Source organism: Megalops cyprinoides, chromosome 14, assembly GCF_013368585.1.
Source record: "Megalops cyprinoides isolate fMegCyp1 chromosome 14, fMegCyp1.pri, whole genome shotgun sequence".
NCBI lineage: Eukaryota > Metazoa > Chordata > Actinopteri > Elopiformes > Megalopidae > Megalops > Megalops cyprinoides.
This window is the reverse complement of record NC_050596.1, coordinates 15,040,502-15,184,680: the sequence shown is the minus strand read 5'-3', so window position 1 is coordinate 15,184,680 and position 144,179 is coordinate 15,040,502. Positions and strand designations below refer to the sequence as shown.

The 144,179-nt window shown below is 40.0% G+C and overlaps 4 protein-coding genes across 7 annotated transcripts; 3 read left to right on the top strand and 1 right to left on the bottom strand.

The window, feature by feature from the left end:
- Positions 1 to 28,211: 28,211 nt before the first annotated feature.
- egfl6 (EGF-like-domain, multiple 6) lies at positions 28,212 to 39,318 on the top strand. Of its 2 annotated transcripts, none has more exons than XM_036545874.1 (13): positions 28,212 to 28,501; positions 30,111 to 30,217; positions 30,931 to 31,023; positions 31,591 to 31,710; positions 32,042 to 32,161; positions 32,918 to 33,052; positions 33,341 to 33,463; positions 33,980 to 34,042; positions 35,258 to 35,542; positions 37,470 to 37,544; positions 37,875 to 37,970; positions 38,486 to 38,748; positions 39,007 to 39,318. In XM_036545874.1, exons 1-13 carry the CDS (start codon positions 28,428 to 28,430, stop codon positions 39,115 to 39,117), a joined length of 1,665 nt encoding a protein of 554 aa, XP_036401767.1. In that variant the 5' UTR covers positions 28,212 to 28,427; the 3' UTR covers positions 39,118 to 39,318. The 2 variants fall into 2 exon arrangements, with proteins under 2 accessions (XP_036401767.1, XP_036401766.1); XM_036545873.1 differs by having other exon boundaries at positions 30,108 to 30,217.
- A 6,559-nt stretch (positions 39,319 to 45,877) lies between these two features.
- Positions 45,878 to 57,541, top strand: LOC118789150 (ras-related protein Rab-9A). The gene is made up of 3 exons (XM_036545476.1): positions 45,878 to 46,009; positions 52,525 to 52,557; positions 54,163 to 57,541. The coding sequence occupies exon 3, from the start codon at positions 54,210 to 54,212 to the stop codon at positions 54,813 to 54,815; it is 606 nt and encodes a 201-aa protein (XP_036401369.1). The 5' UTR covers positions 45,878 to 46,009; positions 52,525 to 52,557; positions 54,163 to 54,209; the 3' UTR covers positions 54,816 to 57,541.
- A 10,467-nt stretch (positions 57,542 to 68,008) lies between these two features.
- Positions 68,009 to 111,002, bottom strand: gpm6bb (glycoprotein M6Bb). Of its 3 annotated transcripts, none has more exons than XM_036544988.1 (7): positions 110,740 to 111,002; positions 73,348 to 73,534; positions 72,074 to 72,230; positions 71,751 to 71,919; positions 71,051 to 71,124; positions 70,789 to 70,854; positions 68,009 to 68,421 (listed from the first exon to the last, which is right to left on the bottom strand). In XM_036544988.1, the coding sequence occupies exons 1-7, from the start codon at positions 110,741 to 110,743 to the stop codon at positions 68,272 to 68,274; spliced, it is 807 nt and encodes a 268-aa protein (XP_036400881.1). In that variant the 5' UTR covers positions 110,744 to 111,002; the 3' UTR covers positions 68,009 to 68,271. The 3 variants fall into 3 exon arrangements, with proteins under 3 accessions (XP_036400881.1, XP_036400880.1, XP_036400882.1); XM_036544987.1 differs by lacking the exon at positions 110,740 to 111,002 and adding an exon at positions 83,191 to 83,346; XM_036544989.1 differs by lacking the exons at positions 68,009 to 68,421; positions 110,740 to 111,002 and adding exons at positions 69,033 to 69,894; positions 83,191 to 83,346.
- Positions 111,003 to 129,919: 18,917 nt separating this feature from the next.
- LOC118788941 (glycine receptor subunit alpha-2-like) lies at positions 129,920 to 142,287 on the top strand. Its single transcript, XM_036545160.1, has 9 exons — positions 129,920 to 130,279; positions 131,911 to 132,047; positions 135,988 to 136,055; positions 137,476 to 137,699; positions 138,967 to 139,049; positions 139,322 to 139,459; positions 139,932 to 140,146; positions 141,094 to 141,243; positions 142,003 to 142,287. The coding sequence occupies exons 1-9, from the start codon at positions 130,212 to 130,214 to the stop codon at positions 142,285 to 142,287; spliced, it is 1,368 nt and encodes a 455-aa protein (XP_036401053.1). The 5' UTR covers positions 129,920 to 130,211.
- Positions 142,288 to 144,179: the final 1,892 nt, after the last annotated feature.

Below are 144,179 nucleotides of genomic sequence, written 5' to 3'. Positions count from 1 at the left end.
TATCCGTTATTTGTCTAACCGCCATGGCTGTTAAGCGGTTTGGATAATGCGATCTTTTAGATGTAATCTGTGAGACGCTGATGTTTTCATGTGCGTCTATAGAGCGTAATTCCATTATTGTGCCTGCAAATGGGAGGAAGGGCCTGGTCTGAGCGAAAGAGATGCAAGCGATTGGCAGACTGAGAGGCTGATTGTGAGGAATTTGGCCAGCAGCCGTCCATCTGCCGGAGGAGTGGCGAGTGGCCGGTCCGGCTGTGGACAGCAGCTCTCAGAAAGAAAAAAACACACACATACACACAAATGCCTTTCAGAAAAGGCTTTATAAAGGGAAAAGCGTGAATCCTACAAAGGACTTGCTAGAAGGTGTCCTTGACTACACAGTACACACACACACACACACACACATCATTCCTTGTTAAATATGATTTAATTGTTATAATTTGACATTTTTACATGTTTTCAATAAATTTTTGTTGCACTTTTAAATACATGGGACTTTCATGTGTAGGTTTAAACACAGATAATTTGACAAAATCAAAAAAGTTGCAGAAAAAACAGCAAATTTTTTAATTTTGTGCACATAACTGTAGATAGAAATGTAAATACACACATGCATTGCTTTCTCTGTCAGCACAATAGATATGAAGACATTATGAATGCAAAGAACAAAACATTATTGTTAAATTGCCCATCTAGAACACAGTGTACACTGTACAGTATCAGTGTTATAGTTGCTGAACTGCAGTTGCTGATGATGACTTGCATTAATGTAGTACTTGTCATACACTCACCTCAAAGTATTATTATGAAAGGGAGAAGCTCACTTCCATCACTAACACATAGCACTAATCTGGGAGCTCACCATGCTGTGTCAGAATGTTCATCAGGTACCAGCTGCAGTAGGGAAGCAAATTTGTATTGTATAAGACACCAACTCCTGCCATACAGTGTCCCCATCAGTAAGATGGGGAACTTGCCTTTGACAAGTGTGAAGTGTGGTCTGCCAAAATCTCATTGCCCCATCACGTCTGTTATACTGTTGTAGGCCAGGCCCTGGCCTTCTATATTGTGCGATATAGCATTATAAAGTGGTACAGTTGCTTGCTCGTACTGCTTAACCTTTTAATGGAGCTTTCTGTTTTTATGGAGTGTTCATATTTATGTCCGTTGCTTTGCTTTCAGAAATGCGGGTTGTTCATTACCACTTTGTTGTTGTTGCACACTGTATATCAGTTTAAGAAGTGGCATTGCTTCAATAATCTTGATTTCAGTTTGCTTATTTATTTATGTATTTATTTAATTTCTATCTGTGAGGAGATGCTGACTCCTAGAATATAAATTCCAGACTGGTTCATCCCATCTACCATTTTTAATAGAACTAGGGAATTCTTCATGTATACAAACAGACACAGCAACAAGATAGAACAGACAGTATAAGGAAATATATTTTACATTGAGAAGTTATGATCTTTGGACTGTGCTGAATTGTTACTAATGTAAAATCAAACCAAAGTGTGCACTGAGTCCAATAAAAAAATAACAATAACAGCCATTACTTTATCTCATTTGAATGATGAAACAGGTAAAATATATAGTCCTCTCAATGAGGTTATTGCCAAGGGGTGGGGTGGGAAGGGGGCAGGGGGTGAAAAAGGAAGTTGCAAGACTTCCCAGAATAACTTCTTCTCTGTGTATGGGGTGCACTTTGGTTCTCTCTGTCTACGCTCTACACTGTGGACAGAACTTCCTGCCAAGTCCAGCCCTTTCTCCCTGTTTATGACTCTTGCCCTTCAAATGCTCCAAGTCAAAGGGCCACACTGTGTGCCTGACAAATTCTGGATAGGTCCTTTTCCAGGGTCTTGGGAATGTAACTCTTTTATGCATACTAAATTCATATAAGATGCTCATAGAGTTTGTTCCAAAACACAGTTATTGCACAGCTCTAGAACATATGTGTATGATTCTTGGGAAAAAAAAAAAAAAAACTTGAAAAACATGGCATTATGTCAGCCCATGTAGCATCACAAGAACTAAAGAATGCATCAGGAAGTGCATTGACCTTTGCACAGAATGTGCCATTAAGAGCTGATAAGACCAGAAAGTGTCATGAAAATGAGGTGCACATTAATAATGGCTGATGTACCGCAATTATTGATTGACACAGACATGCACAAAAGTTGCACATAAAACTTCAAAATGATTGTTGTTAGTGAATGTGTTGGATTGTAAAGGGATTTCCTCTAAACATACAGCTGCTGCTTTTGCACAGTTTCAGGGGTGTGTAAATCCCTTGAAAATGATGAATATGTTCATGTGCGTAACACTCTGTAGCTAACTGCATCCATCTTTGCCTCATGGTCCTTTATGCACAAAATGTAACCCACCAATATCTTTGTGAAACTGTCAGCAGGTTTGTGACACTAGTTAGCTATACCATTCAACACTTCCTGAAAAAGGTCACTTGCAGAAACCGACAGCCGTATGTCGAAAACAGAGGCACATCTGTTTTGTAAGCCACATGATGGGTGTTCATTTGTTTCAATATCAGGAAGTTGGTTCCACAGAGCTGATCACACTTCCTGTTTGCATTCTGGCAGTCTGTCAGGAGGCAGACATAATCTACTCTCCTGTTTTTAGAAAATTCGTAACATGAATTCTAGAGGCCGACCAGATAATTCAGTGCGGTAAGAGAAGGTGGGTTTACTTAGGTGACATACAGAACAGACCAGACATAATTTTCATACATTTTTTTTCTAATTCTGTAGTGTTACTGTCTACATCATCTGATATGCTGGCCTCTCACCAGATTTCTGGGCCTTCGTGGTATGTAGAGATAAAAGATATGCTCATTCTTAACATTTTGTGAAAGTCTCCATGTTCCTAACAAAGACCAACTACAAGAAATTTTTTAGACAAGGGCCACACAAACTATCTGACTCTTTCTGGAGGAAATTGTTTAAGTACTTTGATGTTATTTTGACCCAAAGGGCATCTTTTAGGCAGAAAGAAATAGAAGCCAGCTGCCAGTCTGGCTGGGCACTCGCCAGGTAATTTGTGAACTTACTTATTTTGTATCCAACACCAAGCACATGATCCATCCTGGCACCCAGTCTTCCAGACCCTATCCCAGCACCCTCCTGAAAAATCCATCCACAGTGCATAAAGTATACTACATTGAAAATAAAAAGTACCTAGAGAACAACCTCACTGCCCATTCTCACAAAATGTAGATTTTAAAAAATGCTGTCAGTTTTCAGTGTTGTTTCAGGGCTTGTTTAGAGAATGTATGAAGCATGCACTTAAATGCACTTTTAGTTCAGTGTTTTTTTTTTGTGTAAATTGCTATATTACTGCACTGCTCTTAGGTCTGCATAGTCACACATAAACACATGAGCACTTACATACAAGTTCACACACGCACACACATGCACACGCACGCACGCACGCACACACACACACACACACACACACACAGCACGCAGCTATGAAAGACTATTTTGCCAAAGCAAGGCCATCATGACCACAGGTTGTTGGGATGTATTGTTTCCCTTTTCCTGTTCAAACAGTACAAGATGATCAAGTCAGGCGGTTCGTAGAATTTTTTTTTAGTGAACAGTGACGGTAATAGCTATGTTTCAGAGAATGGATATGGAACCTAACACTTGCAGGGCCACAGTTTGAATATTTCCCCTGAGCCGTTCACAGTATGTGAAGCATGTCAGCACTTGAGAACTCCTCCAAGGGGAATTTCGAGGGAAATGCCATTATCAAATACCCGCCCATGTAGACAAGCCTTTTCACATTGCACACCTGCTTTCCAGCTCTGTTACAGCAGAACTGGAATTTTTGTGGTCTGTCTTTCCAATCAGTACATGTCAATCTTATCCCTTTTGTGGGGAGGGGGCTGACCTGCTGGTGATCCTCACAGGCTGAGTTGTCATCTGGTTGAAAAGGTGGCCATAGATGCCAGTGACCCAGAATATCACATTAGAGATTTAGATCTGGTGAAGGCAGGGACACCATATCCCACCTTATCACCAAATAGTGGAGGGAAACACCAGGAAATATAGGGCTCTATTAAACAGAGACCCCCATTGGAAGCAGCATTAACCTGACCTATAGTCATTTTGCAGCAATTTTGCCTTCTCCCAGATTTCACACTCATACTTCACATCCAGCAATATGCTGGTATTCTCCATACAAATACTGAGGCACATTGGTAGTTTTCAGCAGGTATTTTCATTATGTAAACTGTAAATCCAGTGAGAAAACATGGCTTATCATTCAATTCACTAAAATGATTCATTCTTTGTTTTAATGATGATTAAACACAGATTTTATAACGATTGATGGTTACTTCACTTTCATTTACTTGCAAAACGTTATTCTTTTTGTTGATATAGAGGTTTGGATCATTATTATTAACTGTTGGGTTAAGCAGCAATAGCCTGTCCTTGCTAATGTAAAGCAAGAGAGGATTGGTTTATGGAGCAGATTTCCCCATCTGTGAGAATAACCTGTTATGCTGAATGACATAACATGGGATTTTCCTCCTGCTGTGTGTAGAACTGATCAGAGAATAGTGTTCCATTATCCATAGTAATTCTCCTCATGGACTAATTTGATATTGAGCTGCTATATTGCCAAATGCAGTGGTGAGTAATTGCAATGCTAGACTCACTTTGGAACACTTTTTTAAATAGAAAGAAGCTTAGAAGAAAGACATATTTGTAAATTGTATAGAAATCGGTACGTTTGGATAAAGGGAGAGATAGATGTTTGAACTAATTCAGGCATTGAGTAATGGCAATAAAATGAGAGAAAATTCAAACCTCATTGACATAGTAATGTTCACTAAAACAGCTTCTACCCAATGATGTGCAATACCCCAAGAAGAGTAAACAGTTAAAGGTTTTATTAAAATGTTTGGCAACTGAGTTTGTGAGCTACGCTTTTATATTTACCTCCATTATTGCTTTTTTATTAAAAATTGAAGACACCAGAGAATCATCTGAGTTGTAACTTGTGGGGAAAAGGTTCTCTAAGTCTAAAGAATAATTTGAAAGGAAATGCCAGCAAATTAAGTTGAGAAGGATAGCCAGAATAAAAGCTTGCCTTCCAAAACATTCCCTGGGGCCCCTTCTTCCTGCACAGAATGAGGTCGGATCAGAACTCCTTTACAACAGCGGCGCTCTTACGCGGCCCTGATATCCATTTTTCAGGGCTGATTCATTCGGTTAGATTGTTATTCCGGATTTAGGGATAGGAGTTCTAATCCGCCCCAATAGCATTCCGCTGATTGTTGGTCTGGATCGTGTCACGCCTTAATGAAATTGTAATTCATTTCTGATAATGGAGAAAAGCACCGTGCTCTCCGACTGCAATTTGTAATCCACACAGTGTATTGGAACAGGCATGAATGGCAACTGTGAGAATTGCAGTGGAAGTGCATATGTCTTTATGTCTTTAGTGTTACTGAGTTCACTCATTGTGAAGCTTTTATGCACAACTGATGTCTTGGAATCATCTTCTGCTTTATAATGTGCAATTAGTTGATTTTTATGACTTTAAATGCACTGAATTCTTTATAACTGGCATATGCATCAATAGCAAAAAACTGGTCTACACTGCCAGCCTTTTAAGAAATGTCAGTAACAGCAATCTATCAATCTTTTACACATTTAAAAATAAATCATATTTAATATATATATTATATAGCCTGGAATGTGTATGGATGTATGTATGTATGTATGTATGTATGTGTGTGAGTGTGTGTGTGTGTGTGTGTGTGTGTGTATGTGTGTGTGTATATGCTTATTTGTTGCTAACAGTAAATTGAATTTTTCACAGGTAATTCAGAGGGGACAGTATACTACTTTTTCATTTCCTGGTAAGTGCTTCCCATTTTGATCATACTTCATTGAAAAAGGAGTACTTTCGGTCAGGAATGAAAGAAATCTCATGACTCTGCCAAAGCATTTTTTTTCAGTGAACTTGACCTGGTGACATCACACACTGAGCAGAATGTGTTCAGCCCTTTTATAGGAGTCAGTCTTAATCAGAAGCAGATGTGAAACTGCATCACTAGAGTTCCAAGTCTTTTTCCAAGTCTATTGTACAAGTCGCTCTCACAGAAGTGTCGCTGGTAGTAGTAAGTACAATAGTAAACAATGTTGCTGGTACATATAAATAGCATAAAAGCTACGCAAACTAAATATTCTGCAACAATTCATTTGCACTAGTCATGATTGACGCAGCAAGCGCCCATGCCAAAACTGTGTAACACAGAAGACTATTTGATGCTTCTGGGAGCAGGTTCATGAATACTGAAGGGAGTTCAATCAAAACAGGCTAGAAACCACCAAATGACCTACCATGAAAAAAAATGTGAGATCAGAGATAGATAGAATAGAATGCAGCTGTCTTTTTTTTATAATCCTGCAAAGATCTCCTCTCAATGTGTAGGCATCTGAGGGTATTAAACATGAGGAGAATGCAGTTGTACCAGGAAGCCAGTCAGGTTCTCATACTTGATTAATTTCATCTGTGGAAACAGGCTGCTAAAGAGCTACTAATGGGCACCCGCCAGAAAAGATTCAATCACTTGGGGTATTTAAACACATTTCATAGTTTGTGTGCTTAATGCATACACATTGCAAAGTGAGAAAATTATGAATTTGGAATTGCGAATTCAGTTAATTCAGTTACGCTTTATATTGTATACAGACATACATGAAATCATTGGATTCATTCTGTTGTATTGTTTATGTATTATATATCAATATTTTAAATGACCAAGCACTTTAAAATGTATGCAAGAAAAAGTTGAAAATTGAAAAATGGTGGTTTAACAGTCTACTGAGCTTTCAAAGACGTTGTAGGTCTTTTTCTCGGGAAGAATTGTTATGGCTTCATCACAATGTCACAACACAATATCATGTTGAGATGGCCATCAATTTAGCAGGTGAGAGATCAATTGGACACAGGTGAATTAAATTTCCTCCTTAAGTGACAATGGCAGTATGTTGCTGAAACTGTGGTACTGTTCCTTTAAATATCACCATAGCCAGTTACTCTGAGGAGCAGACTAAGTTTTCAATCGTCCAAAACAAATTCACAGAAAAAAATTACAATATTCAAACCCCTAGGTAACTAAACCGTCCATGTAGACTCCATCTTCCAGCCCGCACATCTGCTTCCAGGATTCTCTGTTAACTTCCTGTAACCTGTGGCAGGATTCCAGATGGTATTTTATTTCACAACAACCCATCTATTAGGAATCCTCAGGAGCTTTCCTTAACCACATTGAACAAAAACAAAAGTGCTTTTAATTGATTTTCTGGAGCAGATTTTCTTGTCTTTACAAGTTATGGAAAAAAATCATTAGTACCTCGGTCATTGGTAGTAATGAATAGGTGCCAGTTCTTTGTACAGTAACTCATTCTTAAGCTATTCATATTTTAACCCCCTGGGCAGTGTGATGTATGGACCCTTTGGTGTCAGGTCTCTGCCTTGCTTTTGCCCCACCCTCACTGACAGCTCAGAGCCTGCCTGTAATCAGCCAGACTAATCCGTGTCGCCCGGGAGCCACCTTTTAAAAGGTGATGATCTGTGCAGGGGGAATCTCTCTTGCTGCTCCAGCCACTTCCAACAGATTTTGTTTCATTTGTAGCTGTTGTGTTTTCTTTTTTTTCCCTTTAGTATATGGAAAGCAGGCAGGTGACGCTCTTTTAATGTTTTTTTTTTTTTTTGGGTTTGTTTTCATTCTCCTTGTTTAGGCAGAGGAGATCCTGGGTTTTACACTTTATTGCAGGCTGGCCCAGACTTCTTTTTCTCTCTTTGTTGATTTGCTTTTCCGCTCGAATCCAGATGTCATTTAGTTTGCTGTTTAGTTTTGCTTAATAAATAGTGTTACTGGTACGTTGCGGATTTGATTTCATCTCAGCGTTATTGTAATGAGCGACACTTACTGTGCCATAACAGTAATACATACCGCTTCTTTCATTTTCCCTTTTTTTGTAAATTGTAAATGTTCCACCAGTGTATCAGGATGGAACGACACAGCTCAGCTGGGTATTTTCTTGGCTGGATGACTTTTAACACTAAGCTATGATCTTACTTAGTGTTTAGTCAGTGAATCTTTTAAAAGGTTTTCTGTATATCAACCACATACAATATCCACTTGTAGTAATGGAATGGAAAAGAACCACGCTGTCTTGTACTCTGAAGCACCTTCATTGCTTATCTGTGGAAAGTATATAATTGACTTGTAAACCTAAATGTTAAAGTTAAGGCAATTTTACAGAGTGAAGTCAGTAAATGCTAGACTGGAAAGTCAGAAAAAAACTCTCATCTCCCAACAACTGGGGACCAACCTTTTTTTTTCTTACGGAAAGTATAATGGAGATATCCACCCATATAACTGCTTCAGTGAGATTGCAGCCTATTCATCCGGGATAAAACCAATACTGTAGGGTGCAGAACAATATCTTGAGCATAGAGTTCCTCCCAGTACTTCCCTCCAGAAGATTAAGTTATCAAAAGAGGAAATTGTTTCTTTAAAGTGACATGTGGTCTTGTATGCTACGTACTCCTCAAATATAAAGACGTAAGGAAGCAGCACCATTACCCTCTTCAGTGCATGTGTGGCTGGAGCCATATTTGAGATACATTGTATGCCCTCAAAGTTCTAGTTCAAGGAAACCTCAATATTTTGCATGCACATTCAGAATGGAATCTGATGCTATTCAGAGAGGAGCTGTGTGATGTTCATGAGAAATTTTCATTTCATTCTGTTTGGCGGGGAGAGACCCATTCTTTCCTCCCCTCATTAGCATAACCATGGTGGGAAAGCCGCTCCTGCTATTGTCTGATTGGAAAGCAACAAAGGCAAAGGGTGACAACCGGCCAATGGGGGGACACACCACAACAGCTGCCACGCAAATCAATGTGTGTGTATATTATTATTAAAGCTCTTAGTGTAAAAGGTAGGAGCCTGAAAGCTGTGGGATTCCCAGAGTGCTGGGTCACTAATGTGAATCATCTCTAATTCACTGATGTGAATTCCTGTGCTGTAGGGTGTACAAACTGACCACATAGCTTCCTGTTGCTTTCAGAAACCACATGTCAAAGCAAGCAAGTTTATGCCAAACAATATATCTGAATATCACTATATCTGAATACTCTCACCAATATGTCTGAATGCGTCAAGCCCTACATCTTTTAATGCAGTCACTAATTTGTATTTGTGTCTGAAATGGAACAAATAATATGCAATTTACATGGGAATACAAATTTACAAAGCCTATGCTGAACATTTCAACAAACCCTTCTGAATACTTGTGGGTAACTAGGACCTGGTAGAACGATCATTTTGCCTTAAACTGTGGATTTATCCAACAAATGGTGCCTCATATTTCTAATAAAAAGCTCGTTTAATAGTTGATGAGTCTGACTTTGGTAGTTTGCTATTTTGCTAGTTTGTAGAATGGCCAAATGTTACAAAAGAGCCAAAAGACAGAGACAGAGAGACAGAGAGAGAGCAGAGCTGATCCAGGTCTGGAGAGCAGTCAGATATCCTTTTGCATTTGATCATATTTTTACTGTGTACTCAACAGGAAAATGATGTCTTCTTTCAGGAATGTACATGTGTGTCTTAGAATCTACTTAAAACTGTCCCGATTAACTGTTTCTGTTTCTTTAAAAATATTGAGTTGTGCTACTCAGGAAAATGAACTAGGCCTGCCCGTGTTGTGCTACTGTGGCCAGTGAACTAGGGCCGCTGTGTTTGAAACATTCCCTAGGTATCTTCCTTTGTTTGGCAAATTCTCCACAGATTAGTTGAAGAGACATTTTCTCTGCTCAGCGAGAGAGACTCAGACAAATGCAACATGACGCATTCATGTGACCTTTTGTCAAGAGGAAACATTCCCCGCAGAGAAGAGTGGTGCTCCAGCTGGGAGGCTGGCGCTGTCCCACACACACACCATGGTCCATACACTCATGCACAGTTACAGAACACATACATGCCCTCACACATGCAGATATACATTCCCCACAAATGCGCACGCACACTCACGCTCACGCAGCAGGTGTCTGTGCGCAAATACGCAGACACACTCGATACAAGGAATTCCGCTGGACTCAGACTGCCCCTCATCTGTATTTGCTTTACTTTACAGGTTCAGGGAGTGCCATCTGACGTTGATGCCACAGATCACCATCTGCTGTGGCTCAGTTAACTATCTTCACACCACACTTGCTGACGATTGTCATAGTATCAGCTTCCTGCTTTATTTGTTACATTTCATAGTATCCTGTTCAAAAACAATATATAATTTAGCCCTCATTTGCTAACCTGCTAGTTGCTGGAAAATCATTTGCTAGCTGCAAATTTGCACTAGCTATCTGCAAAACACAAGTGCAGTGATCCTGAGAGTAGCTTAAGTGCTGCTCGTAAAATGAAAAATGCCTCCCCCTCCTCCAACACAGAAATGTAGATCAAAGTTCTGTCCATACTTTGGCTGTGAAGACAAGCCCAACTCCTAAAGCAGCCATACTGCATAATTAGATCCTGATATCATTCCCTGAGCCACCATATTACTGTGTGAAAGGTTAGAATTTTATTGTATTTACAAAACCAACTGAACATGTTACTATGTCTCTACTAATACAGTAGATGCAAGTGAGCCACAATACAGCAATAACAATGCTATATGTTGATGCGCTTTTGGCTAAATAAGTCCAAATAAAATAATTGCTTGTATTATTATGAGGAGTGAATTACATGTTCTTGATGCTGACGTTATGCTCCTTTTGTGATGCTAAGACCTCTTCACTGGTTCCTGCATCAGCCTTCCTCTTCCCTAGCTGTTAAACTCTGATAATACTGTGCATTGTGTGCATCTGTTGCAGCTTTATGTCCTCACAAGTTGCCTCAGTTTTATAATACCAGTACAGACCAAGCAGATTTGCTCTTTTCAGATTTATTCTTTGCTGGTAATGGGGGAATCAAGAGAAAATTTCCACTTCTTTCTTTGGTAACATTTGATGGGGGCAGCATATTCCACTATGGCTTGAATAGATTATATGGGTTGTGCTCTATGAAATGGGCTTGAAACAGTTCTGTATTATGATGTACATTTTCATTTATTTTATTTTTTTTTTTTAAGGACAGACAGGTGTAACCAGAGCTGAAAAAAATATGAGTGCAAAAATATGAGTGCAAATCTAATTCAGGTAGAGGGGTTAGCCACTCCTACTTCAGATAAAGCGTTTCAGTGCTGTCAGAATATGATGTTCAAAGTTCACCTTAAAGCATAACAGCTGTCTGTCATTTTAACATGCAAACATTGCACTGGATCATTATTTTATTTTATTTATTTTATTTCAGTTAGCTTTAGTACTAAAGAGTCAAGCATATATCCTTGATTATGGCATCATCTTAACAGAATAGGCCCTCTTTCCTGTCTCACCCTTTCGATCAACGTGAGAAATCAGAAACAAGCTGAAAAGTACCTGAAACAAACAAGTCTCAGAAACAAGCTGAAAAGTACCTGAAATAAACAAGTATCAGAAGCAAACTGAAAAGTACCTGAACTGGAGCTAGGCTATAATCACAGTCCTCAGGCCCTGGAGGCAATGAGAGGGCCCTGGAGACAAAAAGGGTGTGGTGATCTCAGGAGGAAATAGCCCTCCAACATGCCCCACTCAAATTTGTCCTTAAACTTCCATCAGCTGCACCAGTAGACAATTCTCCAGCAACCAAAGGAATCAATATATTAATAATGCAATGACACCAACAACAACAATAACTAAATTAAGTAAATAATAAAAAGGGCTGCTTTTGTAATTACTGTGTGTGTGAAATGAAGCAGGTGCTTACACAGTATTATGAGTTCAGTGATCCCTGAAATGTTAAAAAAAAAAAAAATGTGCAGGATACGAGTGAACACAACCACTTTACTATGTAAAGGTCAGGAGAAAGCTCACTCCCATTAGACTTAATACAGGCCTAGGTTACTCCCCAGCCTGTGTCCGATTGTTATTGTTTGCATTCCTCCTGTTGTTGCATGCATTTCAGAACGGGTTCAACTAGTCTTGGCTCTCTAACCCCAAGCAAGATCAGACATATTCAGAGGGGGGTAGTGGCTGAGGCTCCATACAGGAAATTGTGCGGTGAGATATCTGACTCGAGAATCAGAATAGCTGAAAGAAAATGCAGGGTAACGTCGAGACTGAAACAATATGGAACGGATATGTTTTAGACGTTATATTACTGATCCTTCATATATATGTTTACCATAGTACAATGATGAGTTTTTTTTTCCACCTTGGATTAGTCTCTTCCTGTTTTAACAAAAAGAAAAAAAATTATTTTTAAGTCGCTTTGGGTAAGAGTGTCTGCTAAATGATGTAATGTAATGTAATGTAATGTAATAAAACATGAACACCTGAAGACTGAGAAACCGTACTCATCATTATCCATTGTTATGTCAGAATTAGGATGCGGTTGCCCCTCCGGAATCAGGGGCAGCCAGATAGCTGTAGTAATCTCATGTTAAGCATTCTGCGCAAGCCAACAAGATTGCCTCAGTACATGAAAAAAAGCCAATGTGCGATACATTACAATTATTAACTAAAACGGTGATCTCACTTCTCAAAAATGTGGGCAATGTTCCAAAATAAATGCACCAGAAAATCCGACCTTTTTTGGGGACGCTGGTTACTATGCCTACAGCGGGTGAAAAAAAGGCAAGGTTTTTTTTTTTTTTCCTTCTATCTAGCCTTCTCTGACTCAACGTTGGCTTGACTTCTTTGTGCTGGAATTTTGCAAGTCTGGTTAATCCTTGAAATAATGCTACACTGACCTATTGAAGGTCCTCTATCATATGGTTTGTTTTTGGAAACTGGTTGTTACATGCTCCGAATGTACTATTCCTCTGGCAACAGAGGGATCATTTATGTATTAAATTACAGGATAATTTAAAATAGTGGCAACAGAAATACTAAAATGCATTTTACTTTTCATGTTTATTTCATTTCCTGCTTAATGTGGTGATAAAATTCAACAAATTCAGGCAGGAGACATCTCTGCCACAGTCACATCAGAGCTGAATACTGATTATTTCTGCATTTTAAACTACTGTTGAGAAACACATCAGCTGGCTTCCTGTTGAGGCAAGAGCTCCTTGCTGCAGAACTACACAGCTATTTCATTCACGTTCATTGAACACAATGAATGTATTTCTGCAACTCAACAACCAACTCAGGATACAAGATAGGGACAGTGGACAAATACAGACCAGACTCTCTTTTTCAGAGCAATATTTATTAAAAACACAATTATTAAAGTGTACTTTTCTGGACAAAATGTACTATGTTTATTTCTTTTTTTATGTATTCTCTAAAGACTGTGGAGTTATATGCCAACAACTCTTAATTTCACTTGTATATTTACATTGCATGCAAATGTGTAACACTCTTCTTTACGGAACAAAACGTCAGGATACGAGCTATTCTCCTCCATTGATATAACTGCATCACACACACAAGTGCAGCACTACACTTGTAAATATTCTTTGCAGAAAGGACTGTATCAAGCAGAGAATAACATCAATTTAGAGTGCCTCCTCCATTTAAACAAAAGCACAGGCTGGAGACTAAAAGTATCTGAGGCTGCTTTGGCTTGTGACTCAGTGTGTCTGTGGGAGTGAGAGAAGGGATGCGATGGCACTCATGGGAGGCCTGGCGGTTGGTAAAAAAAAAACACACTTCCTGTGTTGGTCTCACTCACTGTTCTACGTAAGTCTACGCTCTTTCAAAAAAGGCACTCTGTGGAGGTACAGAAATATCAAAGGGAACTTCACCTGAGAGTATTGAGTTACAGGATGACAAAAGAACTTTCCTGCATTGTCTTCTTCTCTTTCAGCGTTTGCGTCTCCCAAGATTGTTACACTGTTTATAAAAAGGCTCTAGGTATTTGTATTCATCTACAATGCAGCTGGAGCATTTTATATTCTCCAATGATTCAGCCTAAAATATGAAGTTATCACTGGCCTCTTATTTCACAGAGTTCACACACTCTTGCTTTCTCACTTTAATATTATTCCAGAACAATCAGATCTTGACCACCATATTGAACACCAAATTGAACACCAAATTGTAAATATAATGACTTTATGGTGTACACTCACATTTAAGTTTAAGACTTGCTTTGTGTGAAATGATCCATGTTTAACTGTGCCTTTTAAAAACTTTATTTTGTCTTTTTTATCATTTATTATTATTGAGTGAGACTGTCATTGTCCATACCTTTTTAACAGCAATAGATGTCCTACTAGATCATGCAATGCATGGAAAGACAACAGAAAGCAAGATGAAATATAATTGGCTTGTTAAAGAAAAGAATGAATTATTTTTACTTGATGACAATTTGATTTCCATGATTCTGTGAGACTCAAATGTTCTATTTTAAATGTATTTAAATGTATTCTTAGAAATTTAGAGTTTTTACTGTAGGAACTATTTCTGATCACCATATGTTCAACTCTGCCCTTGCAAAGGCCAATTTTACCTAAAAAAGAAGTGTTGAGAAGAAGGCACGATGAGTCACAATGTTACAAAAGCTCATTGACAAGTCTGGTCCAATGTTACTTCCTGTTTCTCTTGAAAAAGTACTTCAGCTTCAGCTTTCTCCAGGGCTCATTAGAATCTTGCAATGAGCTCTCCTGGGCTGCTGGAACCATAGCCCCTCTGTTTTAATGTGTGTCGAAGTCAGAAGAGGCCTCACCCGTGGCCAGCTCATTCATGGCGGACGTTTAATCGCCGTCCTCAGTTCAGATGCCCCGTGCTCCCCTGTCTCCGATAAGCGGGATCTCGTTCTGACTTCTTCGCTTTCTGAGTGAGCAAGACAAAAACAGGCTGTGTGGACAGGAAGTGGTGAGAAGCAGAAACGGCGCTGCAGCCTGCATGATAGAGAGGGCTGCAGCAGTCATTCAGTGAACACGGCTGTTTCTCCAACCAAAAAAGCATCCCATGAATTCAGTGTAAATAAAAAACAACCCAAACAAAAAAAGGAACCATTCCCCCCCACCCCCCGTCACGCATATTTTGTGTTACAGCTCTAGCTGAATGCATAGGAGCAAAGGCTGCCGTGTTAAACGCACTCTCTGCTTTACACATGGGTATGAGTGAAGGCACACGGGGGCTGATGCAGGCTTAAGATGCGTGCATGTAAACCCTGGTTACATGCTTCCGTGAAGAGTTGCACACCTCTGGTACTACTAAGCAAATTCAGACATGGGCTGCTTAAGCTCCTATGTGGGGGATGCATGTTTGAAATGGAGTTTTCTCAAAATGAGGGCATTTTGCTCCAATTTAGGGTGTGTTTCATTATTCCAAGATACGAATATGTCAACTTGACGTTTAAGTCTGTATTGCTGTATGTGTATCAACAGTATTGTAAGTAACTAGACAACATCCAGGGAGAATATACATTGACATGTATAAAATTTACATTTGAATCAGTTCACCCCATTTGATAATACTGCATAATTAGTCTATCAATGAAATGTTGACTTTCTTTAAAGACAACATAATATTCAGGGTTTAATAATTACCTCAACCTGTGTAAACAATTCATTTGGATACCCTAACATGCTCCTGCCTTGGCCATGTGTGCATGCATTTATGCACATACATACCCGCCAACAATGTCACCTGTCATATGGTGTTCAAATAATTCACCATGTGTCCCATTGTATACCCTTTAACATACCTAAGGTGAGTGAATCAGTGGTAAGATCTCAGATTTTCTCTGAAAACAGTAACTAGCTAGCTAGAGAAAGAAACAAAAGGAAAAAAATTATTGTAACATATTGTGCTTTAATGTTGTCATTGAAAGGAGATTGACATGATGATTCAGTCATCTATATAAGCTTTCCTTATGATTTAAATGGCTGCCAACTCCAAACAGGGCACATTATTGTGAAATACCTGGCACAGAAGAGTTGGACAGTGTCTCCAACCACTTTGCCAGATAGCTAGATGTGGACAGCAAAATAGTACTACGTCCTCTGTGGAAATGTCATCGTCAGCAGAGATGACACCCAGCTTGCAGAGGGTGGGGCTGAGGCACAGAGGTATCCTTAGGTCTTTTTCAGATGGCATTGACCTGACATAGTATCCAGAATTTTCGTCAGGACAAAGGCGATATATAATTTATGCCTTATCATTTTCAAAGACCTGGAAGACCAATAAATCCACACTGCAATCCCGGTCATGCAACCTGTGATCGTGGCAACATAGTCCTTTCAGCTTGGGACAGGGTGCGTTGTAGCAACTCACAACCAAATGTACCACTCCCCAAAAGTAGTGTGCCGGTGGCAACATTTTGTGTAGCAGGTAAATCAATTAGTTTGAAAACATTTTCCTGCTCATGTATTAGTTGTCTTGTGATGTTGTACAAGCTAAGCCATATTCTGCGAGTTTTTAACATTTAATCCTTTTTTATTTGAAATCTTCACAAAGTTGTCCTATATGACATAGCTGGGAAGGCAGGGTAGGATTTACCCTTCCACCAATACAGCCAGCTCAATTTTTCTGAAAATGCTGTAGCTAGCTGGCTAGCTATCACATACAAGAGGTATGTTATAGTTGAAACAATAGCTACTTAGTTCGTTAGCTAACTAGACTACACTGAGTATAACACATGCGCACTGAATCATGACAGGACAAAAAATTCTGACATAAACAATAAACCAGACAACAAAAGATCCATGGAACTCCAACACACACTGACATTTCCAAGCAGTCAGAAAGTATGTAGGGCCACATTGCAAGGTAGCTGAACTATGTTCAGCTTCCTCTCCATCTTTGTCCAGGTGCTTCCACCAATTCCTGTGTCTGATGCTGCAGCTCACAGACGGCTCCATAAAATTCAACCTTGTGCACAACTTTATGCCACCTATTTTAAGAGATATTCTGGTGCATAAGTTAAGTCTGCATCCCAGAAACTGGAGAACACATAAGTTATGCATGGAAAATAAATACATATATAAATAAATACATTATTATTATTATTATTATTATTATTGTTGTTGTTGTTGTTAAATAATAATAATAATAATAATAATAATAATAATACTCAGTGCCGATGGCCCCATACAGAGTACCACACAGGTTGCATTATTACAAACAATGTTGCTATTCCATTCTGTTCCATTCCATTTCCATTCCATAATGAACACTGCTGTTTTTATAAGGTCTTGTCTTTGCATTGTTTGCCGAGAGCTGTATTACAAACGGTGTTTTAAAATAAAACAAATAGTAATCTTTTGTTCATAAGTCACAAAGCTGGATAGTTATGAAATATTTGTGTTTCGTTCCCAGACAGGCATCCAGTTATTCGGTGAGGGTTTTACTAAGGGAGACACGCTGTAGCCTTTAGTAGATTAGCCCCATTTGATGAGAACCTTCTGTGGAATTTGCTTCTCTGTCATTCCTTACAGCACCAATGCCAAACGCCAAATATGGTTTGTCTGGCTATATCAATTGAAATACGAGGTGGTTAAATACTGTAACCTAAAAGCCATGTGGGGCTGTATATTTGTGTGTGTTATGTAACAGACATGTCTTCTACTGCTAGGATATGGATATAAACTACAGAGCTGATGACATCAACATTTTTTTTTCACTCTTTCACAATTTCAAGCATATCGCAAAACTTATTAAAGTTCCTCCCCCTTTTCAGCCCTCATGACAAACTTCACATTTCAGCAGTTGTGAAATTGAACGCACAGTACCACAGGAAACACTGTGACCCAGACGTTGGATGAAAGAACTATAGACATGGAAGATGCCTGACATATGAATAAATAACTGGGTTTAAAACACTGTGAAATGAAGTATCTGAGGAGAAAGGGTGAAAGAATATGTGAGTCAGGCTTCTGGCCTCGTGTGTATGTAAGCGCCTTTGTGTGTATACATGCCTGCATATATGCATGTCCTTCTGTGTATCGCTGCAAGGTGGGTGTGCCAATGTGTGTGCGCCAATGTGTGTATGCTTCAGTGTGTGTGAGGTCACGCACACATGTTAATATTTGAACATGGCCGACAGGCCAGCTGTCTTCCTCACTGTGCCACATAAATCAGTCTGTTACTTGGCCGCCTGCAAAAGCTATTGAAACATGTTCTGTAGGGAGACTTCTGCACCGTTACTTTTGCCTCTTGTTTGTCCACTCTATTTCTGTTCCCTTTGCAATGTGTTGCTTCCTCCATCTACATACTTCACTTACAGAGAGGAAGCAGATTCGCGTACACAAAACCAGCTCTGCACAGCACAGCCTTGCCTTCACTTCCTTGTACTTCTGTGCACTGCCACTGCTGTGTTCTGCTTTAATATACAGCATACAATTTGGCCTTTGCATGGCCTCTCTGTGATACATTTGCAGTCAAGTGGAGACTTCAAACAAATGAAATGGAGCATTATTAAACAGGGGAGGGGTGTATATTGTTTACCCTGAATATAAACGTTTGTTTCCACTCAGCTAAATCTGTCACTGGTGTTGCTGCTCAAAGTGTCAGACCACACCAACCTCCGAAGGATCTTCCAACATTCAAACAATCTGCACTGCTTTTTATTATATTGTGTGATTGCTACGTTGCCTCGGGTTCACTTGTAACATTAAACCATAAATGAGTCATGCTGACTTCTGTGCAGACTCTAACCTATTTCCCCCTGTGGCAGCCATTGTTCTGCAATAGCGTGTGTTTTTGTAAAAGCTAAGATGAATAAAAGAAAAAAAAAAAAACATGAAAAATAAATTCCATTATATGGCATGTAAGAAAACTCCTGTAATGCTGAGACTGGTTTCCTTATTTGTTGTCGAGGCAAATTCAGGTCTCCCACATTGAGATGCTTGTGTAGAACAATGCATAAGTTAACCCCTGTATTAGTAGAGACACACATTAATTATGAGGATTAGATCCAAAAGACTGCATTTACATTAAAGTTAAAGGCTGCTCTCTTGGCTACACAAGGAAGGCACCGTCTCAGCAGAACAGCTAATGTGCACATATACAGCGCACATTTTAGAAAGGACAGGTAGGAGACAGGTAGCAGCTTGCAAAGTGCAATCTTCAGAGCTATCTTTGTGCCTTAGGCCATATTCACCATCTGAGACAGCACTCTTGGAAGCTAGCTAGCTTATGCTTCATTGCAATCTGCACAATTAATGAACACCAGACGAATGTCTGTCAATCTGCTCACATCACAGCCTTTGTCTTAAAATGAAGATTTTTGATCGAATTGAAGAGAACAGTTACACTCATTTAAGTAACAGTGTTCACAAGCTTAGTGTTCACAGTCTATGGCCACCTTCCTTTTTGAAATTAAAGAGTTGCATGCTGCATGGCTTAAGGGCATAAAGCACACGTTCCTACACGATTATCAGTGAATTGATCAATTTGTCAAAAGACAGGTCTGTTTCGGGACAAAGCTTTCAGAATGTGGGGGAATTTATACAAGCAGGAACAGAATGCAGCCTCTTGGAGAGGAGTGTCCCAAGGCTAAAGGAAGGCCCTGTTTCTCAGGAGGCCGAAGTAATTACTGTTGTGGAATATCCATGTGTGAGTCTGTAACAGTCTGCCTTTTATTTTACCCTGCATATTTAAGAGTTCTTGTAAATGTTTCTGTATGTTTGTTAAAAGAGTGACGCAAAACTGCATGGAATGTTCAGAAGTTGTACTTTGTACTTTGGTGGGGGGGGCATCGCTTGTTCTTTTATCCCCGCATGCACAACAAGAATCGTGCTAGAAACCACCAAGTGGGCCATTATCTGTAATTCTACCAATTTCTTTTTTAAACACTGAGGTGCACCATCGCTCCATGGGGGTCTTGTTCTTTCTTTTATTGCCTTAATGCCCACTTACAAGCTAGTGGAGCCGTAGTCCTCCCAAACCTCGTCACCCCTCTGCCATTGCTGGGGTGGCAGAGAGGGCTCCCTGGCTAACAAACACTGTTACAATTCCCCCCCAGTTACCATGTACATGTAATTTACCCATGCCAGTGAAGACAGACAACAGAGACATGCATGACTCAATACCAAAAAGAATAACAGAATACATATTCATGCATTGATATGTTTACAAATGCTAAGCTGAAGAGACAGCCAAACCATTGTGCACTATAAACTGGTGTTCAGTAGCTCCCAGATGCATATGTACATATACATTATTTTTATAAATCTTCATTCAGAGGAAAAAAAAAAGTCTGTATGTGTCATAGTTGCAATTAACACAAACAGTAAACACAGACACAGCTCTGTGATTTTATCTCAGCTTATCCTCCTGTTTCTTTCAGGGACACACCTGTTTAAACAGGCTTTTACAGATACTTAACCTCATTCATACCCTGCTCTACTTTACTAGGAACACACCCCCTATCACAAACAAAAGGACCTGGCACTCATGTTTCTTGCCCATTTAACTTACCATGAGAGCCATGGAAAACACACACACACACACACACATACACATACATACATATATATACACTGCATATACCTGTGTAAAATGTGCATATACTTATCTTAGCACTAGTTTTTGCAATTTGTTTTATTATTGGTGTGTTACTTGACATTCTGTGCCCAAATCTTCATTCTTGAGTTTCTGGCAATTAAATGCATACACAAAGATAAATAAATAACTACATTTATGGAGGTCAATACATAATCTGGGTTTACTGTGCAAATTATTCCAACTTCTGATTACATAATGTTTAAATGCAGTTTGGATCGTGACAAAAATCCCACAGGAAAGGGAATGTTGCAACACCTGGCTCAGTGAGGTGTTGCCCATGCAGGGTGGAAGGTGTTGTCCCATATCGATAAATCACCATAAGCAGCATACCCTTGCATAATTTTGTTACATAAGAACATGTGTCTGTGTTCCATATATTCAAACATATAGCCTTAGGAAATTCACTCATCTAATCGCACCTCCATTTTGCTTCAAGCTTCAAGAATTCCCTGTGAACATACTGTTCCCAGCCAAGGAGAGACCTTCACTCAGAGGAAAGAATGGGACATTTTGTGCATTATTTTATGACAGTGCTCTTTCATTGTTGCTTTAATAACGTCATGCGTCCCATTTCCCCTGTGCTGTGACCTCTCTGATACTTTCTGTGGAGTGACAATTCTTCCACAGCAACTTCTATGTCTTCAACCAGAGACCATTGTTATATTTTATCTGCACAATTCATCCCTATGTCTGCCTACACAAATATCGCAGTGCGGCTATAACAATCCTCCAGAATAAACAAGACCAGTTCCAGGATCACTTAAATATTAAATGAGTCTGCGTTGTCCTTGAGGAAACAAGGGACTTTTTTTTTTTTTTTTTTTTTACGGGAAACGGTGAGTGGGAGAGCTGGAAAGCGAAAGCTTGCCGTCATGCGTGCTCGAATGCACCAGAGAGAGGGCGCACTCCTCAGAGAGTAAGCTTAATCGGGATCATGGGAAAAGAATGCTGTGACTCACCCACTAGATCAATTATAAACACAGTCCGAGTTCTTCAGAATTGCATTGGTGTGGCCAAGCATAATTATCCCTTCCCTGCAGAACACTGTCTGGGCACACTGGGAAATCAACATGATCAAAATGTGCCCGCGATAAACAGACAAGGAAGTGGAGTTTGTAAACAGTTTGGGGAAATGAAGAAGGGGAGTTGTTGGGCCAAAGCACCTTCCATGTGTGTAAGATTTCTCTTTCATATAAAGTGTAGATGCAAGGATATCTTTTATGTGTGGACTATTCAAGCCAGAGACAGTCCTATGACTTAGCATGCTCTATTAGGTAGAAGCTTTACTGCAATTCATTGAAACATGGTGTATCCCCTCAATGGACTTCCGAGTATAGGGCAACCTACAGTTCATCAATGTAACACATAGATTTCACAGAACATGTGAAACAAAACACTGGGTCTATTAAATTCTTACTGGTTTTGTAAGTAAACGCTGTCTCAATGAAAGAACAGTGACTAAAGAACATTTTTTTTTACAAAGAAATGAAAGAGAGATTGCATTAATAACTGCTTTCAAAAGGGTTATTTTAGTCAGTTTTTAAATTTAGACTTTAAGTGTAATGCCATTGAAAGGAAGAAGCCGCAGCTGTAAGATGTAAGATGTCAGACGCTGTCCAGTCGGGCCCATCACAGCTGCAGTCCTCCTTGTTGGCTGTGCTCAAGGTCACAGCTGTACAAGCTGGTTGTGCACCGTCCCCCCCGGCAGGGACATGAGCTCCAGCTCTCCCACATGAAGGGGACACAGTGTAGAAAGGCACAAAACGAGAACGGGAAAGCATAGTCCACAGCCGATCTCTGAATCAGTGTTATCTGCAGCTCCTGTCTGCACAATGTTTCACCAGCAGTATGGTCATACTGTGCTACTGCCATGTGTGGCCATTCTGTGAAATTGTGATGTACAGTGATACAATGTTACTGTGATGTGAGACAGAGAAAGGCAGCTGATTTTTTTTTTTCTTCACTGTCGCTTGGAGGGCTCTGGTTTTACATCAGTGTAAATGGCATTTCTCCTTACTCCCCCACTTCTTCCCCTCAGGTTTATTCAGGGTGAAAGCTTATCGCCACTCAACTGCTTGGACAATGTGTAAGGCTTGGCCTATGGCCAAACATGCATCCAAGTGAACTGTTATGAATTAGACAGACAGATACATCACTGCCACTGTGATCGATGTACATCACCAATGGTGTGTAATGTTCCTTCTATACCTAAAGCGTGGGCATACAGCGTATGGCCAGCCTGGGACCCACACAGCGCGGGCCTTCTGAAGGCAGTGTGACTGCAGACATTGTCATGGCGACACATGCTGTTAACCTCCCACTCAGGGCAGGATGTGGTTGCGTGGACGACTCTTTCAAAATAACTCCTTCAACAGTCTCCCATTTCCTTTTATAGTCAAAGTCGCGTCTGCTTCTTCTGCAAAAAGAGATACCTGTGAATGCCTGCATATCCGCATTTAGAGAAGATTAATGCCACACACTACATGACTCAGGTAAAATAGCCTTTTAAATAACCAGTCTGTGTGGCATCCTAAACATTTGCTTCATTTCTGAGGCATCATAACAGTTCTTTCAAGTGCTTGGTTTCAAAAGTCATATCAGTTGCTTGGCTTCAAAAGTCACATTTAGTCCCTTACAGGAGCACAAATTGCTTAAGCATTTTTTTTATAGATGTCAAAACTTGAAATTTCAAGCCATAATATTTGAAATATAAAAGCATTCCAGGAAGTGGACTGAAAGAAGGTGCCCACAGGCCTTATAATCCAAAAGGTGGATTCAAAATCTGCAAAAGTGAAAGCAGGATAAAAATTACTTTCTATAAAAATTGACACCTCACCCCTCCGAGTAACAAAAAAGCATAACAACAATATATATATATATATATATATACATTAAAAAATATATAAGCAGCACCCATCTGCATGAAACAAACCAAGTGAATTCCTTGTAGAGGCAGTGTTTGTGTTAATTACTGTAGAGGGGTGTAGATGAGACAAAGTGGGCTGCAAGTTCCGCAAAGGATTCATCACGGTAACTCATCTTTGACTTTAACTACTTCTTTTTTAAATAATGCTAGTATGAGTGTCTCTTCCTCTTGTGATGAAACACTCTGTTGAGTGCAGAAAAAAAAGAGGAAGTGAAATAATGCTACTTCCTCCTGTCTGTGTGTGTAAATCTGGACAGAGAGGGACCTCTTGTGACAGAGAGACAGACTCAGCTGCAGTGAGGCCTGCCTCTGGTAAAATTCCACTCCCACAATTCCAAGAGATTTCAGCATGCGGGCGAGATGGCAGGACGAGAGTGGGCAGGCCATAATATGCCGAGACTGTGAAAACGGAACTGAAGCTGTGATGTCTGAAGTCCACAGATAAGTCACCGCCATGTTTTTCCCCAAAACCATTACCTCACATCACCCCATAATGGCAGTGATCACACCGTTGTATTTCTGCAATTATTTAACACTGGGGGTTGAAGCTGTAACTGCACGCAAGTCAAATGAAGGGTGCATACGCTTTCTTGAGTGAAATGTATTGATGTACTATGTGGGAAAGGAGGAAATTTTATTTCCTGAATGAGGTGACCATCAGAATAAAGGCTTGAAAAATAAATATGTTCAGATATCGATCCATTTTTCAACAATGTGATTTTCACAGGGCAAAGATGTGTCTGCCTGCAATTGCTGGCAATTGCATGTTGGCGCTTTTTTTTTTTTTTCTTCTCTTTTCTTTTCTTTCTTTTTTATCTTTTCAATCCTGAAAAGACACTGCACAGACAAAACGCTGCACAAGGCTCCCTCATGTGGAAGAAGAGTGTAACACTGAGCAAAACTGGTGAGTCTGCGCTCTGTGCAGCTCTTTCGGTTCAGGCCTGCCACACAAATGGTTTCATTTATCGGCCTTTTTCTGTCTCAACCTGCTCAGGAGCAAAGGGGTTGAACTCACCCAATCAAGCAACTAATTCATATAATTACACAAATCGGGGCTCAGGTAGGAAGGCAACCCCCTGGTTATTCTCATCAGAGATCAACCAAAACAAATTAATTAACCGTTTTCATACCATGTACAGATAGATAGATAGATAGATAGATAGACAATAACATTTATTCCTTCTGCCGAAAAGCATAGCCCCTTTGCTGTGAAACACTGCAGCATGTCACCTGACATATTCATAGGATCACAGCTATAACTGGAAAGAAATGGTCCAGTTCCTCTACAGGACAAAAGTGATTCTTGCTTCATATAAAATGAGCCATTTCTCCCCAGAATACATACCACTTATCAGTTAAGGGTGGGTGGGGGGGCATCTTTTGAAATGCTGAGGAGAGTAAAGCAATGATAGTAACCTTTTTAATTAAAAGAAGTTTAGAATTTAGGACATTCTCGCAAATTGGACAGCACAGTAAAACACAGTAAAAAATCAGATATGGTAACATGACTAGCAATTACAAACATAAATACATTTGCTTCCTTGAAGTCACTTGTGTATATAAGTGTGTGTCTTTGTGTGCATTCATGTATGTATGTATGTCCCTCTGTGTGTCCATGCATGGAGTGTGTGTGTGTGTGTGTAAATCTCAACTTATAACATGAAAAGCATATGTCAGATATGGTGACTTTAGTGAGATTAGATACAGTATTGGAGATTTTGGAGGTAAATGCTTAGTTTCGGAGAGGTGTTTAGCCAAACATTTCACAAATGGAGAATGTCTATGAGCTCTTAATTACACCCAAGAACAATCCTGGAATCAAAAAGCATTACTATTTTTGCATAGTGAACCCCTGATAGGAGGCATTTCACATTTACTTACTTAGTATGTAATCCAATTAAATAGCTAAACATTTACTATTTAAATTCAGTGACTTTCTCAAGCATATATCAACAATGCCTACACCAGCCAATGCCTAGGGCTCAAACCTGAAACCTTATAGTCATAGTGCATTGCCCATGGATTCTGCCCTATGTATGTACCATATAAGCAAGTACAATGCTAAGGGTAGAGGATCTGTCATATTGTAAGCATGAAAACAAATCTGAGACTGTAGGTTGGGTTGAAGCGTTTAAATTTACCTTTTTTCCCCAAATATTTTCCTTTCATAATAATTTTTAAGTCCATCCGGCTGGGATGAAGTCAAAGTATAGGATCACGGAGTCAATGATGGAAAGGAGATCAGGCTGTGCTCCACAGAATGGCCATGACTCTTCACCTGCCAGCTCTGCTTGTAACTTTTTGATATATTAGGGAGATATATATTTCAAAGCATTTCACTTTCCCCTCCAAAGAGGATCGTCTAGACCATTATATTGTACATCTGTTGGTTTGTCATCTTAGGTCAGGTTACAGGTCAATTCCGAAAAGCTTTGCCTCTGCAGTTCAGAGGACAGGTAGCTTTCAACTGTTGAATATGCCAGCATTCCCTTTAGATTCCCTTTTCCTTCATAGTCAGTGTCCTGATGTACTAACTGGGCGGTTTTGATCGTAGGATTTGTTTTTGAGGCCAACAGCCTATCAGTCACTTTTTGCTTAAAGAGAATGATTTATGTCCCTGTCCAGAGAAATGACCTGTAATGTGTAAAATAGCTAAGGTGCCTTTGTCAAGATATGTGCTTGTGGCGTTGCATGTTAACTTCACTGTGCCATGCACAAATATTTAATATTCTGTGGTGTTCTGTGGTGGGTGGTGTGTCTCAGTTCCATTTTATCAAACCGTAGATAAGTAGTCATTAGTCTTTAATTTAAGTATATCCATCGATATGATATATTATAATGCCACTGAGTGGAAAATGCCACACATCTGCACAAACCAGCACATTAACATGTGTAGCAAAGCCCAGCCAACCCCTGTATCACAAGGCTACTCTCTACTGCTGAATACAAAGGAAAGCTGTGTAAAATCTGCACATGTGCAAATAGGGTCAATCTGGTGTAAGACAAATACAGAGATGACCAAAGTTCATTTATTTAACTTTTCCCCTCTCCATACATTTGCATAGAATGTAAGGCAGATAATCTCAGTGTTTTTGAGTATCTTTGAGTATCTTGAGAATTTTAAGAATTTTGAGTACCTGTTGAATAAGAGACAGACAGCTAAGCTTGCCTTTACATTCTTTTGCCCTAGTTACTTCACCACTTTGCTGGTTAACTTTACTGTTAGAGAAAACTGTTAATAGATATCAGAGTAATTCTGAGTTGTGCTGCAATATTACTCAGTTAAATAAATGATATCTGTTTGGGTACTGGAGAGGGAACTGGTACTTCTATAACATTACAGGGAGCTAGCAATTCCTCACCAATATTATTCTGGGTATGAATGAAATGTAAAACCTTGCACTGTATAGGGATATCTAAAAATATGATGATCCCTGCAGTGGATCATGGTTTGTACTAATGGTGTTTTTGGAGCATTATGATTTGTGTACAGCTCTTTAGCACATTAGATATTTAACATGTTGTCATCTATTACTGATTTGCTCAGACTTCCTTGTCTTCATAAGTGAGCACTAACTTTACAGTTTTGTGGGAAAAAGCTTTATTCCTCTATTGTAGTTCAAGGGCTCATTTTTAAGTAATAGTGGTACTTTTTTATGAGTTAATGAAATAAATATAGAACACACTCATGTGCATTCATTTTTTGTTCAGCTGGGAATCAAAGTCTAATTCCAAAGCACACATACACACACACACAGGTTCTGTCTATGCTGGAATAATTATCGTACTCCATCGGATGTTGCCTCTCTCTTTAGAACCTTGCAAGCTCATTAAGCCTTTTAATAGCAGAAGTGACCTCCTCTTGAATTTGAGGCAGGCATATGAGAGAGTACTGCTTTATGGGTGCTATTTCTGTGGACCACATCAAAGCCCAGTGCAGCTGGTGAAGACATGCCTGTGCTTGACTGAGATCCTCAATTAGCTGAAGAACTCCTGCTAATTACAACGGAGAACAATGCGAAAACACCTACCATGTCTCTCAGTGCTACTAACTGGGCCAATTTCAAACACACTCAAAGGAATACCATTGCAAACAAGGAGACACAGGCCCATCTCATCTCTCAGTTCTACCACTATCTGTCAGGTAGACTGCTGAACACACCATTACTGTGACTTTAATGTGTAATGAATTGAATTCCCCATGGAACACAGCTGTATGGACATTTAATCAAACTGATTTAATAAAAATCTGCATCAAATGTGAGATGACCATTTTGCTTACAATAGTCATTCAACTGCATCGATGCAAACTGATGAATTGTTGGTGAGTTATTTGAGGTTCATGCACAACTTTGTGTGATATAGTACCACCAACATACTAATTTTATTCCATTTGCGTTTAGGTTTTGAGAGCAGCTTAGGTGATCCCAGGAGTTTGCCCAGCCAGATCAGAGCGGGAACAGGACTTCCTCCGTCAATCTTGTGTTCCCATATTAGGTTTCGTGGAGTAGACTTCTGGAGCCCAGCTCCTCCTAGCCACAGTCAACCTCCCTCTCCACTCCCTCCCCTGTGTCACTCATTGTAATGACAGCCCACCTCTGGAATTTCAGCGCACTGAAGGAGACGATCCATCTGGGAACCAGCTCAAAGAGAGAGGGGGGGGGGGGGAGAGAGAGAGAGAGAGAGAGAGAGAGAGAGAGAACGCACAGCACGTCTGAGTGAAGAAACAGACAAACAAAGACGAGAGGGTGTAAGTTCTCCAACGAGTGTGGCTTTACAGGGGCTCTTTCACAGACTCCCCTGCCGAGTGTATGGAGTGAGAAGGAGGAGAAAACAGCACAAGTCAAAATTTAAGCAATCAGCCAGCCAGTGGAAAACCTCTGTATTGAAGCGCAGGCTTTTGCTGTGAGCAGCCAGAGACATGTGGCCAATCAGCTGGATCAGTATGCTGTCCTTGCTGCTGTGCATCTCCTGTGGGAGTGCAGACCTGTACAGGTGAGTTAACCAATGCATGCATCTCTCTGTATCACAGATTACTCAACTTAAATCATTTAGTCTGGGTTTACTTTTTGCATCTATATTTTCTATGTTCTGATGTTCAACCTGGTGCTGTATGCTGTTGCGTGAATCAGGCATTGCGCAAGAAATGTCACAGAAATGTCAAATCAACAGCCTCACCACACCAGAAATCTAAGCCACCTCACCCAAATAATCTCCCACTATTTCATAAAGCTGCACACTCTCCACAGCTGTACGGCATGACAGAATTTTTGTTTGTTTGCTTTATAGTTTCTGAAATGTAAATTTTGAGACTCAGCTTTAGATATGTCTGAGTATGTTCTTGTGTGTATGTATGTGCATCATGTTGAACTTGTGCTGAAGTAATATGAATGATGCAGCAGCTTTTTGGTTGTATGTGTGGACCTGAGATGAAAGGGGTAGGTTTCACTCGTTGCACTGGAAAGATGTTGTTATGTGTACACTTTCACGCCGTCTGCCCAGGCAGCACTGCTATGCGAGGCATGGGAGGTCTCAGCATCTAAATGCGGCAGATGGCTACCACTAATATCTGGAGGGACACCTGTCGCACACGGGGGCAGCACTCTATTCTGGTTGGTTTCATTTAGTTCTCAGTTTCTCCCAGTCCCTCTGGAGCCAGGGATCATTTTAGGAAGCGGCCCTGTTGTCTCAGAATGCCAAAGATCTGGGGCATTTAATTTAGCCCTGCGTACTAGGGTAGAGGTTACAGTTATTGGATGGCACGTTTCAAATGGCCACTCTTTAGCCATTAGCTTTGACTGAGGATTAGACAGGGGTTTGTAACATTTTTGAGCATTTTTATTTAGATTTTACCCCATGCCTGATCCATACATGAAACTATAAAACAAATGAGAAGCACCTATTTTTAATAGTTGCCATTGTGCTTCTATCCTCAATATTAAATCGTTTTTGTGCAGCGAAACAAAACGCTGCACAAAAACGCTCCCCTGTTACTAGGGAGGGTAATATTGGTGGAAGATTCTTGGAAACAAATGTTAATTACAGAGGATATGCTACAGGAGAGAAACACGGGCATGTTCTGGAGGAGACTGATCACCAAGTGGAGACTGTGGGATTCATAAAAGTGTTCATCACTTCCCTAATAACAGCTCACATCCATTTCACTCTATGGAGAGCTGATCTTCACTCTCTTTATCTCTTTACTCTACCTTTACGCTGTTTATCTTTCTTGTGGCTGGGCCAAGCAAGGCTTTCCTCTTTTAGCCTCTTTGTTTCCCGCACCTTTAGGCCTGTAATTAGCGTCATGCAGATTAAGACCTGTGTTTGATGAAGCACATGGTGGTCTTCTCACTTGTATTACTTCCAGGTTTAATTTAATTTAGTGTAATAGTGTAAATGGTATTCCATACTATATAATTGTTTAGTAAACGTCTTTATCCAGAGCATTGTACATAAGTTATGTCTCTGCACATTTACCCATTTATACACCTGGATTTTTTTACTGAAGTATTGTGGGTAATGTGTTTGCAAACTGTCTGTGTTGTTGGTGAATAGTATCTCCTTGCCATAGTCCTCCCCTCGTCTCTCTTCTTCACCTCAGCAGGCACTACAGGCAGGTCTCGGCAGGAAACCAGCCAGGTTTGTGTCGCTATGGCAGGACGCTGGAGTGTTGCTATGGCTGGAAGAAGAATAGTAAAGGTCACTGTGAAGGTAAACTCCCAGGACTCCCTGTCACTTTCCAGTTCTTCATACAACCATGACGATACTCAGTCACAATTAGGTCAAGGTCTTTGTGATCATTATCATTCACTTTTGCAATAATAAACATACAAAGGATTGTGGGACTATGCATTATAGCTAGAGATGATCTGAAGAGCAGTTGGTTTTAGTCATGTTGTTGTGTTGAATGAAATTTACTGGGAACCTCCTGTAATAAAATGAAGCAAGTCTGCCAGCCTTTCTTTACTCAAAGTCCTACCAAAAACCATGGGAGGCTCATGTTGCCTTTCTCACAAAACATACTACACTACAAGCTTTATTTAGAAAAAGAAACCTGACAGGTCAGTCCACACTTCCTGGATCATGGAAGATGGAAATGTCATCAGCTCGTGGCTCTGGACTAAATATGAAATCCATATGTAGCGATTTCTATATATAACAATATCTCTTTTATGTCAAGCAATGCCACCTATAAACTCAAATTCTTCTAAATAGTGAATGAAGGACTTTTGTATCAGCCCCCAGCCAGTAAACTATGCTTTGGGATGTACCAGCCAAAAGAAAAAATGGAAACAAAAAGACAAATCTGGCCTTGACTTATGAGAAATATGGGGTCCTGCTTTGTGCCAGCACACTTGTTGATCTGACTCCCAACCACTGCTGCAGTGGCTAATGTGTTTTTCTCCCGCTGAATGTTTCACCAGCTCAGTGTGAACATGGCTGCAAGCACGGAGAGTGCATCGGGCCCAACAAATGCAAATGCTTCCCTGGATACACGGGAAAAACATGCAATCAAGGTCAGTGTTCTCCATGAAAGGATAACTGTGGTCAAGACAATCTCTTGCAGGGCTCTCTCTGTCTCTCAAGTTAAAACAATGAGGGCAGCCCAGCTGGTTAGAATGCTAAACCCCTCCCCACGCACCAGCTGGACCAGAATGTTCCCCTTTCTGAGAAAGCTATCATTATTATTCTCTCCTCTGCTTTATGGAGCCTGCTTCTCTAATCTGAATGAAACTTAGTCATAGGCCCTCACACGGTTCAAAGAGAACTGGAAATACATTACATATTTCAGCCCTAGGTATCCATATGCAAGAGTGAATCAGAAATAAATATATTTTTGATGGCCTTATTGAAAGGATTATTAAGCTGCAAATCCATGTGAAGTGCTGGAAGTGTTAACCTTGAGAAATGTTATTTGGATCTTTCCTGTAATATGACAGGCCAGAGGTTATTCAAAGAAGATTTGAGAAACATTCCAGAAATAAATAGAGCTATCTATATAACACTGGTAATATTAGAGACTAGTATGCAAAAAGCTGTAAACAGAATCTGAGGAAGTGGTAACAGGATGACTACCTCTCTAGATCTGAATGAGTGTGGGCTAAAGCCACGTCCATGTGAACACCGATGCATGAACACCCATGGCAGCTACAAGTGCTACTGCCTGAATGGCTACACGCTCACACCCTCTGGATCCTGCACAAGTGAGTATAGCAGGGGCAGGAATGTTTCTGATGTTTCCTCATCTCTCTCAGCTATAGATTTTGGAACATTATTTAAATCTGTGTGTTTAATCCTTACCTAGCTGTTCTGTAGTTTGATATGTTTAAATGCCTATCTGGATTGTATGGCTCTGGTCCTGGAGTTGAACACCGTGAAGCTGATGAAGCTGTTAAAACGTTACTAAACAGCATTTATTAGGAGTGGAAAAAAGGTCTAATCCCAATAACGTGGTCCCAGATATATCCTGAAGTAAATCTGTTAGCTGCTGTCTGATTGATTTACTGGATACTCCTTTAATGTTGGGGCCTGCAGATTCAAGGACATGTGCCCTAGCACATTGCCAATACGGTTGTGAGGAGGTCCAAGGGGAAATCCGCTGTCTCTGCCCCTCTTCCGGGCTCCAGCTGGGACCAGATGAGAAGACCTGTGTTGGTGAGCACATCTTATCTGGACTATTCTAGGTGAAACTTTGGGAGAATAATGAACGACAGACAGCTATTACACATAATTAGAGGGCCCCCTCTCTTGCAAAGCTCTATAAAGAATCCATTGGCTTTCAGCTGTTCAACCCCACAGCAATTCACATGGGGGTGTAAAATTAACTGTAGCCAGCGTGAGAGAGACTGGAGGAGCCAAATGAGGGCCAGCAGACCAGTGAACATGAATCAGAGCTCTGTTGCTGATCACATGACACAAGAATCATAGCTCTATTGCTGATCACATGACAAATGAATCAGAACTCATGATACATAAGAACCACTGCTTTTTCCCATTTCCATCACAAGTCCTTAGCAGTTCATGAAGGAGATAACTTGGCTAATCTGCCCTTCCTGTATATTGAATTAATGAGTACATTTAGCCTTTACTCCCATTGTATGGTAGAGGTACTTCTGGAAAAAAATGACAAAAATGCTTCTTCATCTGAGTTGTTTTCTAGTGAATATATTAAGAAAGTCAGTATCAATCCTCAAAAGTGTGAAGTTTTATGGCTGTTTTTCATCTTATCTCTAGACCTAACAATCTAAATCATTTTAATCCAGTAAACCTCAGATACCTTTGTTCCACATAGTAACATAAGAGAAGAACATTTCAATAAATCTCTCAGAAACTAACCTCTGAAGTCCTACACTCACATGGAGCTTAATAAATCTATGTCATTTTCACCCATCCCCCATAATTATACCCCAGATGTAGATGAATGTGCATCTGGAAAGAATCTCTGTCCCTACAACAGAAGATGTGTCAACACCTTTGGCAGCTACTTCTGCAAGTGCCAGTCTGGATTTGACCTTAAGTATGTTAATGGCAAATACGACTGTGCAGGTAAGGAAAGTATTTTTGTATGTCTTTTTAAATTAGTATGATTCTAATATGAGTGTTATTGCAGCAAAGCAGCAATTTGGAAACAGATCACAAAAAATAATTTATGGAATGTTATTCACATTTGAAGGAATTTACCCAGTAAGCAATTTTCTTTCTTTTTTTTCTTTCAAAACTGCTTTGGTATTTACAAAGGTCCTCCAAAATAAACTATCCCATTCATCATCTGCTTGGGAAAAGAGTCATCCTCCTGTGACTGCAATAAAGTAGTATCACTCACTGTGCTTTCAGACATTAATGAATGTGCAAGCGGGACTCACAAGTGCAGTCACCATGCAGACTGCCTCAACACCCAGGGGTCCTACAAGTGTAAATGCAAGCCAGGATTCAGAGGCAGTGGAATCGAGTGCTCTGGTAAGGCAAAAGCTGTGGGAAAAAAACGCAGATGTTATCTGGAACACACTAAGAATGGATTTAATGTGAAAATGCAGGGGTCCTTATATTCTCCTATAGGTGACTGAGCTTCAGGTTATGATACTGACTTCATGGTATTCATTCATTTTTCTTCAAGACAGCAAAGCAGTAGAGATTATCCATGTTTGAGAAAGAAAAAAAAAACCCTCTGCCAGACATGCTTTGTAGTAGTGCTCTGGCCACGTATTTCGTGTGTGAACACGAGCCCTGCCAAAGCCAGTTTCCTGTTTCCAGACCTCTATGCACTCTGCAGATGCTAGTTAGGGAAAGGCCATGATTGAAATGACACCTGTGTAAATATCTGCCATAGTATGAAACTGTCCACAACCTGAAAGACAGGGGGATGCTTTCGGGAGAGAAGTCACTCCTGATCTCTTGCTGATGTCGATGGCACAGTGCACACTGCAGACAGAGAGAGTAAAGACTTAGGAGCTTTGTGTCCTTCCTGTTTTGTAGTCAAGCCATTTTATCAAAGGTCTTGGGATGGGGACAAAGGCAGTGCAGATGAGATCCACAATGGTGAGACTGTGTGTAGAATGAAAGGATTTCAGCTTTCCCTGTGTCCCCCTTCCTGCGTACCCCATGCACCCGCTCTTTGTGCTTTCACCTTACCCGCTGCCATGAGTCTCACCACCCCTGCATCCATCATCCTGTTGTGGCTCATTTTCGAGTCAATTTCAATGAGGACCACTCATAAGCAGCTGATTCTGGTTTTACCTGATTTCATTCAATGCAGTAGCATTAGTTCTCTGCACTTATATAATTCTAATTGTAACAGAGAGATTGGGTTGCACTTGATAATATTGATTGTGCATATGCTACAGGTGATGATGACACATTACATGAAGGTTGAAAGGAATCAGCTGCTAATAGCTAAGCCTCATTGGCCTCCCTTTTTCTATACACAAAAGAGTCAAACACAGTTTCAGGGCAATTAACGGTTTTAACCTTCAATTACAAGCCCATGAGCCTCCACTGCCTGATCCACACTGTAACATGTACAGTAGGCCCCAGCATGCAAGCTCTGGCATTCCAGTTATGTATGCTGTAAGATAAGACTGGCTATGCATGCATGCTATGAGCTGGATAGAGTTCAACAGATGGATTATTTACCCATGTTTAGAGTGTATAGCGTAGAGAAAATACTGTATGTATTTCGTCATTGATTTATTTCATAGCTTTTCTGTGGCAATTGAAAGATTCCTGAATGTGTATTGCAAAATAAATTATGTATTGAGATTAAATAAAATGCCTTATATGTCAGGGAAATAAGCAGGTAAATTACTCAAATTGATGGGTCCATCATGTCTACCTGTCTTATTCATGTAAGTCTTATACGTGATATATTTATTATTATAGTTTAAAATAATTTTCATGAGATTGGTATTCTATTACTCTCATATTTACTGGAGCACAGGAGACAAAATGACTTAAGTTTACTTATCAAGTATTGAGAATCAATTTCAGTTTAATTGCTCTGGGCTTCCTCTTGTCTTTTGATACCTATCACATGAAGGCAAACTGACAACATGCTCACAGGCTTTAAAAAACAACAGTTAGGAATGTTTAACATGGACAGAAGTGCTCTTGGGGAAAGTACAAGTGTGACACTGCCTGACACCCTGCTGCTTTACTTGTCCAAAGAAATATGCATGCACATGAACTCCAAAAAGAACCTATTGTGCAGCGTTTCAACAGGCCGTGCCAGAGCTTTAATCTATGTTTATCCCATAGCCATTCCCGACCCCCCTCTGAAGCAGCCTCGGATTTTGGGAGACAGCAAGCTTGATAGAGAGCGGATCAAGAACGTGATCCCAGAGCCGGCAGTGACTGCACCCCCCAGGGTCCGCCTGCAGCCATTCGACTACGAGGGAGAGGTCTACGTTGGAAACCCCGGGGCAGAGGAGGAGCAGGACAACTTCGAGGAGCAGGAGGAGGAGGATGAGCAGGAAGAGGAAGAGGACAACCAGGAGAACCAGGTAGACGATGAAGAGCTGAGTCGAAGGGGAGATGTTTTTGGTGAGTCTCTTTTTTTATGTCCTGTGTATTAATTTTGCTTTTTACAAACCAGTGAAAGTATCGAGGTAGAATAAGTGATCATCCTAAAACCTTTCTTGAATCTGCTTTAAGCTGTTCACAAACTGTCAAACTTTGCTTGTTGCCACAGGGTCAATATAAATGTTTACAGATATCCATACTAAACTAAGTAGAACTAAGTAGACACTTTTGTTACTGCTTGGTAAGTCCCTCTGGATAAAGGCTGAGGAATCTTCATTGATTTTCCTTCCATGAACAAGATTTGCTTTAGGTTTTTCATTGAAAGGGCAAGGGGATGTTATAACTCTATAAATGTGATCCATTCAAAGCTCTGTTGTCTTTAATGTCCAGTTTCCTTTAAGTTCCCAACAGTTTTATCCAAGCCTAGTGAGGCAGGACTAAATTTAGCATGAGTCATAAAAATCATAAAATTCAATTATTTGCACAATTAACTGTGATGTCAATTTTCTGGACCTCAGTCATCTACATTCAGAACATTCAAGAAGAACATAAAGCTGCAGTTTGCTCTAAAATTGGTAGACAGAGTAAACCTGTGGCGTTCGTGCCTGAGTGAGTGGTGAATGAAAGGGAGACCCTGGCCTGTTGCTTCATGCTCCCTGAGGGTGAAACAACATTGTCCCACATGGGAACTGAACATTTGGGACCTACTGTGCCACACTGCTGCCACACATGCAAATTCCAGCTGAAAATTCAGCTATCCCCCAAAGGAGCCGTGGAAAGCCCCATCCTCTCTGTGGCCCAAATAGCAGATAAAGCACTGAACATTTAGGGGTTTGCCTAGTCTCAGCTGTCTGACTGGAGATGACACCCCCAGATGTGCATGGAGCAGAGTCTGGTCCTGTGGAGGACTGTCTCCCTGAGACAGTAAGAAACCTGGCTCTCGCCGGCGGCTCTGATCTTTATCGGATGGAGTCTGACAGCAGCTCAGGTTTCCTCACAGCTCAGGAAACAAGCGGAGACAGGCCCCTAGACGTCCATCAGCTTAGGGGAGGAATTTCACCCAGACTGCGCTCAAGTCCCCAGGGCTGGGACACAGCTCCCCCTACACCCTCTGCCTGAGGAGGGAGACAGGGGCGGAGAGGGCCCAGGTTGAGCCTCTTATTATTGTCCCCTGAGAACAGCTGTTGAGCAAACAGACCCACGTCTTGCTAGATCTTTCATCAGTCCCGAAATCCCCTCAAACAACCATCCACTAATGCTGTTAAGGTTCAATTAGCAAAGACTGGGTACATCTGGTTGTCTGAGGCCACTCAGAGAAGGAAAGTCCTGAAGAGTCTAAGCCCTAATATTCTGTGGTTGCAATTCCTAGTGCTAAAAGATAAATGACAGCTGAGCAAGTCTGCGCTTGTACATAAAAAAGCTCTTGTCTATTTGTTTTTATTTGGAAAATCTCCCAAATATTTTACCTCAGATGAATGAGCTGCCATTTCACTATAGTTACTTTACATTAGTTACGAAGACTGTGTGCTTAAAAGAGGCCCACATAGAGGGTGGCTCACATTTTTACATATCATGAATTCATTTATGCAATACTGAAACAACATAAGTCTTCTCATTATTTATACTACACAGACACATACACATACACATGCAAATGTGACTGTATTAAGTTCTATTGACATATATTTTAATAATCTCAATAGTCTCATTTTAGGTCTATATGATGTCAAAGCTGTTGATTGGTTTCTGTGCCACATCTGGTATATTGTTCAGACTAGATGAGACTCAGTTTGGGGGGGACTTTTGGGACTGTTTTTTATGTTATTTTTTAACATGTGAAACATTCAAACATTCATGACATACTCACATCTCAAATTGATGCAATTCCACCATCTATTTGAAAATTATTGTGTGAAGAATAACAATGGATTGCCTGTCTCCTCACCAGTTCCTGGGGACTTCCAGTCTGTGCTTGGTCCTATGACAGAGTTGAAGAAGATTCCTGTAGTTCCTGGACAAGAGGGTAATGGAACTTCACCACTGTTAATGCTTCAAACTAGGAAAACTAAGACTTTTCTCACGTGATAATGAATTTACCTCAAAATACTCATTCAATAGGCATACCTAAGTAGAGGCCGAAATAAATGTTTCAGGAAAAAATCAGTTTGATTCAAAATGAATCCCATGGAAAGTGTTTAGGTGGATGGAAAGTGTTTCAAGGGGTCTGATAAGTTAAGGCACATGGAACTTTTCTTGATATTTGCTCTTTTCTACCCCCATCTCAAGTGTACATTAATAGAGTTTTACCATGTTATACATGAAAATAATTCTGAGATTTAACTCTGCCTTTCAGAGTTTATCACGGACTGCGCCTTTGACCAGGGATCTTGTGAGTGGGTGCAGGACAAGGAAGACAACTTTGACTGGAGTGTGGCATACCATGACAGTGGTAGGTTTCTGTTTTTGTATGGATTCTGACATGATTTCATTTTGAAAGTCTTTACATGTGTGCCTTATTCCATTGGACAGGTTAGTATGTACTCCTAATGTGTGGCCATTTGTGGCTCAGACTAAGGAAGGATACGCCTTGCAGGAAAAGAGAAAACGTTACTTTAAGCATTGTAGGGCCAGGAGAGGGCACTCTTCCTCTTGACCAAATGCCAAGTAACAGGGATCGCATGGTACTCATATTTGTAAAGAGTAACATAGGTATCTTGTGTGAATATTTCAGCCAGGCTTTCTCAGTCTGGCCATATAATCAGCCCTGGGTTTGCATGACTTCCTGCATCCAGTTCCAGCTGGATTACCACAACCACTGAATGTTTCATGCTGAGCTGGGAGAGCAACACAGCAGTCTGGTTGGGGGGATCTCCGGACTTCTTTTTTGTGCGTTCACCCCTGAGAAGGGGAGAGAATTCCTGGGACTTCCACCCTGTTAATTTATGCTCTGCATCTGTCTGTCAGGGAAAGAGTACTATATGGCTGTGAGTGGTATCCAGGGTACCAGGAATGACCTGGCCAGGCTTCAGCTGCTCCTCAATGACCATGCCCAGAGGGGAGGCTTCTGTCTGACCTTTAATTACCGTCTGGTGGGACAGCAAGTGGGTGCACTCAGGGTACTACTGGACAATACCGGATACCCTGTGTGGGAACAGAGCAGTAGCCACAACCAGGACTGGCAGACAGAGCTCATCACAGTGGCCTGGGAGCAAAAGCCTCCCCAGATGGTAAGTGAGCAATCAAACACACATTATAGAACATAGCCTATGGTGATTTGGAGCAAGGCTCATAACCAAGAGGTCACTAGTTCAATTCCCAGGTGGGGCACTGCTGCTGTACCTGTGAGCACAGTACCTAATTCTGGTTCTATCAGTACATATGAGACTGTACCAATACAAGCTACTTTGGATGAGGCTGTCAACAGTATTTTTTAAAATATCAAGTAATGGATTTATTTGTGTCATTCCTCTTTTCTTGTCCAACAGATTATCTTTGAGGCGGAGCGTGGTAATGGAGTTGGGGGAGAGATCGGAATTGACAATGTGGTTCTAACCTCTGGGTCCTGTCAAGAGGAGGATGAATCTGCTATCTTTTAAGCAGCACTGCACCTCACTAGCATACGGAGCATTGTGTTTGACACACATTGGAGACAGGCCCAACTGACCATTGTCTCTACCTTCAGAAACAAAATTTATAGTCAGAGGGAATGTAAATGTTTACATGCATTTTGCCATTAACTAAGGAACAAAATCCACACCGTACTGTATATGAAATCTTCACTGTCAGTGTATGTCTACAAGCATAAATTCAAAATAATATGTGCAGTGTTCTGCAGTACATCTGTACCTTTCACACAGAGTGAAGTGTCGGGTACAGCTGACACTGCGAGGCGCTGAATTATCTTTGTCTGCACATTTTCCAAAAAAAAAGGGAACTGTGACCATGCCTTATTTCCTGTTCTCACAGCCATAAAAGCAGTAAGGAATTCTCATAAATGCATCCACCAAGTGCTAAACACTGAACAATCCAAAGTGTTGTTTCCATAATGGCTAAGAGCCTTAAATTCAAATCTCGGTTTCTGAATAAACTACAAAAAGGTAGCTAGACATTATTTCTTTGCTGTCAGCAGGAATAATTTGGTTTATTTTATGTAACATGCTGCAATGTAGTATATGATAATAAAATAAATAAAATGCTTCAGATGTGTATCATCACGTCTGGCTACATAGAGCACAAAAAAAACGTATTGAATATTGGATTAATTCTCAAGACTTTATGTGAAAACATTGCTCATTTATGTGTCTGTTTAAATATATTAACATTAGCTATGCATAACTGTTGTAATTTAAGCTTTAATACTGTACTACAATAAAATATTTTTTATGGGTTTTTGCATTCATTGACTTAATCTGATAATAAATTAACTTTCCAACTTTCCAACAAACTAACCTGAGATGGAGATATAAGACACTGGCAACTTTGAAGACCAAACTTAACACCGTTATTTAGTTACTCTATATTCTATAAGCAAATTAAATTTTGAAGATGGGGTGTGGGGCCTGACCACACAATTAGACTTTTTGTTGAAAAAAATATTAGATCCTGAAAGAAACTTGGTGTAGGAAACATTAGGTAGATAGACCACTAACCACTGTGAAAAAATAGCCTATTGTAAACCAGATAAATATGTGTCTGGTGCAAGGTACACAACAGTGTACATTCACTACAATGAAGAGGCTGTAAAAGTGGGACATTCCACACTGAAGAGGGGAAGGCAAGGACACATACAATGCTGCAGGCAACTGAGTTCATGCTTCTGCCTGTGTAGGCATGCAACATCACCCCTAAAGATGAGGGACTGGGACAAGAATGGGACAGAAAACATCACTGCACATAACTGTTTTAGATTTTGGTCTATGTACATGTGTTTTTGTATTGCCATTGTTAATGAATGAGGACTTCATTTAGCTGTTTATTTAGCACACAACTGTTATATACACTATATGGCCAAAAGTACGTGGACACCTGACCATCACGCCTACTGTATATGAACTTATTGGACATCCCATTCCAAACATAATTAGGAAGGGTGTCCACATACTTTTGGCTGTGTAGTATATGTGGAATGTTTGTTTCTTGTTTGTAATACACATAATTCATATAAGGACATTGGATAACTTAAGCAAAGAGAAACATTAAAACACACTTTGGCTTAAATGATTCTGAATGGCTGATTTAGTTATTTGTATTTGTACATTAATATAATACATTTTTATGTATTGTATGAACATTCAATGAAAAACAGATTTCTACAACTTCAGAATAGGAGCACAATACAGAAACGTAATGAAATATTTTTTTGTGTGTGAATGGCCTCACATAGATCATATAGAAATTGTTGTACTAGTAATAGATTTATCTGGAGTACCAACAGCTTATATTGCATTTCTTGATGCATGTGACCAGTGTTGTGTGGAGAACATGTGACCACATAATCTGCTGTAAGGAGTACTCGGGTCCTCTGCTGAACTCCTATGAGGGTCCAGTTAGATCCATACACACAGACACACAGAGGCACACACTTACACACACACACACACACACACGCACACACACACACACACACACACACACACACACACACACGCACACACATACCCACACACAACCACTTTTAATATTTAAAAATATAATTTGTTTTCAAAAATTGAGAATATTGTAACCACTAGTTTTTGTCTTTCTTAAATTCAAATGACACCATTGAGACATTTCGCTCAGGTTTTATATCAAGTCATAGCACAGAACTATGAAGAAGGATTAACTTATGCCTCTTGACCTGAATCCTGTCTTTGGACCAATTATTGCCAGATCATTTTGGAGAGATTTTGAAGTACTGTTGGTCTAAAGTGAATTATCCTGGCTCAGGTGGTGTTCAATATATACAGCTATATGAAGTGACTCTTCCAATTTAAAATTAGATCCAACATCTTACAGAATTTACAGTACTCCTTTTGTTTCATATGCTGCCACTTCAAGATATCATGTCCAAACAAGGAATGAATGTTATAGATTTAGCTGATGGGACACAGCTCTATGGGTCAATGAAACCTGAAGCACAATGTCTTATAGGTATGAAAATTTGACTAATATCTTATTTCCTTTAAAATTAAATAAAATACACTATATGGCCAAAAGTATGCGGACACCCCTCCTAATTATTGATTCAGGTTTAAGCCATACCAATTGTTAACAGGTGCATAAAATCAAGCACATAGCCATGCAATCTCCATAGACAAATCTTGGAAGTAGAATGGGTTGTACTGCAGAGCTCAGTGACTTTAAAAGTGGCACTGTCATAGGATGCCATCTTTGCCACAAGCCAGTTCGCAAAATTTCTGCCCTGCTAGATCTGACAGGGTCAACTGTAAGTGCTACTATGGTCAAGTGAAAGTGTCTAGGAACAACAACAGCTCAGTCACAAAGCGATAGACCATGCAAACTTACAGAGCGGGGCCGCCGAGTGCTGAAGCACGTAGCTGCAAAGGGGGGGCAACTCCATATTAATGCCAATGTTTTTGGAATGGGATGTCCAATAAGCTCATATGGGTGTGATGGTCAGGTGTCCACATACGTTTGGCCATATAGTGTAGGTATGATTGGCCTGAGCTATAGAAATCTTCAAATCATTGAGGTAAAGTCTGAGTTTAGCTTTGACCACTCCCAGAGAGGCTGTTTTCACCTCAGAGACATTGCCAAGATTAGACCTTCTCTTTGTCTATTATATGCAGAAAAACTTTGTTTTCTTACACCTAGATTACTGTCCTGCAATGTCCGTCTTTCGGGTGTTGGGCAGAACTATCAATAAAATGATGCTACTATTCTGACAAAAGAGACCATATTACAGTCCATTTAATATTACCTCAGTGGCAACCAATAAAATAACGGGTTGGTTGCGAACTGGTGCTCTTAACCTATAAGGACTTAAATGGTTTTGCACCTGCTTATTTATGAGATCTCCTAATCCCCTCCAATCCCCCTTAGATTACTGTGTTCACAAGAGACTAGCTATTTGGTTGTTACAAGGATAGAAAAAAGAGTCTGGTGGTAGAGCCTTTTCACACAGAGCCCCTCTTCTATGGAATTGCCTACCACATTTTGTCAGGGAATCAGACACAACATTAATCTTCAAGTCTATATTAAATTGTACATTATCCTATAGCGATGCTGAGTTTGAGGGTATCTAAATCTCAACTGTTTCCTGTTTCAGTCAGATCCTGCTCCTAAAGGGATGGGACAGGTTAAGATGGCCTCCATGCCCACAGATCCTGTCATTGCTTCTCACCCTTTTTGTTTGATGCTGTAATTCTGTACTCACTTGCTTTGCTATTCTGTTCCATTCAGTCCTCCTCTCGCTTTCCCCCTGTCTTTCTCTCCTTCCTAATATCCAAACAAAACATCTATTTGCAGCCAGTCCCCCAGCCATCAAGCAGTTACCATGAGCTGCATTCTTCCTGTATTATTTTATCACCTTTCATTAGTGGATAGAGTCCTAGTTTAAAATAAGAATGCTCTGACATTCCTCCCCTGGTATATGCCTCTGGTGGCAAACAGTTTCTGGTTGTATGCAGTGAAATACATTAGCAAAGGGGACCCAGGATGACCTTCAAAGCAAAGGTACATATAAGGCCAAATGAACAACAGTACATACAGAAAATGACAAACCACATCTAAACATGTACAGACATTCTTTTTCAACTGATCAGTTTAGTAATCTGCTGTCTTTTTTCCACTGCTTCCCATGAGTGTGTCTCACCTACTTATTCCTGAAGTCTGAGAAGAGTTTTATAGATGCTCTGAACATGGTTCAGTATGTGTGCTTAAATTTGCAGTTGAGAACTGTGTTCATACAACATTTGTTCATCATACAACATTTCATAAAACAAGCTCTTAAAATCTACTGAAACAACCATTCTCAAACATTCTCAAAATGAAACTGTTTTACCCTTCAAAACAGATTTCCTTTTAAAATGATCCTTTATGTGGTTTTTGATCAGTTAAAATGTGCATTTTTAGAGAGTCGCTAACAATATGTAAAAGAAAAACATGACTTTATTGTGATCGATTTGATCAAAGTGGTCTGTCTAAAAGGGACTAACGATGTATTGTTTGATTACAAGTGCAACTTTGACTGAATTAGGTCAAAAACTTTTGATTTGTTCATTTTGCCTTGCTCTGTTTTGAAGGGAGTGGTGCACGCTGAGTGTACATATGTAGGTGGCAGTGTTTGTCCTGCATTTTAGGTACATTCAATAGATTGATTCATTAAGCCATGGCATTGTTTGTCTGCTACATTAGTTCCCCTGCCTCTTATGTATGGTCTTTGTGTTCTGAAGTGGAAGTAACGCCCTGTCAAACTGTACTCTACCAAGAAAATAATGAGTCACTGTTTGATGCTGTCACGATATTTTGAATAAAATCTAAATTGAAACAATTTGAAACAAGCATAAAAAAACAAATGGAAACAAACAGAAAATATATCATATGTTTCTGTGATAAACAGAAACTCGCTCCCACATTAACCCTTTCCAAACATATAAAATGCCACACTGTGTTGAAATACTGGAAAGAAACCTAGCCCTGAGGAGATTAACATGAAATGGGTTTATGTCCAGTCTATAAGGTGAACCCCTTATTATAACTAAATGATGTGTTATGTGTTATGTTATGTATATTATGTTATGTTGAGTTGCCATTCCTTAGATGTTGCGCAGGGCTGAGATTTGGACAGCCTCTGTGACACCATCATTTTATAATTATGTATGTTGGATCCTGGAAGAAAGTCACTGTACATTCCAGACAACACCCTACTTTAGAAGTATGCTGTTCAACATGAACTGTGAAATAAGTAGGATGTATTAAACAGCTGCATTAAAAAAGGCTGCGTGAAATAAGAAGCATGCACAGTGCTAAAATATTTCTGAAACCATACTCGGCTCAGTGGGGGATTTCCCATTCACAACGGGCAGAAAAGAAATGAAACAGATTAAGATTTGCCATTATTCAATGCTGTAACAGGCACCGATTCAAAAGTGACTTGGAGTGTTTGTATTCTGCAGCTTCAGGTTCATAGTTGCTGGGTGAGAGTTTACCCACAGCTTTGCTTTTTAAAATTTCAGGTAAAATCCTGAGCTTGATTTTAAAACACCACTTGGCACTGACTGCATAAGATCACCATACTGCTGCATTTCAGTAAGCACACATCTAGTCTGTGTCTCAAAATGATCACTTTGTGCTTCATTGTGCTCAAAAAAAAAAAAAAAATACTTGCATGTACACAGCCCTACGGCACAGCCTGACCTGGATATTCAAATGAGGTTTTTCAGTTAGGGCAGAGTAACCCTAAGGCTAACTAGCATCTGATAGCAGTAGCTAGTGGACACATTTCACACCGTCCTGTGATGTTATCATTGAACATTGCTCTGACAGAGCAGACACATTTACACAGTTAGTATCTGGGAATCAATCTCACTACCTTGGGGGGATTCAATTAACAGTCCAATTCACGTAAATGTCCTTAATATGTTACAAGGGCAGAATCAGGTGGTGAAAGACAATGTGTCACACATGAATATCTAGATGGACAGCTACAGCATGAACTTCCATAAACAAAATTCAGACATGTTTTTGGCAAGGTTCTCACTACTGTTATCCACTTGTGGATGGAAAATTGGATTTGACTGAAATCAGTTTGCTGTCAATCTGTGCAACACAGTTGTTAAAAAAAAGGTAAATAAGTAATTTGCAGACATATCTCCTTGATCACATACATTGGAGGGATATTTAAAAAGTGTAGGCCTACATAAAGCACTGTCCTTCCTCAAAATGTTGAAGTTACTTGAGGGTTAGAAACAGTTCCTCAAGCTGTTGAGTTTTGGTCATTATGTGCAAATCAGTATAATCGTTTACGTGGAGTGTGCAAAACACGTCCATTCAGGGTTAGGGAATATGATCTTGCCTGAAAAACCCAACGAGGACGCTTCTAATATTGTTGACTGCTTCTAATATTGTTAGAATATTATTATTCTATTATATGGCTCTTTGCTTATGTTGGACTCTACCACACTTGGGTCGCTTTGGATAAAAGCGTCTGCCAAATTATTAAATGTAAATATAAATGCAAATGTGACGTTAAGTCGTTTATAAAAGAAGCGCATGCAAATACCCATGGCTTGGAACCCATAACGACAGCTCCAGCCACAGGCTACAACTCCGTCCTGCAGCTATGCCCCCGCCGGTGGAGCGCCAGTAGGAGTGACTAAGAGTGATCACATGAGAGTCAGTGGCGAATTAGGCCTGCCTAACAACAGCAGGTCACTGATGAACTGCAACGAGACGCAGGAACTAACCGTAGACAAGGAAAAGACGATACAAATTAGAGACTTAAAATAAAACTGAAAATTTAGAATTGTATTTCAGTGAAAGGCAAAGGTAAGACACACTTTCTTTGGCTCTCAGATGCATGACATTGTAGTTTGACAACGCTGGCAAGCTTGCTCGATGTCCGGTTAGCGTGTTAGCTAGCTATCGACTGTAGTTAGCTAGCTGCGTTAAGATACTGCATCGCCATTAGCTAACGTTTGCTAGGTAATGGTAGCTGATGGCTAGCTGGCTAGAGCAAGGCCGGTTTGAGAGTCCCGAACATACTTCTAGTTTTCTAGTATTTTTGTTTTTAATTTCACCAACTAATATTGCTTGATTGACTGTATTCCTCGGTTTTTAACGAATAACTTCCGAGCTTGAGGAGGTTTACTTTCAGTCGCTAGTACGCTAACTAAATAGTGGAAACTTTAGCTTCATCCAGTTAGCAAGCGTTTAGAGTTTACACTTTATGGTGTTTATTTCATTATGTAATGTTAGATGTAGTCGAGGTGTATTGTAAACATAGGTAGCCACAAGGAAGACTTGGGAAAGTAACGATGTATTAAGAATAGGCCAAGCCAGTTCATATTATGTAAATATTACTTAGCTAGCTAACGTTAGCTACTTGGCTTTGGGTTAGATCGCTAACTGGTACGTCATCAAGTGAGTAGAGAGTAGCTAACGTTAGCTAGCTAGGTGTGTTCCTGAAAGATCGCGCAAAACGTAAAACACCGTGAAGATGAAAATTGGCAATCCATTTGCTACATTCTTCGGCTGCTGGCTTGACATCGCCACCAGCATGGTGATCCCGACCCGCTGCTCATACCTCAAAAATTCAATATAACTTATTGTTAGCTAACGTTCCCTAGCTACATAAACTGATAGAATCCCCCTCTACGAAACTAACCTCCTCCTGCAATACTCAGCGATACTTCTAATGTAGGCTTACTATATAAAAGTTACCAAACAACCTTCCTCGCTAAGTCCTGCAACGATCGTTAAGCTAATATATTAGTAAATAGTAAATTAGCTAAAAAACTACCTAGACATGAGGATAAAATACAGACTGCTTGCCAATTGCTGTAGCAGTTGTTATCGGATGCTGTCGCCCACAGCCTGAACTTTTGTTCCTAGGAAGCTTGATAACTGCATGCTAGTTTCCTGGCTAGCTACACCTGGCTTACATCTGTATCATAATTCATGAAGCGTGTAGCTATATTAAACCTTGTGACTTCCAGAACCCCGTCGGTAGCATCACATGACCCAGACCCGCTGAGTGAGGAGGGGCTTTTTCCAGAGACTTTACTACGGCGCACAGTCTAGATTTGTAGCGTGCCTCACATTTGTTTTCCCAGAAAATGTTATTATAGAAAGTCATGTGTTTAGCTGCCCGACCTTGTACAACCGCGCAGCAAAATGAGGCATTGCTACTTGCTTAGGTAGGTCATTTCTGGAATTCGTTTGCTAAACTAGGGTCCTGAATATGTATGCCTGTTTCCTTAACATCAAATTTACCTAGCTGGCAAATTGGATAATTGATTTTCTAATTGCACCAATCTGAAGCCCTCCTACATTAAATGAGAGGAGGTGATGAGGAGGTTTGGGGGGATTGGAATGTGACTACTTTAGCCACGGGTGCATTTGTCAGCTCAGAACAGAAAGCATAGATTAACTAAAATTGTGTAATAGTCACTTAGGCCTACATACAATTCCTTCCTTTTTTGGAATTCCAAGGTAAGTGGCTACTCTGCTACTAGCAAAATACATTAGGAGTCAGTCAAGGAAGCAGTCAGCTCAATGAAGTTGGTATCATGATGACTCTTATATCACACATTCACTGTTACAATGCAGGTTCATTTTACAGACAGAGCATACCACAGTGATCACTGTGTTCCAAAGGAGCCATAGATTGTCCCATTTCTGGTAATTGCACTTCAGATGCAAAAGCAGTGACATATCTTTTAGATGTATCTAATCCATTTCTGGATATTGGCAGTTCTAGACATCCACATTGAGTTTGGATGGCCACAGAAAGGTTAATATACCCATAATCCAATTGTATGTGTATGTTATTGAATTGTAGATAATAACTACTGCATCTGAATCACAGATGTCAACCGCCGTGATTGTTTTTGGCTCATTATACATACACTATATGGCCAAAAGGATGTGGACACCTGACCATCACACCTACTGTATATGAGCTTATTGGACATCCCATTCCAAAACCATGGGCATTAATTTGGAGTTGCCCCCCCCTGGCAGCTATAACAGTCACTCTTCTGGGAAGGCTTTCCACAAGATTTTAGAGTGTGTCTGTGCGAATTTGTGCCCATTCAGCCAAAAGAGCATTTGTGAGGTCAGGCACTGATGTTGGACGAGAAGGCCTGGCTCACAGTCGGCATTCTAATTCATCCCAAAGGTGTTCAGTGGGGTTGAGGGTCAGGACTCTGTGCAGGCCACTGGAGTTTCCCCACACCAAACTCATCAAACTATGTCTTTATGGACATTGCTTTGTGCACAGGGGCACAGTCATGCTGGAACAGGAAAGGGCCTTCCCCAAACTGTTGCCACAAAGATGGAAGCATACAATTGTGTAAAATGTCTTCGTATGCTGTAGCATTAATGTTACCGTTCACTGGAACTAAGGGGCCTAGCCCAAACCCTGAAAAACAGCCCCAGACCATTATCCCTCCTCCCCCAACCTTTACAGTAGGCACTGTGCATTCCGGTAGGTAGCGCTCTCCTGGCATTCGCCAAACCCAGATTCATCCGTCATCCATTGTGCTGATATTGCAGCCAGAGGCAGTTTGGAACTCTATAGTGAGTGATTCAGCAGAGGATAGGCGGTTTTTATGTGTTGCGCACTTCAGCACTCTGTAAGTTTGCGTGGTCTGCCGCTTCGTGGCTGAGTTGTTGTTGCTCCTAGACACTTCCACTTGACAATAATAGCACTTACAGTTGACCGGGCCAGATCTAGCAGGGCAGAAATTTCGCGAATAGCAAAGATGGCATCCTATGACAGTACCATGTTTAAAGTCACTGAGCTCTGCAGTACGACCCATTCTACTTCCTATGTGCTTGTCTATGTCTGTGTCTATGCGCTTGATTTTATGCACCTGTTAACAATGGGTGTGGCTAAAACACCTGAACTCAGTAATTAGGAGGGGTGTTCAAATACTTTTGGCCATATAGTGTATCTCCACACTGAATTAGAGAGACATTTCTCATTGAATTGTGGATATATAAAATTCATAGAGCTGCTTGTTTAACCCTATTTTAATGCACTCTTTTTAAGTCAGTGTGGGTAAGGATATCAGCCAAATGAATACATAATGTAGGGGTGCAACGAAAAATCGATGACCAAATTAATTGCCAACGAATTTTATTGTCGATAAGTTTGTGACATCATCGAGTGTGTTTTTCACTGAACCTGACCCTGCCTGGCATGGGAGCACATCAGTTATGCTCGAGCACCTGAAGAGGTGGCACACTGGCTCTCTGGATGATGAAGACTCGTCTCGTTACGTTAGTTAGCTAGTTAGCATAGCTAATATTAATGTTAAAAGCCATGTTACTTCACGTTATGAGCTGTAACATTTTATATTTTGACATACATTTTCTCTTGATCAATAAATTATTAATGACATTGAATATACAGTGTAGCAAATAACCTATTATTCACAACTATCCTGTTCACATTCCAAATGTGCCCTAACTTTACAATGTTAAACCAGAGCCCGTCTGCTGTTTAGAATTTCTCTGCTTAAACATTGCATTGTTGTCATGGCGACATTTATTTGATACTTTCTAAATCGCGAAAGATTTCTACAACTCGTGTCTATGCGTACATGCCCAATGTGGGTTGCATTGGAATGAATTCGAACGAGTTATGGGTTTCTCATAATGCTACCATGGATGGCTTTCTTCAAACGAAGCAGACTTGTACTCCCCAGCAAGCAGCTGCCCTCACTAAATTAGTCCTAGTAACCATTCATTAAAAAACATATTTTTGAATGAAGTTCTCATCTTTATTGTTGCCTAAAACAACCTCAAGCTAAATTTAAAAACCGATCGCTAAAGAAGGGCCATTGAGTAGCCTAATTGTGTGATTCATAATCTGAATAGTCGATTATTCCTTTCAATAATCAATAGATTATTCGACTATCAAAATAGTCGTTAGTTGCAGCCCTAGTGTAGGTAAATGTTATCTTCAGTACTTTTCAAGTTGAGCTATGAAGTATGCCAAAATAAATCAAAATAATATTTGTGCAAAAATATTTTACCACAGAATTTTTGCGTGTGTGCTACGCCCCATGTGAGGCTTAGCCGCACCATCAGTCTTACTGGCAACACTCGTTTGCTTCCCATGCATCTTGACCCCCAGGTCAGGTTGAGTACCTCCTTTAATCCTCTTCTGGAGGTGACTACCCGGAACTGTGCAATGACATCAGAGCAGATTGCTCAAACAAAAATGAATGTGTGTGACTACGTAATAGCACAGGTAGTGAAGAATGCTCTGAACTGAGTCCTATTTTGTGTCTGTTGTAAACATAAATGAGTAAGAATAATACAGGTAATATATGGTTTTCCTGGTCTACAGATAAGTTATTAAGGCAAGTTTTAAATGAGTAACAGGATTAAAAATATGCAAACTGGTTATTGGTCTCTTGTCTTTTTTTTTTTTGCATTAAAACCTCAGAATCTTGAATGTTGAATCTTATGTACAGACACTCATCTCTCTTTCTCTCTCTCTCTCTCTCTATATATATATATATATATATATATATATATATATATATATATATATGTATATGTATGTATGTATGTATGTATGTATATGTATGTATGTGTGTGTATATATATATATATATATATATATATGCATATGAGTGTGTGTGTGTAATCTTATAGTAAGGGTATTTGTTAAGCAAATTAACTCTCCAGAGCAGTAGTTAGTTTTATTGCTCTGTCCCACTGTCTGCTTTGAATTTGTCCTCTGCCCTATCATCTTTTGAGCATCAGCAGTTGCTGGCAGACATGTGATAATGTGAACAACGGACGTGTCAGTTTGTCTAGAAACCTGGTAGAAATGTTTTCTCTTGCGTCATGGTGGAAGGTGGTGGCTTGGTTATCTTTACATTGTCCGTTGTAGGTACAATGTGTGTCATGCTGGGAAAGGGTTTCGAAAGGGAGCTGACATGATCAACAGAATCAACAGTCAGGTTTAAACTAATTCAGTTTTCATGGAGTGAGCTTTGTTTTCAGATAAGGTGTCCATGTGTGTGTTTGTATAGTACACAGGTTAAGTAAGTAAAAAAAGGTGCTGCCAGATTCCAGACCATAATTTAATCAGGAATAACAGAATGGTTAGCTGCTCCAGAGACACACAGAGCTGTCAGCATACTGTAACGGGGGTGAGTGTTCAGAGCTAGTGTCTTGAACGCTGGTGTGAATGGTCTTTATTCTGCTGCTGTACCAAGCACTGCTCACCTTGAATATTGGTGTTAATTCCTGCTTAAACACAGAATAGTTTCATGTTTCACCAAAAATGAAAAAGGTGGGAGGTGAATCATAGCACCCTGTCAGACTGGAAATGTGAGGCAGATTTTTGTGGGTGGACATCTGGAATCCACCTAGAGTTCCCTGAGAAATCAGTCCATTCTCTCTTTCCTGCCCCGTCTGTATGCTTGTATGTGTATAGACGTATGTGATGAGTAGAAAGTAAATGATAAACTAGTCTGTCCTGATACTGTGTTTAAAGCGGTTCATTTTCAAAAGGGTGTACAGTTGCTGCTCGATAGTACCCATTCTGTCACTGTCGACTAAGTTACTACTTTTAGGGCTGAAGGTTACCTGTTGGGGTTTTGTTTTTAATTTTACACTTAACCATACTCGCTATTTCACGAGAAAGATGCCATTCAATTCTGTGCTTATGCTTCGTAGTTTACTAGCCTATTTCTTTTGTGTTAGCTAGGAATGTAGTGCTTTCATATTATTAGCTAACCATGGTTGTTCATATATGATATTGCAGTGGTAGGCTATACTAAAACAAATACTGATAAGTCATGGAGTTGACACTGAATGGTAAATGTTTGGACTGTGTGACCTTGAATACACCAGTGGATTTTCAGTCTGTCATGCAAACATTTTTGCCCTAAAAAAATAGTTCCTGTCCTGGTGATTGGATACTAGGTGGTAATATTGGGGTTGACAGGAAGGTGAGATTTGGTTTTTTGTGTCTACTTTCAGCACATTCAGCAGCTGCCTTTTAAAGTAGATAGCTTACTCACTGAAAGATCAGTGATATAACTTACCAGCTGTGGACTGGTCAGTTGACTTAGGTGAGCTGTATTTTACATGTGCATATGTTTCTATAGTTAATCTGACAGAATTTACAATTAACAATCTTGGGGTTAAGTAAAATTGACCCCAGAGAGTTTGCTCTCACAGGAATTATCATGTTGACCTGGTGTCCTATCTTTGGTATCAGTAACAGTCAGGTCTCATCCACTATCTGTCTCGATTCTTTAAAAGCCTTATCATGATGTGAATAAACTAACCTGCAACCACTTTTCCTTCAGGTCGTGAATGATGAGCTACACAGAACAATAAAGGTAAAAATTTTTGGCCCTTTTGCCTTTCTGTAGTGTTTGTACTGGATTACTTTATTATTGTATTATTGTTGTTACTGTTATCATAATATTTCTGAGACTTGATGGTACCATTTAATTAATCTGAACTATTACAGAAAACGTTCTTTATCATGGCTCTATTCTCAATTTTTCATTTATTGCCATACATTTTATTTAGCGGTGGCACAACTCAAGGTGGTCATCAGCTACATGGTGTCGATTTTCCTTTTTATAAACCAATAGAAAATACTGTAGAAAAGACTACTTTTTGCATGATTAATCAGGTACTAGTATTTAATACTAATTACACAAGCCCTGGGGGGCTAGTAAAAGCCTCCACTTTGTAGTTTTACCTCAGATTTGATTAGCGTTTAAGCAGCCTCTTTTTTCCCCATTTACTCAGGCCTGCACATAGTTTTGTCACCACCAAACTCGTGACATTATGTAAGCCAGAGTAATGAAAAGAGCAACGATTTGGTCAAAATTATGGAAAAATCCCCGGCATATTAGGCCGTAGATCTAGAATGTGTTGGGTGCACTTGAAAAAATCCATCTCGCAATACGTATTATATCTCTGGCATGAGTTTGACCAGAGAGACGTCCAAGTTCTGACGTAGAAAACCTAATCACTCTAAACTAACATCATGCTGTCTTCATGTATTTTGGTTTGACAGCTGGAAAATCAGGCTAAGTAAAATGTTTGGATAGTATTTTGCTGTTACTTTGGGAACAGTTTTAAACATTTTTATGACATTGTTTTGTTCCCGAAAAAGTTATTTCCAGTTTTGTGGCTTTGACGATTTGTCATAGAGAATAGGCTTATAGACATAGCATATATAAATTTACAAAATACCTGCTTAATCATAGTCAATTTGCAGATATGTACAGTTATTTTCAGTGTTAGATTAGGGTTTGTGATAACACAATGTGATTCAGTGATTTAATGATAATATTTTATTTTTTTACTATACTGTTTTTTTTTTTTTTTTTAGTATAGAAATACTGTAAGGAGGTGGTTAGATTCTGATAAAACTGAGACATCTGCCTCAACACCATGCGAGTAGTAAAATACTAATAATAATAGATTTAGCTGCAGAGCTCCATAATTAGGGGCCAGTTACTAGTACGTGACTGTCAACTGCCAAATCATGTGATCTTCTCCATATCATGTGCCTCTTATTGATAAAAAAAAAGATGTAGTCCTGAAACTCAAAAGCAGATTATTCCTGTGAAAATATAATGTTCATATTTGATATATAAAAGATTCATATTTGTTGTTTCTAAGAGCGTTTAGAGATGGCTTGCATCTATCACTTCGGGCATGCTGAGCCCCGCTGCTGTGTGTGTCTGTGATCAGGATAGCCCTGATCTGCTAAGGATGACACAGTAAAGAAAGCTGATTTGCGTCAGTGGTTGATGACAGGCTGCTCTCGGTTTCCAGAAGGAAGTAATGGCTGTAACTGACTTACTGCGAAGTGCAAACAGGAAGGTCTATCCAGGATGTAGATGAGAGACAGCCCTGTGGTCAAGTAAGAACAGCAGACTGCTGCAGTTTAGCAGTTTTGCCCTCTCTGCTGTGCCTTCCAGGTTGCGTCGCGTTCAGGAAGAGCCCCCCCCCTCCCCCTCGGACAGCCATGGCAGCGAAGTCGTCCCTGCTGAAAGTCATCCTGCTGGGGGACGGCGGCGTGGGCAAGAGCTCCCTCATGAACCGCTACGTCACCAACAAGTTCGACACGCACCTCTTCCACACCATCGGCGTGGAGTTCCTCAACAAGGACCTGGAGGTGGACGGCCACCTGGTCACCATGCAGATCTGGGACACGGCGGGCCAGGAGCGCTTCCGCAGCCTGCGCACGCCCTTCTACCGGGGCTCGGACTGCTGCCTGCTCACCTTCAGCGTGGACGACAGCCAGAGCTTCCTCAACCTGGGCAACTGGAAGAAGGAGTTCATCTACTACGCCGACGTCAAGGAGCCCGAGAGCTTCCCCTTCGTGGTGCTGGGCAACAAGCTGGATGTGACGGAGCGGCAGGTGTCGGCCGAGGACGCGCTGCAGTGGTGCCGGGAGAACGGGGACTACCCGTACTACGAGACGAGCGCCAAGGACGCCACCAACGTGGCGGCGGCCTTCGAGGAGGCGGTGCGCCGCGTCCTGGCCATGGACGAGAGGGCGGAGCACCTCATCCCCACGGACACCGTCAACCTTCACAGGAAGCCCCGCTCCAGCGCCACCTGCTGTTGATCGCGCGTAACCGCGGGCGCTCGCACCCGGGAAACGGGACTGAAGGTTGGGGCGTTCCGGCTCGAGCGGCCTCGCGTGTGGCCAGATGGCTGCCATTACACGCCCCGCGTCCTTCACTGGTCGGTAGAGCTTGGTGACATTCCTGCGTGCTGGTTAAAAGCTTGCTCATCCGTGGGTGTGTGGCAGTACAGGAGGTTCTCGTGATGGGTAGGTCGTAACAAGTATAACACTGAGTGATGTTTTGAGGTCTACTATATGTGTTTCATAATGTATGGAATATTGGCTAGGTTATTTATGCTAAAATGAAGATAATACATCATTTGGTTGTGTAATTAGGGTTTGTTGCTAAACTCATTTTGATGAGGCAATAGGAGGATATCAAACTGCTAATTTGTATTCGCAAACCATTTTTTTCCATTATTTATGTCACAAGCTCTGACCAGTCAGGAAGTAGCAAACCTTTTTGAAGAGGGGTCTTACCTTGTGGGTGAATGACCTCTTCAGTGATAAAGGTATTTCATTAGGTAATTAAGTAATGTTTAACTAAAGTAATGTCTTCAAATATCCAACACTAGAACGTGATTGAAATGGCAAATGATTATAATTGTAATAAGGACATGTCGGAAATGATATCTTTCAATTAAATTGCTAGCAGTGTACATGAGATTTAAAGGGGATTGGATAGATGGTGCCAAACTTACAACATTGATTTTCATCATTTATAATATACTAATACTATCAATTGTATTGACTGACAGAGTAGTTTATGCTGCCTTTGCGTTTTTGTCTCTCACACCTCAGGCATGACGGCACACTTTCACTAAAGCACTCTTTTATTGTGCGAAAGAAAATCGGACGGAAAGTTACATTTAGGAAGAATAATTTTATGGGCAAACTTAGTTGTCTGATTCTGGACTCCCATCCGTTCTTTGGCAATAGTAAATGGTCAGCGTTAAGCGACTGTACAGATCTTGGGTGCGTCTCACTGAACTGTGAGAGTGCCTGTGTTGAAGTACAAACAAAGAGATTGGTTGGACACATGCACAATGTAGCCTATTATTTTGAACTTTGATATTCTATCTTTTGGAAAATACTAATGTGAAGACTACAGCAAGATGTGATAACAAACATGTTAGCAATAAAGTGTGGCTGTTACACAGCATAACCACTTCTGCTGTTATAGTGACATAGTATCGTGAGTGGGGGGGGTGCTCTACCTTAAAGCTAAATATGGAAGATAATATATCTTAATTTTTTCTGGATGGGATTTCTTTTTCTGCGATGTGAAGAATTTCTGCATTGAGCACTGAGTGTGTGGCTACAAAAACTATGAATGGGTGTGAATGAATTCCACAATCTATGACTCTAGGGTTAAAATATCAAAATGTAAATTGCCATAGTCAGAGTGTCCTCATGTTATTTGCCTTAAAGTGAAAAGGTTCTTGCATAGTATACTAATAATATAATATTATTTTGGTGGTGGGGGTGAATTTGATGCAGGTTTATTTACATTATGTTCACTCTCCAGCCTGCTCTCCATTATATCTTGTAAATGATAATATTTGTTACTTAGTTAAAATGAGAAATTAATTTTGAGAGCAAAAGATGCTTTGATGGAGTTACTGAAAATCAGTGAACATCAATGGTTTCATCAAAACAATACAATGAAGATGAAATCTATCCGTGGAGCAAGATACATGGAGAGATCACCACTCATGATTAAGAGTATTTACCGTCATCATAACTTTAAATTAATTTGCTATTCATCTGTTTCTTTTGAAAATCTAAGTGAATTTTGGTGTAAATATGCTTGATTTTAAGCAAGCAATAAAGTCCACCACTGTCCTGTTGTGTTTTCTTGGAATGGGCATTAATGGGAATCGATCTCATGTTTGTTAGGGGTGTGACTGTCTCACAATGCCTGCAGTCACAGATTACCTTCATATGTGGAAAGGAATAGTGGACCTCTTTTGTCCACTATTGTCTCATATCAGCTGAAGCAGTCACTGTGTCGGCAGGGCCATAGACACTTCAGCTGGCATTCAGTAATGAAGGGCGTGCTTTCACCAATCTCCAAATGATATCTTCATGGCTGCCAGTCCTGTGCCATCTACAAACAAGTGCTCTTTTTTCTGTCCCTAATGTTCCTCCTCCTAGGTATGTGTCTCTCTACTTTGGAAGTCCAAATGTTCATGGAATCTCCAGAATTTCTGTCTGGAAGCTGGGTCATGTGTATTCCCCATTGATTCTGTATCAAATGTATTGTTGTGCAAGTAGTCAGATGGCCATGCAAAAACAGCTTGACATATGACTGCAGTACTGGGTGAAGGAAACCATATATCTTGAGTGAGTCAGATTCTGGTAAGAGTACCTTCTGAGCATAATCCCTAACATATTAACATAAAGATCATGCAGTTTATAAGAAGATGAATTTCTTAGTGAAGTCTGGCATTACAGGACAGAATGAATCTCTTAAAGGAAAAAAGCACGATGGAGTGCCCATTGCTAAATCCCTCTGCAAGGGTGTGATTGCAGAATCCCAGTTTGTGTGCGTCTCTGTCAGTTAAATGATGTTCTTGTGATTAGAATGAAAGTGTCTTAATGATAACTTGTCAACATTTAAATGTAAATGATGACCAAAAGAAGATACAAGCCTTACCGCAACCATGATCTGTCTCATTTACATTTTAGGAGGTAGATGAAAATAAAATGACACTTAAAATGAAGTGTTTGTGCTTTGTTTTTTCTTTTTGTTTAATTTTGACTTTGCCTGGGCGTGACACACACTATCATTGACAATGTTTTTTTTTTTTTTTTTTTTTTTTAACCAACATCTATAGATTATATAGTTACTTTGTTTTGTGTTTAAAAAAGCCTGCATATCTCCCAGTATTAAGAAATGACAAAATGCAAAGTGAAGTATTAGTCCTTTTTAAATTTAGATGCATTACATGGAAGCTGCAGATGCCAAACCTTCATATTAATATTAATAATAACCCAACAATATAAAGCTGTTGAGAAAACATGCTTTATTCATATGTTATGGTTAAAAGGTTATCACCTCACAAGTGATGGACATGTACAAGTTCCCACACTGTGCTGGTATGAATGACTGACAGTAGGCATCTTTTTCAACAACTATTAAAAAAAGATTCTACTCAGTTTGCTCTGATTGGCAAAACAAGATACCTGTCATATTACGATATGTAACAGTAAGACATGCATTTAGTACAGAATGTGGACAATTTAAGTACACTCTTGATTCATCTCTTCCATAATGAAGAAATCTACAAAAGCTTGCATACTGCATCACAGCATCAATTCCTTCCCATTTTTCTCTCATTCACTTGCAGTTGAATTTCCTACTGTTCAAGTGTTATTATACCCAGCAAAGTAATTAGGAAGCATTATTTTGGGGTCAAAGATGGGAAGCTCAAGTTCAAGAAACATCATATCAAAATGGTTGTGTCTATCTGAGGAATAAGGATGCAATCTGCCATAATGTCTAGTAGGCTCTTCTCTTTCATGACCATTGCTCTGTTAACTGTAGCAGCATGCTGACATTTACATTATAACATGTTATTTATTATTATTAAAACAGATTAATTACTAGTGATTAAGACTTGCAGACTTTTCTACATTGTTTGGTGATGACATGCTGCTGTGTTTAAACAGTGAAGAGTCATAACCGCACCTCGATATAATGAAAGTAATTTCAGTGGCTAAGCAATGTACTGACAGACAGTGTGTGGGACTTACAGAACCTTGAAATTGTACAGTAGCACAAGTTAGTCACTGAGACATAGAGGTTGGAGTGAACACCTTTGTGGGTGGGGGGAACTTACAACTACACAAAAGAATGAACATGCAATGCATATAAATTATGTGTTTTAAACTGGATGCAAACATCAATTCATTATTATTTGACATTATTGACAATACTATTCATCCAAGGCAACTGTTATAGCTTACATGTTTTAAATGCAATCCATTTGTACAGGATATTTATAGAAAAAGCCAGCTTACGTACCTCGCTCAAGGGTAGAACAGCAGCGGCCAATTCTGGGATTTGATTGCGTGGCCTACTGGGATCACACACTTCCCTAACACCTTTGCCGCAACATAACATTATGTTGTTACACAGAGTGAAATCCATGGGGGTAAAGAGCTGGTGTAAATATTGCTGTTGTTATGTATCATACTAGATCAACCAGATCTAATTAAACTGCAGTCAGCATGTCCCCAGAGACCTCATTGCAATATCTTCTTTGTCCTGCAGATGCCACTGTTGTGCAGATAGAGCACTCCCAGCCTAACTGGAATAGCACTTTTGTGTTCCCTGAAAGATTTGCCTGCTCAGAAGTCCAAATTCTTCACAGCAGACGCTTGCACTCTCCCGCAGGTTTTAAAATTTCAGTCACATCTCTGATGCAATATGTAACAGAAGTAAATATAAACATATATATTTAAATATTGCCTGGTGAAAGCTGTGATGAGTTCTGACCCACCACATTGGATTCAAAGTGACAATATGCAGGATGAAGTTCTGACAACCTATGTCTTACCAATATCAATAATATTGGGAGTTACTCATTGGAATTATTTATGTTTTGCATAATACCCAATACCTTGTGGTCTCTTTTTAAATTTGGAAATGCATTGTAAAATACCTGCTCTAATACAGGACTCATTTGAGTCTTTTTGTTTCAGCACCAACTGTTTTTGAAATCTGCTATGGGCAGGATAAAATCAGCGAGAAGTAGACATGTGGTGTGTTAGTTTGTCACAATCTACAATAATTGCTTATGCCAGCATTTATGACTCACTTCAATATGTGGTGTTTCTGAAGATTTTTGCCACAAGTGCATGTATCCAGGTTTTAAGATGGAGTGACTTCAGCTTAGTCATATTGCACAGCTTGCTGTCAATATTTTATATTTCTTGTTTTTTTTTTTAATTATTTAAATTCAGACCACATCTCTTTAAAGATGATGGTATTATTTCCTCTATAACAGGATAAATAAATATTGTCATTGCTGATTGTAACCATGTTGCCATACTGGCAATTGCATCTCATTGTTTAGGGCTGATTTCAGATATATTGGTATGATAAATGCATATTAATAAGTAAGTCTAAGCATGCCAGCCATGTCAGAATCATACAACCAGTCATCATATAGTGAACCTGGCAAAATGCAATAGTTGGTACCATTCCTATAACACAAGAGCCAACTGGTCATAGAGGCAAGCACAGTAAGGAGCAGAGGCAAAGCAGAGCTCCTTAGAGACAGATGTATCGAAGGGGAGATTATTAACTGTTTATTAACCTTTTAGTGTTAGCCACTTGTCATATTTCCTACAGTGCAGACAGTGTAAAACCTTGCTCACTCTTCTACACAGTTGTGAGTTAGTTATACTGTAATGTATTGCATCATTGTACTGTGATCTCAGAATTGACAGAAGATTGACAGAATAAGTTATAAGTATGCCAACACTGAGAACTCTTCACACAGGATTCATACATACGCACTCACTCAAGAAACGGTTCTGACAAAAGGCTTGGTGGAGGTGGTGAGCACCTACCTGACACTGAGAAGGAGGCCCAATTCAATGTTTTGAAGGTGCTCTAGAGGGAGGCGTGTAAGGAGAAACCATCTATTTCCTTACAAACTGCCACGATTTGAACACCATATATAATGGAGTGAAATATCTAATACAACATGGTGTTATTTCTTTACCCCTTGTTTTTTTTTTTTTTTTTTTTTTTTTTGGAGTATATTCCCCGATCTGTAGAGGGATCAGACTGGGACCAGTATTGTGCAGAGTTCCTGTTGAGATGCTAGCTGTCTTGGCAGTTGCTGGGAAAGGGATTGAATGTGGGGTGAAGCGGGGGGCCAGGGGACTGAAGAGGCCCTTCTTTGCCGAGGGCAGAGTGCCAGGGCTTCACTCCTCCCTTGCGTGGGGCACAATGCTCTTCCTGTCTGTGAATAGGACAAGGATCAGTAGGCTTCTCACATCCTCAGTTGCAGAGCTTCATTAAAGAGAGAAGACGCAGTGCCGACCGCAGCCTCCCAATTCAAATCCTTTTTTAAGGGAACCAGCAACAATATGATTATGATCAGGATTCATTTAACCAATCAGCTCCTCCTGATTTCTGGTGATGCTAGGAAACAATCCCCACTTTACAGCCTACAAAATAATGTTACTACTACTACTAGTCATTATTATTATTATTATTAGTAGTAGTAGTAGTAGTAAGAACATTTTACCTTTCAGTTTCAGTTTACATTATTGTTAATATTTTCAGGTCAGCTGCCAGGTAAATTCCAATATACATAGCTGTCAAGCATGTCCCTTTATGTCCAGCTGCCATCAAGTATGTCCTTTTATTGATTCCTGTCATATATGTCCCTTTAAACAGGACCTTTTACCTTAGCTGTCAGAGTTATCCCTTTCTATATGAATGTGGGGTTTGTCACATTATGGGTGCCTGGTGTATCTGTGTTTACCTGGCCATTGGGTCTGTGTCTTCAGACATTGCTGTCAGTTGTGTTCATTTATTCATTAGTAACAGGTGAGTCCCTTTATGTCCATATGTTGGGATGTGTCACTTTATGCATAATAGTTTTTATCTGTCCTATAATACAAACACATCATGTGTATAGTATAAAATAGTGTAAATAGTAAAATAATAATAATAATGGTCTACTTGCTGAATTGTAACACTTATCTCTTAATACATACTGCATTTTGTTGGGCCGTGCTGAATTACATGGTCACCACCTGCTGGCTGTGCAGGTGGAGCTGGGGAGGTCAAGGCATGCCAAGAAACTGGATTTTGGGAACCCGGAAACAGGTTGTGCAGATATAAGCCCAAAATGAGGTCAAACTGCCCTATTATTGTTGTCAGGAATAAACTCACTATTCTTGTCAGGAATAAACCTCTGACTTCAGCACATCACACCTCTTCCCCGGTCGTAGGCCGTTATTCCAGAACAGTATACTAGCTTGAGAACCACTCTTTTATTGTGGAAAACATCATAGGAGAATTCTGATATTACACAAGAAACATCATACGCCATTTTCTTCACTGTAAACAAGTAGCACAGTAAGTTTACTTCTCTACGTAACATGCCAAAGGAGTGTACTCCTAGGCTATCATATCCCTCTGTTTCTTGATTTAAATCTTTTAGGTTTGTGAAAAGGTATGAGTGTGCTCCCCTCTCCCCACTGTCAATCTGTTACATTGTTACTTCAACACAGAGAGATAAGCGTATAGTGAAGTGCATAAAAATATACTGGCATATACATTGTTTTTCTGCTTTCAGTCAGCAAATGCTGTTGAAATATTTTGGGGCTTTGTGCATCAAGCAGAGACTCCTACTGTATTTATTAATCAAGATTCTCACACACACACACACACACACACACGCATTATCCAGCATACTATCCCACTTCTCTCTCTCTCTCTCTCTCTCTCTTTCTCTCTCTCTCTCACAAAAATCCACATTATTATTTTTTTGTTCCTCTTTGATTTTCTCTCCCTTCACACACCCCCCCCAGAAAAAAACATGTAAATGTTTTTAGTCATATTGCTTAAAATAAAGGTGTATAATTGTGTGTGTTATTGAACTGAAATGCGACTGAGCTGAAAACTTAATCCTCTTTATCTTGTAAACAGTCTCTGTTTGTGGCAGTGGCATATTGAAAATGACAGAAGTCCTCTCTGCTGGACATAGGGCAAAGATGACACATGCTCTGTGCTCTCTGCGTGCAACTTTTCTGTACTTGCGCAGAGCCCAAACTGGCTATGGTGCCGTGACCACACCTGAAGAAGATTGTGCATGTCCACACTGAGTCTAATGGTTATCCTTTCATATTCATAGTTCACAGACCAAATTCGAGCCATCGAAAGCCTCCACCATTATCTGTGAGTGAACATATATGTATGACATTTATATAATAATAATAATAATAATAATAATAATAAAGATTGTCTGTATCAATAAACATTGCATTAGAAGGGATTTTTTTTCCAGAAAGAAGGTTAACTTGGTTGCTAGTGTCATAATTAGCTAGTGATGTAATGCACAGTTTCAAACCGAGGTGTCATGCCTTTACTATTATGTTACAGTTACAGTGACTACTCCTCACAAATATGCCCTGATGGGACTTTGACTGCATGTTAGAGGATGGCTTCGATGAGGTGTCCGCTCCGGTTTCAGGAGCGGCAGAGTGTGTGGAAGGACCACAGTCATGCAGGACCTTGTAAATGCGATAGGTCACCTCCACTCCAGTGCAGCCGATGTGGCCCCGTGAGCGAAAAGGGGACTCTAATCCCGACCGCCTCCCTCTCTTGCTCACTTCCTGCTCCGGGGGCAATGAGCGTGGGATCCTCGCTGTGTCATCCGTCCGTCCCCATCTCGTCACCAGGGCCTCTGTGCTTCTCACCCTTTTCACCGCACCATTAGTCACAGTGACTTCCTCTTTCTCTTGCCTTCATAGCCCATATCATGTACCTCTTCCCTGCTCTCTGATGTGCATGCTGGGATACAGCACGTTTTCATTAGATAAGGACAGTGGGTCTGCTAAGGTCAACTCAAACTAATAGTGTGGCCCACAGTGTGTCGTTGATAGTGGTAAGCGTAACACAGTGGTAAGGAGCAGGACTCATAACAGAAAGGTTGTTCGTTTGATTCCCCGTTGGGGCACTGTTGCTGTACCCTTGGGCAAGGTACCTAACCCAGAATTACTTCAGTAAATACCCATTTGTAGAAATGGGTAAAATGTAAAAAAGCGTAATCTATGTAAGTCACTGTGGATAAAATCATCCACTAAAATGCCAATAATGTAATGTAATGATACATGTCGAATCTTAGACTGCATGGTTTCTATATTCCAATCATGTATTCAGCAGTAAGCTTCAAAATATATTCACTTTCATAGTGAATTTTGTAGCAATCCTTTGTGTAAAACAGAGTTAGTAGAAGCTGGGTTGATATACCAAATCTCTACAACTTTTTTTGAATTGTCTCCTTCTAAATCCCTAGATATGCCACTTGACCTTTTCTGCACTGCGGTCAAATATGGTACTATGAGGCAAACACTTTTAAACCTACTGCCTTTCTAAGTCACGACACTGGCAAGGAACATGGCTGAGCGTCTTTGTTATGCGGCCCTGGCTGATCATGGATTCTGTGGCCCGCCCCCTGTCCTCCCACCCTCTTCCATTATGGCACAAAATAAAGGGGCCTTTGTGCCGCTGTCCCTCCTGACCCTCCCGATGCATTCCACAGCCGCTCCAGGACAAGGGGATCCGTCTCTGCCCTGTCTCGGCGCAGTGTCACAGTGGCATATGCTGCAGCGTCCCCTCCAGAGCAGCAGCACAGTGACTGTTCAATTCATGCATCATCGCCCTACCTGCAGTCTGTGGCTAACATTAAGACAATACCTACTCCTACCCACAGGACCACGTTTAAAACTATACCCACTATACCCATAACCCTTTCACTAAAACTATACCTGCATGCTGACCCATGAGTCACTCCTTATCCTCTCCTCATATGCCCTTCTCTGAATCTGTATCAAACCCTGCCCTTGGACAATTCCCTAACACTATACCCATTTACATTTCATCATTTAGAAAACATTCTTATCCAGAGTGACTTACATAGGTTACAGTTTTGCATGTTATCACTAGGGGAATGTGAGGACTTGAACAAGCAACCTTTTGGTTACGAAACCCAGCACCTTACCTTTATGCCACACTGCCCTTGCCCTTGCCCTTCCCTAACATTAACCCCATGCCTAACCCTGACTCGGATACCACACCCACTCTACCTTTGATTTGATCCTCCAAGACTAATATCACATGTGCTGTATACAGTCATGGAACATGGTATCTGAAGGTCAGATACTACTTAGTCATCCTGTTTACGCAACAAATGTTCCCAACATACCGTGTTCCTTCTTATTAGTCCTTCCCTAACAGGTCACCCAGACCGAAGGGGAAGAAAGGGAAGAAAAAGAGAAGGTGAAGGAGGAGATAAAGTGAGAGATGGACACGAAAAAACAAGGAAGAGGACAGCAGAGGAGAGGAGACCACAGAGAGGAAACAATGTAAACCAAAGCGAAAGACCAGTCTGTGATGGCTTACATTCTGATTGCACCCAACTTGCACAAACTAAGAAAAGAAAGGAGGATAGGTTAGCAGAGGCACATGGTCTAAAAGAAAGAGGGAGGACAGAAATACTACTAGAAGTAACAGAACAGTTCACACTATATATACAGCACTTTATAGCACCTTAGATAGCACTTTACTTGATGCTGCATTCCATGTCAAATCCTATATGATTCTGACCATGCATGAGGTCTTGTTTTGTTCAATTTTTCAATTCAAATCTATGGGGAAATATTCTCCTGCTCTTGTATGTAGGATTAATAAATTTCCAACTGTTCCATAGAGCATTTGGGTGTGATACTTCACTAGTTTTATAGCCTGCACTTAATGCTTGTGAGGTGCTGTGGCAGATATAACAAGCCTGCATAACATGCACATGCTTGCTACCTGAGAAAATGAGCTTCATATTTTCAGTAGAATTCATTTATTTTCATGTTCATAAAAACACAGTTACCAGGTTGTTGTTGGAGTGTCCAAGGGTATCCTAATATGACAAGACATTTATTTTATTTTCCTTTTTAAATACATATAAAGTATCTACTCATTATTCTCTGGACCACATACCTTATGAAAATCAATGATGTACTCAAATCTCCTGTGTACATAGCTGTCTAACACATCTCCTGGAAGGCCACAGTGTCTTGAGATTTTTTTCAATAGGCTCTTCCCAATTGCGCAAAGAATGCCAATGTTTTATTTGTTTTTTTTTTTTGCTTTTTTTTTGGTAAATAATAGTGCGGTTTTATGTAGGAAGGGCATTGGTTCCAAAAGAGGTACCAAAACAAAATTCAATCTTGTTAATTTATATATGTAGTTAATGAAAGTTGACCTCTAAAGGCACAAGCTACTTTATTACAGAGAACAAAGCATGCTGTTGCCTAGCTGGAACTGAGTTAGACAATGGACTGGGAAAATCACTTCTATCCCCGTGACACTGTAATGTTCTCTTAGACTGTGGTAATCCATAGATGTCAACACAGAAACCACTACACTAATGACAACTGGCTTTGTCTACAAATGTTTAATGTCTAGATGAATCAAACTGCGAGGAAGCCCTTGGCACTCATAGAAAATATTGATTTACTATTAGGTTACAAAATTGGTACTATACAGGATTCATATTTTTTTTTACTTTTGACTTAAAAAATGGACTATGAAACAACTACAACTACTATGCCATTAACATAACATGGATTTTTTTCTGTTAGAAAATAAAGGAAATGGGCAAACACTGCCTACCATATTTTGTCAGTACAAATGACTACACATCACCTGTATTACTGCAGAAACAGTTCTCTCTCATCCATGCAATAATGAATATACACCAAGATATCCATGTACATTTCTTCTACCGAACAGAGAACAGATAGTACATCAGTAATTCTTGTCAGTATTTAAACCTTTGCACATGGAAACAATACTCAAATACATTTTCAGAGATTTTAAAAGAACAATGTTTTTTGTACATTTTTAGTGGTTAAACCAATAATAAAAAAACAAACAACAACAACAAAAACATCAAGAAAAATATTCCTGACTTGTAACATCTTTACATTGTACACATCTAGGTTTTTTTTTTTTTTCTTTTTTTTTTTTTTTATTTTTTTTTTTTTTTTTGTAATTACACTTCCTGTTTGGGGTCATGTGAAAGACCTCGGGTCTGGCTGTAGGGGGTTAACATTCACTCTCACTGACATCTTACTCTCACTGTCTCAAAAACATAGAATCTGTATAATCATATCATCTGCCATAGTAACAAAGCACAGTACACAAACTCAAATAAGAATGTATCTGAAGATCATTTTCTTTATAACTAGGTAAAAATGTATAGTATGCAGTGATCGAGGAGAGACAATTAACAACTCCTTATAGTAGAACCATCTATGAATGTGTGTTTTGGAGAGATTGGGGTAAGAACAATACAGAAAACATTAGCAAGCATTTTTTCTTCCACAGGCGTCCCAGCATAGAGCATAAACAACACAAGCTCTTATATCCAACAACACCTTTTTCCTATTTTTCATGCTGTCTTTTGAAATGTTATGCTGCTACATATTTAACCCATAACTAATATATTAATACTCAGACTAGCCATATTATGAAGGGAGAAAAACCTTTGTTAAGTCTTCTGATTTGGAGGTATAATTCTAATTATAAATCTATGACAATTGTACTCTGGTTTTTAATAAAATACACTTTCGTTTTGGTGAAGGGGACAAGTAATGTTCTAAAAAAATTAGACATTTTAATACAGTTTTTTTTAATGACATTTGAATTGAAAATAAATCTCATTACAGGAATGTATGAATTTAATACCTGAGGTAGCTTTTCCTTTAGGGTATCAATCTTTTGCATCACTTCTTTTTACATGAAAATATGATCATATCAGTTGGAACCATTATGTACTAATACAAAAATGAGCATTTCCACCTGTCCCAGCAAAGGAAAACTACATGTCAAACAGACTAAAAAACCCTGTTGCTGGAGCTGATGACAAGCAGCAGATCAATAAACTACATATCCCAGCAGCACATGCATGTTTTGTTTTCCAATGGAATGCTGCACCGTCACATTTCACCACTGCATTCTCTGTGTTAAAAGTCAAGACCAAACACACATAAACAAGCGTGCAAGTAGAGACAATCCATTGCACTAATATTTTTAAGCATCTTCCTTAATCTGTGGTTTTGTAAGGCGCATTATTCTTGTGCTGTAAAGTATAACCAAAAAGAGGGACTCCGTTATTTCGGGAGACTCCCCTGAGTTTGTTGTCATGATTTAGAAAAAAAAGGATGAGAAATAACTCTAAAACTGATCTGATAGTGCTTTTCTTTTTCTTGCCTCAGAATAGTGCAATGTTTCAAGCTTTACCAGCAAAGACTGGTTTGGAAAAAAAGGGCAACAGAAAGAAAGAACAGAATTATATTCACAATGGCATCATTTTAACAAAAAGTTTGTGTCTGTGTGTGTGTGTGTGTGTGTGTGTGTGTGTATGTGTGTGTCTGTGAATGTGTGTGTGTGTATGTCTGTGTGTGTATACACACGCAAACACACACACATACACGCACACACATGCGCTCAAAAAGAAAGGTTCCTACAAGCTCCCCGGAGAGTTAGTGCAGAAAGCAACAACGATGCATTATTAGTTTGTTAGGTGCCATGTTATATATAGCGCTGTGCTGCGTGAGAGCAGTTGGCAGGTTATTGTAGCTGCGTGTTCTCTTGGTCCAGCATCTAGATCTGGCCGGGGAGGACGGGACGCTGGCTGTTTAATCCTTATGAATAGGAATTGAGACATTCCTTTGAGCGGGACTGGATGTCTTGCAGCTCCTGCTCCTCCCTGGTTTTGATGTCTTGGTACGCATGCATGTGACTCGCGTCCTTTAGGTAGGCCCAATTGGCTGAGAGAATCATGAGGAAGTGGATCTGGAAGAGAAGGGTGAGGTGGATGGCCGGTGAGCAGGTCAGGATGCAAAGCAAGCTAAACAAGTAGAGCTACGTCACATACAAAGTTACGTTGTCAAGAAGCACACATTCATCACTATTATTATTATTATTATTATTATTATTATTATTATTATTATTATTATTGTGAGAGAAGGGAGCTAAAGGTCACTAAAGGGTGGTGGGAGTCAGGGAAATGGGAGAGTGAGTCCTCTTTGAGGTTTAGAGTACTTTATACCAATGGATGTTAGTACACTTGCAAAGCAAAGAGAGGGTCACTACAATTCTGAATGAATACCCAATGTGACCATTCCTCATTAAGACAGTTCGTAAGCCCTTTACCGTTTACATTAGAATGAATTAATTATGGTCATTCTAAGCAGGTTTACTTCACTTCAACAAGTTTGATAAGGAAAAGACCATGGGTGATTTGTTTGTACACAAAGCATGTTTATTTTGTATAGAAAGGAAAAATAGCTACAGTATCCTTAAGAAAAAATGGAATCCTGAAATTTGACGTATAATTAACCATTAAGGAATGAAAAAAAATATATAGGCATGCAGGCTCAGTGTTAAACAAAACAATAGTGGCAATTAAAGCATTTTTATGGCAACTTCTGTATCAATAATAATAAAAAATCATCCTACTGTCAGCTGAAACTATAAAGGTACATCTCATTTTAAAAAATTACATTCTAAAACAGGAATAATTCTTTAAAAATATACTGTATATGGAGTCAAAAAGCTACAGACATCAAGCACAAATACACTTCCGGCTGTGGACCAATCCTTCATGAATGCTTGTTGCCTTGCTGTACAATTACCTCTAAGTGCTACAATACAACTCTTCCTGTCTAAGTCATCACTCAGATGACAAGCAGTGCCCAGTCATAGAAGGTATGGAACGTGGCTTGAGAGACACATGTAGTGCTGACAATCTACTACACCAGTGAATGTCTGTCTTGCAAATTTAACAAAATGTAGCACTGGAAAAAAAAAAACTAAACTAAGACTGCGTAAAATGACACTTGGTGACCATTGTTATGCCTACAGGTGAATCACAATTGCTTAGTTCTGGTGAAATGTAAATAGACTTACGGGACAGGGAAAGGCTTTCATCACTTAATAAGAACAAACGTGTAGGCCATACTTTACAGACTATACAGAAATGAAACCCAACCCAGGTACCATACCTTGATGATTACCTGCAACTGAGCATGTCCCTGGATACATGCAATCAGCTATTTACAAATTAAGACAAAGGGAATTTTTTTTCTTTCTTTCTTTCTTTTCTATTTTGTGTTTTTAGTTTATGTTGTCAGTGGCTGCTCTCTACTCAGCTCCATAGACTGCAGTGTGTGCTCTTAATGCAAGTTAAAACTTAGTGCAGCAGTCTTCCCGACTCTTAAACTTCAAAACGGCATAGTTATAAGTGGTAGCCATCATGTAGATCAGCTGGTGAAAGAGAACAGAACACAAGGGGGTGAGACAACGCTACGCTGACCAGAAGATCTCAACAGCCACGATGCCATGGCAACAGGTGTCATGGCAACAGATATCTGTACTGTACGGTGTCATTGATCAAGTGTTTTCCATTAAGGGGAATCTTTTTTTTCTGGGAAACATTCTACCTACAATCAATCTCTTTGTGTTGCTGTTGTCTTCAGTTCTAGTTTTTTTTTGCTGCATAGATTATATCATTTTGTATTCAAGATTTTATTAATTTAAACAGAAATGATGAGTATACTTATTCAATATACAGAAGATCACTGGATACTGAACAATAACATTCAGCCCATACCTTATTATAATTTCATTGTCACTGGGATTATGTAGTCTAGAATGAAAGTGGCATTTAACAAAATCACAGGTCGGGGGAAATAAAAAAGATTATAAAATATAACTAATTTTTTGTTGCTGGCGTTTCTTAAACACATACATCCAGGTTCTAGGATAGCAGTTGTCTGAAAAGAAAGGGATCTGACGATGGAGTTAAAATTAAAGTAAAGTTAAAGTAATCAATTCTGTGGTCTCCATCTCCACTCATCTTAGTGTTCATGGGAGAATCTGTCATTTGCTTTGTCATACCCTGATTGCATTTCAGCACACCTCCGCACTACCTCCACCTCACAAAGGCCTAAGCAGGCCTAAGGATTTCTGAACAGATGGTTGACTGCAACTAGAATTGAAAATCTTGAAAAAAAAATATATATTTTTTTTTGCAAATCTGTAATCTTCCACGGTGGTTACATAAACTGCATGGGAAGTGAATTAAGGAACGAGAAAGGATCACTGCGCAATGCCACACAGAGATGGAACGCGTGGAACCAATGAGAAATGCCCACTCACCAGTGCAATGACAGTAGCACCTGCGCCGGCGCATGCCACGATGTACAGATGGTAAGACAGGTAGAACTGGAGGAGGGGAACAGGCAGGTATTTTTCATTATCTGATACAGTTCAACCAAGGAGCATCATTCAACATCTTATGTCTGCAGTATAAACAGGTGAATATAAAGTGTATGGGGTGTGTGTGTTTGTGTGTTTATGTGTGTGTGTGTGTGTGTGTGTGTATGTGTGTGGGGGGGGGGGTCGGACTAGTGAGTTTTACCTCGCTAGTGTTACAGATATCACCCAGTGTGGATCCACAGGCTTTCCCGGGTACTGCATTCCAAGGGATAATACCTACAGGAGTAAGAACCTAAGGTTAGAACAGGCTGTGGTGCCTGGGTTAATTCTGTGACTACAACCTGCATGTAAAGCCCTAAATGCTGCCCTTGTGTGAATGTAAACAGCAAAGATATAAATAATGAAGAAAATCCTTAATGATAGAAAAGGTAAATTGCTGCTCTTCACAAGACTTTGCAAGGTAGCTGTGGCTCCCTCCCGAATAATCGGTGAAATTATAATAGAATGCTGTTGAATGGAGGGATTTAGGCAATCTGTGAAATGAGATTTTACAGATATTTTCACCTCTTTATTTGCATATATTATCAGTCTGTTTAGCTCAAAAATACCTGAAAGATGAACTTGTTTTGACTTCAAGTATCACAAAAATGTTTTTGTGTGTTAGGTATTGTGTATTATTTGTTACTACTGAATTAACCGTGCTGTGTAGAAACAATAGTAAAACGTGTCTTAAATTCAAAGGAAAGGTGCACTTAGATGGAATCTGGATCGCAGTCTACCACATTATTGTGATTATTACAGCAAGTCATTGAATCCCGATACGAAGCAACGTTTTGCTATAAATTTGGACTGGGTACTTTATTTACAAAAGAAAAACATTGCTGGCTGGAGCAGGCTCTCACCATACTGACGGACGTCCACGCAGATGGAGTCCAGAGAGGTGATGTTGGCCACAGGCGACCTCAGGGCGGCACAGGTGGACCACATGTTGTAGAAGAGGAAGACAGGAACGGCAGAGAAACCAAACACGCCCAGCCAGGCCACTCCCAGGATGTAGGTCAGGAACACAAACTGATTTCACACAGACAGATTTCTTCATCATCATCATCATCATCATCGTCATTGTCATTGGCATGGTTGATACACCCATCCAACACAATGTGTGCGCGTGCATGTGCATTTGTATGAATACGTGGTTACGTGTGCATGTCTGAACGGGCCGCACCATTCCACTGATGCAGCGTCCGCAGATGGTGGTCTTGAACTCGCTGTGCAGCTCTTTGACGGCGCTGGTGGTGTAGAAGCCCTCAGCCAGCAGAATGATGCCGTACAGGAAGAAGAAGGAGGCGATCCCATAGATAATATACTGCATCAGCTGTATTCTGTACAAACATACAGCACACAAACTCCCTCAGATTTAATATAACCATAATGCAAGAAAAGAATTCTTCGCAATATTAGGTCACAAACAAAAGAGTAACACCTCCTTAAATCTTTTCTTTTTCCCTTTTTAACACCTGCTTAAAAAGGAAGCTTATTGCAGATAAATTGAACATAAGCATCAGTCAGCAGCTGCCTAACTGCTGTCTGTCTCTGAGACTGTGAAACATTAATGACCAAAAATGCTGTGGCCTTCAGCAAAGATAAATCAAAAGACAGTGCTCATTCATGAATGTTTCTTATTAAGCAGGGCTATATCCAGTGCAAGCTGGGAAACAGTGCTAGAGTCCAAGATTCCAAAAATGCTGATGACTCCAGTTTTCTGGGGCCCGATGCGCAATCTTGTGTTAATGACAAACAGTAAGAGCACAAAAAGTAAATCAAATAAAAATAACAGGTTTGCAGCTGATAAAGAATTGTCATGGTGGCCAAGGGCCCTATAGAGCCACCTATTTTGCCTATGCTATGCCAACCCTCTATTTGTGTGTGTGTGTGTGTGTGTGTGTGTGTGTGCGTGTGCGTGCGTATGTGTGTGTGTGTGTGTGTGTGTGCGCATAAGAAACAATCATTGAGTAGCATTTGTTTTAAACAGTTTCTGAGTTACAGTATGCATAAAATAGTCATATGATGTTGGCACACCCACACAGTTGTTGAAGAACTTGCATTACAATTCAATGGATTACAAAGGAAATCTTCTTATCAGGGTAGATTCCCCAGGGAGCTGCCCATACAGCAAGATTTCCGCTCCACATAGCAGACACACAGACAGATCCACTAAGAAATGGCTAAAGATGTACATGTATATGTAAGCATAGTTTCCTTCTCTTCTCTTTTTTTTTCAAAAAAGGCTTGAAACAGACTGATCTTGAAAAACCATTGACCGCATCTGTTGTCTCTCTCACTTTCTACAAAGAATTTTGTGAAAGAAAGACTGAAAACTGACCCAGAACAAAAACTAGGACTAAACTAAAAATTAGAAATACAACGTGAATGTTCACTAGGGACGGGTTGGTGCATGAGCCAAGCTGGACACATGCAGAGATGTTCGCCTATACTTACACATCAGTTAGTACGGCGTGGTCACTGGTGATCTTGGAGAAGTGGTTTTCCAGGATGGTGACCGTGCCTGTCAGAGCCACGTGGCCACACCCGCAGAAGAGTGCCACGCCCGAGAAGCAGAGGATGGTGGCCACCAGCGAGGCATAGGGGACCCCGCCCAAACACTTGATGCAGCATTCAAAGCAACCTGTTCATATAAACCAGAGGGGAAGGGGGGGAATTAGTCAAGCCGCTGATGACCATCTGTGCCACGGTACCAGGAACTTCTCAGGCTGGCCCAAAGAATTACACCACAATCCCTCCCCACAGGCCACTGAGTGATTGGGGGGGGGGGGGGGGCAGCTTTCCTTTTCCCATGAGAGTTTTTAGATGAATTATGAATTTCCACTACTCATTAGCTACTGGAAAGGCTGCTTCAAACTAATTCAAAAAAGATGGTACTGTTCATACACATTGTACAGCACCATCTTTTAGTCATCAAAATCCTTAATAAAGGTGAATAAAAAATTACAAAAAATATATATTATCTAGAAGTTAAAAATGTGTCTACAAAGTTAATTTATAAACGGCACGCTGAAGATGTCTTGAAAAAAAATACTTCGGAAAATGGAGGACAGCAGCATACGTTATTAGAAGGTGTCCATGGCAACCCTCACCAATCGTGACACTTGATAATTACATTCAAGTGAATTTCTCCAGAGACACTAAGCGGGATCTATAAACAGAAGCTTTCCTGTGTAATCTTCTCAATGACAAAATGACATATTTCATATTTTAGTTTTCAGTCTGACAGACGAGAAATGTTTCTGTAAGACATTACCGCTGGGATTAATTGAGATAATACGAAGAATGTCATATGAAATAATTACATAATAATAAAAATGAAAAAAGATAAAGACAGCTTTCCTTACAGTGTTTCTTTTTTAACTAGTGTATGCTTACTGGCACACACGGCTCCATCATGCAAAGGGTTAAGAAGCAGCTAAATCGGGCGAGGAGCCAAAGCTCTCACATAAGTTGTTTCATAATGGCACACAGAGGACTGTGAATTATTCATCAGATTTCATAAGATGAACTCACATGTCAGTCCTACTGTACTTACAGAGAAGAGAGCAGCTCCACTCAAAGGTGAACACTGGGTTTGAGTCACACACATCCTCCAGTGAGTCTTAACTGTTATTGTTGCTCTAATAAAAGACATATTTAGGAAGAAACCAAACAGTTGTCTGCCTTCAGACATAATACTAAGACATCAGCCAGCTGCCTTTATATAACTCATTTTATATTAACTTAAGCTTAACCATGTCATTTGTAAAGAATATGATTTTGATCATTGCTGTTACTTTCCACAATTAATGTATTCAAATAACCACTGCTCTGTCACTGTACTTCATTGTTAAACATCATGTAAGAATGCTGCTACAAAAGTTTTTGGTTGTGTATGATAGAAAACCTTCATAGATTCTGTACTGATGTGACTCGTTAGGTAGAGCCAGACCCTCATTCCTAGGGTCTGCGGCACTCTCTATATGTGACACACAGTGTAACTCTCTCATCCGCAGCCATGCCTACAGATTCCCATGCCTGAGCTGGCCAGTCATCAGCTGAGTATAACTCTCCTAATGGGAAGCAGACATGGTAACGAGCTCCAGCCAACACGGGGGAAATCGATGGCAATCAGTTATGACAGAATTAAATGACGCAGAGGGGCCAATTTGTCTCTGTTGCTGTCAGTCAGCAATTTCAGGGCTCTTTGTCATGAAATATGAATGCACATTACAGTTTATCCCTTTCCCAAATTAATTTTTATTAGGACGCTTCATACACTGACAATGACTGTTGCTATGCAGTAAACACGCTACCAAAAACTGTTGTTCACTGCTGAAGAAAAAATACCTTTCGATTCTAGGTTTGTGATGATTCAGTAGCTCTCCCATTCTCTCTCCGTTCCCTGCTCTGTGAACGGAGGCCTCGAAATTCCTACAAATGAGTTTTCGTGCTGAAATTGAGGAGCAGCCATTCTTTCCACAGAACAGTCTTTTCCACTGAGAAAGATCGAAGCCTGCCAAATCCTAACCTCACAGTAATTACGGGGAAAGGCGGGAGTTGGAGCATGGTTAATGTGTGACTTGGGGAAGGTAGTGTGCAGTAGTGGTGAGCTCTAAACCTAAGCAAGGAACATGAGCACAATATTCCAGCTTGCGTGCAGAATGCTGTATGCTTCCAGAAGACATGTAAGATCACAGGTCCTGGGCAAATAATGACAACAATATTCAAATCATTGGCTCAAAGCACCTGGATCTCAAGCTCTGCTTTCTAGTATTCTAGGTTCATACTACTCCCCAAGATCAGCAGATATCCAAAAAATGAAAACTGAATGCGTAAATTAAGTCATTAGTGCTGTATTGATATATAAAAGATGGGTTTTGGGTATTGGTCGCTGACATGCTGAACACTGAATGTGGATCTGACCTGTGTCACAGCCAGTGACATTAACAACCCTGCTAAAAGGTTAAGACCTTAGAACAGGCAGCAATTGGCTACTAGTGCCTAATCCTAATCCTAGTGACAGTCTGTTTTCCTGGTAAAACCAGGTATGGTCATAATCTGAGACGCTGTTTTCGATTCTTTTGTTTCCTTTTGATATTTGCATTGCTTCCCAGATGAGCTGCCTCTATATATTTGTCTTCTATAAGGCCTCATAAGGCATAATAATGTTTGCCTCTCTGTCTCAGACTGGTCACTTTGTACTGATCAGTTACTTCAAGGGAAAAAAATGTCATACTGCATTTTCCCCACAAAAAAATAAGTGGTGCAGAGAAATTTGTCAGTGGTGTCATATTGTGACTGCCATTTTCAAATGCGCACAAACAAGCAGGAAATGACAAGACTTGGGAAGGGGGGGAATACAACAAAATGGGGTCAGGCCTTTCACAGGCTCCACAGCCAAATGTGCCCTAATTGAGAACTGAACTGCATTTCCATGAGGGGAGCACTCCAGAACTAGCAGCCTAGTATTAACAGGACACAGTATCAAAAAACAAATCCACACAAACACACACACACACACACACACACACACACACACACACACACACACACACACATATACGCACATAAATCTTTGGTTTGAGTTCTACTTGTGGTTAAATGATGGGATTTCACATCCATTTTCTTTGGTCTTTGGCGGTTCAGAAAAAGTGCAGACATAGTAGAAACTGTGCATACATAGTAGTTGTATGTCAGATACTGGACAAATATTCCAATAGTTCCACAGACAGAACGTCCATCCTTCTCTTTAGTGAAGTACAGAGGGACAAAAAAAGCAAAAAAAAAAGACAACATTTTTGTCCCAGGGCTGACGAACAGCAGTTGCCATGGCAGCGTGTTACCCACGACCGAGCGAGTGTGCCCGCGGCTGACTGCATTACTCGTCCCACATTTCACACACAGACAGGGCGTAGTGGAGAGCTGAGAGGAAGACACTATCTGACAGGACATTGAGCACAGCCACGGTCAAGACCCACAGTTTCTTCTCCCAGTGGCCGATGATATCACTGCCGAAGAGAGATTCGGACGTACTTCAACTCCAGTTGTTAAGCAAATGAATAATGAAAGAAATATGTAAAAACGCCCACATGAGCAGTTCAGAATATGCACTCTATCATTTGATCACCATGCACTGCTTTGCAGTTGGTTGTGGATAGAAATGTCCCTATTTCACTTCACAAATTATATGAGATGTGTAGCTTATTGTTTGACATGGCATTGCTTTCCACTGACTTTCTCAGTATTTATCATGTAAATATTTGTCTATGGCTTCCTCCATATCTCACATCACTATCTGATGTTTATTAACACAGGCGCAAATGTACATTACACTGCACACTGGCATTTTAATTCTCAGTAAAAAAAAATAGCATTTTAGCTTTTAAGAGCCATAATGACAATACTGTGTGTTGCATGGTGTAGCATTATTTAAAATACAAAATTGTCAGCTGTCTTTCAAAATGGGTGGGTGACAGCTAGGGGCTTATATGATGGCTGACAATGGCTACATGGTGGAACTTTCCAGTTTTCAAGAGGAAATATGAAAATCATAATTAACACAAATGTGGGCATATTACACAATACCTGGGCTCATTCAAAACAAAAATGCTAAAGTGAAAAGAATTTGTGTTTCCATTACCATGTGTTTCCATACAATATTAAATGGGTAAATGGTACCCTGTGCACTTGCCAGTTCTTGTGTGGACTATGACTTTAAATCCTGAACCCTTTCACACCATAGGCTAGTCTTATTTTTAACTCAGAGACTCTTAATACTAGCATCACCAGGTCACCCTTCTGTCAAAATAGCATAGAGCTTTAGTCTATGTGTTAGCATCTGCATGGGATAATTAAATGGGCCCATTAAGCAGCAACATTCTGAACTTTTTTTCATTTGTAAGGCAGCTTTTAGGCCTTTTGTTCTGATCAATGATTCTGCCAGCTGATTAGTTGTCCCACAGAGTAATAGCCTGCCCTAAGCCCGCCTGTCCGTTTTGATCAGCAGTCCATCCTGTGAAATCTGGGTTAAACTCCACAGCCCCGCTGGCATCTGGACTCTAAATCTCCTTACATTCTCCCATGTTTTCTTTGTGTCACAACTTTGGCTGAATCTCACAGATGTGTAGCACACAAATATGTCCTCCAGACATACTGCCCGAGCAAACAGTGTTCCCTTCTCTTGCTGCTCGTAACGCCGTTGTTGGAATAACTCTATAAATCTGCCCCGTGTGTTTTCTCAGCTGGAGAGGGCCGGCTGGGGCCACTGCGTTAAGGCTTTGTTGCTCCACTGAACACTGCTCTGCCGAACGCTGGCGTTGCACTGCACGCGTGCTTTAACCATTCATCATAGCAAGAATCCTGCTCCCAGCCGTGTATCCTTTCAATAATAATCAATCATTTTATGCTGAAAGTCACCATCAGTACAGGACCTACTAGATTTACTCCTCTACTGGTGTGAAAGTAGTTTTGATCTAGGGCAGTACTTAATTTTTCCATGATGCAGCATACATCTAACCTGTGCTACTCTCCACACTCGCCCGGACAAACAGCATCGATTGGGTGATTTAAGATAGCTTTGTGTGAGTGCTTGTAATGTAACCCCTGATCTGCAGGTGGGGTAGTCTCTACCAATAAAAATGTAAGTGTCACAGTCTCTCTATTAGCAATCAAACACCACACCGGGGGACATGTTGGCATTAATGCGTCGGGACAGACACCAAACACTCTCAGCGCTGCCTATCTCACTGATAATGTGAGAACAAAAGGAGACAGCCAGAATGTGGACCTCTGAGATTCCACCTCTAAGTAGCAGCAATGAAAGGGAAACCTGGCTGGGAGAGAGACGTTCTTCATGAGCCGAGCACGATGCACAGATTGGGCATCAGTGGGAAGTGGACAAGGTCCAAGGACCGGGCATGAGATGGGCCCAAACCCCGCTGTGCCAACCTGCCACTCGATTTAATTCACCGCATTTCCAGGCAGCAAAGTCACTTCCCAACAACAACACAGGTAGGAGCTGGCTATCTGCTTCCCGAGGAGCTCATGCGCAAGCTTTTCAAGGAGCATGCCCATCTTGAGCCAGGGAGGGCTGTTTCCTCTCCTGATCCTGACACATGACACATGTGCACAAGATGGAGGACGTCGGGAGGCTCTGACTAAACTTCTCCAAATGAAAATCACATTGGCCACTCTCTATTTGATGACTTTCACATGCTCACTAGCCTCAGCAGATCTCCTTGATAAACCCCTGTCTGCCTGACAAGCTACAATTCTCAAAACTCACCCTCCCCCCAACACAAGAAAGGGAAGGGGGAAGGAAGAGAGAGAGAAAGAGAGAGATGCATTACATTACATTACATGCTGGAGAACACAACAACTGTGACCTGTGACCAGCTGCAGGAACAGGGTGCTGTAGCCTTTTTCAGCAACAAAAGACTAATACAATAACTGAAAATACTTGAAACAGTACCTACAGTACAGCAGCAAAGACATAAGAACAGTAAATATGGATCATAGTCAAACAGAGCACACAAAGAGCTAGTGTGCAGCCACAGTGTGTTTATCAGGCTGGAGGTCTCCGTGGCGAGAGCCATTCAGCCCAACGCCAGGCCAGAGCCTGCCGCTTCCGGCCTCTTGTTCTGGGTCCGACCGGAGGGCAGCCCAACCACAGAGCCCCATCCTGTCTCCCAGCATGCACCACGGCTCCACAATAAGCTGCGGCGCAGATGGGTGGAAGGCTTCACACTCCAGTGGCTCTCTGTTGATTTATTTATTAATTACATTTTCCGTCCTAGCTCAGGGGGCATCTCATAGCACAAAGAAATAATGATGATCTACTACGAACATCCGACAGCTCGCACTGTAAAAGTCCAGCGTGAGAATACCATAAAAATGCCATGCTGGCATTCAGTAAAAACTGGCAAGCCAGTTTCATGACAAACTCAGCTGCCTGCGACAATATTAAATCCAGAGATATCACACACAGTCTACGATATATTAGCACATACAGTAGTGAGCTTATCATACAACTCACAAAATGACATCTACTCAAAACTAGCCCACCAGACCGCATTGTACACACAGCAAGGCTTTCATCCTTGGGGTCCACATGCTTCAAACTGTATCTCAGGCCCGGGATGTGAGGTCCACAGGTTGTGAACGCGCATCTCTGACTAAACTGCACCTGACAGGTGTAACCATCCTGAAATCTCACAGCTTCCCTGACACACCTCACACTGCGAGACTGGCAGTTGCCTCTGGTGCAGAACTAAAGCTCTGTGTTCCACCGTCCCACCCTCGGTTATTCGCCAGCGTTTCCTTCGCTTGGCTTAAGACCCCGCCGATACGAGATCAATGCGAATGCGACCATTGCAGTTTCACGCTGGCAGGGCTGCCTGCTTCTCAGTTGCCTGAGATATAATCTGTGTGATTACAAGCTACTCGGCACAGGAGATGGTGATAAAGAGGCAGTTATGTAATAACGTTCGTTCCTCATAAGCACGTAACAGACTCCTTCCTTAGCATAAGCTCACTGCTGTTGTTATTTTTAGTATTAATACACTGAAAGGTGTGCCTCAGAGCAGTTCAAAGTGGAATCCTGACGTGTTATGTCGCTTTTACATGGGATTTGAAAGTACATGGCTGACACAGCTGCAATGCAAATACACAAAGCTGATAGCGGTCAGCACATAGATGCAGCCATTAACTGCATTTACAGAACATTACGTGCTGATTAAGGGTTGAGAATGCTTCCCTTTTTATCCATACAGTGCTAGTGCCTCATATCAGCCAATGAATGATGACGGGATGGGGAGTGCACAGCCGCAATCTCAGTTTCAGCTCGGTTTCTATCTAGAGGTGAAGAATGCTTATTGATGTATCCTGATCTGTTCAGGTGTAATTCTAATGTCTACTTAAGACACTCGTTATTTGGGCAGAGCACAAAAAACTCAAACATGTCAGTATTTTGGTTTTAATTATTATTACAGGTTTCCAAATCTGATTCATGCAACAATGCATGTCCAAATGAATTATTACTTTATGTTGGTTCTTATAATTATATATATTACTTTATGTTGGTTCCTATAATTATGGATAGCTGTTTGGGTTATAGTGTGTCACACTGACGTGGAAGGTACAGTACAACTGCTATTATTAGTACCACTACTGCTAATGTTACCATAACTACTACTGCCACTGCTGCCAGGACTACTACTAGTACTGACACTGACACTATTACTACTATTACTACTGCTACTACTACTGACACTGATACTACTGCTATTGCTAAGGAAAACCTATACAATTAACTGTAAAACAGGATATCAATCAATAGTGTAAGTAAATACTATGCAGCAGCATCATTTTTTAACAGCAGAGATTCCTTTACTGTGTACTCTTCTGTAGTACTGAGGATGCCCCCATCCGTGGTGTAGCTGTGCTTTGCCTCTTACATAATCTTTCCAGCTAGTGTGTGCCGGGGCGCTGTCACACACACACACCCCTGGCCTCCCCCTCGACTCCCGCTGGTTTCGCAAAGAGGACACATGACCACAACCGGGGGTGGCCTTCCACTTACTCCCACCATGAACCACTTTGCCCCTTCCCCCCATCCCCCACCCCCTCAAGAAAAAAAAACTCCCAGAGCTAAAAATAGCACTCACAATTAATCTGCAATCTATCCTCCATGCTTATTAACAGATGTTTTTTTTATTATTATTATTCTGCTGCAGCACACAGCCAAAACAGTGTTTGTGGAATGCACTCTCATTTCCCTTTATGTCGCCACACACGGAGAGAGGATTAATATTTGGAAAGAATGGGATGGACGGCTCCCGGAGGAATCTGAGAGGGGGGTGACGGGATGAGAGAGCAGAGAGAGCAGGTGAGCACGCTCTGCGTGATGGCGATGATCCGGGTGACACGAGCCAGGGAGAATAAACAGACGGAGCCTCACTCCACACCAAGTGCACCGCTGTCATATCAAAGGGACTGTCTGCGCTGGAACATGTCCAGGGCTCCACACTGACAAATACACACTGAGTTCATCCACCTGATCAAAAGAAAAGCTAAAGGTGATGTCCAAGACTGTGATTTTCACCAGGGCCAAGACGAAACTGGATTCTTGCTACAGTGGCTTTTATGTGCACGAACACGACTCGCAACAGAGGATCAATTGTATACGATATTCATGGCTCCATCTTAAAATGCATCTGTTGAAAATTATATGAGGGGATTTCTACAAATGCATTTACAAGAGCTCTGCTTTTGTCTAATTGTTACAAGATGAGTCTCAAAATCATTCTCTCCTCCTGCCCTCTGAAACATAAATCCTCTTTGTTATAAAGCGTGAAAACAAAGCAAGCATCCTTGATATAAAATACGAGCATTTGCTTTCATGTCAAAATTGTGCGACCATCACTTCAACAGCAGCACAAAAAAGAAATAATGACATAATAGAAGAGCACAGGTTCGTTCCTGTGAGAAAATGGTTACCTGGTGTGGTGTGTGTACAAAAAAAATATGTGTCAGGCTCCAATCCGCGGATCAGAGGCTGCCACAGCAGCGCGATTAATCAGGGCTGCCATGTATCAGAGATGATGATGCGCTTGTCTTTGTATTGAGCTCCTCTTCCACAATGACAGCGTTTTTTTTTTTTGTTGTTTGTTTTTTTATATCAACGCCATAATGACAATCCGACAGATCAGCTACGGCTTTCTATTTGGGTCTCCTGAAGCATGCACCGGAGTAATAAAAAACGCCACTGCTAATGATGCAACATAAATATCCTGCACAATTACACTCCCCGACATCAATGGCGAAAATGCAACATTAATCTTCCTGCATGTGCACAGACCCAGACCTGATGTAGAAGCAAAGCCACTAACAGCCAATACACAGTCATCCTAAATGAAATATTTCCTTCAAACGCACAGCCATCTCTCAACATTGATTTTTTTTCCATTGTTTTAAGAAATACAGCAACAAGAATTTAAATGCTACGACTGTGAATTAATCCACAACAAATGAACATTAATTATGCCCCATAAAATAAGCAAATGCTTTTTCTGACTCCAGAGAAAAGAAACTTAAACAGGAACATCAGATAATTTACATTTTTCTGCACAAATCTTTTTTTTTTGAGCTAACGCTGCTTGAATGAATTCCCCCACAGAGCTAAGACTACACTGCTTTGTGTTGGTTGAACGAAAGCAGTCGCAAGTAGGTTAAACCCCTCCGTAAACAGCACAGAGAGAAGCATTAGACTGACTCTTTGTTTGGGCTCATTGATACCTTTTGTGTCTTGGTTCTGGTCTTGGTTCTCCTCTGGTGTAGTTTCCATGGCTGGTTTGACCCAATCCACCAAAAATGCTTCCCTTTTACAAACACTTTTCTCTGTGCTCTATTTCTCTCTCTTTCTCTCTCTCTCTCACTCCCTCTCTCTCCGTCTCTCACGCACGCCCGCTCTCTTGCACGCTCTCTCTCTCTCTATGCTGATTGAGTGGCGTGCGGCTCCTCTGAATATCAGCAATCCGTTTCCAAGATGCAAAGGTCTTCTCCGATCCGATTTTCCTCAGCTTAGCCGTCCACCAGCAATTCTGCCAGCTAACACTGTAGCCATACGGCTACAAAATTGTCTGTATGTTATCATTTTTTACACCTCCTGGAGGATGGGATGCAGTGGGAATAGAACAGGATACACTGAGAATAGAATTCACTTGACCCCCCCCCCCCCCCTTACGACCCCTTGTCTAAGACTTCTCTGGCAAGCAGTCTCCACATGAATAACAATCGAGGGCTGCCACTGAGGAATGGAGTTATTACATCACAAGAGGGGGTATGTGTGGAAGAAAGAGACCCCCTCCTCTCACTGGGGGCAGAGTGGATAAAGCCCCACTATGTCCTGTGTGCTGGGGGGGAGAGTGCATGTCATCGCGCAATCAATGGCCTCTTTCCCATCAGGTCCAAGTTGGGGGGGGGGGAGGGGGGGACACGCAGCCCTGTCTGATTCACACCATATGCCCCCTGCTCCCGCGGCATATATTAACAGCCTCTGACTCTCGTCTCCCCCTCCATCTGCTGGCTTCCCCCGGAGAGGAAAAAGGGGAAGGCATAGGGGGAAGGGAGGATCTTGCCCTTCGGTGAAGTCACATGGTGAGAGAGAGAGAGAGAGAGCGAGTGAAAGAGAGAAAGGGGGACAGAGAGAGAGAGAGAGAGATGCAGACAGAGAGAGCAAAACAGAGGGAGACATGAAGCTGAGCTTTATTTGTTTGGCTCGATCAGGATGGAGGCATCATACAGCATGCTAATGAGAGAGTGGAGTTTCAGTGGGAAACAGCGCCGGGGGGGGGGGGGGGGGGGGGGGGGGGGGGGGGGGGGGGGGGGGGGGGGGGGGGGGGGGGGTGGGGTCTTCTCACGGGTCTGAAACCACAGAAAGGAAAAAAGAAATGGGTGGGGGGGTGGGGTGGGGGGGGGGGGGGGGGGGGGGGGGGGTCTGAAGGGTCCGAGACAGGAACTTTCCAATGAACCAGAGGTTTCCTCAAAAAAAGAAAAAAGAAACCTATTTAATTTTGTGCTGACAGGACACAGAGACAAAAAAGCTCTAACTCAAATTTCGAAAGCCAACCGCTGGTTCAAAACAAAGGAATCTGCAGGTAATCCTCTTAAAGAGGAGGGTATTCATTCTGATTCAGATGACGGCATGTCATTAAAAACATTTAGATAAACAAATCCTTTGCTACTCCAATAGCTATCTATGACTTCCTTTACTGTTTGGCTACAACAGCAATAGAAATTGCCAAGCTGAATGCCTCATAATAAAATGCTGATTTATGTCTGTTTTAAAAAGCAAAGTCGTAATAGTGTTCCACAAAGCTCACATGAGTTTGACTATAAACTTCTAATACTGACATGTCATGCTAAATGGTTTAGCCATCATTACTGTTCCCATCACCTTCACGGTAGTTCTTAATTCCTATTTTGATGAATGGGTCAACAGGCACATGAAAAGACCCACATAATCGTAATGGCATAAAAATTGTCATTGCTCTACAGTAAATAACGTGGTCCACCCATTAGGAAACTGAAGCTCAACTGATGGAAGACTTTTGGTCAGATGTTAATATAACATTGTTAAAATGTAGTTTTTTGTAGTTTTTAACCATTGCACAACATGGTGAGGCAACATGATTGAAGAGGCATTCACACAAAATAGCAGTCTTATGTTCTGGTGATATTCTGATCATGGGAAACCTGGGAAAAGTATGACAGCCCAAATCCCTTCAAACTAATGGCTATCTGCATTACATATTACTTACTGGCAACATGGAACACTAGATGAAAGCCATGTCCTAATTACTGCGGGCAACCAAGAAACCAGGAACTGAGCTCACAATAAGTCATTTTTAGAGCATAAAAAGACTAAAAATTACAAACACATGACAAGTACAGGATCAGAGATGAGACAAACATCTTTTTTTTTTTAATGAGAGGAACACCAATGGCAAAGTTGCAGCAGTCCCATTACTAGGCCAGTGGGAAACACCGCTGGGCTTTCTCCATTCGGCCTAGACCCATACCTGCAATGGGGACCCAGGCAGGAAGCGGTGTATAAACTTTAATACTGTCTGACTGGAGATGTAGTAACTGCTAGAGTAGCTGTGCAGAAGTGAAGCATGGCAGCGGTGGGTCCCCTAGGAGTGGCATTCTGCACTCTGCCACTGTGTTTGTCTGGCCTCTTTCCCTACTCCCAAAGTGCCACTGAAGCCTTGCAGAAACTATATCCGAAAAAGTTCTTTTCCTGTGGTCAAACACCACTGGGGACAGAAAAGGGAAGCACACATTCAGTGTATTAGTCTGACTCAGTGCAGTACTGACTGCGTGGTATCTGTGTTGCTCCTCTGAGCTGTGTATGGATCCAGGGGTAAAAGGGTTATCTGGTCAATCTATTGCTTCAAGTACAGTTATAAAACACACACGCACAGTGGCAGTGTGGGTTCTCCTGCTTTGTCCCAGTTTTGTCTCCACGCTTTAATTTCTCCATTGAGGAAGCAAGGGACAGGATGTGAGGGATTTGAATGTTGTTTTCCCTGTTATGCTCACCCTGCTGCTATCTTCCATCTCCTCCAAAAGCGTGAAGAGTCCCAAAGCTATACAAATCACATGATGTTGCAGTTAATCTTTCCAGATCCTGGATCAAGTCAACATCACGGCAATTCCACTGCGCCAGAAAAACTAAAAAACTATGCAGAGATCCCCTACTCTGACCTAAAGAACACCAAGTTAGAATAGAATAGAATAGAATAGAATAGAATAGAATCCCTGTCAGATCTCCTTTACTGACACTGCAGTCAAACACATCGAGATGGATATATTAAAACATATTACTGCCACAGAAAGAAAGTAATGGAAATACTGCTATGGGGAGCATCTAGGTGCCATGAAGCAACCACTAAAAGTACTGTGCATCTACATCAATGACCAGACAATGTGAATTTCATTCATTAAATGATGCATTTTGATGTTGCAGGGAGAAAAAATAATGATTTTGAGAAATGCTGACAGAATTCTAAAACGTTTTAACTTGTTGCTAACACCATGCATGCAACCTCTTCTGTCCCCAGTACCCTCTGTAAACTTCCCCTAAAACTTGGTACAGCTTCTCTGTTGAGCAGCAGAAGGAGATGGAGTCTAGAAGGAAGCTCCTGACATGGTGAAGGTTATTCATTTCCTTGTTATTAAAATGAATGGTGCCGGGATCTGGGTGGGGTTCATGAGAACTCCTTCCCCCCTGAATGGGGGCGGGGGGGGCATGGGTCGTCACGGGTGAGTGAGCACTCAGGGACTATTCAGGATAACTCTCAGAGCATAATTGCCTCTCCACAATGCAGGCGTGAATTCCACTGGCCTCCGTCACCATTCAAGACGCCCCCTAACAGGTGGCCAGGCAGTGCGTTTTTTTCTGGGAAATATTAGGAATGACACATACACCTGTTACTGGAGTAACAATGTCACATAGATGTTGTAGGGCTGTGGATGGTGAAGAGTTCCTACAGATTATTATCTGCATCGATTTTCTCTAATATTTGAATATTAGAGAATTATATAAATAAGGGTTCACATGTCACAAAACCAGGAACATTTACGACAAATTTTGCAAGCTCAAACTTTGTTGCTGTCTGTGAAACTTGAATTTACGCTATCAAATACCATATAAAAGGTGCAAGGCTCTGGATGGAACCTGTTGTAAAGCTGTAAAGCACTAAATTATATTATTGCAATTAATTCTAATATTCTAATTATTCTGATTCTAATATTTAACCAGAATCAGTTTAATTAATCTATCACGACACAGAAAGTCAGGAGTTACAGGAAATGAGATGAGCATAGACGAGTGGTGAAAGACACACTGATTACTAGGGCCAGATCTCCTAACTGAATACGAATCGCAGTTGTAGTGTACAGTCTATGCTTTGAAGACTGGCAGTGGCATTGGCCAAATGAGAGGCAGTCTGTGGCACTCTCCTCTGAGTCTCCCAGCATACATGCCTGGAGACACCATTTGCTTCATGTTTATTAATGCTTTGCTGGATAATCCGGAGAGGAATAAGAGCCTGCTTGTTTTTGGGTGGGCTTTACGGCTTCTGAGGGTAATCTCTTTCGGATTCATAACAAAAGCCGCAATACTGGGGCACATCCACAACAAAAAAGACAATGACATGTTTCTACTGTCTAGACCCAAGTCACATTTTAGTAGCAAACGTGAGCATGGACTATAGAAAGAAAGCTGTAATGCAAAAAATATGTCACGCAAAATTCACAAAATATTATTGAAGACATTGTGTAAAGAAATGTTCATAATCAAATACAATGCCAAAATGACGACCATTTCTCCCTTTCAAATCTCCGTCAATCTGTCATCAGACCTTGTGGGTGGGGGTGGACGGGACTGGACTAAACACTAAACACAGAACTGAGAGGTTTATTCAGGTACTGAAGAAAGCAGCTGGCCAACAGGAAAAGAAAGGGCTAGATGGAATCAGTCCATGTCCAGGGAAATCCTGTTCAGGCAGAAAATGCACATTTCAGCACTATTAGTTCCAACATGTCTACATGGAGATGAAATTAACCATTGATTACAAGAGACAGGTGCTTTCAGTCTTGCGTGGATCTGTGCAAGATCCTGCTGTCACCAAATCGGCCCCACGACCGTTAACATTTGTTTCAGCCCTACGTACTTCTCTCGTTTTCCACATTTCATGTATACAACAAAAGGTTACAGAAAAAGTTCACATCTGGAGTGTTAAAGCGTAGGAGTAACGCTTTCATTTACTGCAAAATACAATAACCTCAACGTTACTGGCTTCAGTCTTTTGAGGATTTTATGCTTGCATGGAGTGCCAAGATCCAGCCTCTCTCTTACTGAAGTTTTCCAGTGAAAGCTTGCAAATATTTCCAAGCTGGAGAAGAGAGCAAATGAAAATGCTGCTAATGTTTCTGCACTGCATATTCATTCAGAACAATGAACATTACATTGCATTGGATTCCAAAACCTAACATTTTTGGTTAAAGCATTTGATGAAGCTGAACAATGTGACCAACATAAATAATAATTTGTCCCACAAATGAAAAGAAAATGTTCTCTCCTTACAAAGAAAATTAATAAAATAAAACAGACAACCTTGGTCCACAAGAAGAAACAAACCACAATGGGCTAGGCTTTTTAAATGCCACCATTCCAAACATACAACGAAAGCACAGTAACAACCCATATCTGATCTTTGGAAAAAAAAACATCTATACTTGCAGCACGATAGAATTCACGTCTAGGTAGTTGCATACAGCCTAACTGACATGGGACGAGAGGGTATTCAAAGTGTAAAAGAGAGGACCAATGGCCACCAACTATCCAAAGTTCTGACTAAGCTTGGCAAACAATAGATAGAAAAATACTAACTAAAGGTAATGAATGGAACTCAACAATGTATTTGATCATCAGTTTTTATAATTAATTTGTGTGTTTCCAATGGAAAAGCTATGAATTTGCTCTTTAATCAGTTGAAATTTGTTATATCTGAACAATTTCTCTTAAATCTCAAGGATTCCATTCATGGGGCTCCCAAGTACCTCATTGGCACTCGCCTTGAGCTCAAGCTGAGATGTATAGGCCAGGTTGAATCCTTTGATGGGGGTGGGTATGTCAGCAAAGGTTGCTCATATCACTGCTCTCAGGCATCCTGTGGATGATTAGGCGTCCATAGGTTGTCTACATGATGTCAGTAAAGTTGTGCCCATCCACCTATAGGTGCTTAGCTCACTGTAGCGTGCTGAGACATTTGCTGTCTGCATTTGCCATACCCCAGCACTCCTGCAAGAGTACAGTGGGCATCCTGGTGAGATGAGACTAATATATGCAGCTAGCAATTCTGAAAATAGGACTGCATAGGGGAAAAGGGATTTCATGTACCATGTAAAATTTGTATTTTAAATCTGTAACCAGTTGGACTCACTTGGAGTCCATCAAGTTGCAAGACAAACACGTAAGAAAGTCAATGTTTCAAGAAACATTTTCTTGCAAGGTAATTATCTGATCTGAAACTGATTTGTACATTGAGAAAAGACACAATATTTTATATTGCATAAGTACAATTCTGGGAAACAGAATATGATTCACTCATAAAGACAGAAATGTCTTTAATAGCTCTTGTGTTATTTTAGAGTACATAAACACCTGTGTTGGATACACTGAGTGACTGTTTTCCAGAGATCTACAGAAAAGGTCAAAGCCCACTATGTAAAGTTCAAGGCCCCTGTAAACTGGAAGATGACACACAATGTCAAGGATACAATCTGCCTTCAGATTACTTACACTCGCACAAAATTTACCTCACATGTTACAGTCAAGTGGGCATTGCAAGGTCACCTTCCATACAAACAAAGGCAAGTCAATGCAAATTAGGCTCTGGTGTGCACATGGTGTACAAACATGTCATTTTGCCCATTCTAGACCAAGACATTCTTTCTGATAAAATCCAACAGTCAACACTCTGTAGCCTTTGATGTTGTTTCCTCGCTGTAGGAAATTCCTCCTTTATATGACAGAAAAGCTGGATAACCATGAAAGACATGATCCAGAACGACCATCCCCATTTATTACTTTGAAACAAGGAGCAAGGGAGACCACAATAAGCTGGCTCACAGTAACAAGCTCACTGCTGTTCTTTTACTGCGGCTCTCTCATAACTGTAGGTAATGGGGTCAGCAGCATATGAGTAAACAACCAGACATCTCTTTGAAGCCCTAAACAAAAACAGACACAATTATTTCCTGAAACAGCTTCACATCCTCTCAATTTTGAAAGGACAAAAGTTTAAAACAGACTAAATTGGCATTATAAAGACATTCAATGGCCCACTTTATAAACTTTGATTTACCTGGGCTCGGGAGATTTTGGCAAAACAAGGGATGGCAAACAGCTAAGAACTGCTAATTAAATGCAAAAAAAATCCCCAAAAATTTTTCAGAGTTCCATGATCCCTTTTGCAAATAAACAACATTATACAAGCCAGACATGACTGCTAAAATTAAATGCAAAGAAAAAGCTTTTACACTCTATGCCACAGTAACATGCTTCCCAATATTCATTGAGCCATTCTCCACTCGCCAAAAATTGACAAAAAAAAACGCTTGAATGTTACCTGTGATTGAAAATGTAAATAAAACAGCTACTATCTTAGCAAACAAGCATTTCCCCAGTTTTCTTTTTCTAGAGGACAACTATGTAACACAAAACCAAGTCTTGATGAAATAGCATGTGAGCATGATTCACAGATTGTTTTTGCCACTCAGCTGCAAGAACGATGCCAGGAAGTGATATTTTTGGGAGCTATGTGGTAGCTTACAGGACTCACGAGAAAACCATACTCTGTCCATCCAGAGAATTCATTTTCGCTATTTAAATGGAACTTGGGCAAATAACAGAGGAGTTGCTATGATACAACATCCTTCTTTATCTTACTTCTATGCAGTTCATTTTCATTGTCATTTAATGTTATGTATGCAGTTCAATATAAGATGGAAGACGAGACTCAAAATGACTTCACACAATAGCATTTAAATTTTAACAAACATTAGCTCATGTCATCATCATGTGAGTCCTCCTCACTGTTCACATATGCCATGTCAGGAGAGAACTGATGCAACAGAAAACCACTGAAGTCCTTTTGCTTTTGGAGCGAGCATGTGACTGGGGTATTTGACGAGTTGTTGAAATCCAGAAAGAATTATGGTCCAACCCACTCAATCACATGGTAATTTGTACATTAAAGTGTATCATAGGTGTGCAGCCTACCTCTACAAAGACCTAGGGTTAACAGGCTTGAATGGTTTGCAGGGTGGTCTCTGTGTACGTACAGCAGTATTCATAATTTCAATACCACAAGAAGATCAACACAAAACACTCTGGATGTAGTATGAAACAGACCCTGCTGGGCCCTCAGTGTTTAAGATCTTTACATCTGTAAATCGAGCAGTCTAGTTTTATGTTAATTAAAACACATAAGGGGCAATCCACTCCTTAAACAAGTCCTGCATCACAAACTGTGATGCCATTGCTTTCTTATGCAGGAAGGTAAATGGCAGCTCAGGCTTTGTTGGATAGAAAAAGGACTGATTCTGAAGGTATCTGTGGTCATGTCTCGCCCATCTTACTGATTTGCCAAAAGATTCATTCTGATTCATTCAATAAAAACACATGATATTGCAGGGAAAAAAACAGGCAGTGTTTAAAATATACCTACCTGTAATTTGCATCATACCTGCATGATGTGACAAGTCTGTTTTGCATTGATATATTACATAGAAATTTAATATTCTGTTATTCATATATAAATGCTGTCTTCTGTGTTAGCAAAACTCTTGAGGCCTAATGGGAGGAGTGTACTGGCTAAGGAAACAATCCAACAGAGTAAATACCGCCATTTGGGCTCATTTATCCCACAGAACCTCTGATTCAGCAAACTGGTAATTACATGTTTGTGCTGCTCTCGTATTGGAAGGAAAGGCACACGCTTTGTTAACAAACTGAGGATGAATCAGAGAGCATGTGTCTTCTGTTATGGGACTTCGCAGTCCCTTCCACTGCACCTGTGTTATGACTGTGTTATCAGGTACAGAGAGGAGAGTGATTCAAAGCTATTTCCTGCTCCATCTTGGCAGACATCACCAGGTCTGAACTGTGCACACACAGAGCCTCTGACCAGCTTCATTGGAAGCTTCCGCAGAAGTTCTCACTGAGTTATTTTATACTTTTTCAAACTTGGAAAAAGTTAACATTTTTCAACAGCTCTCGTCTCTGGCCTGGAAGAAGCCCAGATTTGATAAGCCATTAAGTACAGGCTTGTATAAGGCGTGCAAGTGCCTGTCCAGTCTCAGATTTCGTTCATTTTTTCTGAATGTCTTCACAGACCTTGATAAATAGTTTGATTATATGGGCGTACAGATAAGAAAATAACAATACTCTTTCATTCCAGGCACAGAAAATGGAAAGTTGCATTGTATGCCAAAAACAAGCAATTATGGTGTATACACAAGACTCCATCAAGTGGTTAATGAAGTCATTTTCATTTGTGGAAAAATGAATTGCATAACAAAAACATATGGAAGGATTACGTTCCATTGCTGAGTTGTGCTTTATATAAACAAACTGTCTTCCACAGGAAGAATCCTCAATATTTCTTGCAAGCCTGCATTTTTCTTCATACACTGAGTTTGCAGTTAAATAGTGGAGAAAAATGATGCTATTTCACATTACTGAAACATTAATTTTCAATTAATTGCCTCCAAAATATACAGTTGGATTGTTTACCCTCCACTGACACTAAAAGTATGATTTTTTTGAATTGCATTTTTTGAAGTTCACCATCAATCAATTTTCATCCATGGGCCAAAGTCTCAAAAGATCTGCTCTCACTTTCAAGTGACATGGTTCATTGGCCATCTCAGAACCAACAATGGAACTTTCTTAGAATGCCGGCCGATCAACAATCGTTAGGGACCAATCCCTGGGCATTTTCATCAGATAATTCACTAAAAGCCAATGCAAATGAAATGCATGTTACTGGAGCTTTATTGATTTAGCTACGGTCTGCAAAACATAACCTCCATATTATAGCAAATCAAGTAAAGGAAAGGCATGAGAGAAATTGGAAGTAGACACTGATCTCCAAACAAGGAAACAATTGATGTGTGACATATGGCCAGAGGATATAGGTCTCAAGCATGTGTACTTCCCCCTCAGGTTTACCTGAGACTAATAAGTCTTTACAGTGTAATGGTGGTACATCTGTGGTATATACCTGTATAAGTAGGCTCCCTCCACTAGCAGCTATATGGTCCCTGCTTTTGAAGGCCACATCACCATTCAATTTATTGGACAATTTATGTGGAGTCCATCACAGTAGATAAAGGCATACTGTATTCTCAGACGGAAATAGAGTCTTGCCAAAGTCCTGAACACTTCATTAGCATCCAGCAATTGGCCAGGCCTGGAAAAAAATTCACTTTCCTGTCCTATTGTGCCAACAATGCTGCTTTTGTCAGGGCCCATCATTCTATCATGACATCTCTAGTGTTCTCTAGTGAGAATGCAATTTCTTAAGCAGAATATGCTTTAAGCTGAATATGTACTGTAATGTGGGACCACTACAGCCCAAGGAGCCACTTTGCTTATTTTGAATCAGTCCTACATCATTACGAAAATACATCATTATATTTATATTTATATTTTCTGGTGTTAAAGAACTTGTCAAAACAAAGGAAATATGGGATGAGTCAAGATGTTATTGCAACAGTAAAGTTTTCCTGTTTCTCCATTATATAATTTACCAAGCCAAGGAGATATCTGCGATTAGACTAACCTATATCCCACCCCACCCCCTTCCTTTGTTCATTGATGGACCCCTATCACCACCCAACCCACCTTGTAGATATGTTTGTTTCTGCACCCAAAACTAGCTTTACTCACATAAATGATTATAAATGAAATAGTTATACTATTTTGGAGTTATCTGCTTCATGGAAACCAGCAGAGATATGCAGGGTGACATTACAGAAATTACAGTAACTGAAATTTGTAAGGAGAAAAGAAGGCAATAATAATAGGACACTTACAGGCTCACTGGTCTCAGTCTCTGTGTTGGAGGAGTCATCTCCAGCAGAGCATTAGACTGTAAGAGTAGCTTCTTGTATGGGAGATGAACCTACATTTGGCTGTGTATGTCTGAATTTGTTTCACAGAAAATATCCAGGGAAGAACGCATGCTCACACAAGAAAAATAAGACCAATAAAATGCTACGTGTCTCAATATAACCAATAATTATTGTAACAATCATACAAAGAATAATAATAATAATAATAATATAATCATACAAAGAATAATTTTGACATACCATGGTGGCTTATCATTTAAAAATCGTATTGTAGACAGTAGATGTACAACAGTCGAATAGGACAATTCCGAAAATCTAAAATTATGTTCTGTTTTTTCATCTATTGGGACAGTGAAATTTCAAATGCAGCCAAATTTAGACTTACTAAGATTGACATTAGTGCAAAACCTTTTTAGGTTGATAGTGTTGGAAGGATTTTCAGTGCGTGATTCTGAATGCAGTGTTAATTACTCTTGATGCTAATTGCATCCATGTTTCTGTTTGCTTTCCAATCTATATGGAACAAGCTCAGCTCAACACACAGCTGCCCTTGCTCATGGCAAAATAACAGACATGAATATGACGTTGTCTGTTCAGCCATGTGTATAACCCCCTAGCCTGAGAAACTGACTGTGTCACATTCATGAATATTCATTAGCACAAACAGCTGCCTGGATTTGCATGCATTATTAACAGAAGTGAACACAACGGGCGACCACGTTGTGTTGTTACTTACCCTGCGTAAGCATGTTTAGCATGTCTTCTGCACAGCCTGCAGACATTCAAAGCCATCCGTTTCACACTGGGCTGCATTTCCAATATAATGTGTCATGCGTCCAAGGAGGGTTTGTAATGTCCACCTTTAGCTGTGGCCTGCCAGCATGGGCCTTGTGACTTTGCTGTGGCTATCTTCTTACAGGCCTAACCTCAGCAACAGGTTGTCTGTTTGGGTGTAGCATATAGGTTAAGATTTAAAGACTAGCTATTATGACTCAGATAGAGGAGCATACCCTGCTACACTGTGATAGTGTGCTTTTCTCAGCCCTGGCTGTGATTGTGTGGCACTTGTGCACTTGTGGTTTAGGAACTGGGCACGTCACCAAAAGATTGCAGGATGCATTGATGCCAGGTGGGGCAATGACATCGTCTTAAGGACAGTAATTAGCCTAAATTGCTTCAGTAAATATCTGGTATAAAAATTGAATAATATATAAAATGCAACTATGTATGCTGCTCAGAGTAGAGACATTTGCCAAGAAAATAATCTAATGTAATGTTACAATACAACTCGCATGCACACATACACCTACACACATGCACACACAAACAGCACAAAAAACAACCAAACAGCTCTCTCTCTCTCTTTCTCTCTCTCTCTCTCTCTCTCTCACACACACACACACACACACGCACACACACACACCTCCAGACGAGACTCTGGCTTATCCCTGAACTTCCCATGACCCCTTTCAGCTGCTGGGGGCGGTCTTTGTGGGGCCCCACATCTGCGGGCCCTTTGTCCCTGACAACACACTGCACATCGTCTGACCTTCCAGCATCCCCCCCAGTTTACCCCTCTTTCTTCCTTGTGCCCACACCCAAATCCCAATCCTAACATCCACAGCACTCTTCACACCACTAAAGCTGTGTGGGAATCCGTCTCTCAGGCCAGGACAGGAGAAGAGCTGGCGGTCAGCCTGGTTTAAACCCTTTGTTCTGAGATGCACTCCTTATTCAGTGTAGTCAGTGTCCTGGATCCTGGAAGCCCCTACCGCGGGGCTGCGATCAGCTGGCCCTCCCTGAACTTGATCTTCCCCCTCTAAACAATCAGCACATGGCTCGCTATCCAGAATGCCTTCAGGGGAGTTAATTATTTAGGAGGCAGGATATCATGGCACATAACATCTGAAGCCATTAATGGCATCTCACAGCGTAAACGTCCGGAGTATAGGACTCCATCAAACCCATATGATTTCAATGAGCTTTGAACGGGAACGCTTACATATGTTAAAAGGGAAAACATGATTTTGGATAGATGAGAGACTTTAGAGATAGACTTTGAATAAATGGGACCACCTAATAGCACTTAATCATCTTTACTGTGTAGACATTGATGACCATAGCCAGAATTAATAACTGTCTGACAAAGACACAGCAACACAGAATCTACCAGCAGTACAGTGCATGCCCACACACCCTGTTCATAATGCATGCTGTGAGATGCAGGCACTGTCTGTATGGATGACCCACTTAAACTGCCACTAGACTCTGCCTATATCAACAATTCCCCACACTCAGCCACTGCTTTAGCGGCACATTCTCCAAAGACCTCACAACAGAAGCAAGACCCTTATAAATCACTGGGGATGACAGAACCCACACCTGTACAGCCGAAAGCACTCATCATTGCCATGCCTGTTGTAAATGGGAGGTTTTTTTTAATGCATTCAGATCTCTCACAGCTCATCACACAGTGTACATCATAGCCTGTGTTTCATTTGACTGCCATTACAGAACAAGGCATTCCACCAAGTTCTGTTCACAGAGCTAAAATTAGCCTCATTGTTGCATCTGACAGTGCATACTTTAATGTGTCTTGAAGCCATGCTCTTTCCCATTTGGTTCAGCCCATTCCCATTCTGTGCTACACATCACCCACAGAGAGAATGTCCTTCTAATGTCAACACAGGAGGCATATTTGTGGTAAGGTAAATTAGTTTAATATCACAAAAACAGTTTTTTTTTTTTTTTTTGCTTTGAGTCTCGCTCAAGCAAACATTTTGATGGACAAAAAGGACACTGGAGAATGTGACTGATGTGACTGACAGGAAAATTCAGTCTGTTTTATCTACTGTGGTACAGCATGCAACATAAATAATCCTCAGTTTGAGGATCCATCTTTGCAGGTGGAATTCATGTAAGTATTCTTAATGATACTAAGATGCTGAACAGTAATGCAGTTTCCCAACAAACTGGTTGTCCAACAAGCTTCCGCAGGTCAGCTTGATATAACAGGGTCTTCGCTGGAGTGGTCAGGCAAGAGAAAAGCGTTTGTTTGGCAAACACCTAGGTCAATACACTTTCACTTTCTCAACAAGAGGTGTGACCCAAATCAAGATGGGTCAATTCTGATCTTATTGACTATGATGAACCATTGCGTGTCTGAACTCCAATGGAGTGCAGCTGGAGGAAGCCTTCAAATCCCAAGCTGGTCGTGAAGCAGAAACTGAGGGTCAGAGGAAAAAGGAAATACTGGATCACACTTGATTAGCACATCTGGTGAACGAGGGCGATGATTTGCGTGGAAGTAAAACAAACTTCTCCTAATTGGCCCTAAAACCTGTGTGAGTAGCACTGAACCTGAATAATGGTTCTCTCCGTCCTCCAGATGTTCTCCATCGCAACACTGTTTTCCTTCCCTCAGCTGCAGCAACTCAATTGGACTTTTTTCCCCCCTTTTTTACAGACCTGAGGTCAAATGTTAAAATGCCGTATGAGACCTCTCAACAGCATAAACTCTAAAGTAGAGCAAGCCTCTTTCTCATTAAGTTATATCACCGGAGGGTTACGGGTTGAAGCCTGAATGTTGCGTTTCAGACACAAACCTTTCACAACACCCCTCACAAGTGTGTAGCTATCGGAGAAGCTCATACCATTCTCATAAACTAACAGCAATAAACATATAACCACAACAGCTAGCATTTACTAAACAGACTTGAATGCTTCTGTAAATGTTCTAAATTTGAGAATTATTAGTCTGTAAGCAGCCCAACCAAAATAGTCTGGCACGCATTTTGGCTGAAGCTGATTGAAAGTTGACATAATGTTCTATATTAAAACCTGACAAAATTCTTCTTTCTGTGATCAGTCATTGGAGAAGCATCCTGGTACTACACTGCACTTCAACTTCAGCTATCTCCTATAGTCCTTGGTACATCTGATTGACACTGTCAATATGGTTCATGCTTTCACTAGTCACGAGAGCCAGGAATACTTTGTCTTTAATCCGTTCCCACACACTCTCTGCTGCTACCCCTCCACCCCCCAAAACCCACAAGTGATTGTGTTTCCTGCAGCTGTTGCTTTACCCTGGAGGAAGCTCAACTATTCCAGAAGTGTTCATCTGCTTGGCACATTCTCCTCTACGCATATCAATTCTTCAAGTATGACTGAGATGTAGATAATGCAGGTTTAACTAGTAATTACTGTAAAACTAGTGGTGAAACAGGAGTCTTTTGCAGAGCTGCATTTGCGAAAGACACAAAACTGAGCCATGTTCAACCTGACCAATGCCCCCGAAACCAACTCTCATATGAGTCACATGCTGTTGAGTCACAGGGATCTGAGTAAAGATGAATCATGACCATATTACACAACAGCCCTTAAGATGTGCTCAGAATATTCAGAATTAAACGAAGGATTACCAATCCAGTATAAGACACTTCTTGTGATTATACCTAGATTTGAACATTTTAAGACTGCTGACAACTTGCTTCATAAAACGGAATACATAATGTTACATAACAAGCTACCCTTAATGTATTTTTCAGTGCTGAAAATACAACACGACTCCACACAGTTGTACAGAATCAATAGACACTACTTGGCTTCACACATGGCAAAACTCACACCATTAACTCATCCATTTTTATTGTGTGTGTATGACTGAACGAGTGAGTGAATGTGTGTGTGTGTTACCGTGTGTGCATGTGTGTACATGCATATATGTGAGCGTATGCAAAGCCACAGCGGTTTTTGAACAGGTTTTGATTTCCTTTTGCTTTAAGGAGAAAGAGGGCCTGACCAGTCTATAGGTTGCTTCGATGTGGATTAGTAGATACATTCAGAGTGTCCCATCATGGTCGTTTGTGAAATGTCTGCAGCGATTGAGTTGAATTCTTCACACAGTTAATGCTCCTCACAGCTGCGCAGCAGAACCTTAGATGCCTTTGTATTTGTTTTTGTTTAGCAATGGTATTAAAGAGGTCGGCACAATGAGCTGTCTGTGAAGTACTGAATTTGCTCTTTGGCAGCTTGCCTAGAGCCCTATCCCTACAGCCTCCCTTTTAAACTGACTTACTCTAAACTCCCACACTTGAAAAGTTGCCTCAGTGCGTTCTCGCTGCCATTGCAGAAGTTCTCCTGATGGCAATAACAGACCCCTACGATTCTCCTGGAATTCACCTTCAGACTCTCGCTTATTCTACTTTTTCTGAAATTCCTCGCCAAGGAATTACAAGGAAAGGGCTCCAGACTTGAACTGTAAACATCTGTGGAAAGCAAAGCAAATCAAGGCCGTAACTAAACAGGAACGCTCTAGGTTCTGGGGAATGAGGCATCAGAGAACTGGTCATGGTTCAGTGCGAATGAGACCGACAAACTTTCAGAGGGGCACACAGAATCACTGGAATGGATCAGAATGGGGCACATGGTTTGAAAGAGGCAGCAAGTTTGTAAAAAAAAATAATAAAATACTAAGTACTACCAAATGCCAAGGCAGAATGTAGACATTCTGTTTACTGAAAGTTATAATAAAATATTTGGCTGTCATTGATTGTATCTCTTCATTACTCACGTTCACTGGGTATGAGGAACCACTGAGAGGTCAGGGAATGCTTGCGTTGTTACTTTTTTTTTTTTTTTTTTTTTTTTAAAAATAGCCTTCCAGAGTCAATGTGTTTTATGTTCTGTGGTGCATTAATGCTGGGCTGAGCTCAAAGAGTTATGACACGTGCAATGCATTCATGTGTGTTTTATTATGACAAACTCTGAGCTACAATAAACCTACTTCATCAACCAGCACTACATAAAAACAAGCTAGATTTGAAGTGACAAAAGAACAGTGATAATATAGATTTGCAGAACAGCATTAAGTAGTCATATATCTTGCATGCGCTTCCCACAGGATTTGACAGTAAATTCCTAAAATAAATGTATTGTTTTTTATGTCAAAATGAAGAGCCAGTTCATTTCCACTTCAGCTTGCTTTTGATGGAGAGGGCTGTTAAGAATTTACTGCAGAGATTCCCTCTTGCCAAAATCCACTTCTAGGATTCTTGAAAAAATAAACAATTTTGGACACATTCCAAGATCAACGCTTCTCAAGGGGATATACAGTAGCTTCAGAGTGAGTGCTTTCAAACCAGATAGGTATTAGAACTACAAAATGAGTTCATTATTAGACTGAAATAATGGTGGAGAGAAACATTTACAGTAATATAGTGCTTAAAGACAAAACAGTTTTGCCCCTTGAGTGCTGTGGGCTTCCTTTCCTTGACTACTCTGCCACCAACAGAGAAGCAAGAAATTATGGATCCTCATCTCAGATTATTGAGTAGATATTCTGCTCTATACTTTGTGCATATACACAAATTAAAGTTTTCCATTTTGAAAAGGATGAAAATTCATTTTGTGAAACCACAAATTCAGTTTTTTGTCATGTTTTTTTCATGTCTTCGCAATTAATTAATTAATCGCAATCAATGCCTAATGTAGGATTTTATCTAACTAAAATAACACCTCCACAGAGACACACTTTCAGTAATAAAAATGATACTACACTTAAATCTGCCTTCTCCTTAGCACAGTCTTTGCATTTCTACATTTTTAGGAGGTAGAGGTGCCATCTCCCATTATTGGACAGACACTTGTCATTGTGATCGATCCATCAGATATTCAGACCATCAAAGCAAAACATGTTTCTGTATTTGTATTTTTATGAAACAGCACAGTAACTGAATCAGCATTCAAGACATTATGCACCAAGTATGGAGACAAGATACACAAGTCACAGTTAATTAATTGTTCTGGCATGAGTAGATAAAATTTAATTGACATGCATGCCCACAATTTCAACAGCTACAACAAAATAACAGAGTCTCTCCTTTAAGGTATTATGCTGATAGATGTGGTGCAACAAATGATGTGACTGACTATTTGATTCCATTTTCCATGCGTTTTTTTTTTTTCCCCATAATTCCATTAGGGATTCCGTGAGTGTGGAACAGAAGGGATCCCAAAACATATAAGCTTTTATGCTGCTATATATTAAGATGTTTGCTAACAAAATAAATAAATTTTCACGTTTTGTTTTGAACAGCACTAGGGAGCTAGACTCTGGCTGACATTTACAAAACTTCAATCCTGTCCTGATATGATTTTTCCCCAGAAGTGTCTAGCCACCAAAATTAAACAAGACAGACACTTGTAACCCTGAATCAGTTTAAACTTTTGTATTTCTGTTATGGATTAGGTTAGTATGGTGCTGGATGGTAGTTTGGAACATAAAGTATCTGTTATGGAGAAAGGGAATGCTCTGATGCATTGACTTGTCAGTACTTCATAAGGACAAGTCACCAATGGACACACTGGTGTATTGGTCCACAACAAAAGGTTAATCAAACACTTTTCTGACTCCTTTCACAACCTAAACTGCAAGAACACCTATCAGTAATCTTTCTTTTGCTACTCTATCCTATTCGATTTTCTTATGTTCTGAGCCTTTGTGTTCAACTCTGTTCCATGATCCCTCTGGCCCAGTTTCCTCATAGCGAAGTGGACATGACTGTGTGTGTGTGTGTGTGTGTGTGTGTGTGTGTGTGTGTGTGTGTGTGTGTGTGTGTGTGTGTGTGTGTGTGGATGTGCATTTGTGTGTACGTTTAGTGTTTCGCATTTGAGTATGTGCGTTTACACATGCACTTACGGATATGCTTGTTCAGGCCAGAGTAGCAATGAAGTGGGTCAACCGAGAACGACACATAGATTTTTATCACCAATACGGCCATCATGTTTCTTTACACATGGGACATATTAAAGGGTAAACGAGGTATTAGTGTGCCGGCGAATGTGTGTCCCGTGTTGTGTAATTGGGTTTGGGGTGAGACCAAGCTCGCTGCCTGCCCGAATGTACATCAGCAGCACCGCGGCACCTCGCTCCCTGTCTCATCCATTATTTCACTCTGGCACACATTCTGTGCAAAACCGAAGCCTGCAACACTGCCCATTTTCCAGACAGCACAGAAATATTTCCCTTTAGCTCTCCGCGCGCCCCATCTCTAGAGACAAATTGTCCAGAAGGGACTGGTTCACAACGTACAGTTTGATTTAAAGTGTATATGATTTCTTTCACAAATTGCTTTAATTGGTTATTACATGGATGTGTTGGCTGATATTGGTGGAATTGGTCCCTGTGGACTTAAGAAGTCCAACTCTGCAGCAAGCATTACGTCAGATGGCTCTGATCCTTCACTACTTCTTAAGCATTGTGCTGGGGAGTTTACAATTGACTCCTACCTGACCAGAAATAGCTTTGGAAAGCAGTGGAAACTGTAGTAAAAATTAGTTATGTAGTAATAAAAATGATACTATCATTAAATCTGCCTTCTCCTTAGCACAGTCTGCACTTTAGGAGGCAAAGATGCCATCTCCCATTATTCCCCATTCACTTCTCACTGTGATCAATCCATCAGCCATTCAGACAATCAAAGCAAAACACATTTCTGTATTTGCATTTTTCTGACACAACGTAGTAACTAAATCAGTTGATGACATTATGCACTAAGTATGGAGACAAGATACACAAGTCACAGTTAATTGTTCGGGCATGAGTAGCTAAAACTTAATCGACACGCATGCCCCCAATTTTAATGGTTACAATAAAATAACAGTGTCTCTCCTTTAACATATTATACCAGATGTGCTGCAATTGTGTGATTGTGCAAAACTGTAACTGTGGTGAAACTGTAAAGTTAAATTATTGGTTAAAAAGCTTGGTTGTTTCACCAAGACAGTTATTTCAAGTACCACCTCTTATTCAACCTGAAACCTACAGAACTGACTGCATCAGACTGGGATCTTAACAAGTGGAATTCTGTGTTAACATACCTAAACCAAGCCTTCTTTAATGACAACATGCTTGCTCCTCAAAAAACAACCAAACCTGTCTTTTGTTTATTTTTTTCGTTTCACATTTTCTTTCAGTGTCAATGGGCGTTGTGCGCTCATTAACAATCCTCTAACGAGGATGAACCACACACTCAAACACACTCTCACACACACACACAGCGTTACTCTGAATGGGCTCCTATTGAGAGTGTGGAGACCAGGCCATGCTTGAGCAAGCATTCCCACTCAGGAAGCGCCGTTCCTATCATTTCATATTACAATAAACAAAGTGCCTCTTTGTTACCAGAGGACTTATTAAGCCACCCAAATTAACACGACTGCCTTGGAAGCCGTTTCCCTGCGCCGCTCCGGCATTAACGGGGAGAGTTGAGAAAAGGAGAAAAGATGAGAGGGGAGGGGAGGGGGGAGGACAGAGGAGCATGAGAGAGGAGGAGAGAGGAAAGCACAGGAGTAACAAAGAAGGGAGTCTTTAGTTGATTTGTTTTCCACTTTATTCACAACATCCAGAGCAGATCTTCCTCATCCCATTGCAAATATCAAAAGAGCTTATTTAAGATCCCCAACCTAACTGAAGAGGTCACAGAAATCAGAAACGAGATGAATACCCATAACACCATGGGTTTTCATTCGAAATGGGCTGTGGTAAACACACACAGTCAGAGCAGGCCACTGCTGCGTGTGGCTTAAGAGTTAAATAACACTTTTGAGGATATCCAGAATGGCAGTCTCGCTGTGAGGAGAGCCACCCAAAAGGTGCTGTGTCAGCGTACCGCTGCCTCCCATGTAATTTCAAAAAGGGTCATGGAAAAGATAATCATGACAACCCTCGAGTCTGAGGCTCTCTGTTTGACAGCGCTGTCTGAAGCTCGTCATGCCGTGGAAACACAACTACATAAGAAAACATTTCCAGGCCTATCACAGGATTTCCACCAGAGAAAGCCTGACTCTGGGGCCAAGGGTGCTTTCAAATCACTCAGCAGGCTTAGCTGTAGTTTCTATGAAAACAACTCATCCCTCACACTTCCTCCTCTTGTCTACCAGAGCTCACTCTTTTACGGTTGTGCACCCAGGTTACCTTGAACAAACTCACAGCAGGAGAAATGTGACATCATTTGGTATCACTGCTGAGGGGTCTCTTGACACCCTATTGAATTTGAAGGGTATAAAATCTCTTCAAGCATGACATCAAAATTCATTTTTAAAAAATCATAAGCACTCTGGGTTACTGTACATTCTTCTGGAAATTTCTGTCTCAGGTTTACCCTCAGTTTGTGTGAGGAAAACAATCTTACTCTTTCCAGATGTCCTTGCAAGGACTGTAGGTTCAATATCTGAGCACAAATTAAACTAAAATTAAATTCAATTAAAATAGTGCTCTCACTTTTCAACACTCACTATCATGAGATACTGCTTCATATGAATGAAACCAATTAGTGCATCAGTTCCTGCCACCTGTGAATAAAGTTTGTAAAGGACAGAATGCTCTGAATCTCTGTACACTCCAACATTGGTGCACACCTCCTACTTTGGGAGGAAGGAACAGGAAGAATAACATCACTTGACACAAGGACTCCATCAGGGCCAACTTCATGAAGCATTACTCATCGAGATAAACAAATTAAATGACAAAAACAACCACACCCTCACGTCATTAAATTAAGAGAGTAATCCTAAATTTAAGAAATACTCATAAACACAGCACATTCTTCATAAACAATGGGCCAAAGTTTAAGACTTGTGAGGTGTAAAACTCTGTAGTGAAGCACGTTTTCTCAAAAAAAAAAAAAAAAAGAGAAAAGAACAGCTTGCCAAATGCCTTGCAGAAAATTGCCTATAAACAGTGTTTGAACAGACTGTTTTTAGGAGAGGGGCTTAAATTTACAGGAGGAAAAAAAAAATCTCTTTCTTTGGGCTCTCTAGAGGTTATCAGGATCTGATCTGCGGGTGGACAGAGGAGGGTTATTCACGGTTTAGTCATAATTCCCTGTATTAGATTACCCTTAACTCAGAGAGTCACAAGACAGCTCCAAATGGCAAATGACATGTGATGCAATTGTCTGTATAAAAGATAAATTGCAAGGCTCATAATTTTCTCAGTATGGCTCACAAAACGCCTCCTCTAGCTGTTACAATCAACACTCCTGATGTGTCTTGTGTACTAAGCAGAAACAATAATATCTAATCAATAGTTTGTCTCAAATTGCCTGTTCTGAAAACTTCATGCACATAGGCATAGGATGGAATGTGAACATAACATTTCGTTTTCTATCCATTTTAAGGCAAAGCTTGCATTTTAAACATATACACAGAATTGCATTGAGTCTCCACAACACTAAAATGAAGCTATCTGAAAATATAGTTGTTGCCTCTGTGAAGGCTCAGGCTATTATATCCCTCCTTATTTTGAACCATGAATATTCAGCGATACACCACTGCCATGCAGAGTTCCCAAGTTCTGCTACAGTAGGGGCACTGCTTAGTAACAGGACCTACAGAGTGAGGATCATGTAACTCCCATCCCAATGCTGCCTGAACTTAGCCAGATATGACAGTGACATGAGTTCCCAGAATCACGCTCCCAAATCAATACCATTCACACCCTGCCATTATAGTGAAATTTGTGCTTTCACACCACATCTGAGAATTATGCGCTTTCATTTCTGTCCTCCAAACATTTATGACAACCTCGTGAACCCACAAACAATGGTGAGTTTCAGACATGCATGTACAGAGTGACATTGCAAAGGAAATATAAGCTCATTTTGCATAAAACATTGTTTTCTCTTTTTTTTTAGGAAAAAAAGCAGTTCTACTGTGAAACTGAGCTTCTTGACATTCTGTCTATTCTGGGATCCAGTGACCAGCTACAAGTATAAACCAACACATGCACAAACAAATTCCTCACCTAATTTGAAACAGAGCAGGAAAATGTAATTTCGCATTGAAAATGGAAAGGAAGACAAGCATGGGCCAGTAAGGCTGTGTGAGACTTATCTCACTACAAGTTAAACTAAAATCTACATTATCTGTGAGAATATGGGGTAAGGCTAATGACATTCTCTTATGAGTGCTCTAATTAACAGTATCTTTGTATTGTAGATATGCTATGTTGTTCTTAGTTTAACAAAACATGCTTAACATTGATTGAATACTTTGTGCAATTCCTCTCTTACAGTTTAAACTATGAAATAACCCCATCAAGTTGGCTGAAGACAGAACTACATTATTTCATTGCATTTAAGTTATGACTTTCAGGCTGTGCTGTATGTTTGTGGCAGGTTTGATAAAGGATTTGTACCTATATGCACTCAGGAAACTGACCTAGGTGCAGTGTTAAAAATACCCTGTAATCCAATTCTGATCTGGCCCAAATCCAGGATTTGGCCCACCTGTTCATTGTGTAATGAGCCTTGTGTTTTTGGATAACGGCTTCTCTACAGAGATGTCCCCTTCTGACTCATTGGAGTATTTAAGTTTTCCCTGCAAGATGGCACTCTTACTAAGAAGTGCTAAGCAGTTGATTATGGCACTGCACATCAAGAAATTTAGGAGTTACTATAACAGACAAAGCACAGCATGACTTTCGAAGCAAATATCTCCTGATAGGTTTGCTGAGAAATTACATATTTGTAATTTGCAGATAGTGGTTTAGGCTATGTTCAGACTGCAGCTAAAAGTGAATTCTGATTTTTTTTCCCTCATATGTGACCGAATTTGGATGTTTTTATAACAGTGGGAACAGCAAAAAAAAAAAACAAAAACATAAGGTTTCAGTCCTGAATTGCGTTGAATCAATATGTGGAAATAAATCAGATATCTAGCCATGCAACTTAAATGCAACCTGCGTGTAGATGCTCAAATTGGACTTGAGAGTGTTGAACACGGCACAAGTGATTCATACACCACTGCACGCAACAGGTTATCCTCGTCATTATAATTCTGCATTGGTTTGTCGGTACTTTTGAAAACATGGAGGACAGCAACCAATTTAATAAGTGCTTGGTTGGACAAATCCATATAAGCAAAGCTTAAGGGCCTGTATTAAAATCATTCTGTCCTCAGCATAACCTGACAAATTCACAGCCGGTCTCCACCGCAAATTGTCTTGAAGGTAACAGCCAGAATCGTAGCTTCCATGAACAGACAAGACCGTGACAAGGTAGACATGACCGCTTTTGTTGTTGTTTATAAGTGCATGTGCAATTTTTCAGGATGAAGGTCCATTCACTCTGGTATCTTACATGGGCCATGTTCAAAAATGAATATGAAAACTCAGAAAAAAAAAAGATCTGAGCATCAATTTGGAAATGAGCATTAAAGCCCGAAGCCTGAACATAGCCTAAGTAACATTTGAATTTTAGTGAGAACAACAGCAAAATATTGACCATCTAAGTAATGTGGACTACCCTCTAGAGGGACCCCTCAGATCCAGTAATTTGTTAATATGCTTTTTTAATTAGACAGGGGGACCAAAGCTTGGTTCTTTGAACTTTGGGAGTCTTAAATGGGTAATAGCATGAATCAGACCCTATTTCGGGGTGACATATTACTGGGATGACATATGACTGAGTAGAGTAGAATTGAAATAACAATTGAACAACAATTGAAGCTACAACAATATGTAGTGTGCATATGTAGTGTACATACACATACACAGACACACAGAAAAACAGAGAAAAAAAACACAGAAAAATAGGGGTGCCATTTAAATGAGCACATTATCTAGATGTAAATGACCATCCTCCTGGTCAACTGCAATGCAGAGCAGTAACCTCTGTGTAGAATACAGGATTTCACTGTGATACTTACAAAGGGCATTTGTGAAACAAACTGGCAATATACTACTCTTTCTTCTATGCAACATTCACCACTGAAGTCTTGTGAAAGAACAGTACCAATTAAGCCATCTTTGGGATTACAAAGACAGACGCTGGGGGTCTTTGCAGGGAATTACCTCAGGCTTCCGCATATTATCTCACTGTCATTGTTCTAGTCCTTACTCTGCTATGTTACTGCACATCTTCTCATTTCTTCACAGTTCTCAAGAACACAAGGGAATGCACCTTAACATTTCAGTGCACATTGAAATTGCAGATTTGACCTTTATGCAATAACACAGTCAGAAACGTTGGAATTAAGACAATTATAATTGGGAAGTCTGCTGAGGAGTGGAAAGGATTGTTGTCCGCAGTGTTCCCAAGTGTCTGAATTTCATGCAGTGGCCAAAATATCGTATGCCCAATGATAGCCTTTGATGTACATTGCCAGAAATGGTGCCTTGTTCCTAAAAAGCCTCCTTCAGGATTGGAAGACAGATGGTGAATGCTTAAGGCCGAATCTGAACCCAAAGTAGGATAAGAGGAATAATTCACATGTTTGGATATAGCCCTTCTCTCTGCCACCCACGCCTACACTCTATGGTAAAAAGCAGCCTGACTGCCAGAAGACCTTCCACAAGAACAAGAAGGAGCACAGACAGTGTACAGCAACCCACTACAACCATATGGACTGGGACAATGTTTCTAGTGCACCTGTGTAACCATGAACCGTGAATTAACTATCCAGGTCCCTCAAGACAGGAGAATAATCAAAGTCACATGACTCCAGGGGAGTGACATCACTGTTTGGAGCACATTCAGAGCTCTGCCTCACTCTCTTCTTCAGAGCGCCCCCCAGCCAACCAATCAGCATAAGCCCCCACTATCCAATCCAAGTCACGGCACAAGAATGACCAGTGTGGTCCAAGCAGGAACTGAACCTGTGACCTCTGCAAACCACGCTGCATAGATCTCTGATAACAGATGCAATTACCTAACTAAACACTCATCTAGACTCCAAAGGGTTGCGACACCTTCAGGACTTAGGTTAGCCTTTATTCTGCTAGACTTGCACCATTCCAACATAACTGAATGAAAAATCAATATAACCTTTTTAATATCTTACTGTTTCACAATTCAGGATTGCTAAAGTCCCAAGATTTCAAACCCGTTTTCAGGCCTCCTGGTGTGTACAGTAAAAGCATTCAATAACTGAGTTGTAGATGTGGTGGGTGGGCGAGGGGGGGTGGGTGGGCAGTGGAGCAGTGGTTCGTAATCATCAGCTTTGCAGCTTTTTAGCTACTTGTAAAACTAATTTTGGCCAAATGAAAACGGCCAATGGGACAAGTTAATTTGCCAAAGGATTCTACAGTATTAAATCAAATAATTACAGTGTGCTCCATAGTCCTTTGGGGTAGTTCTCAATGGGGTTAAAAGTAAAATAAAAAGGCAATTCCAAATGTAAATAAAATACTATAAAAAGTAAAACTTTGCAATTACTTTTTTCATCTTTTTCCATGCACACATAAATACATATTGTTCTCTTTCGAAGGACTGGTAACTATAAAAGCAGAACTGCATTTCAGCATCGACTCCAATATCAAACTGCGCTTAGCAATGTGTTATTTTTAACAGCCATTCCTAGCTGGTATGATAATATGCATCCCACACATGACACTTCACCAACACCACAGTTCACAGTTTAAAAATTGTTGAGAAATGTTGCATCTTGGATCTCTGCTATAACAATATTTCAAAAAGTATGTATTGCCCTCTTTCTCACACCAGAGAGCACTTAAGAGACACAGCAGGGTGACACTGTGTCTTTTGTTCATTTAACCCTTAAGTTCCCAAACAATGTACTCAGACACTATGCTAGCAGTGTTTACATGTTAGAAATGCGTATCAGCTTAGTGCTGAAAACCGCTCCATCCCCCATGCAAAGTCTATACTGTTTTACAGCCAAAGTAGGTGGTGACTGGTAGAAACTATACTGTTGTAACTGTGCTTGCCTACTAATTGCTCTGCTATAATTTACCTCCTTAACGTACGTTACAATAAGTACCGCCCTTTAACGCCTGGGTTGAAACATATAGGGGTTTCAAGTACGTTTATGCCTTTCTCGTCTGAGTTCCACAGACATACACTGAGCGCAGCCAAACGCAAAATGAGTAATTTTAAAGAAACAGCTGGGACACATCAGCAGTGGAATTTTTCTTCACACACAAAAAATAAAATTCATATACAGCAGAGGCAATGACTCCACAATACTTCGCATGTTCGGGAATTTATAAATACAAAATAGCAGTGAAATTAAAAAATGAAACTTATTTTTGTGACAAGTACTGCGCAACAGATACAAAAAAATCTCAGAATAGATGTGTGGAAATTTAGCCTGCGGCGTATCATTACATTCAACTTTTAATGATACATGAATGATTCCCGATCAATAGAGAACAAACGCGCCCCAAACGTCTATCTGGAGCGAAAGGACGATCGAAGTGGATGGAACAAACAAAAAAAAAAGCCGAGAGAAGTATCCCAGTTAAGTGCGAAACTCGAGACAACCACCAAATGAACATACCATATAGAACTGCGTCTGACAGTAAGGAAATCCTTTTAGACTTATCGCTAATCGCGTCAGCCGATTAATACTGTTACTCCTAAAGCCAATTCAAATCGAAAAAGGGTCAGATAAAAATACACACGGCAGAAAAACAGCCAAAGAAACGCATAAGATTCGAGGTTTGGTTGTACGGAGGGAGCGCAACTCAAAGACTGAGCACTGTGCAACAACTCATCGTGACAAAAGCATGGAATATATCGTAAACTTTAACATCGGTTGGTAAGGCGAATCTCTTGGAGAATAAGAGGGATATTTCGTCTTGATGCATGCATCAGAGCAGGAACATACCCATGTTGTCGCCTTCGCAGAACTTCAAAAGTTGGAAGTTGTGGGAAAAGTTGAGGTAACGGGGATGCCGCGTCCGGAGATGCACAGCGAACGCTGAACTAGTCTGATCAGACGCTGCACTGTGTCCCGTTTCGAGACAGGGCGGGTGACGTCATCGCTAGGGATTATTGTTGTTGGGGTATTGCGATCGGGCCCCTTGTATTGCTTAGAGAATGGTGTGAGTTTGTAAGTTTTTTTTTTTTTTCTAAACGTTATTCTTTCCCTTTAACTCTTGTTAGCAGCCTATAGACCCACCTCGGTTGACAACAGCTTTGAGTAATGGCGATGAGTGACTGAATACTATTGTAAATGTGTGTGTGTGTGTGTGCGTGTGTGTGTGTGTGTGTGTGTGTGTGTGTGCGTGTGTGTGTGTGTGTGTGTGTGTGTGTGTGTGTGTGTGTGTGATTGTGTGTAACAGTGGGAATTCACAGAATGAAGAGGCTACATAATTTCACACATACTGTCAAAAATGACAAATTAACTAGTGAATAACATTTTAAGAGTCTATTTTTCCTTAGCAACAACAGTATAAGGGGAATATTCTGCTTCTATTCCTTGTTCTTATACACAGGGCTGGATGGAGGGGACAGCTTCAGGGACTGTCTGCACAGAGACCTCCAGTCATTATCAATCCAGTGCATTGCTAACCAGTATCCAGGGAAGCAGAAGCCTTTTTGCTTGTTCCAGCCTTTTCATTGGCTGCCAAATGGCTGCGCTAAATGGGTGGCTTCATACCATGGTCAAGAAGAGCTTCCGCATAACATCTCTCAGATGAAAGTTGTAAATGATCTACTTATGCTGCAGAATCTGGGGCCCTTTAAATACATTTGCGTCAACCTGGAAATCGTGGGGGAGGCATGGGGAACACCATGGTATCAATGGCACCTAACTTGGTTAATTTAAGGCTTAACTAATGAAAAGACGATAATTATTTCTCTCAGCAGCCACATATTTTATATCACATTTATAACTCAAGGTGTCCCTCAGGTTTCAGTTCTTGGGCCACAGATTTTCATATGCTTCACATACTTCCTAAAGGTTAGGTTTTAGTACAGCACAAATCTGGGTTTCACCTTTAAGCTGACAACACATAAGTATAAGTATACATACACACAGTAAGTTAGCGCCATATAGTATGACTAAATATATGTTACCTCAATTTCCAGTCAGCTCATCTTTCTAAGTGCATCAGACTGGAAGTATCATAATATTCTACAGCTTTATTGTGATCAATCCTACTAACTGGACCCAATTACTATACTATTTATTATTATTATTATTATTATTATTATTATTATTACTACTACTACTACTATTATTCAAACAGCCTCGAACAGGGGTGGACACTGAAACCATCTTCAGACCATTTTCAGACATAGAGAGTTACATTCATGACATTTACTATAGATTAATCTTTACATGTTTTAGATGACTATCTTCACATGTTTTAAATGACTGGAGTGCATTTTAAAGGGATTTCCAACATATTGGCCACGTCAACCCATTGAACCCACTCTGTCATCTGACATGGCTGCGCTGCTTGTAAAGCTCTGGGAGGAACAATGTATATCTGTCAGAGGGCTGAGGGGCTGGGAGACATTCTTCATGAGCTGCTCACAGGCATACAGCAGCTGACTGCAGTCATGGGCCCACAGCTGCCCCTAGCAACACCACCAGTAACACCTGCTGGGGCACTGCTGAGGGGGTGAACACAGCTGCAACCACAACAATCCAGAACTCAGATTTTGGCTTCAGGCGTTATTTATCATTTCAATTATAAACCATAGCATTGAGCATTAATCACAATAAGCAACACATTGTTAAATGATTGGTGGCATAACAAATAAAGTGTATTTTCTCTAAATTACTAATATATTTACTGTGACGTTTCCTTACTTTACCACAAATGTGAGGGGTGCTGCATTATTTCGGTGCTCTTCAAAATGTGGCAAAATGTGCACTCCTTTCTTTCCACAACAGGCGCGGCTTTCAACTTCACTTCCTCTAGCACTTTGTGTGAGCTGCATTTTGTGAGCCCGGTTTTAATGAGAATTTTAATGAGTTGCGGTGCTACAATCGGCACTTGTTTTGAATACAGTAAAAAGACGCCTACTGAGTAGCCCATTCGAAACTGGCAGGATAACTGTATGTGTTAAGCGTCTCTATGGTGATGGAAACACTCCCATTTAATCAATCCAACTCGAGAACACTAGAGGGACAATTTAACAGAGGAGAATTCATGTGCAACAAGCTTATTTCACACATACACACACACACACACACACACACACACACGCACACACACACACACACACACACACACGCACGCACGCACACACACACACGCACACACATACACACACGCACACACACACACACACTATGCTAACTTCTTTACATCTTACAGTACACTACAATTCTTTTCTTTTCTTTTGCTGCTTATTAATCAAAAGATATTTGTATTCATAAAGAAATTACTTTAAAAATTAAATTTGAATATCAGAAACATAGCTGTTTAGCCAAATATAAATTCTTCCTGAGTTATCTGGTTAAAATGAATAGCAACAAATGCTTATGAAAGTATGTTCATTGAAATCATATAGGAAAAATAATAGGAACAGAATATCCCAATAGGAAAAAAGTCCCAGACAGAAAAAAAGATGAAACCTTAAAATTGTTAGACATCAAGCGCTGAAAAATCTGCAATTATTTGATGTGAGTTGCCTCCATGTGGACTTTTCAATACTTAAATGTAAAAGTGTAGTTCAATTTTGAATTAGATGACATAACTCTTAACATGAACCTATGATGTGTATTTTTAATAAAATGACCCTCTTTGCCCTTTGAAAGCAATCGCTGTTATGGCTTTTCAGTTACCATTTTTGAGTCCCTGTGTAAGTTCATCAACAACGTTAAAAAAACATTCTCAGATGGTCTCCATGAAACTGGCTCAACTCTCCCTTTCCCACTTGGTATGCTGAGCACCACAGTGTCTGAAATCAAGCGGGCAAAGACCAAGTTCCCATTGAGACAGAGTTCTTGTTCACTAAGTAGGTGGCCCATGCAAAAGGATCCAAACAATGAGCCTCTCTATTGAGGAGTTAGCTGTTAGCCATCGCTTTATCTTGGCAAAAGATCCATAAATTTTCAAAGCATCACAGAAAATGTTATCGGTTTTCCAAATTTTAGCTGACACATTTGGGACAAATGACTTTATGTGCAAAAAGCTATGACTGTCATCACACATATGCATGGAATGGTCAACGCCCTGTTCCTGTCGGCAGCTGCCAGTTTTCTCTGCCTCTCATTTCTCCTTTACGGGGGTTGCCTTCCTCATTTGTTCATTTAAGAGGGCTGAAGCTACTAGGAGGGAGAGCAGAAGGGATGAGGTCATTCAAAAGTTTTAAATTGCAAATAAAACCTCTTGGGACGCAGCGTCCAACAATGTGACCTCCCTGGTTACAGGGCCTCCGAGAAAATGCCAGGCAAAGCGAAGCCTGTACCTGGCATCCAGAGAAGGGCAATGTTTGGCACAGGAAGACGTGTCGTCTTTACAGTCACCTCACACAAAGACCAGCTTTTCCAGCACAGTAAAACATCCCTGCTTGAGATTAGTTTTTCAGATTAGCTCTGGAGACAAGCTCTGAGGAGACATTAAATTGAAAATACTTTGACTCTACTCAGGCTAACCGCAATGGGCTTTGTCTTTAATTTTGAGCTGCAACATTAAGCAAATGTTTTTGATAATCTCTGCTACCAATGAGCTCAACAGCATTGTGAAAGAAAAATAAGAAAAGCAGACATTGGTTAAACTGACTCAAATTATGAGCAAAGTTGTGGTTAATTTGAATCAGTGCTTGCAATCACTGTCACTTGTGTCCTTTCTGCAGATGGACAAGGTTGGAGTCAATTCTAATTTAAATTGGAGTGCATTTCAATTTAAATTGAAATTCATGACACAATTGATGAATTCACTCATTTTAAGTTCAGTCCCATTGGGTTAAGTACATTGGGAATTAAGTACATTTGAATTGAGTTAGAATTGTATATTCCATACCTTGGAACTGGAATTGTTATTTTTAGTTGACAGAATTAATTCACTTTGTATTTAAAATAGACCAATGTTTTAAATCAGTTGTTTGCATACATGGAAATATTTATTTATATATTCCCGGTATATCTGGGCTGCCTGACAGTACATGTACATATACAGTAGCTCTAATTAAACAAATTAGGTGGTTTCAGTCACAATTAGCTTCTTGCAGATTTGTCTTCCCATGATGAATGGTTAACATCTTCTCAACACATATAGATGCCTTTCAATCAATCAATCAATCAAATTTTATTTGTTCTACTGCTTTTTAACAGTCAAAATCATCCGAACATGTAACATGATGCATTTTACACAGGGAATTGGGAAATAACTGATAAATTTAGTCCATTTTGGATCAGTTTTGCAAAAAGTACTGCAATTTTTTGTGGGATCTGACTGTGGGCTTGAGTTGAGGGATGCAAGGGAATTAAAACTGAAGGAACTGAACTGGTTCAGTGAGGGAACAGAATTGAAGGAATTGTTGGGAAAGAATATTGAATTGGGAATTTTTCATTGACACATTTAGAATTGAGAGGGACTGAACTGATTCTGAATTAAAAGTACTGATGTGGAATTGGAATAGAATTAATGTAATTTTGGTGGAATTGGAAGAAAAGTTTTTTTTTTCTTTTTCATTTATGGAATAAAACTTGAACCTCTAAACAACCAGAATCTGTAATAGGGATCAGGATCACAGATATAAAAAAATGCATGTAAAAATGGCACAAGATACAAGAGAAAACACAAAGCTTGTGACACACTCTTTCAGCTGTACATATGTTAAAGGCTATTGCATATTATTCCTAAATATTTCAACAAGTTCCAGATTTTGACTCATTAAGGAAAACAGAATAAGTTAATAAACATTTATGAGAGCTCCTGGGTGCGGCCCTCCAGTTTAAATGGGGTGAGGGGGGTATATTTTACTATTTCTGTTCACAGTTCCTTAAAGATCAGCAGCATTGCCATCACCACACTCTGGATCAGAGAAGCATCTTTCCTCTCTGCCCCTCCATGATCCTCTTGTCTCCCAGCAGAAGGCAGTATACTGGGAAAAACTCTGGATATCATGACCATGGCCAGCAAGTATGCAACACTGCATTTTTCTTTGCCTCTGTCTGCTGAATAGATCAACACCTTAATGTTAAACTGTGGAGTGCATTTCCTGGGCAGATTTTAGTTGGTTATGCAAATAAATGACTTCAGAAACAGAAACTAGGATTTTTTCAAGATATGTTTTCAACATTAGTGAGATCTCTGTTTTCTGTATGTGATCAGACATCTCTCCAAGCATTCAAAAGTGGTTGTGCTACTGAATGTTCCTGTACCATATTCAGGATATAGAGAAGTTCAAAAGAGGCAAAATTGTCTGTAATGATTTCTGCAGAACAGGAACCGACTCGATACCTTGTAACAACACTGTATGAGTTCCAATTTATAGCTAAATGTCATAGTGGACGGTTCTTAGGGGATAATGGCCTTTACCTGGTGGTTCAAAGGAAGTGCTGTGTTAAGTTACTGTTATTACACACATGAACACAGGAAGAATACATGCTGAAGATGGACTTATTGTAAAGGGAATACTGACAAACATGAGTAGTCCAGCGGAAAAAAAAGTTTTCAACCTGAAAGGCCTATGGTTACCAACTGAAAAGTTCTTTCAGAATTCTTTTTTTTTTGCAAAAAGAATGCCTAAAGTCAGATACTGAAAAAAGACTCATGGGGATTTCAACCATCTTAGTAAAAACCACATGTCATCCAATAAAACTAAGACCTACCATGTCTAAAATAAGGATACATTAAAGTAATTAAAGCATAGAGCAAAAAAGAAAAGAAATACAACAACTCAGACAGGCAGGCAATAAGGAGCTGTAGAAAGTAAGGCAGATCAGCCATAAGAAATGAGACAGCAACACAATTCCCATCACATCTGTTGCCATAGTTTTGTGTGGGACCGAGGGCGGTTGTGGAGGGAAGGAAGGGGGGGTGGTGCCTGAATCGGGGATTCACACAGCCTTGTTCTCAGTGCAGGACAAAGAGCGACCAAGCAAGTCCGCGTGACTGTGGGGACACTCGCTGCACAAGTTAACTGGGTCACCACAACTCTACTGATCTCTGCAGCTGACATTAGATGAAACACTCCATAAAAGAATCATTTATTCAGTGTAGATGGTGCTTGCCCTTCTTTGTTTCATGCCTTTATACTTCCAATCTTGAGCCATGAATGTGCAAAAAGCCAAACACAATGGTTCTGTGTGGAAAATGTTGTTTACCTTGAGGCTACAGACTTGTTACACTAATCGGTATTTTACACATGATCTCTTTATCCAGAACGTTTAGTATAGTATAACGTTTAGAAGTATATTTTCTTCAATAACAATTGAGTAAATCAAACGAAAAGTGTCTGTGGGATGGTTTCCATAAGGAGGGTAAACACAGAAGCAGAAGCTAACTGAATTGGTCTCTCTCAAGACGCGGATCACATTAAATGAGGCCCCTCCAGCTGGCCTGGGTACAAGAGAATGTATTTCAGCAGCAGAGACAGAGAGGTAGAAGCTTTCTCTTCACATAACCCCTCCATCTCTAGGCAACAAATAAAGAGGCATGTCATGGAACAAGACTAAGAGGCTGTCAGTCTGCTTGGTCTCCAAAAGATGCCGTGCCCTTTGCCCTCTTTCTCTCTCAATAACACAAGTGAAAACAGTCAATGAATACTTCTTGTGTATTCACTTCTTGAATGCTGTTTTTCAGTACTTTCTACCATAAATGAAATCTAACCTAAATCTGAGTTAGGGGCTCAAGGCATTTTGTTCAGGAAAGTCTTGGTGATTGTGAGTGTAATAAACCACTGCACATAATGATAGTGTTTGGATTGTGCCAAAGTGATTTTACTAATCAAGGAGAACATCTTTCTCAGCTGACATTTGCCAAGCCACAGCTCAAAGTTGGATTTTGTAATAATAAATACACTTAACCGCCATTACTGATTAGGAAGGTGTAAAACATTTTTCCAGTAATATTGGCCGGGCCAACAGCAGTTTTGGCCATTTTCCTCAAATTGTCTCATTTCCATCCCAGTAGTTCACTGAGTGTTAAATGTGTAGTTCCAAAGAGCCAAGTACAATTCAAAAGAAGTTACATCATAGAATACTTTAGATTGAGACTATTACAACTACAAAACAGCATAGATCTGAGATCTGAGATATTTGGTTTTCATGTCAATTTATAGCAAGTTGCATGGCAACAACAATATACTGTATGGTACACTAACACAGGGCCATTAAAAAAGTCCTCTGCAATTTGAGTATTACTACAAAAATGTGTTTAATGGTATTTTCTCCATGACATTGCTTATGGAGCAAATCTCATCTAAACAGATAGGCAAATAGTGAGAAACGTTCAAAGCACATTCTTCTGAAAGCATACAAACAAAAACCACATGACCTTTTTGGCACCGGATTTTCCTCACGCAAAGCTTGTTGCTACTGTATGGGGGGGGGGGGGGGGGGGGCTTAAGTACAAGGACTTGCCAGGGCTTGGGATTCTCCAGTCCTCACTATCAACCCAATGACCCTTTCCTTTATTGACTTCCTCTTGGCGACTTGTGCCTTCATCCAGAGATAAGTGTGGATAGTCCACATCCACACGCAGATACAAAGGTCACATTGTTCTGTCAGTTTCCTACAATTTGTCTCCTTGGGCGTACTCCTTCGACGCACATTCTTCAAATCAGATAACAAGCCAAGAAGATGCGGCATAATCCTCAGCAAGACCCCGAGCTGAGGGTACTGAATCCCATTAAAATGGCAATGTTCCACAAAATGTATCCAGAGATGTTCAGCATTTTCATACTGCACTTATTTGATCAAGCGACAGGGCAATTGCATATCTAGGAACCTGAGGTGTTGCAATCTTCTTTAACCTTTTTAACCCTTTACTAAAGTCCTTACATGCCTATGCTGGATGTTGGGTATTGAGAGACAGAATATCAGCAAAAGAAAATAAACAAAATAATATTTTTATTAGCAATAATCATTACTCCATTCAACAATAATCAACAGTATGCTAAACGGCACAAAAAAACATCTGGAAGATGTATTCTGCATTCCCACACAGCTATCTGTCTAAAAGCAATAGAAGTGTCTGTGCAGCTGTTATTGTACTGTAATTGCAACAGCAGATAAGAGCTGTTCAATGCTGGCTGAATTAGGCATTATGCGACCAGCAGTGTGGTGCTGGCAGAAAAGACAGCGAGGAAGCTATCATTATTCTGTTAGACACATCCAAACTACTCGGCTATCCCCTCACAATAGGCACTCCCCCATCAATCGCTGACATCCTCCCCCTCCAAAGACCCAAGGTTCGTCTCCTGGTGCCTCTGGGTGTTTCTGCTGTTTCTCAGTGATCTCCATATCGTTCACGTCATACTCATGACTATGACCTGCCTGTCTGCTCTGCTCTCTGAAGGGCACCTACTTGCAGGAGAGCTGGGACAGGGTGGGAGTCCTGGCCCCTACCCCCTCTCCTTGCCATGAACAGCGGTGCCACACCTCAGGAAGATGGAAGTTGGAAACCTCTAGCTGCCTTCTGTGGACTAGCTTGCTTGCTTGCTTGTGTCCCTGCTGCCTGTTAATAACCTTCTGATAGTACTGCAAGTACTTGGTACCAAGAGCGCTGAGAATCTGGAAGATCTCTGTAATCATCCTGTGAACGGGATTGGGTTATCATCACCAAAGGTGCATTTATGGAAAACATGTGGCTGTATATTGCACTGACATTAGCACCATCCAGGTTAGGAACAAATCCCAAATTTGAACCAGACACATTTTAGTGAAACAAATCTGTATTGCAGTTCCTATCACTAACTGCACAATTAGTGCATTATCTCAGAGACATATAAGAATAGATAGATAACAGCTCCAAAAATTAGATGGTGAAACTCTGCCTGGAAGCACTGTAAGTCTGCAAAATGCAAGTGTGTGGTGTTCCAGCACTCTGGACCTGACAAGAGTCATCTCTGCTCTACTCAAAGCACTCTGCCTTTGTGAGAAAAAATACCTACCGCATAAACGTTTTACATAATGTGTATATTGTCCAATTGACAGTTCACTCTGCAGATAGTACTATCACTTAGTGTGTCTGACATACAAACAGGGCATTAGGAAGATTAATGGACGGCAATATAGAAGCTTATCTATGCAATTGTGCACATTTTAACGTGGTGCTAACTGCTAAATAAAACTGCGTGACTGAATTGTAATGGCGAAATAAATGTCCCCCAAGTGACTGCAAGCGTGCTGAGTGCTTGCCAAATAATGATGTCGAATTATTGCTTGTGTCCATTACATTTTAAGTACCAATGATTAACTGAGAAGTGAGACTGGTCTCCATATGCCGGCGAATCGTTTCACTGACGCACTATCATTGCATCTTATTTTATCATCAAATGTCTAAGTTTATGGGAAAACCACCTACATCTACCCGTAGCTAAACAATGTATGATAATGGATGTATTACCACATTGTTTTCTCTCAGATGTCTGGCTTACGCTCTAACAGCCATGCGTGCGTGCACGCAGTATTTCTGCAGTAGGAATGTCTTCGGGCAAACTGCGGACGTGCGCAGTCACCGCGGTAATTCATACCTTGAAACGCAAGATGTGAGACAGATTTCGATGATAGTTACACAATGCCAGCTGGGTCCTGCCATTTACCAATCGTTTCAGAGCTGCTTTCACAAATCAACAGAATAATTTCGGTATCTACAAGTGAGTGGCTTCCATTTCTCAAAAACATTAACCCTCGCATGCGTTGGCGTTCCTACTGTATATTCCATATAACTACACTGCCATCTGGCGCATACTTCTTTCGTTGCTGCCAGCATTGCAGATAAAATATTGCGTCATTTAAAAAATAAAATAAAATAAAAAATAAAAAAGAATAAAACACATATAATTGCACAAAGTTAACAATGCCATTATACCAAGAACCCGTCTCATTTTCAACTCAGATTCTTACTATGATGCAGAATCATTTTCCATCATAATGATATCTGAACACTAGGACACCACGAGAGGGCAATGTATTCACATGGGGTCTGTATAGACGAAAATTGCACACTCAGTGCTTTCAGAAAATTAGATTTTACTGTCAAAACCTAAATCTAACTTTTGACTTGCATCACTGATCATTATCAAACCAAGTAATCAGCATGGTAATTGCTGACTATCATTTTGAAATCTTCACAAAAGAGTTGATCCAGTTCGAATGTTTAAAATAGGTGGAAGCATAAAATATTAACACACTATGGGGGAGCTTTAACCAGCTATGCATTCTTGAAAGAGGGAAGAAGTGCACCACCTTTTCAGATAAGCATGAAATACACTATCCTTCACTCATATAAGTAACCCATGAAACATACTCTCACTCACTCATATCAGGAATTTATGAAACATAGTCTCACTCACTCACATTATAAATGTATGAAATATTCACATTGGAAATGTATGAAACATACTTTCACTCACATTGGTATAGCAGCCAATCACACCAGTGTGCACTTTATCCCATATCGCTGTGGTTTGCTTACACTATCAGTAGATCCTATACATTTAAATGGGGCCAATGAAGTCTAATAATAATGCATTTCAAAGAAACACATGACATTACCCAAGAGGTCACAACATATTAAACTTGACCTTTAACAAAGATGATTTCCTTTGAAAGTATATGGAGGTATTCAATCAGATAATTAAACACAAGGAAAGTGTTTGGTTGGATGCATGAATTATTTATAGCTCATCTATTGAGATCCACATATTATTTATTTTACAATAAACTGTGAAATAAGTAATATAGTGTGTGCGTGTGTATGTATATATATGTGTGTGTGTGTGTGTATGTGTGTGTGTGCGTCTGTGTCTGTGGTTGTGTGAAATGAAATAATTGTGAAGGAAACTAGAGATGGTTTTTCACAGAACAGGATTAGATGCATGCCCTTGAGACGTTCACCATTTTGATCTTTTCAGGAAACACTTCCTGTTGTAAATGCATCCCTCCTCTGAACATGTATGTGAAAAGCTGACAAGCACGCCATCCATTAACTCTCAGCAGGACATAGCGCAGCATGAATGCCTGATATGATGTGACCACATGTGTTTGGCATAGAGGGCTGCAGTGTGGCAATGTGGCTAAAAGGCAAGAGCTATAGTCAGCACCTTAATACTTAGATGGCTGCAGATTCAAAACAGTTAGGACACTACAATAATACATTTAAGCACATTTAATACACTTACCTGTATCTGTGATACATTTACCATTTACCATAATCATCTTATGAAAAAAAATTCCAATCTTTGGACCCAGAACTTACTGTGCTCATCTCACATTCTTCAGACTTGTGGTAATGATACTAAATATCCTTAGTTTCCACCTATAAATATTGCATTTCCTAGCAGGAAAATGCATCTTCACTACAGTGAGATTTGGTTTGATTCTTTTGGAACTGAATACTTCAATATGACTAATTTTAAGGACATGGCTGCCTGCCTTTTAAATGAAACCATCACTCCCTTTACCATTGAAGAATCATCATCCTCTGACAGTCTGTGTACCAAGAATTCTATTTCCACGTAACTGCATCTAAAAGTACAGAATCAGAGCTGAAAGTAGGACACAAGAAAACACCATGGGTTAAAATGCAAATGCACAATTACTCTTATCTTCTTACAATTAAAAATTAAAACAGTGACAGTGTGGCACGAGATGAAACAAATGTGGAACAAGCCCTTCTGTTTTATGTCTCCTCTTAAAGTTCCTGAATTTGAACTTATACTTATTTTCCCTTTGTTAAAAGGGCTCTACAGAAGGCAACTTTACTCCAGAGAGGAGTTCTGATCTTACTGCCCTTTCTTCAGATTTGTTCCCATGTCATTAATATTCTCCGGGTGATGCATCTATCATTGAAACTATAATAAAGCTAAGAATACATCACAGGGCCTCTACTGTATCACTACTCTGAAGATGGACTTAAAATGTAGGATGTAAACTCTAAGTCTGGCTAGAATTTAACTTGATCATGGCCCCTAGAGAAAATCATGCACTGAAGTCTGATCTGAGCAGAACTTTGCAAGAAGCATTGCAGCGTTTGGTTTAGCCCGACTCGAAAAATGAGAACGGTCATCATGCAGAGTAACCTTGTCACAAAATAATTCTGAGGACATTACATCTTCTAACTTGATTAGGTATACTTTTTTCTCAACAATATGCCTTTGAAATATTAATTTACATTGAAAGACATATCTGTGTTCTTTATATTTTGATACGTCTGTAATTTGTCCAGCTTTCATTAATCTTTCTTGAAACAAAGAAGAATGTTTGTCAGTTATACAAATGCATGGAGTCATTTGAGTGTCTTGTCTATTTTGATTAAGTTGATGCAAATTCTTCTTCCAGCTTGAATCAGAAGAGAGAAGAGTGACAGAGAAATCCTAATAAATCAAGTCTAATGCTGAGCTTGAAACTGTTGACAGAAAATCCAGTGGAACAAGTTGTTGGCCATGCTCCATATGTTCTGTGGCTACCTATCCAATAAAACAAGAACCCCCGCTACATGATCCATCAACACTTTGCTTTTGGTTAGTCCTAAGGATTAAAACACAAACTAAAATGTGAATCCAGGCAGACAAGGTCCTCATCAAAATACTTCAAACTATTGGATAAAATCATATTATAATTACTGTTGCATTTTCTTCTTCTTCTTCTTCTTCTTCTGGTAGCTAATTGATGATGATGATGATGAGGATGATGGTGAGGATGATATAACACACTTAATGGCTATTTCAGTATGTCTTTTTTGGTGAATGGCCTGGACCACATACAGCCTGTCTGATTCGACTTCCATTTTGTAGCACTTGGTATGAAAGTGCGGCTCAGCATCTTGTACAAACAGCCTGTTTCTTTATTTAACCTGAGAGCAGCAAATGTACAGACTGTGAATTATTCAGAAATCCCCTCAGATAGGCTCCTGATGCATCTGGAGTGCTTTCAGAGCAGCGTGCCTACACTGTGTGTGGCGGTCTGGACAGGATGTGGAATGTGGTCCTATCCTGCACGGAAACATCAGTTTGAGAAAAGGCTGCTAACTGTAGTAATCAACTGTTTGCCTCATCTTCTGCAGCATTGAATTAATAGTGTCAGATATAAAACAGTGTTATGATTAATACAATTGAGCAGAGACAACATGGCTACGATTTTATGCATCATGAGGTCATTTACAAATTCCGAGTAAAGACGTTTTAATTTTATGAATCAGTTCTGTGTTAGAAAACAATTACTTCATTCATCTGTGGTCATAATACGTGTGTGTGTGTGTGTGTGTGTGTGTGTGTGTGTGTGTGTGTGTGTGTGTGTAAGAGGTCATTGGAATTCGGTAGGTCCTTCAAAAAGGATGTTTTGTGTCCACAGATCTCAAGATTTCAAGAGGAAAATATTATTGTATTATCATTGGCAGACATTTTCTTTAGTTAGATGAAATTACCAGTGTTAATTTAGACTGTACGAGACTTCAGGTTTCTACCATGGGTAACTCAGCTGTTAGATCAGATCATTATCTATTTAACAAAGCACTATTTACACCACACTACGTATTCTATTAATTTATTTTTAACAATTACATTTTGAAATGTTTAAAAAGTAAGTGTACAGTGTAAGGCATAGGAATGATGTTGGAATATCTGGAACATAACTAGTGTGATATCTTGCTTTCAAGAATCAGTCACTTGTAAGAATCAAATTACACTGGATAAATGTAAATCTTCTAAGGTAAATCTGTTGTTTGACATATGTAATTGTAGAAAAGTACACTAAACACTCCTCAGACACCCTTCCACTAAACACCATTTAAGTCCTAGCCTTCCTTCTGGGCTGTATTTTAGAGGGAAAACATCACAGACTTGCCGCCAGTTGAATGATGAAAGGCAATGTTTTGAAGCACACCTGATGCTACTCACTGACTACCTAAAGAACAAAACACACCAGCACATGTGTGCTTGTATGTTTATGTGTGTGTCAGAATTAAGGTGCAACATCATTAATGCTTTCCTCTACTTCAGAAATAGCTCCTATCCCTTCTAGAATCCAATTTAAGCAGCCATTGTCTTATGTAGGCATTGCAATCTTATCATTTCTGTTGTCAATTCTTAAAGTGAAGCATTTTGCAGCACTACATAAAGTACAATCTGATGTCAGTAAATAATCCTTATTCCCATTCTTTGTACCAGCAAGAATCTCCATTACTAAGATGAACATTCTTCCCTTGGTCTATTTCCTGTGTTGGTTTGGCTCCACCGAATGCCTATTCAGCAAACAGTCTTTATTAAAATGTTTATTAGGAAGGGAGCAAACCAAAATTCAAAAATTTGCCACAAAAACTTGCACCTGGTTTAGGTGTACCAAATTTTAATCTCTGTGCCTTAAAGATGCATCATGTTAAAAATGATTTAACACAATTTTTTGTTGTTGTAAAGACTAGTCACCAGTTACAACCTCCCACCTAACTAAGAATATTTTCTTTATGTTGAGGACAATTCTAATTGTGCAACCAATGTCCAACCAATTTTGGACAATGCTATGCTTCCAGCTTTGTGGCAACAGTTTGGGGAAGGCCCTTTCCTATTCCAACATGACTGTGCCCCAGTGCACAAAGCAAGGACTATAAAGACATGGTTTGATGAGTTCTGTGTGGAAGAACTTGACTGGCCTGCACAGATCCCTGACCTCAACCCCATCAAGCACCTTTGGGATGAACTGGAACGGAGATTGCGAGCCAGGCCTTCTCGTCCAGCATAAATGCTCTACAGAATGAATGGGCACAAATTCCCACAGAAACACTCCAAAATCTTGTGGAAAGCCTTCCAAGAAGAGTGGAAGCTGTTATAGCTGCAAAAGGGGGACCAACTCCATATTAAAGTATATGTATTTGAATACAATGTCATTACATTGTAATGGTCAGGTGTCCGAATACTTTTGTCCATATAGTGTACTTCCCATACTACATGCATGAGTTACAAGCACTACAAGCATACACAAACCTGGAGAGTGACCTCACTCATGTACTCACATACAATAATATATGGCCAAGTGCAGGAGGTTCCAGAACAGAGTGGTATGCCAGATTGAAATTGAAAATGAAATTGTCATATTGGGCTACATCTAAATGGCAAATTTATAGGTGAAGGTGAGTCAGTAGAGGTTCTGCTTGTGCTGGCAGTGTGATTAATGCCATCCAGCTGTGCCTTTCCAGCATAAAGGTGTCAATTTTTCTGACGGAAGAACTGCTCATAGAGTTGTTCTTGCTCCCAGCTCTTACATAATCAGTACGGAGGATAGCTGCAAGGTTAAATATTTTTTTGAGTAGTCTTCATGTGGAGAGGCAGTGCACACTATCAATGTTTGTCTGTCAGCTGGCTAAACTGAAATGCTGTTCTGTTTGACTAAAATAATTTAGCTTGGCACATCTCAGTCTACAACATTATTGGTTAAGTTTTCAACTTAATTAGCTGTTTAACATATGTATGTTAAGTTAAAAATTAGCTGGTTACCTTGTTCATGTTCAAAGATTATACATATAATCTCAATAAATTACTTTTTAAATATCACCACAGGATTCCATGCACATTTTTCAATTGTTAACCAGTATTGAAACAAACAATTTAATCTGTGATCAGTGTGTACCAGTTTCACTTTCAATGTGTGTCTTGTTGATGTTGCCATGGAAACAATTTACAGCCATGTTCTAAAAATGGCTTATTGATGATGAATGAGAAAGCAAGTCATTTCTCTTGGTGCTACAAGGCTGTCTTGGGCTCTGTGACACTTGAATTCCTTGGATTAAAAAAAAAAATGGTTGCACAATTATATAACAACATCATACTGTCATGTGCTGCTTAATAAATTATTGTTTCATAATACATTTTTGAATCATATTGTATTCAGATATTTAAATTACTCAACAGCTACCACTTGTTTTTAAGTAAGTTCTACACCCAAACATAAAAAGACCAATTTCTGTAGCAAATAAGAGGTACTACTGTATCTGGTAATTATTGATACAATCTGGCCAATTGATTTGAAAGCAGGTAAACAGGATTAATAATGTAGGATTTGTAGCATTTCAAGTGTTGCAGTTCATTAATGTATTTAATGCCTAAATGGGAAGATTCTATTCATGTGGTGCTATTATCTGGACAGCTACTTATATAGGTAATTTTTTAATGTATGTATGTATGTATGTATGCATGTACATGTACATATGTATGTATACATATATTATGGGATCACTGCCCTACCCCTTATTCTGATAGATAAGATCCATGCACTGATCCAATAGCCTGTGAAATCTGATACATGGTATCATCAAGCAGAATGGAGCAGAGCCACTGAATGCAAAGGGCAGTCCAACTCTTCATTACTTGATAAATGTTCATATATGTTTGATACTTCCATTATTTCATCCACGCCCTGCTGTTTCACACCTCCTTTCTGCATTGCAAAAATACTTAGTGCTAAATGCATGGGCATGTTTTCTGATAACTCAAAGTAGAAAAAAGATATATGCTATATAATATATAATAATTTATGCTTATAAACACATTTCTCTTCAGGCAGTGAAGCTGCACTTTTGCTGTGAACAGTAGAACTGTACCGCATGTAACGTGGAACCGTATTCAGACTTTTCCACTGCTCAGTGAAGGTGAAGGTTTCATATACAAGGACCATACACTTAGTGGGCTGCTATGATTGACAAGTGTGAAAACCACAAGCGTTCATATGTTCTGCACAGCAACATGAGATCAACCATCCATTTGTAGCAGCAATGGTGAAGTAGAGTATTCCTTCCCTTTACAGAGACTTGTCTGTTTCTGCAAATGATTTAGAAGACAATTAGGAACACACAGCCAGCTCCATGTATAAAGGTCCTACAAGACTGTCACAACATTGAAGCTTGTGTTGCATCAAACAATAATCTGATCCTGTCCTTTGGACTGAAATATCTATGGAGGAACATTTTCTTTATTTAGTGTCCTTCTTTCTTTCAGTGTGCTGTTTGTTATTAGAAACATTTACTGTACACCTCAGCAATAAAGTAAAAGGAATATGCGGCATTTCAGCGCTTGGACAGAAGAGGGCTGTGCTTTTAGCTGTGGCACAGCATGCAAGTGCGCTTCAGTGGTGCCCTGGCCCTTAATATGCAGGTATCCATGGAAAAAAGACTGATTCTGAAGACCTGAAGAATATGCATCTTAATGTATCACCAAAGACAGAGTGACAGTGAATAAAAAAAACTGATAAGTGAGCGTGCTGTTGTCACTTATGTCTGGGAATGTGGGCTGCACAAGAAAGTAGCTGCTAAAGAAATCTTATGGCCTCTTTGTGAAAGCTGATGGTAGTCATATTCGAAAGACAGTTGGAGATGATAGGGTGAAATACCTGCAGTTCCAGAATTCTGATGTGTACTTCAGTCTCAGTTCATGTCTAAACAACAACGAAAATTAAAACAGACAAATCTTCAACCTGAATTAAATATGATTTTGAAAATACCCATAGAAGTACTAAAATGTAAAATAAACCTCTTAGAGCCATACTCTCCTTACTTTGTTGCTGTGTGGGATGTGCCATCCTACTAACATAACCCCATCTGTCAGATATCTTCAGCTTCAGTACTGGGCCATGAGCATTCAGAATTTCCAGTCATGCTAGTATGTCTGTTTCCTGGGCAACAAGCATTCTAATACATTCCCAGCGCAATCTTACAACTGGCATTTTGGGTACACCTCTCAAATTACACAATAGGGACATTCACCGTTTACTGTAAGTCATGGATTGAAATAAATCAGTTGATAAAATTTTATGACATACACACTGTCATGATATCTATTTATGTAATGTACACTTTTGAATAAAGAGGAGCAAAAAGATGCTATAAAATGTAAAAATGTGCATATTAGTTTTTTTTGTGTGTGTCAAAAAAATAATCCATTGCAACTTCAACTTTACTATCATCATTTTAACACCAAGTCATACTGCTCCCAAATAAGAAATTGATTCCAGAAAACATGAGGGTCACATTTACACAGACCACTGTAGATACTGTTTTTTAAATCCTCTAAGGGAAATTTTTGGACATCCCTCAGGATAGAATTGTTCTTGGTTCTTCTGACATTTTGGTGAACTGCTCGCTTGAGATTGAAACATAGATGTCCAATTGCATTGAGGTCTGGAGACTGATCAGTAACAAACATTTATTTGCGCTCAGTTAACCATTTAATTGTACATTTGGTTAAATGCGTCACGCTATGATCACTGCCATTATTCATTTTCAGTTTGAGCTTTGTGGCAGAGGAAACCATATTTTGGACCAAAATGTCCAGGTACGAGTTAGAACTCATGACTCTCTCCATTTTAAAACGGCTTTATTACCTGCAGGTGCAAACTAACTCCAAACATCATTCTCAATGGGTATGCATCCTTTCTCAAAACAGGTGTCCCCTCAAAAAAAGGCTTCTTCCTTGCAACCCTGCAATGAATTAATTTTTTAATTAAATTTTTATGACTTTAAAAGGTTCTTTGTGATACTTTGTAACCTAAGGATGCCATTTTTAAAGAGATCTCCAACTGTTGTCTTTGGATTTATGGCTATCTTGCTGTCTTTGTTCAGCACAGCGTGAGTTCTACAACATGGATGTTTGCAGAAATAACTTTAACAAAAGTGAATTCTCCGTCTGTTTAATTGACATAATGAGACTCTGCTCACGTCTCCAAGCTGCCTGCGCGCTTGCGCGCGGCGGAACCGGGAGCTGTCCAAAGGCTGAAGGGAATCATATGAGACGAGTACGCGCCCCTGTGTCTCACAGCAGATATTCCTTCTGCCCTGCGAAGGATCGGTCACGGGCTTCTCAAAGGAAACTGATAATCAGTGATATCTCTTGAGTTAACGGAATCGAATTGAATGTGCTCATGGTTTGAGAACAATTTCTAGTTCATTTGGTAAACCGCGGGATCAGTTTGGGAAATAATGATTCGATGTCTTTCGATTAATGTTCGTGGACATATTTCACTTCTGAAATACTACGCGAGGGTATCAGTGTTCAACTAAACTGAATTGGGACTATGATTTCAAGGACCGGAATGTCTCTTGCGTGTTCTTCCTTACCCACGAAAACATCTCATTGCGCTTTGGTTCGCAAGAAAACGATATTGCCGCTTGGATCGTGTATTTGACCGTCCATCCGTCCATGGAAGAAGTCAGAACAGTGGGAAATCGACCACATACCTAAAGAGGAATGATTTGGCCCTTTGTAAAATCCCTGACAATCTTATTTGCTTGTTTCTTAGAGCCCAACGTCGTCAGGTATGTGGAACTGTTGATTTACTTTCAACTCCCATCAGAATAAAAGGTAGATATAATTGACACTACCTTGGCTTGATGTAAGTACGGTGTCATGATAATGTGCGCAATGTGCCATGCTTAGGTTCAACTCACGTGATGATCAAAAAAAAAAGTTCTCAGTGAAGTCCATTACACTCTCCTCGTAAACACTTTTTGTTGTCCTGTTCCTACTATGAAAAGGACAACAAAAAGTAGACGGAAAGTAGTAGCATAGAAATTGAGGTATCTGAAAATAGTTTGTGTGTGCTTAATTGCCCTAATCATCTCGTATTGGAAGAACTGGAAGACTCGAATTGATTAGTTTTTCATGGATTTTAATGGAATTCATTAGTTTTCCATGGAAATATATCAATGGTGAATGTGACCGCCGATACATTTCTTGTTCCTGACTTAAGGACCAAGCGGTAATTAAATGCTTAGTCTACAATGATATCGATGTAATTGTAACACAGCAATTCAGATGAGGGATCGAATGCCGCGTCGTCATATTTCTCAAAACTATACTGTTTAACTCCGTTTACAGACATCATTTAGTGACAGAGATAGCTGTTTCCTGCGAAAAAAGTCCGATAAATGTATAGTGTTGTTTTGATTACGACTTGATTTAATGGGTCAGTTGAACATGCCATAAGAAAGAATGCAACAGAGAACGTCGCATTAACAAGGAGGACAGATTTTGTGTACCATATAAAATGTTGTGTCTTAGTCGAGCCCTAAACCCCAAGTTTAACCTTTATTTATAATCTGGTTCAGTTCAGCTTCCAGTTGTTTAAGCAGAATCTAGAAGTATTTCGAAACTAGTGGATATGCGAGTGGTTAATAATTACCCAGTATGATATGGTTTGCTTTACACTCCATCACTTCTTTGGAACGAAATGCAGGTAATTTGATATTTTTGGTACTGATAAACAATAAATCGATGACAAAAAGGAAATTGATTCAAACAAATGAGATGAAACAATGCTTTGTTTCTGCTTAAGTACAACCGTACACGATAAAAACCACTACTTTGGCTCAATGACGTTTAACTTTACAGACACTTAAAATGGCAAACCTTTGACATATGAAGTGGATCTTGAAGTTCCTTAAGCATGTAAATTAAATGCTCTATTGGGTTTCCCAACTCCTCCTAATTTTTGCTGCCATTTGGATTATAGGCGAGGAGACTTTGGGAAAATGTATTAAACCTGTACATCAAACAAATAAGCAAGTACTAGATCAACATCATGATAACACGGCTTGCATGTTTTGGTACCCAATTGTCACTTAATCCACGACAATGAAACATTTATTAACTTGCTCAGAACCCTTATATGACTTAGGTGTCTCATCAGCAAGATCTGAATAACCACTAAAGCTTTTGGACAATCCGTTTCCTTTATGAACTATATTTACATGTCTTCCAAGGGTATAAATATTGACATTTTTTACATTTCTGTGGGACAGGAGAAATGCAGTGGATGGAGTTGCAATGTGTCACAATTAACTGAAAGAAAAAAATGAGTGAAAATGATGAAGAATACGTATGTGTTGCATTGATGACTCTGGGTGAAGGGTAGTGTTATCTTCTCTCCCTCTGCTGTTCCTCTCAGAGTAACAGGTGGAGTAACAAAGGAGCATGACTCCAGAACCTCAGGCTCCTCACAGACCATGTCTCCCTCTGATTTCCTCGACAAATTAATGGGCAAAACATCTGGCTATGATGCACGAATAAGGCCAAATTTCAAAGGTACATTTTCCATTTTAATGTGTGCCGCAAATCCCTGATTAACATTGCATGCAATATGACCCGCAACAACATACAGAATGCATTGATCAACTGTAAATAGTGAAGGGACTGACAAGAGTTTTCAGTCAACATTTACAGAAAAAATATTTTCTTCTTTTGTGGTGCATCATGATGTGTTAATCTACAGCCGGCATTTACAACTGCTGAAATCCCAGCCACCCAAAGGGGACGAGAATCATGGTTTTAACTATGAATCATATCTATTGACATTTATCATCCATGCGCAACCCATTTTATGGACTTTCTACCTTGTTCATCTGAAGAACAGAGCCCTACAGTTTCTGTTCATATTAGCAGGATTGTACCTCTGTTCACATACACAGTAAAAAGGTATTAGGAGACTCTCAAGGCTGTAAATAGACTGCACACAGACATGCTACATAAGACTGTAACCTTTCTTTGTTCTTCTTGAAATTTCTCTTAATTTTTATTGGAGAAGAAATGCATTCAGATCCTTCAAGAGACTGCAAGCTAATCTCCTAATCAGTGTTTTCCAGTGATTCTATTCAGAGAAAGAGTCCAGATAAGGATTTGTGCTCTCTTCAGGAAGAGGAATTTAAATTGCCAAAGAGCCTTGAAATGTAATCTGCATAATGTTACTGCTTTGCCAAGCTCGTTACATAAACAAAGGGTTTTTTTCTGTCAAGTGGGGAAATCACAAAAGTGGATATTGCGTTTTAAACTGGCAGAGATTTTTAACTGCCATAATTTAAATAGCACCATGAAAAAGCATTATAAAATGCCTTGCTAAAAAAAGCAAGTGTAAGTCCAACAGAGGAAACAATGATAAAAGCATGACACAGATATGTCTTCTACATAATCAATCAATCAAAACTTTATTCATCCTTTGTGGAGAATTGACTGAATTTGTTTGATTTGTTTGTTTGTCTTCGATAGCAAGTCTGCATGACACTGAAAACATAAATAAGAAAAGAAGTGAGGCCACTTAGTTGGATGAACCTAAAAATTTTAATTAATTAATTTTAATTTCTACAAGCAGTTGCAACAATTACTTTAATTTGGCATATTGCAAATTAGTTTGATCTTATGTTATAAACATAAACATTAATGCTACAGTACTTAAAGTCAATGTCCACACCCTTGGATTTATGAGCCTTTCTTTCTAAAAAGCTGTAACTATGGTAGTGCAGATTGTATTAAGAATGCGTTTCCCTCTGGCCTGTGTGACATCAGCGTTCCTCTGTTCTGCTGTCAGAACTGAGAGCAAAGACAAATATAGTCTCTGTCACTGTGACACAAAGCTGACTACAGAGAATTAAAGCACAGAAACATCATCCTACAATTGCCAGGTCCAACGAACCAACATTTGGGTTCACTGAAGGGAATCTAACAGAAATGCCATCACAAATAGAATACAGACAAATATATAAAAAAAATGGTATTTATGTCAAACCACAAGCAACATCAACAAAAGCAAATGCATGTCACAACAGTTCATGAAGACATCAGGTTTCAAACCCAATACCTCAAGCGCATTGTCATCCATCAGTCAGTCATCACCACTTCAGTATCAGTTGTGTTGCTAACTGGAATAACACCACTCCCTGAGGTTTTCTGATTCTACAGCAGAGCTTCCAATTCCTTTCCCAACATTACATCCAATTCAGTAGCTGGCGAATGTATGGATGTAGAAATCAATGGCTTGGTTTTTATTGGTTGTTTCTTTGTTAACCTGGGTAAATAATTCAACTGATTATTGTCCAAAAAACATTTGCTTGGAGAAGTCCTTTATTAGGACTTCCTCATTCAGTGTGAGCAGTGCAGATCGGTTATATCCAGGCTTTGGATATAACTTGATATCTGCTTTGGCCAACTGATTCTCCTATGAACTTGCACAGAGCTCATAGCAAAGTAATGCATAAAGAAACATACTGTCTTCTTGCAGAGCAGTTCAGCATAGTGAAAAGTTAAAGCATATGTCTAAGTCCCACACACACTGTATTATGAACTCTAAAGTTAGAGATGAACAGGCAACATAGGGCTGTGGCTGAACATATGGACTGCCATGAACTGAGAGGTCAGGGGGGATGTGAGTCTGTGTGACTCCATGAGTTGTCATGCTTTCAAACCTACAGCTGCTCCTTTGCAATGACGAATGCCAACGGCGCAGCTGTAGGGAATAGCTTACATCCAAAATGCGTATTCTGCTGTATTGCATTACTGTTAGACTTTTCTTCAACTGATCAAATGCAGTCACCCCACAACAATCCTTAACAATGTTTAGTACCAAGTCGTATGAAAGATTAATGTAGTTAGAACGGGAGAAGAGCACTGAACCTACAAGTTCAGTTCACACTTACCCTCTGAGACTTCTGCTGCTCTGAAGAGTGACAAAATGTTTGTCTCTGCTGGTCTGCACATAAATCTCACCTCAGAGGAAGCTGAAACGACTGAGTGAAATAGGATTTATACTTGCTATTGGGCTCTTTTTGTTAGCTTAGCTTGGACATATTCAAAAACACGCTACACTTATATATATGTATACAGGTGTATATATATACCTCCTAACGTTCACATCAATTGTTTTTTTATTTAGCAAACAAATTTATTCCACTCTTACTCCTCATATGCTTATTTAAATGTGTGATGTCTGTGTCTGCATGTGTTCAGAAGATGGTGAAGCACCAATGCTCGATTATCTCTTTACTCCTGAATGGACAAGTGTTTTGGAAGTTACATTCTTGTGTGGGACATTGGTACTCCGAGTACTCATGGGCACTCATTGAAATTAACGAGTTTCCACAATTACAAACAAACATGAGTAAACATTTTCTTGGATGCCTAACATTAGAATCACAAGGAATGTACGTCACCATGATTAAGCAACCAGCATTTAAGTTTTACCTGCCTCCCTTCAACTGTGGTGCACGGAATAAAGTAAACTCAAAAGCATTATTACTGAAATGCAAATTTAGCTTGCTTTACATTCACTAACTTTAGCTGACAATGTTGTTCTCAACCACAGATTTATACTTTTTTTAACATAAAAGAGATCATCCAATCATTCATCCACTCTTAGTCCAGTATATCTAATTGGGGTCACCTGCAGCACTTCAAACAGTTTCAACATTTTCCCCACCCCCTCTGCACTTTCCATACGCCCTCCCTCTGTTAAGACAGAATAGCAAGTGATTATGATGCAATTATAAAGTCGGTACATGGCAACAGTGGCAATTCTATGTACTTTACTCACTCCCTCAGCTGTTGTATTTGGTGCCAAAAAATTAGTTCTTCCTTCATCCTAGATTGCACAGGTGAATACAACAAAAATAAGATTGAGAATTGAATCCAGTTCCCATTCCCCAGTTGCATCAGAAATTTATATTCTTAACGTGTGCACCCTTGTATGCTTATGCACACAACTAAGATTAATTGCACTCACAAATTCTGTTTAATTAATTTGACTTGCTATTGTTAATGCCATGTTGTTATTTTGCTGGTTTATCAATTCTGTGTAAAACAATCCACTGATCAATAACAATGGATTGAAAAAATGGATATTTTAATTTTATTAATATTAATTTCTGTTACTGAAAAGAAAGGCTTCATAGTTACGTAACAGCTTTGAAGAAATGTAAATGAAAAAGTGAATGGTAGAATATGATTGTTTGTCATTACACATCTAATTTCATCTACTAAACCTGCATTTTTAGAGGTTCATCAATCAATAGCCATACAATCACATATATTGACATTTTCCTGTGTAATAATATCTTCAGGGAATAAATTCACAAAAGCTATCTTTCCGAAATGCCTTTCTATGAAAATTACACTTTTCAGAGGAGCTACTGCTTTTTCCGTTCAATGACCCAGCTTTGCTTTTCAACATGCATCACCTCATTCTCATTGCATTCCACAGGTCCTCCTGTAAACGTTACTTGCAACATTTTTATCAACAGTTTTGGCTCGGTCACGGAAACAACCATGGTAAGTGTCCACCTACTTCCATTCTGCATATTGTGTGGAAAAAAAAAATCAGAAACAAAAATTTGTTATTCCATCAAGCAGTATGTAGGGCCGCAATTTAACGTTAACTGCAACATATTTAGTTTTGGTTCAATAGACAAGACACCAGTCGAGAGCAGGAAATACAATCCAGGCCATTCTTTGACTAAATGACCTTGCTCTTTGTCCCATTACTAAATTGAGTAACCATGGCTTGTCTCTCTATTTTTTTCCAAAATAACATAATAAAATGTGAATTAGCTATATAAACTAGTGGTAGAAGTATGCAGTAAAGACTTGCAACCAGATGTTTTGGAAGGCAATATGTCATCTGCACGGTACTTCTCATTAATGTGTTAACTTGGTTTTATTTGAATAATTCACACTCAGAACATTAGAAAATAATTCACCTTAAATGAAGTCAGGACCATGGGGAATGTGACATGCTCATTAGTGCAAATTGTGACAGCAGCTAGCAGCTCAACGAGTGAGCACTTACAAGAGTGGAAGAATTATTCAAATATTTCTAAATAAATAGAAGTTTGCTTAAACAGTAAGGACAGGCCCCCGCTGATGTTTCCTGGGAAAATGTTTTGCAGAAGTTGTAAATTTTCTTCCTGGAGAATGATGATGTTAATATGTATGATGATAGTTGATAATTTCATGTCCAGAGTACCATCTGTCGGAGCAGCCAATAAACTGTTATAAACTGAAACAGACTGCAGTGAGTCGTATCTTTACTTAAATAATAAGATGAATTAAAATTGTGATTTGAAAATCAATTACTTGTTTTAAGTATCCCAGTTTATTTTGCTTAATTATGCTTGTATAATCATGTATAGTCCCTATTTCTTAGGTGCGTCAAATTATAACAAGTTTAGATGTGGATATTGGGGAATCGGAATCTAACACATAAGCATTAACGTGACTTCATTTCACTGTTTATAATGTCCATTTTAATACATTATCTCTATAAAATTGAACTGTGGATGTTGACTGTTTGGCTCCTCCAAAAACATGCCACTCCACCCTTTCAATTCATGTGTATTACAAAGGAGATTTGCTGAATTTAATGCTTGACGTTTATATGTCTTTTTAATTTCAATTAGTTGTTCGATTAATTAAAATAATAGTATATTTCCAATGGTGGCAATGCTTTATAACGGCTCCCTTATGCATTCAGATTGAGTTCTCATGTTTCCAACAATGCATTCAATGCTCAAAGTCAATGTGAACTTCTAAAATGTGAACCTAGTCCCCTATTTCAGTCAATGAAGTAGCATATAGACCATTTCGTTTTGCAACAGAAAGCCTCCATGACTGCTTTTGAACTACATTTCCTGTGTAGCTCCATTTAAAAAGGTCCATTGTGCTGTTCTCCTGACTCTCAGCATTTCCACAGGACTACAGGGTGAACATCTTTCTGCGGCAGAAGTGGAACGACCCGCGGCTGGCCTACAGCGAGTACCCCGATGACTCCCTGGACCTGGACCCCTCCATGCTCGACTCCATCTGGAAGCCCGACCTGTTCTTCGCCAATGAGAAGGGCGCCAACTTCCACGACGTCACCACCGACAACAAGCTGCTGAGGATCTTCAAGGACGGCAATGTGCTCTACAGCATCAGGTTAGGCTAAGTCTTGATTTTGAGGCTGTGTAGAAGATCCCATTCACATCATATTATCTTTTGCATTATATTTTGCTTGATTTAGGTTTGATTTTGGTTGATTGAGGTCACTCAATGCCTTTCAACTATAGTTTTACAAAAGGTAGGAATACATGTAGGAGGAGGAATTCATTTGTAGTAACATTTTGCTATAATATGTCATGTCATAGAACAGCCAACACCCAAAGCTGATTTTGTCTGACACCTGACAGCATATGTGAGTAAGAATGGACAATTCTAATAATGCCCTTATACACAATATACCACACTGGCAATGATACCAGGTAAGTTATGATCGAATGTGTTCTCTCCAGAGCTGTAAGATCTTATGTTACAAAAGTCATCATATTAGCCAATTTGATTTTTGTAGCTTAGATATTTGTATTATTACTGATTCATTATGTAATGCTGAAAAACATATTACTTAAATATGAAGAAAGATGAAGAACTCAACCCTTGATTCTATTCTTTATCTGAGCCAGGAATAAATTCTTTAAGTACACAAACAAACTCTTAACTTTAGGGGAGATAGTCAGTTAAAAGGAATAAACATACCTGGCACCCACAGGAAAATGGGCCTCTTGGGGTACTCCTCCTAGGGCATATGTTTCCATTCCATTCGGGAGGAAAACAAAGATAATTAAACTGTGCAACTCATCAGAAGATTTCAGTGTCAGCACTGCTCTGTCTTCACATAACAAGGACAGCTTATTGCTGAAGGCAAGTCACATGTCATTATTTCACACAAAGATCAGAGGCAGTCCGTTTGGAGTGCAAGGCAAGATTAAGGCAATCTGTGCAAAACACTCCATCACTTGTGCAACAATGAGCAACACTGTAGTACTCAGTCTTCTCACTACTCAACTCAACTCAAGGGATCTGTGATGACAGTGTCTCTCAGAGCAGAGTAATAGATTCACATCATGGACAATGAGAAATGAAAGATGAAATACATTCAGTAAGGGTACTATCTTGAGCAACTGGCAATAACTGTTATTAAAAGCGGCTTTTTTTCTCAACTCGAACATGCAGCACAAGCAGCATAACCTCTGACTGAGTACAAATATGGGCTGTGGTATGCCATGATGTTATGAAATGGTGGAATACTTGATACTGGAGTTGCTTCTTTTCAAACAAAATGGAGGGAAACATACTGGAATAGGAAGTGACTGGATGCAGGTATACATATTTTGATGCTGAAACTATGTTTATTTGTTTCCATTTTAAGGTTGACTCTCATTTTGTCCTGCCCCATGGATTTAAAGAACTTTCCCATGGATGCACAGACTTGTACAATGCAATTGGAGAGCTGTGAGTCTCTCTTAACTTATACACAGTAAAGCACAAACAGGCCATTTGTAATTTGCCTTGTTATTGTATGGAGTCTTTCTCAGTAATGGGAGTTCTTTCATTGATAAGCCTCTCATATTTCTGTTCCAATTCATTTTTCTTCCCTGTTAAATTAGCATAAAAATAGTGTACATTCTTAAATACTTTCTAGTTAGCATGGGGAATTCATTTTATGGCTTATGATGGCAAATTGCAGTGGTATCTCTATGAATGATTCCATTTATTTCCTCTAGTTGGATACACTATGAATGATCTGATCTTTGAGTGGCTGGATGAGGGTCCAGTGCAAGTGTCTGAAGGACTGACCTTGCCACAGTTCATCATGAGGGACGAAAAGGATCTGGGCTACTGCACCAAACACTATAACACAGGTGAGAGGGGGGTGTGGTCAACACATTTTAAACTAGCTGATGAAAAAGGGATGTAACTTTGTTAGATAACAGCATTATCCATTTGAAATTTCACACTCTTGACTGCCAGCAGTGTATGCAAGTGAACAGTGAGGGCTGAGTCACAACCATTACAGTCACAGCACAGACATGTACTGTATCTGAAGTATCTATATAATTAATGTTAAGATGGGACATGGCTCTGTGATGTGATGGAAGGGCTGTAGGACACCAGAGGACCAGATGTAGGTGGGAGAACACCCCCAATGTGATTTTTATTGGATAACTTTGGTAAAAACTCTGGGGATACTATTTCATGAATGTGCACAACACATTATGCATGAACTGTTTGCCTGAAAAGTGTTTTTCACCTGGTGTTTTAAAAGGCAATCTTCCCTTTATGAAAATCCCTGTCTCCCCTTACTTACACCGCAATCCATCTCTATGCTCACAGGTAAATTCACCTGCATTGAGGTGAAGTTCCACCTGGAGCGGCAGATGGGCTACTACCTGATCCAGATGTACATCCCCAGCCTGCTCATCGTCATCCTGTCCTGGGTGTCGTTCTGGATCAACATGGACGCCGCGCCTGCCCGAGTGGCACTGGGCATCACCACAGTCCTCACCATGACGACGCAGAGTTCAGGTTCGCGTGCCTCTCTGCCAAAGGTAAGCCCTCGCTGTTCATGAGAACAGCACTTAGCAAGTTCTCATGAAAATTCTTTGTCAGAACAGCACTCAATGAGTTCAGTGAATACTTTTCACCACAGGTAATTACCAAAGTATCCAACTCACAAGCCTCCCAGATAGCTCTATTCTGATGTGCTGATGTTGTCCAGAGGCTCTCATAATGTTCAAATGTAAAGGTGTATAAACATCATGTTGTGCTGAATGCACATTGAGAGCATGCAGTTTCCAGAGTTTCCACGGCAACACCTCAAGGCTATTCGACAGTCTGAGCCAACTCATGTTATTCCACTCTGTTTGTTATAGCTAATGATCACAGTATTTCTGTGAGTGAATCTCCATTTTCACATAGTCACGTGTTATTAAGTTGCATGTCCTATTTCATTTAAAAATGAATAACCTGCTCAAATCTTAACACTTCCTTAGGTAGGTATGTTTAACATCCCGGAAACATAGCTGAGTACAGATTTCAGTCAAATTCACTCAAACCTGTACTTTGGGCAAAAGTAACCATACAATTTGGTGAGACTGTATTGCAACAAAGTGGACCTGCACAAGAAGATGGTGATGAGACCTGACATGACAGCGGAGACTGAGGTATAAGACGAGTCTCATAGCAGTATTCTTATTACAACTGACATGCATTGTAATGTCAGAGGTGTCATGGTTTCTTAGTCAAATTGTCATGTCACTCATGACACATGTATTTTACCCTCACTGCTGTGATGGGGTAACACTGTAACACTGCTTTGTGACATCATTGCCCCTCAAGGGTTGTGATAGCTGACCAAACTTGGCAAATAATTTTTTGCTCATGTTCGTTGTACCATATGACTGATACAACAGTATTATTTGCACTCAGTGCTTTTTCATATCATGTGAATGTAAATATGTAAATCATGTGACTCACGTTTTGCTGTCATTGACAGGTTTCCTATGTCAAAGCCATTGACATCTGGATGGCCGTGTGTCTGCTGTTTGTGTTCGCCGCTCTCCTGGAGTACGCTGGAGTCAACTTTGTCTCTAGGCAACAGCGGGAGTTCCTCCGCCTGAGACGGAGACAGAGACGACAGGAGAAGGTAAGTGATTCAGGAATCTGTTCTGCTTTGAAGTGGTTCCCTTACGGTGGGGGAAACTGCTCCTGCAACATTAATTGCTTGTTATGTAAAGTGTAATCTAGTGTTGAAAACTACATGCTGTAAAATGGTTTTTAATGGGTTTTCCCAGATTTGGGTTAAATCTAACCTCACTTTTTTTCCCAACTCAAGTGGCATCTAATACCCTTGCTTAAATCTCAGTATTGTCCTTTAAATTTGGCAACAAAAAATAGACATGTAGAAATATAAAGTTTTTTTTTTACAGAATGAAACTAGTAGTGTTGCATTTGACGTTACCTTGATCGTTTGCAAGACAAAAACATTGTTGAAAATGTAGCCTTTATTTAAAAAATAATGAGCCAGTGTGTCACTGTACACCAATTTATTCCTGTAGGGGGCGCAATGGTGAATTAGGAAGGGAACACATTCACTCTAATCAAGCAGGTGAAAATGTGTCCGTGGGCATCGTCTAAAAAGAGATGCCACGGTCACATGGAGCCACACCTGAGACATTGCCATGCAGAGAAATACTGCTGCGGGCACTCCCTTCATGTGGCACGATGGGCCCATAATGGATTCACGTGCTTTTTGCTGCTTCCCGAAAATTCATTAATTTCAGTAATGTGCACCGTATGAAGCTCAGGCATGCATATTAACCCCCAAAAACATTGTTTATCTTGAACGGCACTGAGAGGTGTACTAATGCTCGAGTCTCGTCTCTGCTCTTTGCCTCACCGCCAGGACGAGGACATGAGGGAGGGCCGTTTCAATTACGCGGGGTACGGAGTGGGCCCGTGCGTGCAGGCGAAAGACGGCGCGGCCGTTAAGCCCGCTGCTGCGCCAAACCCTGTCCCCCCGACACCAACCGCCAAAGACACGGACTTGCTGAAGAGGAAGTTTGTTGACAGGGCGAAGAGGATCGACACAATATCCCGAGCTGTCTTTCCTTTGGCTTTCCTCATTTTCAACATCGTCTACTGGATTACCTACAAAATCATCAGGCATGAGGACATTCACAAAGACTAACCGTGTTGACCAGCAGGAATTATCCGTAAAGCCATATGACAACTACAAAGAATATACACAGTACATATTGATGTTCCTCACCTCTTCATAATACAACTTATCACAAGACTGACCAGTGTGTGTGGAAAGAAAGCACTAGTAGAGTGTGGTGTTTTCTCAAGGAAAATGAAAAGTGTTCATACATAATAATAGACAAATGTACAGATTTAAGATTCAGGAACAAGATGGCATTATGACTTATACATTATTTTTATTGATGCAGGGGGTTTAATTGATCTGATGAAGCAAAGCACACTGTTCTCATTCCAGGTATAATGTACTGTACTAAAAGATGGACCAAATTTGTTGATCCTGCACTCATATGACATAGCTGAGTAACATTCCATTCAATGATAAAATGTGAGGACCTCAGAAGTGGGCTATTTATTTTACAGAAAAAGGTTTAATATGAAAGGACTATATGATACTTTTCAGTGAACAGTAAAGTTACTATTTTTAAAAGCTGAAGATTGATATAGTATGCTGCACAGTTCTTCCATTCACTAGGCTGTGAACATTATAAACACATACTGTCTGTAAGCACACATACACTTTCATGTTTACTGTATGAGTGTACATTAAATTTGTCTGAGAGACGTAACAGCCAGAGACCATGATTAGTCATTATATTGTCTGATTTGCATTTTGTTGGTAAAACGCATTAAAGGGCACTCAGGGCTATTCTCTTAAAAAAAAAAGATCAGTAGTGTACCTTTTTATCATATAAATTATTATTAATTAACAAGTTATTATTGCAGATTAAAATAAATTTGAGATTTTCTAAAAAATGTCTGTAAATATTTGAAAATTATCTATAGAGGAAGTGTTTTACTGGATTTTTGGCACTGCCAAACACTTTCCAAGGGTTTTATTCTCTGTTTACCAAAACAAGATACCATTACCCTTTTTCTGCCATATTGTGCCATACAGTGAAAATCAGAAGAAGTCTTAGTTCACCCATGTCTCCACTGTCTGTCAGTTCCACTGTCTGTCAGGTCCAAACAGACATCACTTACAGTTGTCAGATACACAGTGTAAATTCCTCTCACTATTAAAAATATATAGAGGTACTCAAAATGAATCAAACAGTGTCTTTGCAATATCCCAACAAACTCTAGCTGCCTGCTGATGAACGAAATTGGAAGGGCCATGACCTGATCTTATTTATTTTTTCCCCAGTTATTCTTCAAAAAATCTTGTCAAAATTCTTGTCAAAAATCAGTGCAGTCATCCTTCTATGCCTTTTGTATTTTATTGAAAGCTTGTCATTTTGGGTGTGGCTTATTCTCATGTCTTAATTGTATTAGTCTTTTTTTTGTGTGTACACCTGGTTATGTCCTTCTCAGTCTATGTTCATCCTGTCTCACCTATAGTACTAGATCATCATCTTATTTCTATTTTGAGTCTGACCATTAGCTTCCCCACTGCATCTAATCACAAACATAAAATAGTTCTGATTGCCATAAATGTTCAAGTAAATGCTGGGTGGTGGTGGAAGCAACACTTGCAGAAACCCACAAGCCTTGAGGATTCTGGAATGTACAGTATCTCCATATTCGATGATTTCCACCAAACCACTGAATTTAACCAGAAGATGATTGGACAGCTTATGGAAACATTATTTACTGTATAATATATCATAGATGTTTAGAGAAATACTGTCCCTGATACCCACAGAAGTGCTTGCATTTCTGCTACAATGGAAATCAACACTGCATATTGTAAGTAGAATAGCTGAAGGGTCCTGCACTAAAGAAATACACACTGGTAAATGATCAATACTCAAGCATTTGTTCTGAAAAGCTTGTTTTTAACATATTGCAATAAAGGTAGGTGTACACTACTGATGCTGT

Coding starts and splice junctions, on each gene's coding strand:
- LOC118788941 (XM_036545160.1), top strand. CDS start 130,212: ATGATTTGGCCCTTTGTAAAATCCCTGACAATCTTATTTGCTTGTTTC. Junction 132,048..135,987: donor AATAAGGCCAAATTTCAAAG/GTACATTTTCCA, acceptor TGCATTCCACAG/GTCCTCCTGTAAACGTTACT. Junction 136,056..137,475: donor CGGTCACGGAAACAACCATG/GTAAGTGTCCAC, acceptor GCATTTCCACAG/GACTACAGGGTGAACATCTT.
- egfl6 (XM_036545873.1), top strand. CDS start 28,428: ATGTGGCCAATCAGCTGGATCAGTATGCTGTCCTTGCTGCTGTGCATC. Junction 30,218..30,930: donor TAGTAAAGGTCACTGTGAAG/GTAAACTCCCAG, acceptor ATGTTTCACCAG/CTCAGTGTGAACATGGCTGC. Junction 33,464..33,979: donor CAGTGGAATCGAGTGCTCTG/GTAAGGCAAAAG, acceptor CCTGTTTTGTAG/TCAAGCCATTTTATCAAAGG.
- gpm6bb (XM_036544987.1), bottom strand. CDS start 83,239: ATGGAAACTACACCAGAGGAGAACCAAGACCAGAACCAAGACACAAAA. Junction 71,920..72,073: donor GACGCTGCATCAGTGGAATG/GTGCGGCCCGTT, acceptor GTGTGAAATCAG/TTTGTGTTCCTGACCTACAT. Junction 71,125..71,750: donor CGTGGACGTCCGTCAGTATG/GTGAGAGCCTGC, acceptor TTACTCCTGTAG/GTATTATCCCTTGGAATGCA.
- LOC118789150 (XM_036545476.1), top strand. CDS start 54,210: ATGGCAGCGAAGTCGTCCCTGCTGAAAGTCATCCTGCTGGGGGACGGC.